At 43.8% G+C, this 127,252-nt stretch overlaps 3 protein-coding genes across 4 annotated transcripts; 1 reads left to right on the top strand and 2 right to left on the bottom strand.

Annotated features, from left to right (window-relative positions):
* Positions 1-5,836: 5,836 nt before the first annotated feature.
* MED17 (mediator complex subunit 17) lies at positions 5,837-43,947 on the top strand. Of its 2 annotated transcripts, XM_005892041.3 has the most exons (12): positions 5,837-6,239; positions 9,654-9,820; positions 10,533-10,752; positions 12,970-13,106; positions 13,197-13,281; positions 13,913-14,065; positions 15,559-15,689; positions 16,773-16,957; positions 27,982-28,119; positions 30,972-31,089; positions 32,737-32,896; positions 34,367-34,933. In XM_005892041.3, the coding sequence occupies exons 1-12, from the start codon at positions 5,990-5,992 to the stop codon at positions 34,576-34,578; spliced, it is 1,956 nt and encodes a 651-aa protein (XP_005892103.1). In that variant the 5' UTR covers positions 5,837-5,989; the 3' UTR covers positions 34,579-34,933. The 2 variants fall into 2 exon arrangements, with proteins under 2 accessions (XP_005892103.1, XP_070221347.1); XM_070365246.1 differs by lacking the exons at positions 30,972-31,089; positions 32,737-32,896; positions 34,367-34,933 and adding an exon at positions 37,960-43,947.
* Position 43,948: 1 nt separating this feature from the next.
* VSTM5 (V-set and transmembrane domain containing 5) lies at positions 43,949-74,575 on the bottom strand. Its single transcript, XM_070365247.1, has 4 exons — positions 74,352-74,575; positions 46,230-46,556; positions 45,973-46,113; positions 43,949-45,863 (listed from the first exon to the last, which is right to left on the bottom strand). The coding sequence occupies exons 1-4, from the start codon at positions 74,440-74,442 to the stop codon at positions 45,820-45,822; spliced, it is 603 nt and encodes a 200-aa protein (XP_070221348.1). The 5' UTR covers positions 74,443-74,575; the 3' UTR covers positions 43,949-45,819.
* A 45,837-nt stretch (positions 74,576-120,412) lies between these two features.
* On the bottom strand, positions 120,413-121,183 carry LOC138986210 (uncharacterized). The gene has a single exon (XM_070365007.1). The coding sequence runs from the start codon at positions 121,181-121,183 to the stop codon at positions 120,413-120,415; it is 771 nt and encodes a 256-aa protein (XP_070221108.1).
* Between the last annotated feature and the right edge of the window lie 6,069 nt (positions 121,184-127,252).

The following is a 127,252-nucleotide window of genomic DNA, read 5'->3' as shown; positions in this document are numbered from 1 at the left end:
CTTTCCAAACCTAAAATAAGAACACAATCTGACACTACAAAGGCAATTATGTGACTAAAGTAATAAAATATTAAATACTGAGTTTTCTACAGAAAATCTGGTATATTCATTCATTGGTCAAATACATGGTTAGTATTCCTGGAACTTCTACCTATGGCCCATTTCTCTTGATATGTCCCATTTGTCTGAAACATTGTGTTTTTCTGAAGTGTATTAAGTGTGGCAAGAAAAACTAATTTAAGTTTACAATAATGCTTGGGTTGGGCTTCCCCAGTGGCTCAGTGGTAAAGAATCTGCCTGACATGCAGGAGACGTGGGTTCGATCCCTAGGTTTAAACTTACACTCCAGGGAAGATGCCCTGGAGGAGGTCATGGCAACTAACTCCAGTACTCTTGCCAGGAACATCCCCATGGACAGAGGAGCCTGGTGGGCTACAGTCCATGGGGCTGCAAAGAGTTGGACACAACTGAAGTGACTTAGCATGTAAGCAATGCTTAGGTTAGTTACATTAACAATCTAACATGTGCCACTAGAACAGATACCTAAAAGCAGACACTCATTTCCTTCTGGTTTTAAAAGCCCAGCTTCCTTTTAGATTCTCTGTGAAGCCTCTGTATGTCATGTTCTATTGCTCATTCAATGTCAATTTTACGAACATCATCCACATGCCAAAGCACTGTACCAGGGATGCAGGAGCAGACACTGACTGACATATGAACAAATAGTTAAAGTACGGTAAGTCCTATTAGTATTACTCTGTAATGTATTGTACATTATAGAGGAAACTTCATCTCACAAACACAAAAATAAATTTACTAAAGAACACATGAATTTCTGGTGCTGGCCAAGATGGAATAAGCCCACAGCAGCCTATTTCTTCAACAATTACAAAATACAAAACTTTGAACAAAATGCAGACAGCAATTCCCAGAAGACTGTTGAAAATTAAATCATTTTGACTGAATGATTGAAGAAGGAAGTCCAAACTTGGAAAATGAACAATACTGATGATGAGTTTCCTGATTTTTCTCTCCTCTTTTATCCAAGGCAGACTGGGTCACAGAACAATGCAAGGGGCATGGACAGCAAAAACTCCCAACATGAACATGAAGTTGCTCAGTCGTGTCCGACTCTTTACTACCCCATGGACTGTAGCCTACCAGGCTCCTCTGTTCATGGGATTTTCCAGGCAATAGTACTGGAGTGGATTGCCATTTCCTTCTCCAGGGGATCTTCGCAACCCAGGGATCAAACCCAGGTCTCCAACATCGTAGACAGACGCTTTACTGTCTGAGCCACCAGGGAAGTCCAAAAACTCCCAAAAGACAGTTCATTTTGGCTAGAGAAGCAGGAAAGGGGGTCCCAGCAGGCCACAGTGTGAAAGTCTCCATTTTTCTCTTGTTCTTTTTCTATCTCTTGGCTCTGCCCAAAGGCTTTACCCCGGTGCAGTCAGAGCAGCACCGCTGCATCGGTGGTTTTAGTGGAGCTGTTACCTAAAAGAGCAAGAGAAAAATGATCCCAGAGGAGTCAGGAAATGGACTTCTTGGGGTCGCATTTTTCTGTCTCTTTTCTCTTGGTGCTTCAAGAGAAATGTAGTTCTTCATAACTGGAGGGTGGCCCCAGTTGTGAAGAACTACATTACAGCCTGGGATATTAAGAGGGCATTAAAACTAAGAATGGAGAAGGCAATGGCACCCCACTCCAGTACTCTTGCCTGGAAAATTCCATGGACAGAGGAGCCTGGTAGGCTGCAGTCCATGGGGTCGCTAAGAGTCAGACATGACTGAGCGACTTCACTTTCACTTTTCACTTTCATGCATTGGAGAAGGAAATGGCAACCCACTCCAGTGTTCTTGCCTGGAGAATCCCAGGGACGGGGGAGCCTGATGGGCTGCCGTCTATGGGGTCGCACAGAGTCGGACACGACTGAAGTGACTTAGCAGCAAAACTAAGAAAAACTGGTATTTGTGGCAAGAAGCAGGAAAAGGGGTGCTATTCACAATATTCCCTTTATTAGCTTTTTTTTTTTTTTACATTAGCCTTTTAATGTCTGTAAGAATTTTGAAAGTGTATCCCAAGTTATCTTACAATCCGTTCTGTTCTATGTTTTGGGTTTTTTCATTGACCAAACTATGAGTTCACTAATCTTGTTCTGTGCTATGTCAGATCTCCTAGTAAACTTATCTTGTGCTAAGTCACTTCAGTCGTGTCCAATTCTTTGCAACCCCATGGATGCATCACCAAGCTCTTCTGTCCATGGGATTCTCCAGGCAAGAATACTGGAGTGGGTTGCCATGCCCTCCTCCAGGGGATTTCATGACCCAGGGATCGAATTCAAGTCTTTTTGCTGCTGCTGCTGCTGCTGCTAAGTCGCTTCAGTCATGTTCGACTCTGTGTGACCCCATAGACGGCAGCCCACCAGGCTCCCCCGTCCCTGGGATTCTCCAGGCAAGAACACTGGAGTGGGTTGCCGTTTCCTTCTCCAGTGCAGTAAAGTGAAAAGTGAAAGTGAAGTCGCTCAGTCGTGTCTGACTCCCAGGGACCCCATGGACTGCAACGCACCAGGCTCCTCTGTCCATGGGATTTTCCAGGCAAGGGTACTGGAGTGGGGTGCCATTGCCCTCTCCCCAAGTCTTTTTAGGTCTCCGGTATTTGGCAGGTGGGTTCTTTACCAAAGTGCCACCTTATAAACCATTAATTTCGGTTACTTTGGGGATGTCCCTCGTGGTCCAATGGTTGAGTCTTCACCTTCCAGTGCAGAGGGGTGTGGGTTCAGCCCCAAGTTGGGGAGCTAAAATCTCACATGCCTCATGACCAAAAAACCAGAACGTAATCTTGGCCAAAAAATCAGAAGATAAAAACAGAAGCAATATTGTAACAAAATCAATAAAGACTTTTAAAATGATCCATAGCAAAAAAAAAAAAAAAAAAATTAAAAAACAAAACATTACTTTTAGTCTAGAATGTATATTTTGATTCTCTTTTTAATAGACAAATTTTTCTATTGAAACCCCATCTTTTCATTCATTTTGTCCATTTTCCTCTATTTTCTTTAACATACTAATCTGTTAAAGTCCTTGCCTCCCATCTCCAATGTTTTGATCATCCATGAATATGTTCCTGACTATGGGTTTTTGTTTTTGGTTTCAGCCACTATTTCACAACTTAATACTACTACTACTAAATTAATCTTCCAGCAGTGAGGATTTCCACTTTTGTTAGGCAGAGGAAAGACTGATTCTAATCAGAGATCCAGCTGGGGTGGGGCCGGGTTTCCTTTTAAATAAAATTCAGGCCACATCTGAATGCAAGCTCTCCCTCTTAGGTCCTAAAAGATGGTAGGGGGTGCAGTCTTCCCTTTGGGAGATCTGAGTTCCATGAACCCTCAAAATCTGACAAATATACTTCCCTCTAAGCAGATCTTAGTTTCATATGTATCCAAATGTGCAGAACACGTCACTGTTTTTGTGTGTGTGTTTTTAACTTAATTATAATTTTGTTTGCACTAGGTCTTCCTTGCTGCTATTGGGCTTCCCTGCTTCAGAGACTGGGGGCTACTCTCTAGCTGTGGTGTGTGGGCTTCTCATTGTTGTGGCTTCTCTTTTTGCAGAGCACAGGCTCTAGGGCGTGGGCTTCAGCAATTGCAATTTGGGGGTTCAGTAGTTGTGGCTCTCGGGCTCTAGAGCATAGGCTCAGTAGTTGTGAAGCATGGACTTAGTTGCTCCGTGGCATGTAGAATCTTCCTGAACCAGGGATCAAACTCATGACCCCTGCATTGGCAGGAGGATTCTTAAGCATTTCATCACCAGGGAGGTTCCAAGACTTCACCGTTTTTCACACTTAGCTCATTAATCCATTTGGAATTTATTTTTATTTAGGATTTGACATAAGGGTGCAACTGTATTATTTTCCATATGTGATAGGTTGTTGGCCCTGTTCCTCCCATTATCCACACCCTTTTCTTTGCAAGTCTTCAGCTTCTGCAACTAAAAAGGCTGAATATAAGTCCTCTTCCATCTTTGACTTTTGGGTTTGGCCACAGTACTTGTGGATTTTGGATATATAATGGAAGCAAGGCTTAGGTCTTGTATCTCTACTGTTTCCATGGAAAGAACATATCCTGACCAGCTTGCTAGTACAATGAGCGATATGGCACAAAGCCTTCCGAATAATCTGTAGATCTATAACTGGAATTAGAACTGTTGCAGGAATGGGGATCCCTTCCAGGGCCCGAAACTGGGCTCTTGTCTAACACTCAGAAATGAATTGTCCAAGGAGACACACTTGCTGACAAAGCAAGAGATTTTATTGGGAAAGGGCACCCAGGTGGAGAGCAGTAGGGTATGGGAACCTAGAACAGCTCTGCCGCATGGCTTGCAGTCTCGGGTTTTATGGTGATGGGATTAATTTCTGGGTTGTCCTTAGCCAATCATTCTGACTCAGAGTCCTTCCTGGTGGTGCACGCCTTGTTCTGCCAAGATGGATGCCAGAGAGGATTCTGGGAGGTGGTTGGACATGTGGTATCTCCTTTTGAACTTTTCCAAACTTTTCTTGTGGGTGGTGGCTTATTAGTTCCCTGTTCCTTAGCAGGACCTCCTGTCCTAAAATAACATATGCAATTGTTACTATGGTGCCTGGCCAGGGTGGGCGGTTTCAATGAGTGTGTTTCCCCTAACAGAATCAACCAGCTGAGCCCAGCCTAGACCAAGGGACCCTCAGGTCCAGTCCAGCTGAGACAGCAGTTGCCCCAGCCAAACTGCAGAAGTATGAGCACCTTATAAAGATTAAATGAAAAATGTTTAACACACTTAGCAGTTACTGGCACAAATAGACTCCATGATAAATATTAATCAAATTTTGAAACAAGGTATTAAAACCTTTTACAAACTTATGTATAAAGAGTAAGCACAGTAATTCTCAAACATGATTGTCCAGCAATATCAGTTGAGCTTGCAAAAATAGGTTCCTCCCTTGAAAATTCACAGAACCCCCCAACACACACATGTATTACTTAAGCAGACTGATACCATGGCAACCATATTTTCCTAAGTACCTTAGAAAAAGTTTAAAACTTAAACACTTAAACTTAGCACAAAACTTGGAAAGGCCCGTGATAAATGATATACATAATTCCTTCAGTTAAATAGTTTTGTAACGAAAGAATTCCTTGTCCCCCTTCATAATTCCCAGTGGAAATACTACTGATGAGACACTTTCTTAGGAACTCGGAGACTTAAGTTACATCACTGCTCTTTAACCGTACATATATTACTTTCAGTCAGGCATAAAATTAATATTATGCGCATATTACATGCCTGAGATTGTTGCCATCCTAGAGTTTACTACTACGGGAGTTTAGATAATAAACTAATTATGCAGTGTAATTTTATAAATTTTATAACTGTGCTTTAAACACAATTCATTGTTTTCCTCAAACTACACCCTTATTTTATAACTCTTTAGACTTGTCTGATGAGATTTTACAAGTCTTCAGATCCGTCGTTTCTCCTCACATCTCCGCACTCTCGGAGGGCCTCTCGTTGCTAAGATGCAGGGACCCATTCATCTCCTTTTCCCTATTCGTTTTCGGCCGACTTCTTCCTGCCTTCCTCCATCACTTTCCAACAAGCAACAGTTAAAACGGAGGAAGACCGCAGGGATCCCGCCTTCCCGCGGCCGGCCACGCCTTTCACAGACCGAGAAGCTCTTCCGCGCGCCGCAGCGGGATTCAACCCAGGCGCGCGGCCGGAAGTCTGGGCCCCGCGGCGGCCGCTTTCCTCCCGCGAGACTGCGAGCCGGGACGGGGTGAGGGCTGGGGCCTGCGGTGCATTGTGGGAAAGCGTCCGGTGTGGGCTTTGTTTCCAGACCTGGAGCCGCGCTCGGTCTCCTCGCGCGCTTCCCCTGCGCCGCGGTCCTGGGTGCCCTGAGGCGCTCCAACTCCCTCCTTCGGTTGTCGCCTGGTGCGGGCGCCGAGCCGACGCCGCCAGCATGTCTGGGGTGCGCGCTGTGCGGATCAGCATCGAGTCGGCCTGCGAGAAGCAGGTCCAGGAGGTGGGCCTGGACGGCACCGAGACGTACCTGCAGCCTCTGTCCATGTCTCAGAACCTGGCGCGCCTGGCTCAGCGGATCGACTTCAGCCAGGGCTCCGGCTCCGAGGAGGAGGAGGCGGCCGGCGCCGAGGGCGACGCGCAGGATTGGGCGGGCGCGGGGTCCAGCGCTGACCAGGACGACGAGGAAGGTGAGGCCGCGGGCGCGCCCGGTGAGGTGCTGTGGACATGGCCGCGTGGGGCGGCGGCGTCCGGACACTTTGGGGCACTGCTCGCCTCTCAGTCCTCGTGTCTGTGCAGGTTTCCTTGAGAGACAGCGTTGAGACGCTGTCGCTGGGGGAGTGTTTGGGTTTTCCGTTCAGTTCATTTGCTCAGTCGTGTCCCATGAACCGCAGCACGCCAGGCCTCCCTGTCCATCACCAACTCCCGGAATCCACCCAAACCCATGTCCGTCGAGTCCGTGATGCCATCCAACCATCTCATCCTCTGTCGTCCCCTTCTCCTCCTGCCCTCAATCTTTCCCAGCATCAGGGTCTTTTCAAATGAGTCAGCTCTTCGCGTGAGGTGGCCAAAGTATTGGAGTTTCAGCTTTTAACATCAGTCCTTCCAATGAACACCCAGGACTGATATCCTTTAGGATGGACTGGTTGGATCTCCTTGCAGTCCAAGGGACTCTCAAGAGTCTTCTCCAGCACCACAGTTCAAAAGCATCAGTTCTTCAGCACTCAGCTTTCTTTATAGTCCAACTCTCACATCCATACATGACTACTGGAAAAACCATAGCCTTGACTAGACCGACCTTTGTTGGCAAAGTAATGTGATGTCTCTGCTTTTTAATATGCTGTCTAAGTTGGTCATAACTTTCCTTCCAAGGAGTAAGCGTCTTTTAATTTCATGGCTGTAGTCACCGTCTGCAGTGATTTTGGAGCCCAGAAAAATTAAGTCAGCCATTGTTTCCACTGTTTTCCCATCTATTTGCCATGAAGTGATGGGCCCAGATGCCATGATCTTCGTTTTCTGAATGTTGAGCTTTAAGCCAACTTTTTCACTCCTCTTTCACTTTCATCAAGAGGAGCTTTAGTTCCTCTTCACTTTCTGCCATAAGGGTGGTGTCATCTGCATATCTGAGGTTATTGATATTTCTCCTGGCAATCTTGATTCCAGCTTGTGCTTCTTCCAGCCCAGCGTTTCTCTGCATATAAGTTAAATAAGCAGGGTGACAGTATACAACCTTGACGTACTCCTTTTCCTATTTGGAACCAGTCTGTTGTTCCATGTCCAGTTCTAACTTTTGCTTCCTGACCTGCAAACAGGTAGCATCCCTAATGTGGCACCCTGGTTAGGAGCCCTCGAGTTCGCGTCTCTGTTCTGCCGTGTATTAGCTATGTGACTTTGAACTAATCACTGTGTTTCCATGTGCAATATGCATGATGTTACTAACTCTTACTGAGAGGAGATTATATTGACAGGAGTATGTGATAAGGTCTAAGAGGTAGGCAGAGGCCAAATCACGTAGATCCAGTCAGCCACTGTATGCGTTTGGCTTTTATTAGAAGGACAGCTGAAAGCTTTTGAAAGATTTCAAGTAGACAGATGATTTTGTTTACAGAAGATTACGCTGGATGCTATATATATAGTAAATGGATTATATAAATGGATTATAGTAAATGGGAAAATAAAACTAGTTATAGAAAAAGTATGAATGGTTTTGGATTCTTATTGTCAAAAATAAAAAAATCTAGCAGTTCTTGATTTAGTTATGTGAACAGACTCTGTGTAAATCAGAATTTAAAGATAGCATTTCAAGCCAGCTGTATTAGGACAATTAGGGATCCATTTGGTAAATAATGCCTCAAACCTCACACAGAAATATTTCCATAAGGATTGAAATAAAGATGAAGAAAATAAGGTAAATTATTGAAAAGAAGTTATAATCATGTAGCTTTGGCTCTAGGAAAGACCTTCCCGCCCCCGCCCCCCCCCCCGCCCCCCGCCGTTTATTTACTTTTTTAGCTGGGCTGGATCTTAGTTGTATGTGGGATTTAGTTCCCTGACTAGGGATCAAACCCGAGCCCTCTGCATTGGAAATGCAGAGTCTTAGCTATTGGCCCATCAGGGAAATCCCAGGAGAGACCTTCTTAAGCAAGATAGGAAACAGATGCTATGAAAGAAAAGATAGGTGTATTAATTGCATAAAATTTAACAATAGTAATGGAAAAAGATGCCACAAAGTAAAAAGAAAAATAACAGGCTGGGGAAAGTATATACAACACATATGACACACAAACGGTTAATATCCCTGACATTCAGCGTCCCTTCAAACTGAAAGGAAGACAGTTCATTGAAAAAATAGGCCAAAACTGGCATTGTTGGAACCAGTCTATGTGCCCATCACACAGAAATGGTTAAATTCACTGTACATTGTTCAATTATTATTATTATTTTTGGCCACATTGCACAGCTTGCAGGGATCTTAGTTCCCCTGCTGCTGCTGCTGCTAAGTTACTTCAGTCGTGTCCAACTCTGCGACCCCATAGATGGCAGCCCACGAGGCTCCCCCATCCCTGGGATTTTCCAGGCAAGAACACTGGAATCGGTTGCCATTTCCTTCTTCAAGGCATGAAAGTGAAAAGTGAAAGTGAAGTCGCTCAGTTGTGTCTGACTTTTCGCGACCCCATGGACTGTAGCCTACCAGGCTCCTCCGTGCATGGGATTTTCCAGGCAAGACTACTGGAGTGGGGTCCATTGCCTTCTAGTTCCCCTACCAGGGATCAAAGCCAGGCCCCCTGCAGAGGAACAGCAGAGTCCTAACCACTGGACTGCCAGAGAATTTTTGAATTTACTGTATATCTATGCTTCAGACATGACTGAGTGACTGAGAACACAGTGCATGCTCCAGAATATTTTAGTGTTAAAAGAATGAAGTAGCTCTATATTCTGATGTGAAGGTGTCTTTAGGACATATTGAGGGGCAGGGGAAGCAAGTAATGGAAAATTGGGAGTATATGTATATAAATACATAAAAAAAATTTGGATGGGGATACCCCAACAGTTATTAGTGATTGCCTCTCAGGACGAGAGAGAATTAGGGGTGGGGAATAAAGGAAAACTTTCACTTTTTACTCTGTATTTCTGTTGTTTGAACTCTCTATGGTGAGAATCTATACATGAAATTTAATTCCTAAAAGTGATTAAGAGGTTGGAAGATAATAGTGTTTACTATCAGAATGCTGCCGTTATAGGTCATTTGTAGTTTTGTACTTTTCTATGTATTGAAAATTCAACAATTCTTCAGGTTTTAAAAACTGGAAGAAAAAAAAGATTATTAAAAAGGCTTGCTTAGATTTTAAAAGATTTGAATGCCTACTACTATTAGATTTAACTTAGGAAATTAGAATTAGTTTTGCCATTGTAGGAATGCCAACTTAAATGTTAACAAAGATTATAGAAAGGGTGGAGTGAATGGGATAAAAGAGAGAACAATTTGAAATAGAATTCATTATTTCTTCTTTTAGTACTTTTTTTCTTGTTTTTTTAGTACTTTTGAATCTCTAAGTGAGTTTTCTATAACTAATATCTGGGTATTTTTTTCTTTCACTTTTTAGGATTGGTGAAATTTCAGCCCTCCCTTTGGCCTTGGGATTCAGTGAGGAACAATTTGAGAAGTGCCCTGACAGAGATGTGTGTTCTCTATGATGTTCTTAGTATTGTTAGGGATAAAAAATTTATGACTCTTGATCCTGTCTCTCAGGATGCACTTCCTCCAAAACAGGTATTTGTGGGCTTTGATTGAATAATGGTGCCATTTTATTAAGTCTCAATACCATCTTTTAGGCTGTGTGTCTATTGTTTCCTTTTCCTTAGATGCAAAATTAAGTCCATATGAACTTTTAAAGACTGTTTTAAGCTCTCCAAAAACTCAAAATTAGGTTATGTAATGTGATAAAAAATTGTGACATTTTTTATGAACCTTTATTATTTTGATTCTTATGCAGCCAGAAAACTTCTACTAAACTTGGCTTTTTGGAATTGATAGTGCATGGATTGATAGTGACTATGGATATTTATGTATGTATATATAATACATAGGTTTTGATTTCTCATCGGTTTCCCAGTTACAGACTTTTCTCTGAAGTATAAATGAGTGCCTTGAAAGGGTGTTCTTGTGGGTGATGTGGAGAGTGCCGTACATAAAGAGAGGAATGGCAGTGCAGAGAGGGGAACCTAACCTAGGCTGGGCCAGGTTTATGCAGTGTTAAGTTCTGATGGTGTAGTGTTTTAGTTTAGCATAAGTCTCTTATCAAGTGACCAAAGAAGTGGGTTAAGGTTATTATTCTTTTAAACATTATGTGCTTTTCTCCCTTCTCCTTGCTTTTCTTTTTTAATTTTCCCTTGAGTAGGTATTTTATTTTTGAGGAAATGTATCATTTTAAAAAAGCGTTTAAAAATAATACAGCCCTACACTTCTGGATTGTTTCTGATAGAATCCTCAGACGTTGCAGTTAATATCTAAAAAGAAGTCACTTGCTGGAGCAGCACAGATCCTACTGAAGGGGGCAGAGAGACTGACAAAATCAGTCACTGAAAACCAGGAAAACAAGCTACAAAGAGACTTCAACTCTGAGCTTTTGAGATTGAGGCAACACTGGAAGCTTAGAAAAGTTGGAGATAAAATTCTTGGAGATCTGAGCTACAGAAGTGCAGGTATAGATAACTGTTAAAAACTCTGCTTTTTAACAATAGTTTGTTAAAAACTATAAATGTTGATTCTTTTATAATAATACTCTCAATTACATGTTATATTTTGAAGTTTTAATTTCTGTACACATAAGCCTGAAAAAACTCAAATTATTCTCATCATAGCCTTATATGTGTGTGTAGGTTCAGTCGTGTCTCTTTGCAACCCCAAGGACTATATAGCCCACCAGGCTCCTCTGTCCATGAAATTTTCCAGGGAAAAATATTGGAATGGGTTGCCATTTCTTACTCCAGGGGATCTTCCTGACCCAGGGATTGAATCTGCATTTCCTGCGTCTCCTGCATTGGCAGACAGGTTCTTTACCACTGGTGCCACCTGGGAAGTCAGCCATATATAAAGATATATAGTTAATTTGAAAAAATTTTAGGTTCAGTTAACAGAAAGTTCAGAGATAGAGTTTATGTGCTAACACACCCTGAACCATAATTGACGTTTTAGTCAGAAATAGGAGGCGGGACTGGACTCCTCAGCTGGGGAGTTTGATCAGTACCTTAAACACTGAGCATAAAAGAAAAAAAGAAACATTTCTTTTCTTTCTTATTCTGTTTTTCTTCCTTAAGTCTGGTAAGCTGTTTTTAACTCCTGGGTAAGAAAGCAGTGGCACCCCACTCCAGTACTCTTGCCTGGAAAATCCCATGGACGGAGGAGCCTGGTAGGCTGCAGTCCATGGGGTTGCAAAGAGTCAGACACGACTGAGCGACTTCACTCTCACTTTTCACTTTCATGCATTGGAGGAGGAAATGGCAACCCACTCCAGTGTTCTTGCCTGGAGAATCCCAGGGATGGGGGATCCTGGTGGGCTGCCGTCTATGGGGTCGCACAGAGTCGGACACGACTGAAGCGGCTTAGCAGCAGCGGCAGCAAAGAGATATAATGGTGAAAACACTTCACCTTTTTTTCCATTTAGCCAGGGCTGCAACCCTAACTTAAGGAATATATTTTGTTGGAGTGTATAACAAAGTTGGATGTCTTGACTTCACATCTTCTGGTATAAATTCTTTGCTGTTGAACTATAATATGTAATAGCAGGTTTCTCAAAGCAATTGTGGCAATGTCTTTAAGCTGCTGAAGTGTATTCAGAGGAGCTGTACAGTAAAAGTTTGTAAGATTCACAGCTCAATGGGGTAAAAGCTCTTGAGTGTCAAGGGATTAAAAAAAGCAAGGAGCACTGGCTGTAATCACTGAGATAACAGTAGTGGAGTGATATTTGAAAAGGATTCATTTTCCAGAGCAAGCCATGAGTATCTTCAGATTAAAGGAATATAATTTGAAGTGGTTAACTCAAGGACCTGTATGCCTTAGTATTGATGTGAATTGGGACATTTTGAGTTCTAATGGTAAAGTTCCATCAGAAGATGAATTAAGATGACAAAGACATTTTTACATTTTAATAGATGTTTATAGAAGCAGTACTTTTCTGGCTCTGGACATTGTAAGCTCTTCTCAACAAATAATTATGCATAAGAACTTTACCTGAAACGGTTACTTGTGTTGTAAGAGGATTTGATTAAATTCTGTTTTTAATTGCAAGAAAATCTTGAGCATCTTTTTGTATTATAATATAGCAGTTACATTTATCTACACCTTCCTTAGGTAATTCAGCAGCCCAGGGCAGCTATCTCAAACTTATGCACTACATACAAAGACATCACATAAAGTCTAGGAGTTGGTTGACAAAAAGTGGTGTATATGCTATCTTTTTGTCCTTCTCTTGTTGAATTCAGAACCCTTCAGTCGCAACCTTATTACAGAGGCTGAGCTCCAGAAGTGTTTAGTCTCCAAGGTTTAAATCTGTGTAAGTAGATTATATTACTTATATTACTGTGAATATATATATGTATATATAGTCTAGAATTATATTCATTTTATCAAAACTCCATTGGAATAAAACAGTTTGGATAGCCTGTGGAGTTCTTATAATGATACCATTAGACTAAGACATGTTATTTTTTTCTTAAGGTAAATAGCTGTTTTCTCCTGCTTCCTTTCTTCTTTTTGCTTACCATGCCTCTTCCTCCCCACCCCCCTGAAACACACATTTTTGGTGGGAACTTAATGTATACTTCACTGATATGTAGGTGAGATATTATTATATACTCAGTAATTTCTGTTGAATAAACATGTTAACTGTTTTGATTTTCCTGTTTTTAATATCCCATTAGGGTCTCTGTTTCCCCATCATGGTACATTTGAAGTAATAAAGAATACAGATATTGATCTAGACAAGAAGATACCTGAAGATTACTGTCCCCTTGATGTCCAGATTCCTAGTGATTTAGAAGGGTCTGCATATATCAGGGTATTTGTCTAAGTATTTTTCAAGTAATTTCCTATTAATAGCCCAGAAGCTAATTAGCTAACATATTTTTGTGTTATTATTTTCACATAGGTTTCAATTCAAAAACAGGCTCCAGACATAGGTGACCTTGGCACAGTTAACCTCTTCAAACGACCTTTGCCTAAATCCAAACCAGGTATAGTTCTGTTCTCTAACTTCTGGTCTTGTCTGCCCTGACTAAAAGTAAATATAGTTAGGAAAAATAGGTACTTTAAATAAGAGCAATTGGAAATATGACTTTATAATTTGTTAATCAATTATTAGTGAATAGCTGTGCAGTCCTTTTGTTTTTTCGCCACACCATGCACCTTGTAAAATTTTAGTTCTCTGACCAGGAATTGAACACAGGCCCTCAGCAGCGAGAGTGCAGAATCCTCATGACAGGATCATGAAGGAATTCCTGTGCAGTCTTTTTTGAAAGGTTGAACTTATTTACCATTTTTCTCTGTGTAGAAGAAGTAAAAAATTCTATATTTTGGAAAGGGTATGCTGTAATACATAGTTTTCTGAACTTTTGTTGTGCGTATTTAGATCATCATTTAAGCTAGTTAATGCCTTAGATAGTTAGGTAATTAAGGGACTTCCCTGCTGGTTCAGTGGTTGGGAGTAGGGGGTACACAGATTTGATCCCTGGTCAGGGAACTAGGATCCCACGTGCTGGAGGGTAGCTAGGCCCAAGACCTGCAATGAAGACCTACTTCAACACAAATCTTAAAAAAGTAATAACAATTGGGTAATGACTATGTACGCATGTTCCCTGTTTCCAGGTTCCCCACATTGGCAGACAAAATTAGAAGCAGCACAAAATGTTCTCTTATGTAAAGAAATTTTTGCACAGCTCTCCCGGGAAGCTGTTCAAATTAAATCACAGATCCCTCACATTGTGGTGAAAAATCAGATTATCTCTCAGCCCTTCCCAAGTAAGTGCAGCCTACCCTTTTGAGTGATAATTAAAACTTTGTGATTTGGGGGCCAGGACAAAGAGGGTAGCAGTTTGGGTATGTTGAAGGAATAGTAACAGCTGACTGTTCTGTGTAGTGGTGTCACTCCTGGCTTTAAACAATATCTGTTAAAAGTTTGCCCTAGCAAACCTGTTATTAGGTAGCAGTTGCTTTGAGGTGTCTATGCCAACACTATTTGTAGAAGATTTCCTAAGGTCCTCATATTATCTAGATGAGATGTCAATTAGAAAATGCTTAATTTTAAAATATTTTTAAATTTTGTATTGAGGTATAGTTGATGTATAAGTTTCAGGTGTACAACATAGCAATTTACAATCTTTAAATGTTGTATTCCATTTATAGTTATAGAATATAGATCCTTGTAACTTATTTTATACATAGTTTTTACTTTTTTAAAAAAAGTTTTAAAAATAACATTCATTTCATAAAAGTTAAGATGTGCATAATAGGAAACAAAAAAAAAAACACAAGAAGCAAAAAACTCATTCATAATCACAAGTAGTTTTACCGTTTGATGTATTCTTCAAGGTCTTTTGTGTATTCTTGATCCTCTGCCCCTATGTTGCCCCTCCCTGCTTCCCTCTTCCCACTAGTAACCAGTAGTTTGTTCTCTGTGTGTCTGTTTCTTTTTTGTTATATTCACTAGTTTGTTTTATTTTTTAGAATCCATTTGTAAGTGATACCATGCAACATTTGTCTTCCTCTAATTTCATTTAGCAAAATACTCTCTAAGTCTATCCATGTTGCTGCATATGACAAAATGTCAATTTTTATGACTGAGTAGTACTCCATTGTATTTATATGTACCACATCTTTTTTATCCACTCATCTGTTGCTTCCATACCTTGGCAATTGTGTATAATACTTCTATGAACATTGGGGTGCATGTATCTTTTTCAGTTAGTGTTTCTATTTAGAAGATGCTTAATTAAATATCCATAATATCCTAAATTTATGGAAATTGGATTTAAAATATTTTTCAGAAACAGATTTAACAAGAGATCAATTTTTAATTAACTCCACTTGTTTTTTTACATAAATTCTGAGTATCTTCTTAGATCTTGTTAAGAGAATGGGTTTCTGGAGGGAAAAATTTCATCCTGATTCTCATGGGAACAGGGAAGGTCTTCTAGTCAGTAATACCAGATATTAACTCTGTTTTATTTTTTAATTTAAAATCTAGAAGTAACAAATTACAGTTTCTGTTCACCTGTCTTTAGCCATAACTGAAGGTCAGCAGCCACATTATAAGTCAGTAGAAATTGAATACATGGTAGTTTATGGTATTCATGGTTAGTCATTTTGGTGTAAAAATGTTAATCACAAAAGCCTCCTCTTTAAGTTCAGAATGTATCTTTTGAAAATGGGCTGTGATAATACTTTATGAAAATAGTTTGTGCTTTTCCATATTATAGGTTATTTATGTCTGTCCTACTTATTTTTATAAATAGGCTTGCAGTTATCTATTTCTTTGTGCCATTCTTCAAATGATAAGAAATCCCCAAAATCTGCTACTGAGAAGCAAAGTCCAGAGGACCATCTTTATGTTCTAGAGCATAATTTGCATCTACTGATTAGAGAGGTAATGAAGTAAATGTTTTCTTTGCATTGTGCTAAGTGTACGTACAGCAGTGAAAGTACACAACCTTCTCACTGCTGAGTCCTCGTTATTCATAAAGCAATGACATTCACTAGTTGTGCTGTGAAAGATCTTGTTATGGGCTCAGGGAACACAGAGAATATGAATATGGTCTCTGTGGCCAAGCATAGCTTCTATTCTACCACAGGTTTTATAGAGAGGTGTAAGAAATGCATGCTAAAGGTTGATTCAGATTGGGTAATCGGAAAATGTCTTGCCAGTGCCTATGAACAGGATTACTTGAATTATTTCAGGATACATTCTACTTACAGGTTATTTAGAACTGTCCTGAGAATCTTCTAATAAGAATATATATTCCATCCGCCCATGCCTCACCCCAAGATCTGGTCTAGTTAGTTGTGATGGTGCAAGGATCAGTACTTTTTTTATATTCCTAAGGTGGTTCTGTTGTACCTAGGTTTTACAACCTCTAATCCAGGATATAGTAGAATAACTATCTACTGATTGCATGTGTTCTGTCAATGGGACTTACTGAAGAATATTTATTTTTGTTTTTTATAAAAGTTTTAACATAAAAACTAACGACAGCTGGAGAGAGACCCTTTTCTTTAGCAACACATTTAGCATAGCCTAATAGATGTTGGGAGAAGGCAATGGCAGCCCACTCCAGTACTCTTGCCTGGAAAATCCCATGGGTGGAGGAGCCTGGTAGGCTGCAGTCCATGGGGTCGCTAAGAGTTGGACACGACTGAGCGACTTCACTTTCACTTTTCACTTTCATGCATTGGAGAAGGCAATGGCAACCCACTCCAGTGTTCTTGCCTGGAGAATCCCAGGGATGGGGGAGCCTGGTAGGCTGCAGTCTATGGCGTCGCACAGAGTCGGACATGACTGAAATGACTTAGCAGCAGTAGATGTTAACATGTTATCTGTGTGCCTAGACTACCTTTATATGTGCTTCCAATACATTGCTTTCGTGTTTCTAAACTTTGAGCCATGATTGATCGAACATTGTGTAGTTAATATGTGGGTATTGGCTGTTGAAAATGGCTGTTCTTGTTACAGTTTCATAAACAGACCTTGAGTTCCATTATGATGCCACATCCAGCAAGTGCACCTTTCGGCCACAAGAGAATGCGACTTTCTGGTCCTCAAGCTTTTGATAAAAATGAAATTAATTCAATCCAGTCAAGTGAAGGGCTTCTGGAAAAAATAATTAAACAAGCAAAGCATATATTTCTGAGGAGTAGGTAAGGACAAAGTTACTATCTTTCTTTGAAACTGCAGTCCTTTTTTCTTTATGTTACCTTATGTACATTATTTTTGGCATACTTTAATCTTTTTTCCCAGGGAGAGGGAGGTGACTGCAGTATAAGAGTTTATGGTTGTCGATGGCCCTGTCAAGTTTGGGGAAGCCTTAGATCTATTGCCCATGTAACTTTTTTGTTTCCAACACTTGGCATTAAAGTTTTGAAAGACAGCTGAGTAGGAACCTGCCTTGGAACACCAAACTTTCTATGATAACCCGTCCATGAGCTACTTTTCCTGAACTGGTTGAAACCTTTTTTGAAGCTTTCCGTATATTTTTCGGTTGTCCCGCATTTTAGGATTTTGGAAGGCACTCTCCTATATGTTTCCTATATGTTGACTTATTTGATGCTTAGCTGTGGGTCAGGTTGTGTTAGCACATTTTTTACGATGGTAAAACTGGGATTCAGAGAAGTTGTTCCACTTGCTCAAGGTTATACAACTAAAAGATAAGCAAAGTCAGGATTTAGGCCTAACTTCAAAGCTCATTTTTGTTCTTTTTTAAAAATTTTATTTATTTTAATTGGAGGCTAATTACTTTACAACATTGTAGTGGTTTTGCCATACATTGACATGAATCAGTCATGGGTGTACATGTGTCCCCCATGCTGAACCCCCTCCCGCCTCCCTCCCCATCCTAACCCTCAGGGTTGTTCCCAGTGCACTGGCTTTGAGTACCCTGTTTCATGCATCTCAATTGGACTGGTGATCTGTCTCACATACGGTAATAATACATGTTTCAGTGCTATTCTCTCAAATCATCCCACCCTCACTTTCTGCCACAGAGTCCAAAAGACTGTTCTATACATCTGTGTCTCTTTTGCTGTCTTGCATATAGGGTCATCATTACCATCTTTCTAAATTACATATATATGCATTAATATACTGTTTTGGTCTTCTTCTTTCTGACTGACTTCACTCTGTATAATAGGCTCCAGTTTCATCCACATCATTAGAACTGATACAAATACATTCTTTTTAATAGCTGACTAATATTCCATTGTGTATGTGTACCACGACTTTCTTTCCATTCATCTGCTGATGGACATCTAGGTTGCTTCCATGTCCTGGCTATTATAAACAATGCTGCGGTGAACATTGGGGTACATGTGTCGCTTTCAATTCTGGTTTCCTCGGTATGTACACCCAGCAGTGGAATTGTTGGGTCGTATGGCAGTTCTATTTCCAGTTTTTTAAGGAATCTCCACACTGTTCTCTATAGTGGCTGTACTAGTTTGCATTCTCACCAACAGTGTAAGAGGGTTCCCTTTTCTCCACACCCTCTCCAGTATTTATTGTTTGTACACTTTTGGATAGCAGCCATTCTGACTGACTTGAAATGGTACCTCATTGTGGTTTTGATTTGCATTTCTCTGATGATGAGTGATATTGAGCATCTTTTCATGTGTTTGTTAGCCATCTGTATGTCATCTTTGGAGAAATATCTGTTTAGTTCTTTGGCCCAATTTTTGATTGGGTCATTTATTTTTCTAGTATTGAGCTGCATGATCAGCTTGTATATTTTTGACATTAATTCTCTGTCAGTTGCTTCATTTGCTATTATTTTCTCCCACTCTGAAGGCTGTCTTTTCACCTTGTTTAGAGTTTCCTTCATTGTGCAAAAGGTTTTAAGTCTAATTAGGTCCCATTTGTTTATTTTTGCTTTTATTCCCATTACTCTGGGAGGTGGGTCATAGAGGATCCTGCTGTGATTTATGTCAGAGTGTTTTGCCTATGTTTTCCTCTAAGAGTTTTATAGTTTACATTTAGATCTTTAATCCATTTTGAGTTTAATTTTGTGTATAGTGTTAGAAAGTGTTCTAGTTTCATTCTTTTACAAATGGTTAACCAGTTTTCCCAGTACCACTTGTTAAAGAGATTGTCTTTTCTCCATTGTATATTCTACCTTCTTTCTCAAAGATAAGGTGTCCATAGGTGCGTGGATTTATCTCTGGGCTTTCTATTTTGTTCCACTGATCTATAGTTCTGTCTTTGTGCCAGTACCATACTGTCTTGATAACTATAGCTTTATAGTATAGTCTGAAGTCAGGCAGGTTGATTCCTCCAGTTCCATTCTTCTTTCTCAAGATTGCTTTGATTATTTGAGGTTTTTTGTATTTCCATACAAATGTTGAAATTATTTGTTCTAGTTCTGTGAAAAATACCCTTGGTAGCTTGATAGGGATTGCATTGAATCTGTAGATTGCTTTGGGTAGTATACTCATTTACATTGATTCTTCTGATCCATGAACTTGGTATATTTCTCCATCTATTTGTGTCATCTTTTATTTTCTTTCATCAGTATTTTATAGTTTTCTGTATATAGGTCTTTTGTTTCTTTAAGTAGATTTAGTCCTAAGTATTTTATTCTTTTTGTTGCAATGGTGAATGGAATTGTTTCTTTAATTTCTCTGTTTTTCATTGTTAGTGTATAGGAATGCAGGGGATTTCTGTGTATTAATTTTATATCCTGCAGCTTTACTATAGTCATTGATTAGCTCTAGTAATTTTCTGGTGGAGTCTTTAGGGTTTTCTATGTGGAGAATCATGCCATCTGCAAACAGTGAGAGTTTTACTTCTTCTTTTCCAATCTGGATTCCTTTTCTTTTTTTCTCTGATTGTTGTGGCTAAAACTTCCAAAACTATGTTGAATAGTAGTGGTGAGAGTGGGCACTCTTGTCTTGTTCCTGACTTTAGGGAAAATGCTTTCAGTTTTTCACCATTGAGGATAATGTTCGCTGTGGGTTTGTTATATATGGCATTTAATATGTTGACGTATGTCCTTTTATGCCTGCTTTTGGAGGGTTTTTATCACAAATGGATGTTGAATTTTGTCAAAGGCTTTCTCTGCACCTTTGAGATAATCATGTAGTTTTTATCTTTCAATTTGTTAATGTCAAGTATGTTGATTGATTTGTGAATATGTTGATTGATTTGTGAATACTGAAGAATCTTTGCATCCCTGGGATAAAGCCCACTTGATCATGATGTATGATCTTTTTAGTACGTTGTTGGATTCTGTTTGCTAGAATTTTGTTAAGGATTTTTGCATCTGTGTTCATCAGTGATATTGGCCTGTAGTTTTCTGTTTTTGTGGCATCTTTGTCTGGCTTTGGTATTAGGGTGATGGTGGCCTCGTAGAATGAGTTTGGCAGTTTACCTTCCTCTGCAATTTTCTGGAAGAGTTTGAGTAGGATAGGTGTTAGCTCTTCTCTAAATTTTTGGTAGAATTCAGCTGTGAAGCCATCTGGTCCTGGGCTTTTGTTTGTTGGAAGATGTTTGAGTACAGTTTCTATTTCTGTGCTTGTGATAGGTCTGTTAAGATTTTCTATTTCTTCCTGGTTCAGTTTTGGAAAGTTATACTTTTCTAAGAATTTGTCCATTTCTTCCAAGTTGTCCATTTTATTGTCATATAGTTGCTGATAGTAGTTTCTTATGATCCTTTGTATATCTGTGTTGTCTGTTGTGATTTCTCCATTTTCATTTCAAATTTGGTTGATTTGATTCTTGTTGCTTTTTTGTTTGATGAGTCTGGCTAATAGTTTGTCTATTTTATCTTCTCAAAAAACCAGCTTTTAGTTTTGTTGATTTTTGCTGTAGTCTCCTTTATTTCTTTTTCTTTTATTTCTGCCCTGATTTTTATGATTTCTTTCCTTCTACTAACCCTGGGGTTCTTCATTTCTTCTTTTTCAAGTTGCTTCAGGTGTGAAGTTAGGTTATTTATTTTTCTCTTGTTTCTTGAGGTAAGCTTGTGTTGCTATGAACCTCCTCAGAGCACTGCTTTTACTGAATCCCATAAGTTTTGGTTTGTCGTGTTTTCATTTGTTTCTATGCATATTTTGATTTCTTCTGTGATTTGTTGTTTATTCAGCAGCATGTTGTTCAGCCTCCATATGTTGGGGTTTTTAATAGTTTTTCTTCTGTAATTGACATCTGATCTTCCTGCATTGTGGTCAGAAAATATGCTTGGAATGATTTCAGTTTTTTTGAATTTACCAAGGCTAGATTTATGGCCAGGATGTGATCTAACCTGGAGAATGTTCGTGTGCCTTGAGAAAAAGGTGAAATTCATTGTTTTGAGGTGAAATGTCCTATAGATATCAATTATGTCTAACTGTATCCATTGTATCATTTAAAGTTTGTATTTCCTTGCTAATTTTCTGTTTGGTTGATCTATCCATAGGTGTGAGTGGGGTATTAGAATCTCCCACTATTATTGTTAATTTCCCCTTTCATACTTGTTAACATTTGCCTTACCTATTCTGGTGCTCCTATGTTGGGTGCATATATATTTATAATTGTTTTAAACCTCTTCTTGGATTGATCCTTTGATCACTATGTACTGTTCTTCTTTGTCTCTTTTCACGGCCTTTATTTCCAAGTCTATTTTATCTGATATGGGTATTGCTACTGCTTTCTTTTGGTCTCCATTTGCGTGAAATATCTTTTTCCAGTCCTTCACTTTCATTCTGTATGTGTCCCTTTGTTAGAGGTGGGTCTCTTGTAGACAGCATTATGGGGGTCTTGTTTTTGTATCCATTCAGCCAGTCTTTGTCTTTTGGTTGGGATATTCAACCCATTTACATTTAAGGTAAGTATTGAAAAGTGTGATCCTGCTCTCATTTACTTTGTTGTTTTGGGTTTGAGTTTATACACCTTTTCTGTGTTTCCTGTCTAGAGAAGATCCTTTAGCATTTGTTAAAGAGCTGGTTTGGTGGTGTTGAATTCTCTCAGCTTTTGCTTGTCTGTAAAGCTTTTGATTTCTTCTTCATATTTGAATGAGATCCTGGCTGGGTATAGTAATCTGGGTTGTAGGTTTTTCTGTTTCATCACTTTAAGTATGTCCTGCTAGTCCCTTCTGGCCTGAAGAGTTTCTATTGAAAGATGAGTTGTTACCCTTATGGGGATCTCCTTGTGTATTACTTGTTGCTTTTATCTTACTGCTTTTAGTATTTGTTCTTTGTGTTTGATCTTCGTTAATATGATTAATATGTGTCTTGCGGTGTTTCGCCTTGGGTTCATCCTGTTTGGGACTCTCTGGGTTTCTTGGACTTGGGTGGCTATTTCCTGCCCAATTTTAGGTAAGTTTTCAACTATTATGTCCTCAAGTATTTTCTCATAGCCTTTCTTTTGTCTTCTTGTTTTGGGACTCCTATGATTCGAATGTTGGGGCATTTAACATTGTCCCAGAGGTCTCTGAGCTTGTCCTCATTTCTTTTAATTCTTTTTTCCTTTTTTCCTCTCTGCTTCATTTTATTTCCACCATTCTATCTTCCATCTTACTTGTACTATCTTCTGCCTTAGTTATTCTACTGTTGGTTACCTCCAGATTGCTTTTGATCTCAGTTATTGTGTTATTCATTATTGACTGACTCTTTTTTATTTCTTCTAGGTCCTTGTTAAACATTCCCTGCATCTTCTCAATCCTTGCCTCTAGTTTGTTTATCTGTAACTCCATTTTGTTTTCAAGATTTTGGATCATCTTTACTATCATTATTCTGAATTCTTTTTCAGGTAGACTCCTATCTCCTCCTCTGGTTTGGTTTGGTGTGCATTTATCATGTTCCTTTACCTGCTGAATATTTCTCTCCCTTTTCATTTTGTTTAGATTGCTGTGTTTGGGGTACCCTTTCTGGAAGTTTGTGGTTCCTCTTTATTGTGGAGGTTCCTCCCTGTGGGTGGGGTTGGACAAGTGGCTTGTCAAGGTTTCCTGGTTAGGGAAGCTTGCATCTGTGTTCTCGTGGGTGGAGCTGGATCTCTTCTCTCTGAAGTGCAATGAAGTGTCCAGTAGTGAGTTTTAGGGCATCGATGGGTTTGGCATGGCTTTGGGCAGCCTGTCTTTTAATGCTCAGGATTGTGTTCCTGCTTTGCTGGAGAATTAGCTTGGTGTGTCTTGCTCTGGTATTTGTTGGCTCTTGGGTGGAGCTTGGTTTCCGTGTCAGTATGGACGCTTTTGGAGGAGCTCTAGTCTATTAATATTCCCTGGGATCAGGAGTTCTCAAGTTTTGGATTTAAGCCTCCTGCCTCTGGCTTTCAGTCTTATTCTTACAGTAGCCTCAAGACTTATCCATCCATACAGTGCAGATGATAAAACATCTCGGTTAATGGTGAAAAAATTCTCCACAGTGAGGGACACCCAGAGAGGTTCACAGAATTACATGGAGAAGAGAAGAGGGAGGAGGGAGATAGAGGTGACCAGGAAGAGAAGAGGGGGAATCAAAAGGGGAGAGAGCAGTCTAGCCAGTAATCAATTCCCTATGTGTTCTCCACAGTCTGGAACACTCAGAGAAGTTCACGGAGTTACATGGAGAAGAGAGGGGGGAAGGAGGAGATAGAGGTGACCAGGAGAAAAGGGAGAATCAAAAGGAGAGAGAGTAATCAAGCTAGTAATCACATCCGTAAGTGAAAATGGATACTGGAGATTAGATTCTTAAAGGTAAAAAATTGATAACAAATACCAGAAAGCCAAGATTAAAAATCTAGAGTAGAGAATAGAGTCTCAAAAATACAATATTAAAAATAGAAAACAAAATCAATCACAAAAATTATAAAAATATATGTATGAAATTTGCTTTAAAAATAGGGTCTTTTTTTTTGCAAGGTAATAATAGGTTATAAAAATGAAAATTAAAGGAGCAATAAAGAACTTAAAAATTTTTAAAGGGATAATAGTAAAAATATATCTAGGAATTTCTCTGGAGCTGTTGCGGGCAGTGTGGGGTCAGTTCAGTTTCGGATAGTTCCTTGTACAGAGGCCCCCTCCAGTTCTCAGTTAACTACAGGGTTTTAATCAGTTGCACCTGTCAGTTCCAGAGCGGTTCCCTCTTGTTTGCTTCATTTGGCTTCCTCTGTTTCTCATTTCTGCCCTGAAACAAGGGAGTGAAGGTGGTTACTTATTTAGGCTCACTTGTTCAATTGTGCTGTGGGGAGGGAGGAACACTGCAAACAAATATCACTGGCGTATGTGGGGAGTGCTCGCAGTATGTGGACCACACTGAGTCTGCCCCCACTCATGGCGTTTGCTTTACGGGTCTACACTGCTCAGGCTCCAGGGTGCTCTGCAGGGCACTGTCCAAAGCGGGCCCTGCATTTTGTGCACTTCCCAGCTCTAAGCTGCTCAGATTCTTAGGTACTCCACAAGGGCACAGACTTGGCTGGGCCTGCATTTTGTGCCCTTCCCAGGTCCGAGCAGCTCCGGCAACCAGGTGCTTGGCAAGCTCACTGTACCCAGGTGGGCCGTGTGTCTTAATCACCTCCCCAGTCCTGGACGCTCAGTTTCCTGGGTGTACTGTGTGTGTCCTCTGGTGAGCTAATCTCAGGCTGCAACCCTCCTGGCAGGTGTCAGCCATCCAGGACACCAGGAGGACATGGTTAGCAACTAGGAGCCCGCTCACAATTTGGTTGAGGTTGCCCTGCCCTGGGGCCAAGATTGCCCCTTGCCTTCTGGCTCTGACTGTCGCTCACCTGCCTCTTTGCGTCTGGCAGGGGGAGGGGCCCGTCCGCAGCCGGCCAGCTCTCCTTTGGTGATCGCTCAGTCCTTTGTTCTGTGTGCGGGCCAGGCTGCACCTTAGGTTAGAGCCTGCGCCTCCCTGTCCATCCCCTGCTCGCTGGTGGCGGAGGCAAGCATCCGGGCTGCTTCTCCCCTGGGAGTTGCGGTTAGGCGTGTATTTTGTGGGTTTTTTTTTTTTTCTCTCTCTTGGTTATGTTGCCCTCTGACACTCAAAAACTACCCACAGACCCGCTGGTGAGAGGGTTTCCTGCTGTTTGGAAACTTCTCCTCCTTCATGACTCCCTCCCCAAGACAGGTCTCTGTCCCTAACTCTTTTGTCTCTTTGTCTTTTATATTTTGTCCTGCCTCCTTTTGAAGTGAGTAGGCTGCCTTTCTGGGTGCCTGGTGTCTTCTGCCAGTGTTCAGAAATTGTTTTGTGGAAGTTGCTCAGCATTCAGATGATTTTTTGATGAATTTATGGGGGAGAAAGTGGTTTCCCCATCCTATTCCTCGACCATCTTGGGACCGCCCTCTGATTTTCTTTCTTCCGTACATCATTTACTAAAGAACTTGGCATGATTGGCCCTAAACAAAGTCTTTTCCAAATGCCACAGGGTGCTCTTCTGTTTCCTTATTGGCACTTAGTGAAGAGGTCTGTTTTTACTTCTTTCAGTGATGGTGCCTTGATGGTACTCAGCAGGCGAGGGCACACTGTTTTTGTGGATGACATTTTACTTTGAATTTTATTTTTCCTGTTAATACAGTCATAGCTTTATTTGTCATGGTTTTATATTAGTCTCAGGATGGAAACTTTCAGTAAAATGAATTTGGAAGACATGTTGAGACAACAGCATGATACATTGAAAGGAGTACGGAATTCAGGATGAAAGATACACTTCAGCCAGGGCTCAGCCACTTGCTGAGTAATTTGGGGCAAGTTAAGGCAGTGGCTTCCCTGGTGGCTTAGAGGTTAAAGCATCTGCCTGGAATGTGGGAAACCCGGATTCGATCCCTGGGTCAGGAAGGTCCCCTGGAGAAAGAAATGGCAACCCACTCCAGTAGTCTTGCCTGGAGAATCCCATGGAGGGAGGAGCCTGGTAGGGATCGCAAAGAGTCGGACACGACTGAGTGACTTCACTTCACTTCACTTCAAGGCAGTGGCAGCCCACTCCAGTACTCTTGCCTGGGAAATGCCATGGATGGAGGAGCCTGGTAGGCTACAGTCCATGGGGTCGCAAAGAGTCAGACACGACTGAGCAACTTCACTTTCACTTTTCACTTTCATGTACTGGAGAAGGAAATGGCAACCCACTCCACTATGCTTGCCTGGAGAATCCCAGGGACGGGAACCTGGTGGGCCGCCGTCTATGGGGTCGCACAGAGTTGGACATGACTGACGTGACTTAGCAGCAGCAGCACTTAATATCTAATCCTCTCTCAATTGGGGTTAAAGGACTCTGGTCAAATTGAATAGTGGATACACAGGTTCCTTATAAACAGTAGGAGTACTATGTTAGATGACTGTTACTTTCCATTTGTACATTTCAAGTATAAAAGCTATTGAGTATGTTAATGTTGAAAATTTCTGATTAACCATAAAGTTAAATATTCCCTGAAATAAATGAGGGGCATGGGAAAAGTTATCTTTAGAACCATTTTGTTTCAGAATTGGGCTTCCCTGGTGGCTCAGGCAATAAAGAATCTGCCTGCCTGCAATGCAGGAGACCTGGGTTAGATTCCTGGTCGGGAAAATCCCCTGGAGAAGGGAATGGCTACCTACTCCAGTATTCTTGCCTGGAGAATTTCATGGACAGAGGATCCTGGCGGGCTATAGTCCATGCAACCATGGGGTTACAGAGAGTCAGATACAAGTGAGCAGCTAATGCATTTCAGAATAGTAGTTGTAATCTTGGAAGCAGCAAAACTTTAAAAAATGTTCCCTTTTCTCCCCTTAGGTATAGAAATAATGTTCTAAATGTATTGCCCCATCTGTGTAATTCCATACAGTTAACATTCATATATTTTTACATACATTTGACCATTGAACAACACAAGAGTTAGGGGTACCGACCCTCTGTATTGAAAATCCAGATATAAGTTATGCTTGGGCACCAAACAGGCAGTTCCTCCGTTTCCCAGATCTGCCATTCCTGGATTTAAGCAACCATGAATTGTGCAGTGTTGTAGTAATTATTTTGTGAAAAAGATTCTCTTGTAAGTGTACAGGTGCAGTTCAGACCCATTGTTCATGGGTCAACAGTATATGTGTCAGGGCATTTTTTTTTTAAGTAAATATGGTATCATAAAATTTTATACCCTACCTTCAAAGATATTTTAATAGCTATGTGATAGCCCATTGTGTAAATATTCCACGATTTCTTTTACCAATTCTCAATTGTTATATATCTTTTTATTTCCAATTTGTTGATATATATTAACACTGAGATGAAAACTCTCACATATTTATCTGCTGTAAAAATTCTTGAAGCACTGCCAGGGAAACAAATCACAGAAGAAGAAGGGAAAGTTAAAAATGGACTGAAAGAAATTAGTACTAGAGCAGGAACAGGATACAAGAGCATATAAAAATTGATATAAAAATCACTTGTCCTCAGTAGCTAGTCTCATTTCTTCCATTTCCTCATTCCTTTTCCTTCTCTAGCTGATAAAGTGCTAATATCAGATTTGAGACACTGAGGATCTTGTAGTTTGGTTGATTTACGTAATTTATGCTTTGTTTCTAGACAGTGGCTATTCATTAGTGTGTATAAAATGTAAAGGAAAGATTATTGGCTCTGGAGTTAGACTTCCAGGTTTTCTGCCCCAAACAGCTTCAAACTTTGGGCAAGTCACTAAACTTCGCTAAACTGCTTTTGTTCCTTCTGAAAAATGGAGGTAATAGTAGTAGTGTCTACTTTTGTTGTTCATAAGGTTAAAATAATTCATGAAAGCACTTATTACAGTATTTGGTACATAATCACTTAATAAATCTTATTTCTCACTTATACATATCTTTCTTGGGGTATAGGTTTTAATTGTGCAGTAAATCTTTCTAGCTTTTCTTGAAAATACTAATTCCATGACAGTAATAGTTCTCAAGTGTGGATATATCCCAAGTTATTTGTTACCAGGGATCAAATACTGATATTTATGAATAATTTATATTCTTTTTAGAGATTAGATTAGTACCCTACAAGTATGCCTTTCACTTGTGTTCTGGTAAGATTTTCTGAGTGGCAGAAAACAAATGGAGTTAAAAGGAAATCAGTGTGGCCTGAGAATGTGTTGTGATGTGAAGTTGAAAACCAGTACATCAGAGCTACATCTGACTTTTCTGTTAAATCTTTGCTTTTCAAATAGTGGTATTTTCAGAAAGTCACCATCTGTTTTCAAATAGCCATAAAACTGATAAGCAGTTTATCACCTTATTATTTTATATGGTGACTATAAAAATTTTTAACTTCTTTTCTTTAAAAGGACTGCTGCAACCATTGACAGCTTAGCAAGTCGCATTGAAGATCCTCAGATACAGGCTCATTGGTCAAATATTAATGATGTTTATGAATCTAGTGTGAAAGTCTTAATCACATCGCAAGGCTATGAACAGATATGCAAGTAAGTATTGAAAAGAAGTTGTTTAATACATTAAGTTGCTTATTATGTATTGATGTTTGCAGAGTGATTACATCAAGATTTTGGGTTTTATTTGATAGGGAAGCATAACATTCCAGTAAATTATTTGAGCTGTAGAGTGTTTTTAAAAGTAAGAGATAAGGACTTCCGTGGCAGTCCAGGGGTTAAGACTCCATGCTTCCTCGGCACGGGTTGTGGGTTCTATCCTTGGTTGGAGAACTAAGATCCCACATGCCACGTGGTGAGGCCAAAATATACAGGGAAGAAAAAAAAAATGACAGGCAAGAATGTCCAAAATAGTCTCTATTTAATAGTCTCTGGAGAAGGCAATGGCACCCCACTCCAGTACTCTTGCCTGGAAAATCCCATGGATGGGGGAGCCTGGAAGGCTGCAGTCCATGGGGTCGCTGAGGGTCGGACATGACTGAGCGACTTCACTTTCACTTTAATGCATTGGAGAAGGAAATGGCAACCCACTCCAGTGTTCTTGCCTGGAGAATCCCAGGGACGGGGGAGCCTGGTGGGCTGCCATCTGTGGGGTCACACAGAGTTGGACACGACTGAAGTGACTTAGCAGTGACTTAGCAGTCACAGAGACTATTTACGTAGTCTCTATGTAAATGCCGCATGTTTGAGCTATGATCAGAAGTGAACCCCAGCACTGAGTGGAAAGCCCGCCATGCTTCCTCAGACTCTGATCCGCTTCAGTTCTTGCCTGGAGGCCATGGCCAGTCTCTGGTATTTGAAGTAAAGAGGGTCGTTTATGTTAGAGCCCATACTTTCCATAACGTTTAGCCTAAAACAACCCCTGTGTCTATTCCAGTTCATGATTGTGCCCTTAATGACTTCTGTCCCCAGCATTCCTGGAGAAGCTGTCTACTTGATGTATGTTCATAAATCACAAGTTAATACACAGATAGTAGATTGGTTGTTTTCAGTAGTGCGATGTTGGTGAAGGTGGTCAAAAGGTACAAACCTACAGCACTAAGGAAAGGAAAAGAAAAAATTGATCAACTTGGAATTGTTTGCATCTACAGCTAATATGAAACAACTGTGGGATTATGGGCATTGAATCCAGCATATACCTTTTAAACTTCTGTGAAGAGAAGTCAGTGTCAGGACAGGAGAGAAAGTGGAAGGCAGTATAGAATGTCCTTACCTACCTTCTGTAGCTGGTAGGGTCATCTTACACTTTAAAATTGAAAGTAGTTCTCTTTCTTAGAACCCCCTCCCCCCCAAATTCCTGTCATTGAACATTTTATTTTAGTTGGATGCCAGAACAGTGATTTGTACGTGTGCAACCATGTCTATAGGATAAAGTCCTCCAAGTGTAATTGCTGTGTCAAAAGATAAGGACATTTAAGATTTTCATTGTTGTTACCGATTTGCTTTTTTTTCTGCTTCCTTTTTAAAAATTCTTTCTTTCTTTGGCTGTATTGGGTCTTAGTGTGGCACTTAGGGCCTTTGTGCGGCATGTAGGATCCTTCTATGGTGGTGCTGGTGGTTTGCAAGGTTCTCTCCAGTCGTGGTGTGTGGGCTCAGTTGCCCCACAGCATGTGGGATTTTAGTTCCATGACCAAGGATTGAACCCTAGTTCCCTACATTGGAGGACGGATTCTTCACCACTGGACCACCAGGAAAGTCCCCTGATTTGCTTTCAGAGTGATTGCCATGTGTGCGCCCACCAGTAGTGATACAGCTTTCTTTTCCTTATACCTGGGTTAGAAAGAAGAGTCAGAAATGTGGTCAGATTTATAAGTCTTTTTCTTCTTTAAGCCTTGTAAATTTTGTTTTGTTTTTTCCCCCTTCAAAAGAAATGTATAAACTTTTATTCATCAAAATTACAGTTTTATATAGTTACCAAAATGTTTTTTATTCTTAAATATTGGTTGTAAAAGCAAAGTTAGGAAAAAAGAGGTACTATCAGATGTGGAAAGCTATAATGCTGTTTTTTCCTGCATTTGTTCACCTGTATTATTTGAGGAGTTTTGTGTTTCTTGTACATGTCATATGCTAAAAATTTGTGAACTGACTTGGAAGAGATTTGTGACCTGTATATATATATTCGTTGGCTATTTTATGAGTTTGTTTGACCTAAGCTGAGTTAGTAGAGCATACATATTTTGACTTGTTAGCTGATTATTTGAGAAGAGAGTGAAAAGTTAACCGTTTTTCCTTTCTGTATGAGAATTTGACCTTTGGCTAACTCTCTCACTCTAGTTACCTCGTAACTTGATAAGGAAAGATGCCATTTGTGTTACTAGGCAACAGTGCTTATGGCAAAAATGATCCCCAGTTGGTAAAATGGTTCTGGACTGGGAGAAATTACAAGCCCTTGCTGGGGGTGGCTTTGGATGTCCCAGGGTGGGGTGAGTGATATCAGTGGGCCGAGTCTCCTGTGGGGACCCTGGAATCCGGGCTTGTGAAGCTGTTGCAAGAGTGCATGGCTCCTGTGAGGACCCAGGTTTTTGGGTCAGGGCAGGCCCCACACGCTGTCAGTGCACATCTCTTCTTATTTAACACAGGTGTGTAGCTGCTGTGTTGACAGCCTCAGGGCCCTCAGGAGAAGAGGAGCAGGGGCTGTTGGCAGGGTGACAAGCTGTGCTTCCTGCCCCGCATCCTTCTGAGTAGACTGGTGGTCCGTGGCCTGTGGTGTCAGTAGTTTAGTGAGAGTCTGATAGTTTTCACTGAACCTGAGGAAACTCTTACCCACCATGGGTCTTGGTGTAGATTATCAAAGCTGTTGTATTGTTTTTCTTTGCTCTAAAGGTTCTTGACATTTGTATAAGGTAATTTTGGACATTTCTGATTTTTAGTGTGTGTTGTCTATAAAGGTCCATTCAGCTGCAGTTGAATATTGGAGTTGAGCAGATCCGGGTCGTGCACAGAGATGGGAGGGTGATCACACTGTCTCATGAGGGCCAGGAGCTTCAGGACTTCCTTCTGTCTCAGGTAACACAGCTCCTGAGCCCGTTCCATTCTACCCATTGAAAGAACAAAGCCGATAAGAAGTAACATTATTTTTTAAAAGCTGTTTCTTCTTGCCAACTAATTTCTAGTGCAGAGCTTCCTGGGTAGCTCAGTGGTAACGAACCCATCTGCCAGTGCAGGAGACACAAAGAGATGCGGGTTTGATCCTGGATCAGGAAGATCTGCTGGAGCAGGGCATGGCAACTCTTCTTGCCTGGAGGGTCCCCATGGACAGAGGAGCTTAGAGGGCAACAGTCCAGGGGGTCACAGAGAGTCAGAAACAGCTGAGTGACTAAACAGCGATTTCTAGTGCACACTTTACCACCTTTTGGCTAATTGAAAATGTTGATAAACTGTCCTAGATTTGTTTCAACTGTTAGTTTGTATTTAAGATGCATGACCAGTTCTGAGACTACCAAACTTTTTTAATTTCTCCTGTTAGCTGAGATTTACAACACCTCCAGGACCACATGAAAGTGAAGTGTTAATCCAAGAAAACCAGAGAAAGGACGATCAAATACAAAACTATAGTATCCATTCTCCATAATGATGAATGGAACATTTTATGTGTAAGCCCTAGGACAGCGTTCCTCATAGTAAGGGACAGTATGGAAAGTGTTGAGTTCTAGTACCAACTATACCACAGACTTGCTTTGTGACATTGGACAAATTTTTTGACCTTTTTTTCTTTCATCTATAAAGTAAGAACAGTATTTTTCCTACCTTCTTCATGGAGTTGTGATGATCCATTGAAATACTGAGTTATGGGATAAAGGGTCAGTTTTTGAACTGCTAATATATCTTTCACATGAAACACATATTTATATTTCACAGAAATTTTTACAAAAATACTGACCCTCTCCATAATAGAAGCAGTAATCTATTATACTGATTTGCCTCTATGGTGCCTTTACAGGGCATTTGTGACGTATGGCAGCTCTTGGTTGATTGTACCTAAAATAGCTTTGGATAGCTTAAGCACACATGCAGAAGTATAATGAAAGCCTTTTAAAGAACTTCAGAATTTCTAAGAAGTCTAGAGAATAAGGCTTGAGAATGGCTCAGGATCAAAGGAGGCTGTTTGTGAGAACCACGGGCAGGCGGGGCCCCTGCTGCTGCATCCCAGTACCACCACCTTCCTCACCGGTGGCAGATGCACTCTTAATTGCCCTGTGCATCAGTCAGGGTCTCTCAGGGTGGTTTCAGGGTTGTCTCTTTACTAAGGATCAATACAAAAGCTATTAGTGTGACAGCCTCCCAGAACAAAGTAGGTTGGAGAGTGGACTTGATGGGATCAGTGGAAGATACTCAGCTACACTGCTGTTTGAACATTCCTCCAAACTCAGTGATCCAGGTGGGAGGCTCCAGCTGGCCAAGTTCAGCTTGTGGGCTGTGTTCCTGCTGCCAGTGTACAGGAAAACAAGTATCAGGCTGTTTTAGCTTCTACAGTGGAAGGTGGGATCTTGTTCCCTTGCTCCACACAGAGGAGAATTCCTGAAACATAAGATAGGGTTCCTTTGCTAGGCAGTGAAAACCCCAATGAAAGTTCACTTTACAGCCATGATGTCAAGTCACTGCCAAGTAAATACCCATTCTGATTGTCAATGAAGTTTCCTTTTTCATTTACAGATGTCACAGCATCAGGTGCACGCAGTTCAGCAGCTAGCCAAGGTTATGGGCTGGCAGGTCCTGAGCTTCAGTAATCACGTGGGACTGGGGCCTGTAGAGAGCATTGGCAATGCCTCTGCTATAACTGTGGCCTCCCCGAACGGTGACTATGCTATCTCAGGTACTTTCTACTTCTCTGAATGTGAAGAGACCTTTGGGAGTTTGGCCTTTTCACTTAGCTTTAGTAGTTACCATACATAAGAGTAACTTACCTCTGTAGTAGGTGAGTTCCTTTATTAATTATGTTGAGTGTTTATCTCATCATAGCTATTATTCAGAGCAACAGGTTATTATGTCTTTTTATAGTAGTTATAAAAGATGTTTTGCTTGGCAGCACATTTTCCTAGGAGATTATCTGAAAAATGCGATCAGCATTATTACTCCTGCAGTAATTAGGACTCACTTTCATTGCTATGGACCCAGGTTCAGTCCCTGGTCAGGGAACTAAGATCCCACATGCTGCATGATGGGGCCAAAAAATTTTTTTTAAGTTTATAAATATACTGGTGCAAATGTGCAAGAAGAATAGTATCTGATCCTAAAGATGGTCAAGGGATAGAACAGAGAGGTGTTTTGTGAAGCACCTACCATGAATGGGGCACTTTGATAGGCATGTATACATTTTGTCTTGTTGAAAATTTATATCGTTTCAGTGTGATCTTCTTTAATACTTGCTCTAAATATCTGAAAGAGTAGGTAGTTAGACATTCTTCCCCACAGGATCACAGCTTGTGAATCTGTAGGCTTGATCATTGCAAGACCATTATTGATAAGAATTTCTAAATACCCTTTCTTCTTGCCTGAGTTATAAAACCTCATTAAAACCTGAAGTTCATATTCAGAATAATCTTTCATCCATTCCTTCCAGTTCTGATTTTGAACGTTTGACTTTCATCACATTGTGGGTGTATATTAACCAAGTTGTTAAATGATTAGGTTATCAAGTATTTTAGGAAAAAAAAATGATGTTCTGAAAATATATAGAACATGTGATTTTCCTAAACCAACACTCATCTTTGCCACATTTTTTTTTACTTTTTTATTTTTTTTTCAATTTTATTTAAAATTTAAACTTTACATAATTGTATTAGTTTTGCCAAATATCAAAATGAATCCGCCACAGGTATATTGCCACATTTTTGTATTACAAATGTTAATTCATAAATATTTTTACCGGCCTGGTATCTATAAGGGGCTTTCCACGTGCACAGTGGTAAAGACCCCGCCTGCCAGTGCAGGAGATGCAGGAGACTTGAGTTTGATCCCTGGGTTGGGAGGAACCCCTGGAGTAGGAAATGGCAACCCACTCCAGTATTCTTGTCTGGAAAACTATACGTGGATAGAGGAGCCTGGTTGGCTACAGTCCATGGGATTGCAGAGTCAGACACTACTGAGCACACACACAAATACACACAATATCTATAAATTAGTAAATTTTATTTTAGCATATTGAACCTGAAAAGTACTTTTAAATAAGCACTTTCGAGTTGGTAGACAAGGCTTTTTATGCTCATGGAAAGTGAAGTTGTGTGATCTTTGTTGTTTCTAGCTTGGAAAATGAATATATTGATATTTTGGTTTTGCTCCACAGTTCGTAATGGCCCTGAAAGTGGCAGCAAGATTATGGTTCAGTTTCCCCGTAACCAGTGTAAAGACCTTCCCAAAAGTGATGTTTTACAAGATAGCAAGTGGAATCATCTTCGTGGGCCATTCAAAGAAGTTCAGTGGAATAAAATGGAAGGCCGAAACTTTGTTTATAAAATGGAGCTGCTTATGTCTGCACTTAGTCCTTGTCTACTGTGATTTTTTTTTTCTGGACCAGTTTCCAGATTTTTTTTCCCCAGAGAAGTTTCCAGAAACTTTCAGGAATGTTTGCAGATCAACAATAAGCACAAAGAAGAGGAATCTTCTAAAGGAATATTGTTTTTAAAAAGTAATAATTAGCAAATGTTTACTTAGCATTTTAAAACCTTTCACTTTATAAGTGACATGTGCTTTAAAATGCAAAAGTTTATGTACAGTTATAGGGTATACCAACATGGAGAGATGTACTTTTTTTATGCAGTTGACTTGAAATATTACTACATGGATTGACATTAGCTTTTTAAAATATCCCTTTGATGTTGACATCAAATAAAGATTATGGTTAAAAATTCCAGACACTCTGAACTCTTAACCTAAATGAATTATGTCATATCATTCCATTGTTTGTTATTGCTTAAGAATATTTAAACGCTCTTAAGACCCAGCTTTCATACAGAAATTCCCTCACAATGAGAGAAGCAGATCCTTTCTCCTAAGTGCAACAAAGTACTTTCCAACCAGTGGAGCCTGTCCTGCCCTCCCCACTAGACCTATTAAAACCAGCTCTTGTGTTAGTGGATAAAGTACTTTTCCCTCTGATTGTCTTTGTTACGCATGCCTGGGTCTCAGTCCGCTGAGAAATTCCTTAGAGCTCCACCTGAAGGCTTAGAAGGCAGATAGTACTGTATCTTTAGGGTTTCCTCCATTTCTCCTTGGTCTTTTTTCCCACTTGAATGACCTTATCTGCCTTGCTCCACTCCTGCCTTACCCTGACCTTGGCAGTCCCCAGCCTCAGCCGGCAACCCTGGATTGCTGCTTCTGGCTAAAGATTTGTTTCACTAGGTCTCTGCATTTTCCCAGGAAAAATACTAATGGATTAATGGAATACATTTTGCAAAGAATAGATAACATGAATTTAGAAATAGTGCCCCAGCCCTAAAATGTGTCTGAAGAACTTCCCTTAATAAGAAATTTGGATTTATGGGCCTTTTGGTGCCACTAAAAATAATCTGTAAGTAATCTGTAGTTTCCTTATGAGGAAGGCTTTCAATTTTTAAAAGATGGGTATCTTAATAATTTATGACCGAAGTAACTAAAAATCCTTTGTATTTCTGTTTTAAAAGATAAGTGGAGCTTGTAAGCCATGAAATACAATAATACTTTTGTGTTTTTGTGTGTTTTTTGCCTCCTCTGATTAAGCTTCTGCATCTTTCTATCCAGGGAAATTAAAAGATTAATATAAATCTGCAAGTATTTTAAAAATTTCCAGTGCTTCCTAAGTTATGGTGTCCCAAAAGTTGCTTTGCACATTATAGTAAGCTAATCTGTACACATCTGCTCACATATGGAGTCTTTTATGAAGGCTCAAACTGCAGTACAATGAATCTCAAACTTTCAGCAAAGGACTAGTTTTTACTTATTTTTTTTCATTTCCATCCTTTGCTGATTGATACTTTTGGTAAAATACAGTAAAGTGAATTACTGGAGGGACTTCCCTGGTGGTCCAGTGGTTAAGAATCATTCAGGGGATGTGGGTTCAATCCCTGGTCAGGGAACTAAGATCCCACATCCTTAGGGGCAGCTAAGCTCACGAGTCTCAACTGCAGAGAAGCCTGTGTGCCACAGCTGAGCCCGTGTGCTCTAGAGCCCGTGGGTCACAACAAGAGAAACCCACATGCCACAACTGGGAGAGAAGCCCGTGAGCCCCAACTAGAACCTAGTGCAGCCAAATATATATATAATAAAATTTATTAAAAATAGAATTACTAGACAAATCTAAAAAGATACAAAATGAAAGCCCCCTCTTTATTATAATGGACATAAATTGAATGTCAAATATAAAAGTTTGAATGTTTTATTTTGTTTCTATGATTATCTTGTCACAAACCAGTAAAAGGACCAGTCTTGGAGTAGAACGGATGAGAATACGTGCATAATTACCACCCACTCACATATACTTCATCGGAATGGACAGGGGTGATCAAAGGCCTTCCTTGCCCCATTGTTTTAAGGCACGTTCAGAGCTCAGTCATTTCCTGTCTGAGAGGAATGGAAGCTAAGGTAGGCATGGGAAAGTGGCTGGCAGGTCAGTTGCTGTGGCAGCAGTGGTTCAACCTCAGTTACCCACAGTTGGAAGGATGTGCTGTGGCCTTTGGGAGAGAGGTTGGAGAAAACCAATTAGCCCCTCACCAAGTGTTTAACAGTTGGCAAAAGAGCTGTGTTGGAACGTTGGCTCTCCTGCTTAGCTGTGTGCTTGGCAGTGTTATCCTCTCTGAAACTGTTTCCATGCACATAAAATAGGAAGAAGGAATGCCTCTGCTAACCACAGGGCTGGTTCAAAGGCTTAGTTATGGTTGGTGATAGATACTAAATTCTAAGACGTGCAAATGTAAAACGAAGCAACTGTAAAAATCCAGCTAATTATGAGGCAGGGGGCAGATGGACCCCCTTCCCCAGCGGGTAAAGCAGTTGGAGATTCATTCCCTGTTGACTGAAACTCCCAAGATGAGAGCAGTTCGATGATTAAGGGAGGAGGCTGGGCCCTGCCCAGACCACATATTCTCGTTAAAGTCAGAAGACTTCCCCAGACCACACATGCACAGAAAGGCTCCTTGCAAGCCAAGGGGGTTACAATGTCAAGGGATGCTCTACCCAAATGCCTTTGTGGTAGGATCCATCTTGGCTAAGAGATGTGTACACACAAAAGGATCCTGAGATATACCAGATAGGGAATGTGAATGAGGCAAATCAAAATGATTGGCCAAGGGAAAATTGTAAGAAATACCTCTTATAAGTGATTTAAAGTGCCATGAGGGTGCAACTCAGGGACTCTCCCTTTGAGTCTGCCCATGTGTCTATCCACAGGTACTGTACTGTTTTTCCTCCTAATAAATACTTCATTTGCTTCACTACTTTCTATGTGGAAATTCCTTTCTGCAAAGCCTCAGGGCCAGAGCCCTTGTCACTGACCACTGATCTAGTGGCTAGGTTAGGTGCTTTCACTGCTGCGACCCAGCCTCGATCTCTGGCTGGGAACCCAAGCCCTGCTTCAAGCCATTGCAGGCCAAGGCCACCCAAAAGCAATTAGAAGTTGGAAAAATGGTACAGATAACCAGTTTAAATTTTATTCATCAGTAGGAGAAGGTGTTTTAGGTGTTTTAGCATGTCCTGTATAAAAAATTTCTAGATGGTAAAGACAGCACATTTGTGGGTGGAAGATTTATTTTTTCCATGTCCATTGTTAAAGCCGATCTCTCTGGTTGACCTTTCCTCATACCCTCTGCCTTGGTCTTTCATTGACTTTCACTTTCCTACTCTTGCTCTTTGTTGATGCCTTAAATACTTGGAGCTAAAGTCAGCTCTCTTTATATCTCATTTTAGGATGGGAATGAAAAGCAGTTCACCACAGAGAAAGCTTTCATGTTTTCAAAGCAGCAAGCACAGTAACACAGTTCAGTTCACTTCAGATGCATCCAACTCTTTGCGACCCCATGGGCTGCAGCACGCCAGGCATCCCTCTCCATCACCAACTCCCGGAGTCCACCCAAACGCGTGTCCATCGAGTCGGTGATGCCATCCAACCATCTCATCTTCTGTCTTCCCCTTCTCCTCCTGCCCTCAATCTTTCCCAGCATCAGGGTCTTTTCAAATGAGTCAGTTCTTTTCATCAGGTGGCCAAAGTATTGGAGTTTCAGCTTCAGCATCAGTCCTTCCAATGAACACCCAGGACTGATCTCCTTTAGAATGGACTGGTTGGATCTCCTTGCAGTCCAAGGGACTCTCAAGAGTCTTCTCCAACACCACAGTTCAAAAGCATCAGTTCTTCGGCACTCAGCTTGCTTTGTAGTCCAAATCTCACATCCATACGTGACCGCTGGAAAAACACAGTGATGCAAGTGGTACTCAAGTCAGTGACCAGAACTGGGTTTTGCCCTGAAGTTTGCTGTTAACTATCTGCAAGGTCACTTCCAGAAATTTGTTTATAGTCATACTTCACAAAGATCATTGTTTAGGGTTATTCAGGAAGTCTGTAAAAGTGAAAAACTGAGACCAATGTAAACATTGGAAAGAATGACTAAAACTATGGTACAGGGGTTGCAAACGCAGGCACTCGTTTGTACTCCTCTAAAAGTTGAGCCTGAATGACTGGGGAGTTTTTCTACTCCTGATGTTCTGACTTGCCTTGCTTATGCACCAGAGAAACTTCCATGTTATGCTATTTTCCTTTCCTTATTTAGTGATTGTGAACTATTGTTTCAGGCTATACTTGGCCTGAAATCTGGTAGATGAGGGAGAAGTTTGAGGTAGAAAAGTAACATACAATCTGGAAAACTTCCTGATGACTTAGTGATACACCAAGATGAGGCCAGTGGCAGAATCTCTTCTTCCACTCAATTCGATTCATGGCCTCTCTTTTAACCTCTACACATAGTCTCATCCGATCCCCTTGAGACCCAAAGAGAGAGCTTTGGTCTGTGGTAACCAGCCACAGAAATCATACATTTATCCTCTAACTTTACCATCAGATTTCTTTGCCAGAACACCATGAAATCAAAGTGAAGAGTCCTGATAATTTCATGCTGACCTGAAATTCTAATTGGCATTTGTATATCATTGTTGAATAAAAACAGAAAACTGAATTATTATTAAGTAAGTTCACTTTAGTGAGAAAAAGTCCTTTCAAACTGTGAGGTACCTTGGCATATTTATAGACAGAATTTCCTGAACAACCACTGGTCTGTTGAATCAAATGGACCTATGGGTGCACTTGATAAGGTCAAATCTGAAGCTAAAATCCTTTGATTTTACATTAGTAGTGCTCTTTCTCTCTCTCCCAACACTCAGTCTTTGCTAAATTTTATAGAAACCCCACCAATATTAGAAAACATTAAAAAAAGACAGACAACCCAATCAAAATATAGGCAGAAGACCTAAATAAATTTCTTAAAATGTACCAGTGGCCAACAGGCACATGAAAAGATGCTCACCATCACTATTAGAGAAATGCAAATCAAAAGTAGAATGAGGTATCACCTCACACCAGTCAGAGTGGCCATCATCAAAAAGTTTACAAGTAATGCTGGAGAGAGTGAGGAAAAGACAAGCCTACTATGCTGTTGATGGGAATGTAAACTGGGGCAGCCAATGGAAATTATGAAGAACAGTATGGAGGTTTCTTAAAAAACTAAAAACAGAGTTACCATATGATTCAGCAGTTGTACTCCTGGACATATATCTGGAGAAAATCATAATTAGAAGACACTTGCACCTCAGTGTTCATTGCAGCACTTTGCAATAGCAACATGCAAGCAACCGGTGTCCATCAACAGGTGACCAGATCAAAAAGATGCAGTATACACGCACACACAGCACACTGGAATACTAGTCATAAAAAAGAATGAAATTATGCCATTTGCAGCAACATGGAAGGACCTAAAGATAATACTAAGTGAAATAAGGCAAAAGACAAATATCATAAATGTGGACTCTATGATACAAATGAACTTATTAAAAAGAAAGCAACAACAACAAACATATACACACCACTATATATAAAATAGGTAAATAACAAGGACTTACTGTGTAGCACAGGGAACTATATTTAATATCTTGTAATACCCTATTTATTATGGAAAAGAATCTGAAAAAGAATGTGTGTGTGTGTGTGTATAACTGACTCAATTTGATGCACACTTAAAACAAACACAGCATTGTAAATCATTATATTTCAAAAAAATTTTTTTAATCTTACAAAAAAATTGAATTTCCTAAGAGGAAGTGATTCATAGATGATAGTTGAACACCTTAGTTAACAAGAGGAAGCCATCTCGGCAGAAGGAACAAGTCTGATATAATTGATTGCCCAAGATATTTATTTTTGTATATACCACTTGAAATAAAAATTCTTAAGTGAATGAACAATTATAATGTATCCATGCTATGAATTACATTGTGGAGGCAGTAAGAATATTTAGCAATAGGTAGAGACATGAAATAATGCCCAAGAAACATTAAAGGAGAATAAGCAAGTTGTAAGGTAATGTGTATAATAGAATCCCACTTGGCCTAAAAAGAAAATAGTTAAAATATGCATATTGTAGTATGTGTATATATAGATATGTTCATATATAGCAGGTCTAGAAGGATACACGAGTTTATTGAGTAGGACTGAATTTTTCTTTATATATGGACATCAATATCATTTTAATTTTAAAGGATTTATCTCCTTTGTGAACACCTACCTAATGCGTAAAAGGTAGTGGAGATACCACACGTGAAATCTAATTTTAAAAATTACACAAATGCACTTACTTATTAAACAGAAACAGACTCACAGATCTCACACTTACGGTTACTAAAGGGGAAATGTAGAGGGAAGGGATAAGTTAGGAGATGGAGATTAACATATACACACTGCTATATATAAATTACGAATAAGAACCTACTGTACAGCACAGCTGCTGCTGCTGAATCGCTTCAGTCATGTCCAGCTCTGCGACCCAATAGACGGCAGCCCACCAGACTCCCCCGTCCCTGGGATTCTCCAGGCAAGAACACTGGAGTGGGTTGCCATTTCCTCCTCCAATGCATGAAAGGGAAAAGTGAAAGTGAATTAGCTCAGTTGTGTCCGGCTCTTCGTGACCCCATGGACTTCAGCCTACCAGGCTCCTCCGTCCATGGGATTTTCCGGGTAAGAATACTGGAGTGGGGTGCCATTGCCTTCTCCAGTACAGCACAGGGAACTTATCAATATTCTGTACTACCGTATATGGGAAAAGAATCTGAGAAAGAACGGATGTATATATATATATATATATATATATTGGCTTCCCTGGTGGCTCAGATGGTAAAGAATCTGCCTGCAGTGCAGGAGACCTGGGTTGGGAAGATCCCCTGGAGGAGGGCATGGCACTCCAGTGTTCTTGCCTGGAGAATCCCATGGACAGAAGAACCTGGTGGGCTACAGTCCATGGGGTCAGAAAGAGTTGGACACGACTGAGGTGACTAAGCATGCACGTGTGCACGTGCACACACACACACTCACTGGTGAGACTGCCTGCCAACGCAGGAGACTAGAGTTCAATCCCTGGGTTAGAGAGATTCCCTGGAGAAGGAAATGGCAATCTGCTCCAGTATTCTTGCCTGGGAAATTCCATGGACAGAGGAGCCTGGCGGGCTACAGCCCATGGGGTCACAAAGAATCAGACAACTATATATGTATATGTATATATATATATAACTGATACATAACAGATTCACTTTGTTGTACACCTGAAACCAACTGAACATTGTAAATCAACTACTGAGAGAGTCAATTCCTAGGCAGGTTGACAAGAAGTCTGGGGTCCCTGAGGAGAGAGGGGTCTGGGGTTCTCGAGGAGGAGACAGGGATCTGGAATTCTCAAGGAGGAGGAAAGGACAAACATTTTTTCCCCTCTACATTCCTTAGTCTTAGTCACATAAAACGTTTTTATCTTTAAGCCCAGAACTGATAATTACACAACAAACAACTCGGTTTAAACTCTGTACTAAGGGTTACATAACAACAGTGTATCCTGCTTGAGGACAGTTTGTCCTTCCTGTAAACCTTCTGGCTAATCCTGTTCTCTCAAAATGTAAATTATGGGCGTGGGTCTAGTAAGATCTTTACAACCTTGAGACACTCTTGATTATTGTAATAACTAATTAAAAAGTATATAACTCCCTTGTGTAGATTAGCAAGAGGGCACTCTCCATCACCCTTCTGGTGTCTATGTCAGAAGCTTTCTCTGTGCCTTTTTATACTTTAATAAAACTCTGCTATACAAAAGCTCTTGAGTGATCAAGCCTGGTCCCTGGTCCCTGGTCCCAATGCTAAATCTTCGAAGATCACAAATCTGATATCGTTCACTGTAAGCTATCACTACACTACAATAAATAAAAAGTTTAATTAAAAGCAGTATAAATAGTGGGCCCAGTAACTGTGTTCTGAAGGGTTGGAAAAGCTTACAGTGGGGACGGGTGACGGATGTGCAGACAAGCGCATGTACTGGAGATTCACTATCAGAAGCTGAGCTGTGGATAGACACACTGCCCGTAATCACAAGGACATACTCTGCTTTCAGCAAACTGGAAGCATCTGAGTCTTCCTGGAAACTGGGCAGAAGAAACAAACTGGATATATAAAGGCTGATGATGGAGACAGGGTTTTCCTTCGCCCAACGGCCCTGCAGTTTCACTCCATCACATTCGGCTCCTCATGGTTCCATCTCCTAGCATTCTAGTCTGCCACCTCTTCTCTGCCTTCAGTACAGACACCTAGCCTTTCTGAACCCGATAACACTCTCAGGCCTTGTCTCTGCATCCCTGAACTGAGCCAGACATGCTGATAACCTCGCTATCTCTCACTGCCTGGGCTCCTCAGTTGTGTGTGGTTCAATTTCAAATCAGAGGGAGTATGAAGTCCCGCGGGGTGTTTAGCATCTCCCTCGACTCCAGAGGACCAAGGTTCTCGTGCAGCAATCCTCGCCCACCTGGAACACCATGAAATGAAAGAGAAGTGTACATGCTTCTGGGTTTTTGAGATCACAGTCTCAGACAGGACATTCTGTCCACAGGGTACGTACGTTCTGTCCCGCGTCCTACGCACCGTTGACTGGGTGATACACCCTCCACATCCTCGATTTGACCCCTTCCAGAAGCAGGAAGGGCTCTACTGAATTGTAAGTCACATTCTGGAAGCAAGAGCTTCAAATTAGTCTGGTTATAATGCAGGGGAGAATAATGGTGTTTTTCTGACTTGCTGAAGAATATTTATGGTTAGAATCAATGTGATTAATTCCAGTCAATTAAAACTTTGCCAGGCCCCTGGCTCTGGCTGAGGGTTTTGCTTGTCTGCAGCTGACAGAAACCTCTTCTAGGCCTCTGAGTTCTCTGCAGGGATAGGCTCACAAATAAAGGATCGGGGCTTTATTTTTAGGTTTTATTTCAGCCTTTAAAACAGTTCATTTTTTTTTCACAGCTTGAAACATAACTTGCAGTTTAACATGTGCAGTGGCTAAACCTCTATGATTTAATGTTTTCTTTTTTGGAAAATAGAACTCCCAGGCTCAAGAATCAAGAACTTTCCACAGGAATATTCAAACTGGGGGGAGCTTTCAAAGTGCAAAATAGAGACATGGAAAGCTGAAGGAACAACCTTTGATGAAGATTTGGGGTGGGGGAGCAAATTTAATTTATATCTGGATTGGTACGTCTCGCTGGGTATTCTTTTCCACTTCTCCTTTTATACGAAGATTACCACCCTTGACTTCTGAGAAGCTGAGAGGCAGAGTTCTGGAAAGCAGGTAAGCTGTCAAGAGGACAGAGGTTCTGGCAGCTAACTAGATTTAATCCAATTTCCTGCTAATGGGCTTGCTGTGGGAAAAAGGGACAGTCAGGTTGATCCTTTCTGGCATGTCTCATCCTGCTTCCTCATGGTGCTGGAGACCAGTACAAGAAACCTGTCCTCCATGGCGGAGGTCTGGTTCCACTGGGTGCTGCGTGGGGAAAGGGCACAGGTGTGTCTGTGTACACCTCTGTGACCGAGGTGGCCCGTGTCTGTCATGCACTTGGGCTACAAATCAGTCATGCGGATTAGCTGCTCTCTGGCATTCTGAATCAAGTAATGCCTCTGGATCAATGATAGCTCCTGTAACCCCAAAAGATTCCTTCCTGCAACCCTGGAGACAGTATGTAGGCAAAAGCCTCATACTAATGTCTCCAGGCAACTTTCTTGAAGTGATATGGACACTTGGGACTTGGAGGGAGGGAGAAGAGAATGTTCTAGGTCTCCTTCATGTGTGCATGGGTGAATCTGCAGCTGAGGGCTGGGGACACAGCTAATAAGGTCAAATTCCACCAATAAACGGAGTGGTACCTTTGATTTGTAGCTAAGAATGTTGGAGAAAAAAAGGAGAATGGAAGATAAATTAGGCCTGCTTTAGAACTTGCCGAAAGGAGGCTGGCACGGAGAGATACAGGTACCCACGGTGGCCAGTGACTTCAGAAGCTAAGGACCAGGACCAGCTGTGGCCCATCCCCAGTGGACCTGAAGCCCCAGCACTCGAGAGTGCTTGACTTTCTCCAGGACCTGGCATAGCTATCATTGCGTCCTAGGCTCTGGAAGATTCTTCACAGCTTCCTTTAATTGCTCGGAGTGCTCTGTGCTACTGTGGGCTTCACTTGATACTCTAAGGGTGAGGTAGGTCAGGGCCAGGTGTTCCCCAGCCCACTGGGAGCCAGGGAGGCCCTGGCGTGCCAGGAAGCGTGAGTGACTGAAGGGGTAGGTTCGAAGCCCACGGTGACTATCCTGCCCATTCTGCGGTCTCAGCCTTCACACAGGTGGTGTCCCCAGCTTGTCAGGGGGCCGCCCGCATGGAGATGAGCTGCTTTCCTCACAGTGGCCTCCCCTGGGGCCTCAGGAGGGAAAGTCTAACGCTGGAGTGAGAGAGGAAAAGAGGCAATTCTCTCCCTGTCCCTTGTTCCCAATGGTGGTCCCCCCAGAACAAATTTAGCTCTTCTCCCTAAAGCTCCAAGCCACAGGGAGCAGGGGGTGCTCACAGCAGTCTCCATGGGAGAAGCTGGAGGCGGCCACAGGCAGAGAAGACTAGAGCACAGAGAGCATGTTAGAGTGCTGCATGCTTGGTCTGGAAATACTCCCGCCTCTGCTATGGGGCTTCCCGATGGCTCAGGAGGTAAAGAACCCACCTGCAAGGCAAGGAGCCACAAGAAACACGGGTTCGATCCCTGGGTCGGGAAGACCCCCTGGAGGAGGAAATGGCAACCCTCTGTAGTGTTCTTGCCTGGAGAATCCCATGGGCAGAGGAGCCTGGTGGGCTACAGTCCATGGGGTCAGAGAGTCAGAAACGACTGAGCAGAAGCACATGGGCATGGGGACCCCTCCAGTGACCCCCGCCCCGCCAGAGCAGAGTGCAGTGAGGAAGCAGACTGGGCACTGGGCTGCCGTGGCCCCAGGGCTGAACACAGCGTGGGCTCACAGCCCCGCCCTCCTCCTCGTTGACCTCCAGGCCACTGGGACTGACGTGGTCCAATCCAGAGTCCAGCTCCAGGCAGTCATCTTCGTCAACATGCAGCTATCCCAGCAGCAACGTGTGGCTACGGCAGAACAAGAGGCTCGGGCAGGACTGGCCGCGTGTGTTCCTTTCGTTGGAAAATCGCGTCTTCCTCTTGAGGTAGGAATGTCACTGGGTCTGGCCTTGGCTAACACTCTACATCCTGCAGCTCAATCTCCTCTGTTGTGCTTTCTGCAAAGCAAAAGACACACTGGCTGTGAGTTGCCACTCAGCTGGGGGTGCTTTCTTGGTGAGAAGAAGGTAACACGGGCATCGATTATCACAAGGCCCGGAGAATTACCTTTGAGCTTGTGTCTTCTCTTCCTTTGGAATTTATAGGCACACTTATTACAAACCCACATGAGGCTGATCAGCAGCGCGGCCACGGCAACGAGAAAAGCAAGGAAGACAGCGACAAAGTGGAGGTCTTCATAGAGGATCTCTACAGGGTGTGTGGGGGGCGGGGGGGGGGGGGGCAGATAACATCTCTTAATATCAAGTTGGCCTCCCACACACTCCAATTTTCTAGAGGCCCCTGGGGCCCCGGGGGCGTCTCACCTGAGACGTGCAGCACGATGGTGCCAAACCGGCTGCTCCCCAGGCGCTCGGTCACCGTGACGATGTAGGAGCCGGAGTCCCGCACGCCCACGCTGAAGAGCTGGATGGAGCCGTTGTCGAAGGTGCACACCCTGTCCTTGTGGCTCTGGGAGATGTTGGCCTGAGTCCCCGGCTTCCACTCCACGATCTTCTGCACTCCCCAGCTGGACGTGTACTTCCATTCGATGGTGGGGATCCCGTGGCAGGAGTAGTCAACCGAGAGCAGGATGTCCTCTTCCACCGTGGCGTTGATGGCTGGCTGGGGAATGTACAGTGATACGCCCTGACCTGTGGGATGGAGTGCTAGACGTGGGGCCACTTACATGGGCTCGCAGGGAAGTCAACTTCTATCCTGCATTCTTTTACTTAGCAAGTATTTATTGACTGCCTATTACATGTCAGGGGCTTCCCAGGTGGCGCTAGTGGTAAAGAATCCACCTGCCAATGCAGGAGACATAAGAGACATGGGTTCGATCCCTGGATTGGGAAGATCCCCTGGAGGAGGGCATGCCAACTCACTCCAATATTACTGCCTAGAGAGTCCCATGGACAGAGGAGCCTGGTGGGCTACATACGGTCCACAGGGTCGCAAAGAGTTGGACACAACTGAAGCGACTTAGCACACATTACATGTCAGGCTCTCTTCTGGGTTCTGATGGTGACACTACAGAGGTGAATATTATGGACTGAATGTTTATAGTCCCCTTCCCCCCAATTTCTAAGTTGAAGCCCTTCCCCATCCCACCCAGGTGGCTATATTTGGAAGTGGTGTCTCTAAGAAGGAATTAGGGTTAAATGAGGTCGTAAGTGTGGGGCCCTGCTCCAGTAGGATTAGTGGTTTGGCTTTTTGGGGTTTTTCTTGCCATGGCACATGATATATGGAATCTTAGTTCCTCAACTAGGGGTCAAACACACCCCCTATACTGAAAAGTGTGGAATCTTAACCATTGGGCCACCAGGAAAGTCCTTAGGGATTAGTGTCTATAAGAACAGTCTCTCTCTCTCTCATATGGAGAAAGGACCATTTGAGGTCACAGTGAGAAGGCAGATGTCTGCAAGTCAGGAAGAGAATTCTCCTTGGAAACCAAACCATGCCAGAACCTTGATCTGAGACTTCACAGCCTCCAAACTGTATGAAAATAAATCTGTGTTGCTTAAACTCCCCAATCTGCCATATTTTGTTATGGCATCCCAAGCTAGAACACTGAACAAAACACAAGGTTATCACTCGCTATTTCCTAGAGCTTCCATTGTATAAGGGAGTCATACAAGAGTTAAATAAACACACAAGATCACTTTATAAGTGCTTTAAAGATAGTGAAACAGGTAGGTGGCGATGGAGGTGGTACACAACATTAGGATGGTCAGGGAGAACCCCTCTGTGGAAATGAACTGGAGCCAAGGAACAGAGAGGAATAGGAGGCAACCATGTGAAGACAAGCATTTCAGGCAGAGAGGGCAACTGAAAGACTGAAGTGAGAGTGAACTGGCATGTCTGAGGGACAGGAGGAAGGCCAGAATGTAGAGTGCAGGGAGCCAGGGGGAGTTCAGGAGGCGAGGCTGGAGGGCTGGGCGGAACTCGGGTCGTGATGTGGGAGTCGGGGTGATGGGAAGCCGTAAGAAGGCTGAGAAGAAAGGTGACATTCTCCACCGAGCTTGAGAAAGCCCACCATGGAGAATGTCTGGAGGTGAGGGAGCCAGTGTGGAGGCAGGAAAAACAGTCAGGCGGCTGCTGCAGCGGCTACAAATGAAGACAGCCTTGAAAAGAGTGAGGGGGTCTGACTTAGGATGTGTGTGGGAGCAAAGGACAGAACCTGCTGATTACAGCTGTGGGGTGGGCAAGGCAAAGAGGCATCAAGCAGAGACGTCTGCGTGAGCTGGCTAGGATGGTAGATGTTATGATACATTTATTAAGTAGGTGCCAGGCACAGGCCCTGTGCTAACTGCTTCACACACCACTGTGTCTTTAAAGCATCACACAACCCCCTGCAATTCTATCCAGGCTGTAACAAACTCCAGCATCAACAGGTTTCACTAGCTGGTTTAAGTTCACCCTGCAAGGCTGAGATTCTCACAAAGGTGGCCAACTCCAAAGCTCAAATATTTAACCTCTATGCTCAAGTCAAAGGTCAGTGGTTGCCAGTGGAGGGCACAGAATGTAATAAACCTGTGCTAGCCCCCTCTCCCCGCCAACCACACACACACAGGATGGCCAGGGCTGGCTGGAGATGGGGTAGGGCAGGATTCGGGCTTGGAGCCCATGCCTGGGTTTCCACCTCCACTTCCTATTTAACCCCTTTACTTGTTGGGTGCCCAGTTGCCTCAGGGCTCCTGTTGTGCGGCTGCAGGTAACCACATCTGTTAATTTTCTCATTGTTGTCTCCTATCCCCAGAATATGGGCTTCCCCAATGGCTCAGGGGTAGAAGAATCTGCCTGGGTAAAGAATCTGCCTGCGATGCAGGAGACACAGGAGATTCAGGTTCTATCCGTGGGTCGGGAAGATCGCCTGGAGTAGGAAACGGCAACCCATTCCAGTATTCTTGCCTAGAGAATCCCATGGACAGAGGAGCCTGGTGGGCTCATGGGGTCCATGGGGTCGCAAAGAGTTGGACACGACTGAAGCAACTTAGTACATGCACACATATCCCCAGAATATCCTATTACCACTCCTCTCCTAAATCTTTGCCAAGTGGCTGGGGATAATCCAATAGGTTCTACGCTGAAAAACTGGGAGGTAATAATGGCTTTTAAGAATTACAGCTGCCAAGTAACAGAAAAATATTTTCTCCCCAACTTCATTTTTAAAAATGTTAAACTCACAGAAAGGTTGAAAGGCAAGTATAATTAATATCTATGCACCCTCTACTAAATTCACCAATTAATAACATTTTGCCACATTTGCTTTCTCTCTGGAAGGAAGGAAACAGAGGTTAAGTTTCAGGTCAGCCCTTAGAGGGTAGGAAGTAAGTGCTTTCTTCATCTCAGTACTCCCTGTACCCAGCATAACGCCTGACACCCAGCAATTGGCCAATAAGTGTTTGTTGAATGAGTAAGTGAACGACTAACAATTATGTGAACAAGGAGGTGAGCCTTGTTGAAATGTTCTCACAGAAATGTTGCTGCTTGGGTGGTTCGGCTTCCCTGGTGGTCAGTGGTTAAAAATCTGTCTGCAATGCAGGAAACACGTATTTGATCCCTGAGTCAGGAATATCCCCTGAAGAAGGAAATGGTAACCCACTCCAGTATTCTTGCCTGGAGAATCCCATGGACAGAGAAGCCTGGTGGGCTACAGTCCATGAAGTCACAGAGTCAGACACGACTTAGCAACTAAACAGCAACAGCAAACAAAAGTTTCTACACACATAGAAAAAAGTGAAGTGTGTTAGTCGCTCAGTTGTGTCCAACTCTTGTTGGCCCCATAGACTAGAGCCTGCCAGGCTCCTCTCTCCATGAGATTCTCCAGGCAAGAATACTGGAGAGGGTTGCCATTTCCTTCTCCAGGGGATATTCTGGACCCAGGGATCAAACTCAGATCTCCCGCGTTGCAGGCAGATTCTTTACCATCTGAGCCACCATGGAAGCGCTTTAATAGGGATCTCGGGAACCTCCATTTCGAGCCTTTCAGTTACTTTGGCTCAAGAAACAGCAAAACTGAAAAACAAAAATAGTAAGCCCAAGTTTTTCAGATGCTGACACAGCTGCAAACTGGCCAACAGGTCCTTGTTAGTTTCTGTATTTTCTTTTGATCAGAGAAACCTCCTCCTAATCTGACAAATGAATCAGGCATTTAATTAGGTTTTAGGAACAAAGAGTTCCTCCTCTTCCTGGTACACAGAATTAAGAATAAACTGTCTATGGTAAAGATTAATAGGAAAATTAATAATTCTAAGTGTTTAAAGGCAAACTGTTTGTCAATTGTTTAAAAAGTTGAATTAATGAGTAACCATCCCTGCACCATATGCCAAAAATCATTCCAGAACAAGTCCAGAGGAACTGAGTGGCCAGGCCAACATTCAGACCTGGCTCAAATGTTCTACTCAAGGAAGTTATGCAGTAAATCAGATTTCACTTGTAAAATGGATGCCAGGCAGCCATGAACAAGAATGAATTTTGTGTGGACCAAGGAAGATATCTATGACATGGTATTCAGTTAAAAAATAAATTTATAGGCCTTCCCTTTTGGTGCCTTGGTTAGGAACCCACCAGCCAACGCAGGGGACACAGTTTCATCCCTGATCCGGAAGAGTCTGCATGCCTCAAGGCACCTAAGCCTGAGTACCACAACTACGGAAGCCCGTGTTCTCTCGAGTCTGGCCCCACACCAAAAGAAGCCGCAGCGACGAGAAGCTGGCGTACCACACCTCGAGAGAGCCCGTATGCATCAGTGAAGGCCCAGCACAGCCAAAAAAATGTTCTTTTATATTTGTAAAACAGTACGCTATGATCTGATTTACATATGAGTAAATATGTGCTAATTTGTATATATTCTGTATAGAAAAATGTTGGAGTAATGTATGCTCTATTAATAGGGATTATGCATTAGAGACTGGATGGCAACAGAAAATTTAAGTTATACATTTATATCATTTTGAATTTCCACACTAATTAAATTGATAATTTAAAAATGTTTAAGAAACCTTTTAAAGTTCTCCTGATTAGACCAATCTGGTGAGCAAAGTTTAAAAGTTTACCTTGCTCTTTGTATTTACTCGAATTCTTTATGGAGAGAAGAGAAGAACTAAATTTTACCAATTTCCAAGATAGGAAGAGGTCATGAACTGAAGACATCAGCAGGACAGAAGTCACTGGAACCTGAACCAAGGGGCTTCCTGAAAACCTGACTTCCTAGAGCTGCTGATGCCCACTGGAGACCAGTCAAAGAGAAAGTACCAGGCAAGTGCCACCAGCTACCGAGCAGCAGGCTGGAATATAACACTCAGGATGGGTCCTTATTCCTTTTCCTACAAGTAAATTACAGAGGTAGTGCTTCGCTGCCTTTAAAAATTGATTATTTAAGGAGGATATATTCCCTTAAATATATCCTCCTTGTGAGAAAGCCAAGCCAAATCACAATAAAGGATAATACTGTTTAGTATTTGGGCCACAGTTTCGGGAGATAAGAACATGAATTAATGGGGAGATACATATTACCCATTATGGAGGATGCGCCTTAATCAGCACAACTCATTTTCACCTCACTTATCTGGAAAGCCACCTATCCAGTCTGTGTGATCATCAGGAGAGGCCCAGGAAAAAGCATCATTGTCATGAGCCTCCTTATCAAGACTGTATGCGGCTAAGGGGCCTCCCCAGTGGCTCAGTGGTAAAGAATCCACCTGCCAATGCAGGACCCATGGGTTTGATCCCTGATCCAGGAAGATCCCACATGCCTTGGAGCAACCAAGTCTGTGTGTCACAACTATTGAGCCTCTGCTCTGGTGTCTGGAGCCACCGAGCCCTTGTGCCTGGAGCCTGCACTCCACAACGACAGAAGCCACTGCCATGAGAAGCCCGTGCAGCAGTGAAGACCCAGCACAACTAAAACTAACTGAATAAAAATAAATAAAATTACATTAAAAAAAAGACTGTATGCAGCTAAACTATGAGTCAGAAAGCCAAGTCTCGGAGTCCTAACTTGGAAGGACTGGAGCAGGGTGCTGGAGTGATGAGTCCCGTCACGGAAGGGTCATTCCAGGTGTGGTGAGGTGTGGTGGAGACACCTGCCGCGGGTGGGTCTACAGGGGCTCACCCTGGGGACCTCCTAGCTGTGAGACCTGCAGACAGAGCCTTCACTGCTGGAAGCCTCGCTTCCTCTGCTGTGGAATGACTGGAACACCTCCAGAGCAGGGCTGCAAGGATGAGGCAACACAGCACATGCAAGACCCAGCCAGACTCAGCACGCAGAGCCTGCCCAGGGCCTGCAGCCCCCCCATCCCCTCCCCATCAGTGGGTCACTGGCCTCGAGTGACCAAGACTCCTGGTTTGCCCAGGGCTGCAAGTTTTCCCATGTTCAAGAGCTTCAGGGCTAAAATCAGGATAGTCATGGGCAAAACAGGACAGCCGGTCACCCTTTCTGAGATTCACAGAAACACTGAAGAATAAACCAGACAGACAGCAGCTGGTTCCTGAGGCGCTCAGGGGGCTTGACAGTGGGCACAGAGGCAGCTCTAGGTAGGCAGGACAGAGCTCTTCTGCCCTGTGCTCTCTCAGCCGTGCTGAGCTGCGGGATGTGGGCTCCAGATGCAACGGCTCAGTACCCGTGGTGCCGGGCTTCTCTAGCTGAAGCCATGCGCTTAGCTGCCCTGCAGCGTGTGGGCCCTCAGTTCATGACCAGGGGTCAAATCCTCATCCCTGGCATTGGGAGGCAGGTTCTCAACCACTGGACCACCGGGTAAGTCCCAAGTCATTCTTCCTTAACCCTCTGTCTTCCAAAGGCATCTCCACAGCTCAGCAATCTCATTGCATCTCCTTTTTAGTGATCGAGCACAGCCCTGCACTCCCCACACCCATCCACAGCAGGGCACTGGTTCGTGGGTGTTGACCGGAGGAAAGTATACAATCATCCCCATTTTAAAGAGGAGGAAAGTCACTGAGGCTAGGTAATTTGTGCAGTATCACAGTTTAAGTGTCAGAGCAGAGATGGAAATCCGGGGTACTCTTCAACTGTCCCGGTAATAAGCCAGGTATTTCCAGGAGCTGGGAAGAGGTAAGACATCATTAAAACTGAGGCTTGAAGACTAAGATTTTGAAAGGGAATAAGGGCAATCCCAGCTGAGAAAACAGCCCACCTAGAGGGGCACGATAGGTGCTTATGTTTGAGGCTTGGTGAATGGGAAGCACAGATGAGCTGTACCACGAGGAATCTGTCACAGGCTGGGATCAACTGCATGTGTTATTGCAGGCAGTGAGGCCCCAGGATGGTGTTCAAGAGGAAGTGTGTGCTCAGTTGCTCATTCATGCCTGACTCTTTGCAGCCCCCTGGACTGTAGCCCACCAGGCTCCTCTGTCCCTGGGATTCTCCAGGCAAGAACACTGGAGCAGGTTGCCACCTCCTCCTCCAGGGGATCTTTCCAACCCAGGAATTGAGTCTGCATCTCTTATTTCTCTTGCACTGGCAGGAAAATTCTTTACCAACTAGTGCCATCTGCATGACATATCTAAACTGGGCTTCAGAAAGGGCAATCTGGCTGCAGAATCCACAATCTTATCATCTATGCACCTCACCTGCACTACCCTGGGCCCACCACATGTTCCTGTCCTATGCACCTTCAGGAGAACTCATGGCTGGAATCCAGTTGGGAGCACCCTGCAATGCTGAGTGTGGACAGACCTGGGCCCGCCTCTGACCAGGACTGGGGAGACAGCAGTGGGGGTGGGGCAGGAAGTGCATACACGCAGGGCAGAGCTGCCTTGAACAGGTATCTGCCGGGACAACTCATCTCCAGTTCATTTCAGAAATACTAGTGCCCAGTGCAGGGCCCAGCGCTTCGTAGTTGCTCACAATATACTCGTAGGAAAGAACAAATAAAGGATAAATCAACACACATGCCCTGCCTCTTGAACTGCTGCCCATTGGGAAAGAACAGGAAAGTGTGGCATTGGACCTGTGCTGAGGAGGCAACAGTTCTGATTGAGGGAGGTCCTGACAAGACTCCTTTTCCTATTAGAGTCAAATAGCTAAGATGAGAAATAGCACAATTTTAAGTTGGAACTAAAATACGCATGTCCCCTTCATTCTTGAAACAAGCAAGCCTGGAGTTTAAGAAATATAGCTTCATGAGGAGCCAACACAGCAACCCCAAATACTGGCTTTCTGGTTTAGATGCCATGAATGGTGTTAATGATTGACATCTACACATAATTTATAGGGTACCTATCCCTCCTGTTAGCTCAGGTAGTAATTCCCCAGCTTGGTGCCTGATTACTCAGAGACCAAAGCTCAGCTCCTCCCTGAGGGAGCTCCTCCCATCCCCTTGACATTGCTATATAATGGCCTTGGGAAGTCACCCAGATGTCAGCCAAGCCCAAACAAAAGAGATGCAAGCTGAGATCAAGGCTGACAGGCTGCTTTCCTTCAGGTTTCTGTATTTGTACCCCAACTAGAAATATCACCGCAAAACAGCAAGGGCCACCATTTCTAGTTGCAACACTCGTTAAGTACTACCTGTCATATACATTTATCACAGTCCAGTGAAACCTAGGCTGCGAAAGCTGATTGACTTGGCTGCTATCAGACTAGGAACAGTGAGAAAGTTTGATAACATTATGTTGTCAGGAGTGTGTAGAAGTTATACTGAATCATTACTGTGGTGACTATAAGTGGACGTGACCTGCTTGAAGGGCAATATGGTGAAACCTATAGAAATATTAAATAGCACATACCTTTTGACCCAGAAATCCTATTTCTAGGAACTTATCCTACAAGTAGTAAGGGCAGAGAGATGCAAAGGTACAAGTGCAGATACTGTCACTGAGGCATAGTACAGTCAATTGCAGTAGCAGAAGACTGGTGACAACGTGTGTGTTAGCTGGTAAGAAACCAGTAGAGGAAACTGTTTCTTACTCCATAAAGAATGCTTCTAACATTTACTACCAGAACTTAGTGCAGATCCCACAGGTTAAGGGCTCAGTCTCACAGGACTGCTCCCCACTTCAGACACCAATCACAAGTCCAAGTTTCTGTACTTCTGACCAACTGCGTATAAATTGGGGGTTTCCATGGTTTCTCAAGTTTGATAATTTGCTAGAACATCTCAGAGAACTCAGGAAGGCACATTACTTACTATGAGCACTTTATTATAAAGGATACAACTCAGGAACAGCCACATGGAAAAGATGCCACAGGGCAAGGTATGTAGGACGGACGTGGACCTCTCATATATCCTCTCTGGCCACACCACTCTCCCAGCATCTACATCTGTTCACCAGCACAGAAGCTCTCCTCTTCTAACCTATTCAGTTAGTGTTTTAGGGGGAGCTCCCATGACATGCTTCTCTGGTAGCTCAGATGGTAAAGAGTCTGCCTACAATGCAGGAGAACTGGGTTAGATCCCTGGGTTGGGAAGATCCTCTGGAGAAGGAAATGGCAACCCACTCCAGTATTCTTGCCTGGAAAATCCCATGAACGAAGAGCATGATAGGCTACAGTCCCTGGGGTCACAGAGAGTCAGACATGACTCAGCGACTTTCACTTTCACTTTGACATGAGCATGATTAAATCATTGGCCATTAGTGATTAACTTAATCCCCAGCATTTCTTCCTTCAGGGGTAGGGGCTAAAAGTTCAGGTTTTCCTTTTTTTTTAAGTTATTATTTACAGCTGCGCTGGGTTTCTGTTGCTGCGTGGCTTTTCTCCAGCTGTGGCAGCGGGGGCTACTCTCTAGTTGTGGAAAGCAGGCTTCTCATCATGGTGGCTTCTCTTGCTGCGGAGCACAGGCTTCAGTAGCTGCAGCACATGGGCTTAGTAGTTGCAGCTTCCAGGCTCTAGAGCACAGGTTCAGTGGTGGTGGCACGTGGGTTTCCTTGCTCTGTAGCATGTGGGATCTTTCCAAATCATGGATTGAACCCGTGTCTCCTGCACTGGCAGATGGCTGCTTTAGCATTGAGCTACCAGGGAAGCCTTGAAAGTTCCAACTTTCTAATCCCTGCCAACGAGCCCTCATCTTCCAAGAGTCACATCCTTAACAAACAAACAAACAAAAAAAGCATTCATGACTCTGGAGAATCCAAGGGTCTTAGAAGCTTATATGTCAGGAACCAGAGAACAGACCAAATATGGTAAAAAAAAAAAAAGGTCCTGGGACTTCCCTGTTGGTCCAGGGGTTAAGACCCTGCACATCCACTGCAGGGGCCATGGGTCTGATCCCTGGTCATGGAAGTAAGATCTTGCATGCCACAAGGTACAGCCAAAAAAAAAAAAGAGAAGTTTCTATCACTGATATCACCCAGGAAATTACTAGGTTTTAGGGAATAAGGAGCAGAAAACAAATACATATTTCTCATTATGTCACAACTGATTAAGTAAATCATCAATATTCATACTTTGGAATATTACACCAGAACTTTAAAAATGAGATATCCTGTAAGCATTGATATTAGATGATCTCAAAAATAATGAAAAAGCACAGAGCAGTACAGTGTACAAACTGTTCTATTTGAGTAAACTAATGTATATATGCACATGTGCACACACACAGATATGCACATTTATCCATAACATGCACAAAGTATCTCCCAAGGGTATTCTAAAAATCAGGTGTCTTTGGTTGTCTTCAGGGAAAGGACTGGGTGTCTGGGATGGGAGAAAACTTTACATTTCACTTTATATCCTTTTGAACAGTTAGAATATTTTAGTGAGTATGAGTATTATTTAAATAAAAATAATAAATAAACAAAATGCATGCCAAGATTGGGTCAGAGTCCCAGATTTTTCACATTTGAAAATGTTGGCAATTCACATTTATATTAATACAATTGACAAAGTACTTCACAAGCACTATCTCAACCTGTGAGGCAGGCAGGAGATTAGGGTAAAAGATCCATGCTTTTTGCTTCACAGGTACTTGCTTATTTGATCACTAATTATATGCACTCAACACAGGAGCACCTAAATATAAAGCAAATATGAACAGACATACATGGATAAATTGACAGTAAATATATATACTTACTTATATATACTTTTATACACACACACACACACACACACATATATATATATATATATATATGCTGCTAAGTCACTACAGTCGTGTCCAACTCTGTGCAACCCCATAGAGGGAAGCCCACCAGGCTCCCCCGTCCCTGGGATTCTCCAGGCAAGAACGCTGGAGTGGGTTGCCATTTCCTTCTCCAATGCATGAAAGTGAAAAGTGAAAGGGAAGTCGCTCAGTCGTGTCCGACTCTTAGCGACCCCACGGACTGCAGCCTACCAGGCTCCTCCATCCATGGGATTTTCCAGGCAAGAGTACTGGAGTAGGGTGCCATTGCCTTCTCCGATATATATATATAGACAGTAATACATATAGTAGGGTGCTTTAAAACCCTACTGCAGCAATAGACAGATCATCCAGCCAGAAAATCAATAAGGAAACACTGGCTTTAAATGACACATTAGACCAGAGGGACTTAATAGATATATAAATAATATTCCACTTCAAGGCAGCAGAATACACATCTTTTCAAGTGCACACAGAACATTCTCCAGGATAGATCATATGCTAGGCCACAAAACAAGTCTCAGGTAATTTAAGAAAAGTGAAATCCTATCAAGTATCTTTTCTGGTACAACACTATGACACTAGAAATCAACAACATGTGAAAAACACTGCAAATATCACAAACACATGAAGGCTAAACAATACATACTAAACAACCAACGGTTCACTGAAGAAATCAAAGGAATCAAAGGAATACCTGGAAACCAAAAAAAAGAAAACATAACGATCCATCTTCTACGGGTTGCAGCAAGGCAGTTCTAAGAGGGAAGTTTATAGGGATACACACTTACCTCAGGAAACAGAAAAAAAAAAGTCTCAAATCAACAATGAAACAAAAGAAATCTCAAATCAACAACCTAACCTTGTACCAAAAGGAATTAGAAAAAGAATAACAATTCTCTCCCAAATTAGAAGGAAAAAATCATACAGAACAGAGCAGAAATAGACACTAAAAAAAATAGAAAAAAAAACCCATGAAACTAAGAGCTGGTTCTTTAAAAAGACAAACAAAATTGACAAACCATTAGATAGAGTCATCAAGAAAAAAAAGAGAGGGCCCAAATCAATAAAGTCAAAAATGAAAAAGAAATTACAACTGACACTATAGAAATATAAAGGCTCATAAGAGATTACTACTAACAACTATATACCAACAAAATGGATAATCTAGAAGAAATGGACAAATTCTTAGAAACATACAATCAAGACTGAGACAAGAAGAAATAGAAAATATAAACAGAGCAATTAGCAGTAATGAAGCTGAATTACTAATTTAAAAAGCTCTCAACAAACAGAAGTCCAGAGCCAGATGACTTCATAGGTGAATTCTACCAAACATATAAAGAAGAATTAACATCTAGCCTTCTGAAACTATTCCAAAAAACTGCAGATGAACAAAGTCTTCTGAATTTATTCTACTAGGCAAGCACCATCATGATATCAAAGCCAGACAAAGATACCACAAAAAAAGAAAACAGTCCAATATCACTGATAAAGAACACAGATGCAAAATTCCTCAGAAAAAAAAAACTAGCAAACCAAATCCAACAATACATTAAAACAATCATACACCACGATCAAGTGTGATTTATCCCAGGGATATAAGAACAGTTCAACATTAGAAAATCAGTATGATATGCCACATTAATAAATTAAAGAATAAAATATGATCATCTTGATAGATGCAGAAAAAGCTTTTGACAAAATTCAACATTCATTTATTATAAAAACTCTCTAGAAAGTGGGCATAGAAGGAACATACCTGATCATAAAAAGGTCATACATACATAAAAAGGTCATACATGACAAACCCACAAATAAAATCATACTTGATGAAAAATTGAAAGCATTTCCTCTAAGATAAGGAATAAGACAAGGATGTCCACTCTTGCCACTTTTATTCAATATACTATTGTAAGTCCTAGTGACAGCAATCAGAGAAGAAAAAGAAGTAAAAGGAATCCAAATTGGAAAGGATGAAGTAGAACTGTGACTGTTTGCAAAAGATGTGATACTATACATAGAAAATCCTAAAGATTCCACCAAGAAAACTATAAAGCTCATTAATGAATCTGATAAGATTGCACATACAAAATTGATACACAGAAATCTGTTGCAATTCTATACACTAACAACAACCTATCAGAGAAAAGTTAAGGAAACAATCCTATCAAGTATCTTTTGATATATATCATGATAAGATGGTCTCAAAGAGCTAATATTATTAAAATGTCCATACTATACAAAGCAATCTACATATTCAATGCAATCCCTATCAAAACAATGGAAATTTTCCCAGAACTATAACAAATAATTTTAAAATTGGTTCAGTTCAGTCGCTCAGTCATGTCTGACTCTTTGTGACCTCATGGACTGCAGCACACCAGGCTTCCCTGTCCATCACCAACTCCTGGAGTTTACTCAAACTCATATCCATTGAGTCGGTGATGCCATCCAACCATCTCATCTTCTGTCATTCCCTTCTCCTCCTGCCTTCAATCTTTCCCAGCATCAGGGTCTCTTCAAATGAACCAGTTCTTCACATCAGGTGGCCAAAGTATTGGAGTTTCAGATTCAACATCAGTCCTTCCAATGAATATTCAGGAGTGATTTCCTTTAGGATAGACTGGTTGGATCTCCCTGCAGTCCAAGGGACTCCCAAGAGTCTTCTCCAACACCACAGCCCAAAATCATCAATTTGTATGAAAACTCAAAAGACCCCAAGAGTCAAAACAACCTTGAGAAAGAGGACCAAAACTGGAAGTATCATGCACCCTGATTTTAAACTACACTACAAAGCTACAGTAATCAAAACAAGTGTAGTACTGGCACAAAAATAGACACAAAGATTAACAAAACAGCATCAAGAGCTCAGAAATAAACCCATGCACCTATGGTCAATGAAGAAAAGGCAGTCTCTTAAGTAAACGGTGCTGGAAAAACTGGATAGATACATGTGAAAGAATGAAATTAGAACATTTTCTCACACCATGCACAAAAATAAGCTCAAAATGTATTAAAGACCTAAAGGTAAGACCTGAAACTATAAAACTCCTAAAAGAAAACATAGGCAGAACACTCTGACATAAATTGTAGCAACATTTTTTTAAATCTGTCTAAGGTGAAAATAAACAGATAAGATCTAATCAAACTTAAAAACTTTTGCAAAGCAAAGAAAACCATTGACAAAGTAAAAGGACAACCTACTGAAAGGGAGAAAATATTTGCAAATGATATAACCAATAAGGGGTTAATATTCAAAATGTATAAACAGTTCATACAACTCACTATAAAAAGAAAACCCAAAGAATACAATTAAAAAGTATACAGAAGACTTGAATAGACATTTTTCCAGAGAAGACAGGCAGATGGGTAACAGGCCCATGAAAATCAGATGCTCAACACGGCTAATCAGGGAAATGCAAATCAGAACCAAAATGAGCTACCACCTCACACCTGTCAAATGGCCCTCATCAAAAACTACAAATAAATATTGGTGAGATGTGGAGCAAAGGGAACCCTTGTACAGTGTTGGTGGGAATGTCAACTGGTAGAGCCATTATGGAAAACAGCATGGTGGTTCCTCAAAAAACTAAAAATAGAATCACTATATGAACCAGCAATTCCACTCCTGGGTATGCATCGAAAAAAACAATAACACTAATTTGAAAAGATATGTGTACCCCAATGTTCACTGAAGCATTATTTGCAATAGTCAAGATACGAAAGCAACCTAAGTGTCTATCAACAGATGAATGGATAAAGAAGATGTGGTATAAATACACAGTTTATACTGAAAATTACTCAGCCCTGAAAAAGAATGAAAATTTGCCATTTGGGACAACATGGATGAATTTGGAAAGTATTATGCTTAGTGAAATAAGTAAGACAAAGAAAGACAAATTCTGTATGTTATCACTTATATATGGACTCTAAAAAATTAAACCAACTAGTGAATATAACAAAACAGAAATAGACTCACAGATACAGAGAATAAACTAGAGGTTATTGTAGGAAGAAGAAAGTGGGGAGAGGCAAGATGGAGTAGGGGAGTATGAGATACAACTACTATTATGAAATAAATAAGCTACAAGGATATATTGTACGGCACAGGGAATACATCCAATATTTTAAACTATAATTGGAATATAATCTATAAAAGTTTTGAATCAAAATACCTGAAACTAATCAACTATATCTCAATTTAAAAGATAGTCTGTGATCAGAATGTTTTAGAGCAGAATCTTATTAAACCCACAGTACATTTATTCATTAAAAAAAAAAAAAGATGAGGCATGATATGTGTTCAAATTCCTGCCGAGTAGAAGATCAGAGCTGGGACTGGAGTCCAGCCCTCCCTTCACCGCTCCACAGCTTACTCTAGTAAGATGAGGTGCTTGGGCTACAGAGGTGGAGGTTTTCACTCTCTCATTTCCCAACACAGCACATCACTCAGTGCTGGTACAGACTTGGGAGGCAGATGTGACAAGAAGCAGGAGTTTAGGCCTGGGCTTTCTGAGACAGGAGCTGCACCTCACAGTACCTACTGAGCACTTGAAATTAGCCAGTCTGAGATGAGATGTGCTCTAAATGTTAAATGCACACCAGATTTGGGAGACTTTGAAGATTCTGTTTAATGTATTAAGATATGTTAAACAAAATGTAAAATAGATCATTAATAATTTTTGTATTGATTACACGTTGAAATAATATTTTAGACATATTAGGTAAAACAAAATACATTGTTAAAATTAATCATGCCTGTTTCTTTTCTTATTTTTTCTTTCTTTTTTAAGGTAACCACTAGAAAATTTAGAATGATATATGTGGCGTGTGTGTGTGTGGCTCACATTATAGTTTTTTTGAATACCACTGGTTTAGACCATCATCCTCCACCCTCTCCAGAAAAATCCTATACCTTTGAGTTTGGTCCACCCTCGTCAACGTGAGCGCTCTATTCCTCCAGAATTTCCTTTTCATTCTTCCAACAAGCAGAAATCTGCTGTGAGGTCCCGGCATCAGCCCCCATGTCTCTAGCACCCTCATCTACAAGAACCTCCTCCCTCTCCTTGGCCAAGATTCTTCAAACTCTAGCAGCCTCTCCCTTTTCATCATCTGTCCCTGAAAACACTCACCCTGGATCAACTGTTCTTCACTTCCTCTCTACCCAGACCTGAGGCCTGAGCAGTCAACACGGCGGCACAAAGTCCACAGCAGACAGTCTCCAGAGCAACGGAGCACAGTGTACCCTCGAGATGGTCCTCCAGACTGCCTTACTGTACTTCTCAAGTAAATTCACTCCTCCTTTCTCTATGATTATTATGAGCAGTTTCCCCCAATCTCTCCAGACCTCCAAATTCCTCCTCATTCCCAGCAGATAAGCTTGTCCATCTGGAACACTGCAGAGCACCCTTTCCTGCTTGAAACGCCCTGTGGCTTCTGGGCCATTGTATTCATCTGGGGCTCTTCTCAGTTCCATCTCTGACTGCAGAGTGGAAATGCCGCCCTTCTCTCCAGATGCCCAGAAGGCACAACTGCCTGTGGGGGCAGAAGGTGGCAGAGGAGTACAAGATGCTGGCTGGGGAAGCCCCAGAATCTGAAGACCCCAGTCTTGTTTTGGCCGTGCCATGCCCTATCTGGGCGACTATGCAAATCCCCTCCCTCTCTGAGTCATCCTTTCCTCATTTGTAACTAAGGATCATCATGGCTTGGCTTCAGTGCTTCAGTCTTTTAAAAAGCCCACACGCATGTGAATGAGAGCACTTGAGCACCAGGAACAATCCCAAGGGCGCAGAGGAGCTCCCTTTTGTGATTTTTCATCCAGACTTAATCCAGTCTCCTCTCATTCAACAAATATTTGGGAAGGAAGTAAAAGGGTCTAACCCTGATGGAGCACCAACCCAGAGTCACACACACCACACGCAAGTCCACCATTCGCTACTTGGCTAATCAAGTACTCTGCATCCAAACAGTGCCACCCAACCTGTTCTCAGTGCCCCGCAGAGAAGGCCCTGCAAACCCACTTCCCCAGTCATAGGAGGCTGAACCAAGGTGAACCACCTGATCTAATCTAGTTATTATCAATCTGTGAATATCAGACCATTTGGGGAAGTTTTTAAAAAGCCTACCTTGGACTTATGAGTTCAGAATTTTTAGGGGTGAGACCAAAGCCTCTGTGCTTTTTAAAAGTCCCTATGTGATACCAGTGTGCAGCCAAAACTGAAAACCACTGAGCAAATCCACACTAAAGGCTTAGCAGCTGAAATGCAGATCCAGTTGGGCATTAACAATGCCTAAACCAAAAGAATGAAGGGCCATTGTGTGAAAAGGAATGCTTGAGACTCCGTGACAGCCTTTCAGCAAGATTTCTGGGGGAAATGGACTCTTTCTGGCATCAGTCAAATTTGATTGTATCCACTCCTATTTCTAGAGATGCTTGGGGTTAGGAAGAAAGAACAGGTGAGCCAAGCAACTTCCTTTGCCTCCTTCACCCCCTGCAACTCTGTAAAGCAAAGGTTCTCAACGTCTGTCTATGGGCTAAGTCTCTTCCGACTCTTTGACTCTTTGCCACTCTATGGTCTGTAGCCTGCTAGACTCCTCTGCCCATGGGATTCTCCAGGCAAGAATACTGGAATGGGCTGCCATTTCCTCCTCCAGGGGATCTTCTCAACTCACGGATCAAACCTGCATCCCCTGTGGCTCCTGCATTGGCAGGAGTATTCTTTACCACTGAGCCGCCTCCGCCTGGGACGTCTGAATGAAGTTTAAGGGAGGCAATACATATAAGGAGTTTATCAGAGTTTCTAACATTTGGTGACCATTCAATAATATTAAAGTGAATATTTTTTTCTTTACAGATAATTTCTCTTTTATTAAAGAGCTTTCTTTGAAGATGCACTGACTTGCTTATTGAGGTGGTGAGTTCCCCATCCTCAGGGGTATGTAAGCAGAAGTTGGAGTTGTACCAGGGACTGAAGCAGTAAAGCTGGCTGGGAGCTGAAGTGTTGAGTGAAGGAGGCTCATTCTTTCAGCTCAAATTGCATAACAGGTTTAGAACTTGAATCAGCATTTGTAAATCTGTGATTCACTTGCAGAAGTGTGGCAAGAGTTGGGTGACCTGAATTTCCTCCCTGTGGAATTCCTTCTGGAATCTTTTTAACTTAAGCAAGAGCCATCCTTGCTGGAAAGCTGAACGCTTTTTGGGACAGCCATAGGCTACAGTCATATCGCTGCTGTGTTTCTCCTTGGAGGTTAAGAAAGCCAGGTATGGCGGAGATGGTTGCCTGCCCCTGCCCAGTCTTAAGAGAGTGAGGTGCCCCTGGGTTTACCCTCTGCAGAGCTGGGCTGCAGGACTTACGGTGAGCCTGGGAAACTGGGAGGGAGGTGCCTCCTGGGACACTTCTGTGGAAACATGTGTGCGACAGGAGCATGAAGGCAGAGATGAGGCTCTGACCTCTAACAGTTCTTCTGGGAGGACTTCCCAGGATGCCTGAAGGCACTTGGGAGACGGGTGCAGAGTGAGCAAAAGACAATTCAGACGCACGAGTGACTGGGGACCGCGGTGAGAGTGCACAGCTTCTCCTTCAGTGAGACTGAGGGCCAGCCCCTCTCCAGCCCAGTTCAGTTCAGTTCAGTTGTCACTCAGTCGTGTCCGACTCTTTGCGACCCCATGAATCGCAGCACGCCAGGCCTCCCTGTCCATCACCAACTCCTGGAGTTCACCCAGACTCACATCCATCAGGTCCTTAAACATCACTTCTTCCAGGGAACCTTCTAAAGTCCCTCAACACCAGGGTGCCCCAGCTCTGGATTCCCAGAGCTCCGTGTTCCTCTCTATCAATTTAACCCAGTCTGTTGTAATTTCTCTTTTTTTTTCTTTTGGCCATGTCACATGGCACGCAGACCTTCCCGGTTCAGGGATCCATCCCGCGCCCCCTGCAGTGGAAGTACAGTCTCAATCACTGGGCCTCAATCACAGGGAAATCCCCCTCTGTAATTCCTCTTGATTAATGGTCCATCCTCCTAGATCAATTGTTAGCTATGAACCCAGGGGGCTAGTCTACCTTGTTTTCCATGGGATCCCCAAGGCCAGGCACAGTACCTGGCACTGTGGGCTTCCCATAAACACATGATGAAAGAATGAAGGTCTTTAGGAAGTCCCTCAATCTCACTGAGCCTTAGTTTCCCCATCTATTAAATGGGGACTAATAGTCCCCATTGGCAAGATTACTATGAAGAGGGCTTCCCAGGTGGCATTAGTGGTAAAGAACTTGCCTGCCTATGCAGAAGACATAAGAGACACGGGTTCAATCCCTGGGTTGGGAAGATCCCCTGGAGGAGGGCACGGCAACCCACTCCAGTATTCTTGCCTGGAGAATCCCCATGGACAGAGGAGACTGGTGGGCTATACAGTCAATGGGGTCACAAAGAGTCAGACATGACTGAAGTGACTTAGCATGCATGCACGCATGCATGGAAGGCAGCAGTTAATGTGCTTGGCACAAAGCATTTGACCGATAAACAGTCACAGGTATCATTGTCTCATTGTCAAAAAACAATTGTAAACACTTGGGAGGTACTGGCTTTTCTTTTCTTTGTTGGCTGGAGGCTATTGTTAGTAATCTCTCTAAAGCCACCTGGCTGTGTCTCCTCTGAAAGACCCAAGAAACCTGGCCTCATCCTCCTTTTCCTGACCCATCGCCTAAGACTAGTCACCTCTCCCCACTTGCTGCTGCACAGACTGTGGCCCACTACCCGCTGCGGCCTTTCCTCTGTAACCCGGCTCACATCACCCTCCCCATTCTCAGGTTTCTGCTCACTGGAAGGGTCCATCCTGAATGTCCCCTCCTCTGCCAGGCTCAATCAGCCCGCACAGTGCAGCTCCCAGGGGGCTTTCCACTCAGGCTGGGGGAGGGAGTGCCCATTTCCCGGCTGGAAGGAGCAGGCGAGCACACAGTCCAGTCCGGATTGCCGGCACCCCTGCAGGGTACGACGTGATGGATGGTTCACTCAGACTGAGGTGCTCGAGCTGAGCTGACAGTCTACCTGCATAAAGGAACCAGTTCTTGTTGAAGGACCCCTGGCCGCCCATCCCAGAGCATGTGGAGGGCTTGCTTGATGGTGAGAGGAGAGAGAGGGTCTGGTGCCCCGTTTCTGGGCACTGGCTTTCAAAAGGAATGTGCCCCAGCTCCACAGTGAGCCTGGGCTGGGAACCCTGCCACAGGGCTGACGGCATGCTGCGGAGAGCCCCATGGGGTCCCCGGCAGGGTCTGCTGTGGAGGACTCACATCTCCCTCCTGACCCCCGGTGCTGCTGTAAGTCTATCAGAGGAACTACTGTGGCACCTAAGATCCAAGACTTTCCCAATCCCATTTCTCTAGACAATTTATCAGATTGAATATGAAGAAACTGACCAGGGCTGAAAAACCTGATTTAACTAAGGCACTGCCACTGGCTACTGGCCCCAAGGGCAAGAAGACGGTGCTGCCGTGTCTGTGCTCATTATTCCTGTTGCTCAGAACCTGCTCCTCCCTCCTCTCCTGGCTTCCTCCTACTATGACTTCAAGGCTGCTGGTTCAAGAAGCCTCCTTCCAGCTCTCAGCCGAATGCCTCTCTCATACTCCCCGAGCATCTGACCACCAATCGTTCGGGTGGGACCCGACCCTCCCCGCCGGGTCACGTGATCCCCACTGCAGGGACCGTGCTGGGTGTCCCTGGCCCCTGGCACAGTGCCCCTTCCTCACTAGGTGCTCAGGAACCATTTACTAAACCAAACCAAACTTCAAAGAGAAACATTCTTGTCTCCTGACCTAAGCCTAGTGGCAGAATGTCCGTGGGTTTGTCAGGATTAAACTACCAGTAAGGGAGAAGCGTTCCAGAAAAACATCTATTTCTGCTTTATTGACTATGCCAAAGCCTTTGACTGTGTGGATCACAATAAACTGTGGAAAATTCTGAAAGAAATGGGAATACCAGACCACCTGATCTGCCTCTTGAGAAATTTGTATGCAGGTCAGGAAGCAACAGTTAGAACTGGACATGGACCAACAGACTGGTTCCAAATAGGAAAAGGAGTACGTCAAGGCTGTATATTGTCACCCTGCTTATTTAACTTCTATGCAGAGTACATCATGAGAAACGCTGGACTGGAAGAAGCACAAGCTGGAATCAAGATTGCCAGGAGAAATATCAATAACCTCAGATATGCAGATGACACCACCCTTATGGCAGAAAGTGAAGAGGAACTCAAAAGCCTCTTGATGAAAGTGAAACAGGAGAGTGAAAAAGTTGGCTTAAAGCTCAACATTCAGAAAGCGAAGATCATGGCATCTGGTCCCATCACTTCATGGGAAATAGATGGGGAAACAGTGGAAACAGTGTCAGACTTTATTTTTCTGGGCTCCAAAATCACTGCAGATGGTGATTGCAGCCATGAAATTAAAAGACGCTTACTCCTTGGAAGGAAAGTTATGACCAACCTAGATAGCATATTCAAAAGCAGAGACGTTACTTTGCCAACAAAGGTTTGTCTAGTCAAGGCTATGGTTTTTCCTGTGGTCATGTATGGATGTGAGAGTTGGACTGTGAAGAAGGCTGAGCACCAAAGAATTGATGCTTTTGAACTGTGGTGTTGGAGAAGACTCTTGAGAGTCCCTTGGACTGCAAGGAGATCCAACCAGTCCATTCTGAAGGAGATCAGCCCTGGGATTTCTTTGGAAGGAATGATGCTAAAGCTGAAACTCTAGTACTTTGGCCACCTCATGTGAAGAGTTGACTCATTGGAAAAGACTGTGATGCTGGGAGGGATTGGGGGCAGGAGGAGAAAGGGACGACAGAGGATGAGATGGCTGGGTGGTATCACTAACTCGATGGACGTGAGTCTGGGTGAACTCCAGGAGTTGGTGATGGACAGGGAGGCCTGGTATGCTGCAATTCATGGGGTTGCAAAGAGTCGGACACGACTGAGCGACTGAACTGAACTGAACTGAACTGAAGGGAGAAGCGAGACTCTCCTGCACACAGTGGTAGACGTTCTGAGAATGGACGATGGGAGAGAGGCGCACACTTCCTGCCAGCCTGTTTCTTTGAGACAAGAAGGAGGGGCGTAGCTGTCTGTAGGTCTTACAAGCCTTCCAAGAGGTTCTTATGTGCAGCCCCGATTGAGAACCACGAACCCAGCCCACCCTCCTGGCCCCGTGCGCTCAGAGAAGGAAGGTGACAGGGCTTGCCGCCAGCACTGGGACCAGACCTCGGGCCCTATCCTTCCCAGTGGGGGACTTACTGGATGCCCCAGAGCTGTGGGGTTCCTCTGGGGTCCAGATGGTATCAGCCTGAGCTGCCCCCAGGGATGTGCCTCTGCAGAGGCAGGCCATTGAGCTTCCTGGACCACGGTGAGCAGCAGGAATATTCTGTGCTCACTTGATGGTCTGGCGTGTCCCTTTAGGGCTGACTGGTGCCTTCCCAGCCTGGCAAACCAGTTACAGAAGAAAATCATTGCCCAACGTTGTACTTGCCAACTGTGCCTCTCTCCTATTCCCATTTCTGCCGGATAGATAAATACTTTCTTAACCCAAGCCTGTGTTCTAGGAAAAACCCAGGTGCAGGCAGAAGAGGGTCCTGAGAGCACAGGCTAAGGGGGTGCAGAGTCAGTAGGTGTCGGATGGGGGACCAGTTAAATCCCCAGTAAGTGCTTGCTGAGGCAACACCCTTACTGCTTCTGTCACTTAGCATGCCCAGACCATGTCAGGCTCCATGAGGATCTGTCCTCCTAGCTTCCTCCATACCTGCTGTATGCCTGGAGCTCTCTTCTCCACCCCGTCCTGCTGTATGCACTTGCTTATCCTTCAAGACTCAACCTCAGCTTCTCCATCCCACCCTCCACGGAGGAGGACGCTTCCTGCTGACCGTGACCGATAGAAGCAACACACGTTCTCTTGGGAAGAACTCAATTTCAGTCCAGGCCACAGAGATTACAGCAAAGCTACTGATTTATAATATGCACCATGAGTTTAGATACATCAGAATACTAAAAGGAAAAAAAGCCTGAGAGCAGATGGAAAAAATAAGTGGCCTGAAGCCCCAGGGACAATGGAAAAAGGAAGTCTCCTGACTGCAGCCCTTTCCCAGCCCAGCACAGTGTGGCCTCAGGACTCTCTTGGAAACCAGGGATGAAACCATTAGGGTGACTTTCTGGTGATGCTGCCCCTCCCTCAATAACTTCAGTGTAAGTCCCAGGCATTTCTGAGCACCACCCCCAGGGGAGGCGTGAGCAGAGGGCACCCGTCAGCCTGGCTTGCCCTCCACACGATGTCACATCAGCAGCGCCACATTCACCCCATATCAGGGCTCTGCTCTCCCCACGGAAAGGGCTGCCAGCCACAAGATATTATGTCTCTCAGGACGGGCTAGCTAAGAAGAAAGTAGATATGGATAGGACATACGTATAATATTAATAGTTGAGAGGCATGAGCAAGATCTTGGCTATCAATGTGGACAGAGCTAAAAAAAAGATTGCTATAAAAAGTAAGCTGCTGAGTAACAAGCACAGCATGATTCCATTTTTTACTGCGTTTTTTAAAAGCATACCCAAGCACCATTCTTGTGGGTGGGTATGTTTATATGTATGCAAGACCATTGTCTATAAATGAGAGAGAGCCCACACCTCATCTGTCGGTTTCGCCTGGCTCAGTGGAGTGCACCTTATGCGCTCAGTAACAATACTCGCGTGCTAACACGGATGGCCAAGCAGGTGCCAGCGGGGCTGTATCCTGTGGTGATGGATCCTGGGGTCTCCCCAGGGATTCTCCCTAGGCTGTCCTTCCCTTCCCGCCCGCCCCACGCCACCTCCAGCTAAGCTGGAACCTTGGTTCCACGCGGCTGTGGCCGCCCTGGCCTCCCTGCCGGTCCCCAGGCTGAGCCCCGGCCCCGGCTGCTCCTCCGTTCTCCTGGGCTCTGGCCAGGAGCGACTCAGCAGGGCCAGCTCCTCCACCCCGGCTCCACCCTGGTAAAGCGGGGATGCGGAATAGTTGTGTGTATGTTCACATGTGCACGTGTGTGAGCGGGTGTGGGTGCGTGCTAGGGGAGCAGGCTGCTTTTTAGAAGCTGGGGTTGAAATGCAGGCAGCAAGTTGGCTTGGCTCAGGCCACCAACTAAATTGTTCTACTTAACAACAGGTCCTACTATATAGGTTTATATCCTAGGATAAACCACAATGGAAAAGAATATTAAAAAAGAATGTATATATATGTATAACTGAATCACTCTGCTGTATGGCAGAAATTAATACAACATTGTAAATCAACTGTACTTCAATTAAAAACAACCAACCAACAAGAAAAAAACCCAAGGCGTTCCTACTTGAGTCTTGGATCATCTGCATCCAGATGAGCAGGGCACTGATACTCAGAGGCCTGATGGCTAACTTCTGGTGCTGAGAGCTGAGACAGGAGATGAACAAGGTCCTGGAAAAGCACTCCACCTGGCCAGGTGCAGGAGACCTGCCAGCTTGCAGGGCTTTTAAGGCTCTGTCTTAGTCAGCTTGTGCTGCTATAACAAAATACCATGAACCAGGGGCCCAAACAGCAGACATTTACTCCTCACAGTTGTGGAGACTGGAAAGTCCAAGGTCAAGGTGCCATAAGACTCAGTTCTCGCTGAGGGCCCTCTTCCTGCCTTGTCGACGGGCACCTTCCTGCTGCACCATCATATGCAGTGAGGGGGATTGGTGGTCTCTCTCTCTCCTTAGAGAGACACCAACCCCTCACAGAAGTCCTACCCTCATGATTTCAACTCTAAACTTAATTGCCCCATCAAGGCCCCACCTTCACATACCATTATATTGGGAGTTAGGGCTTCAACATAATGGCTTTCTAGGGGGACAGAAACATTTAGTCCATAACGTTCTGTCCCTGGTCCCCCAAAATTCATGCAGTGAATTCCTGCATGAATAATAATAATAAAAAAAAGACAGTAGAGCAGAATGCCCTCTCCAAAGTAAGTGGACCTCACCCAATCTGCTGAAAGCCTGAATAGTTAGTAAGAAAGAAAAAAAAAATTAATTCCATCCCAACAGTTCCCAAAGTCAACTCATTTCTCCTTCAACTCTAAAGTCTCATCTATAATAAATCAGACTGGGTAAGACTTGAGGTATGATTCTTCTTGGAAGAAAATTATTCTCCAGCTGAGAACCTGTGAAACGAGCTAAGTTAATGTGCTTCCAAAATGCAGTGGAACAAGCATAGGATATACACTCTCATTCCCAAAAAGGAGAGATCAGAAGGAAGAAAGGAGTGACTGGTCCCAGATGAGTCCAAAACCTAGCAAGGTAAATCCATTAGCCCTTAAGACTCACTCATAATCCTCTGTGGTGCCAGGCTCTGCCTTCAGGACCCACCGAGGCAGGGGTCACCTCACCCCTGCAGCTCCGCTGGACATCCCCAGGCCCCCCGGGGGGCTCAGCAAAGCCTCCGCCTTGCCTGTTGAAACCAATACCCTGCCCCCTTCCCCCCACATTTGAAACCAAGGAGATAACTCTGATGCTGGCTGAATTGCCTTCATTCTTTTCTTATCCTGAAAAATAGCATACACAGCTAGACAGCGATACATCCATCAAGTCCAACAGCCTCCCCTCACTTCCTTCTGTCTTCACCCTTGCAGCTACACTGGAGTTGTTCCTGGTGGGGGTGCTGATTAGGCCCATGGTTCACACCCAGGCTAATCTTATCAAACAGTGGTTTGTCACAATCTCTGTGCTCTCTTCTGAACATACTCTCTTTTTTATAACATAGGTTGACAATTTTCCACATCTTTAAGTTCCTGTTCCTTTTTGCTTAAGAATTCCTTCTTAAAGTCATTTTTCTCTTCTTGCATTTTACTCTAAGCAGACAGGAGGAACCAAGCTTCTCCTTCAACACTTCGCTTAAGAATCTCCTCAGTTAATTATCTAATTTCATCATTTCCAAGCTCCACATTCAACGCGAACTCTGGAACATGAACACAGCTCAGCTAAGTTCTTTGCCACTTTCTAACAAGGATCACCTTTTCCCTATTGTCCAACAATTTGTTCCTCATTTCCATCTGAAACCTCACCAGAACGGCCCTTAGAGTCCGTATTTCTAGCATGTGCTTCCAAACTTGTCCAGCTTCTACCCATTACTCAGTTCCAAAGCTGCTTCTACATTTTGGGGGTATTTATGACATCAGCACTTTTTACTTCTGTCTTAGTCAGCTTGGACTGCTGTAACAGAATACTATTGACTGGGCGGCTTAAGGAGCATAGCTCTGGAGGCTGAGACAGCCAAGATCAAGGTTCTGGCAGATTTGGAGGACTCTTTTCCTTCCCTGCAGACAGCTGCCATCTCGCTGTGTCCTCCCGAGGCAGCAAGAGAGGAGGGGCTCTCCGGTGTCTCTTCCTCCCCATCAGGGGATCGCGACATCATGACCTCCTCTAAACCTAATGCCTCCCAAAGGCTCCACCTCCAGATACCATCACTTTGTGGGTTAGGGTTTCAACATGGAAACTTTGGGGACACAAGCATTCCATCCATAATGGTCTCATTCACAGAGAAAAGGCTGCACATGCAGGGTGTGTGTGTGTGTGTGAGGTTGTGGCACATGCTTTCACGCAGGCTTCAGTGTCAGTGATGCGTATCTGGCTTTCTGGGTGGAGGCTTTGGGCAGAGGCTGCAGAAGAAGAGAATGGAGGGAGCTGGTGAGAGGGTGGAGCCCCCCTCCCCACGTCATTGGGGCTGGCCTGGAAACATAGCCCCCCTCAGGCAGGGGCACAGGGCAGATGCCGGCTGGCACTGGGCAAGTGCTAGGGACCTGCCTTCCTGCAGTTTACAGCTCTGCAGGAGTCGCTCCTCAACAGAGAACTGCAAAACGGTGACCCTTCCTCCCGGTTTTGCATGCGTTTCCTCTTCATCTAGGATGTCCTGTGTCCCACTGTCCCATTCCCGGGTGGCTCTGTCCATCTGTCACTGGGTAGGCACAGCTCCCTTTGGGAGTCTTGGTCTAATTCCTCACCTCTGGGTTCTGAGCCTCTAGAGCTTCCAGAACTTTGGCACTCCCTGCTTCTCAGGACTGGCCACTCCCAGCCAGCACTCTTGTTTGCTTGTCTGACGGCAACCCTGTGAACCACAGAATCCCCAGTACCTCTGTGGCCTGCTTCCTGGAAGCAGAGGGGGCCGTGAATGAGTGAACGAATAAATGAAATCTGCACTGTGGTGAACGGCTGACCCCTGAACCTCAGGGACAGCTGTACAGATGTTACGTCAGAATGTCTGGTTGGAAACACGTTGGAGGGGTGCAAAATGATAGTAAAGGTCACTACAACGCCAGACGCACCCACTCATCTGATGGACTAACCTACTTCCTGCTCCACAGACAGCCAGAGGCGCAGTCCCTACCAGTCTTTGTGGGTTCCTGAGATTCGCAGCCTTCGAAACTGGGCTGTAGATGGAGAGGTGTAAAGGTCAACCGTGCCACATTAACCCTGGTTTAAATACTAACTCTATCACTGCCTAGGTGGCGACAGCTGTGCCTGTTTCCTCACTTGTGAAATAGGCATGAGAGCGGCACTTTTTGATTCCCTTTGCTGTACAGCAGAAACTAACACAACACTGTAAAGCAACTACACTCCAATGAAAATTAAGGGGAAATAAGAAGAGTGGCACTTTGTACATAGAGTTGCTCTGAGGATTCAATGATAGACGTGCCGTCAAGCCCTGGGGACAGTAAGCGCAAAGGCGCTTAGTAAGCAGCGGCTCTTCCTAGAGGTCCTCCCCGCCCGCGGCCCCGCGCTGGTCATTCTGGAAACCTCGGATGACTAATCTGTAAAATGGGAGTGATCATAAGGGGAATGACTAAATGAGAAGGTGCAGCTGCGCTCTGATCTGTGGTCTGGGTCCCCGGGATCCAGACATCTGAATCCTTCCCCCGCGGCACAGCGGTGAGGGCCATCTCCAGCCTGAGGACTTGAGACCCCGACCCCGGCCCCTACCCCCTTTCCTCTTTGAGAGGGTCTGCTGGGGGTTCCTCTAAGAGGTGGGGGCCTAAAGCACCAGGGACCAGCGCTGGGGACACAAGAAGGCGCGAGGGAGAGGGGGTCCCCACAGCAGGGGCGGGGCGCGCGTGCGCCGGGGTCAAGGATGCCAGGGCCGCAGCCGGGTTATTCCAAGAAAAAGGAATACAGAACGCAGAGGCGGAGGGTCCAGGGGCAGCCGGCTCTCCCCCGGCGGCTTTCGGCTCCGATCGCACCGGGGGCCGCTTCCCGCTCCAGGCCGCGCCCCGCCCCGCCGGCCGGTGGCCGCGACCCCCACCCGGGACAGTCCGCCCCCCGCCCGGCCCGGCCCGGCCCGCGCTTACTCTGCAGACAGCGGGCGGCGGCCACGCAGAAGGCGAGGACTCCCAGCGAGAGGCCGCGTCTCCGCGTCCTCCCGCCCGGCGGCGGCCTCATGAGCGCGCCCGCCGCGCCGGCCGCCCCGCACCGGCGTCCGGGGCGCGAAGGCGCGGCCCGCGCGCGCCCCGCCTCCTCGGCTGCGTCCCGCGGGCCCCGGGGGCAGATGCCGGGCACTGGCGCTGCTCCGGTTGAACCAGTTCCCAGGGAGCGGGCAAAGAAAAGGAGCGAGGAGGGAGGGAGGAGAGGAATGCACCACTCGGGGGTAAATTATAGCAAATCATGTAGTCTCCTTCCGTTCACACCCACTTTACTGGTGTTGATTCAGGTTTCAGCTGGGCAGCAGAAGGGAGGGAAACTATTAGCTGTTGCCTGAGGACCGAGAGGGACCATCTAATGGCTCCATGTGAAACGAGAAGGCTTTCAGAAAAGTGAAATGACAGTCTGGAATGAAAGGGATGAGAAGAGGATGAGGGAGCCTCAGGCTGCTCTGGGTGGAGCCGTTGGGCAGTGGTGATAGTTGTCCACCAGGTACCATCCATGCATCTGAACACCATCCATCCATCCACCCATCATCCATCCATCCATCCATCCTCAGTCCATCCACCCATCTATCCATCTCCCATCCACCATTCTTCCATCCACTATTTATCCAGCCACCATCCATACCTCCATTCATCCATGCATCCGAGATTTGTTCACTGAGAGCCTATTTATTTGCACAGGCCTAACACATGGTAAATACTCATAAAACACTGATGGAATGAAGCTGGGCACTGTGCTAAAGGCTGGGAATACAACATGAACAAGATACAAGTCTTCAGAAATCCTAACAAGAGGTAGGGGCTAGAAAAACAAACAATTGCTGTACAGAGCATGTGTATCTTTGATGAGGGAGGCCCAGTAGGCTACACAGACTCAGAGCAAGAGTCATTACCTGCCGGCTCACTGGACGATTCTAAAGTGCAGCCAGAGTGGAAAACCACTGCTCTAGGTTAGTTAGAAGCTTCTTGTGTCATATTTAAAGACATTTTGATCTGAATTTATCAGATCCTTTACTTAGAGTAGGATTTCATAGAGGGGAGGAGCATGATAGCACGAGTCCATTTAAGCCATGATTATATCTGCTGTTTCATTTGTTCATTCTCTCTCTCCATCCCTCCTTCCTTCCCTTCCTTTCTTTTTACAATTATTAGTTTAGTGCCTACAAGGTCCCGGGTATGGCAATAAATCTGGTTGAGGCAGAGAAGAAGAATAGGGAAGAAAACTAGAAAAGCATGTTGGGACTAAGATTTGAGAGGGCTATATACTGATACTGGGGGATTCCTTGGTGGCTCAGTGGTAAAGAGTCTGCCTGCAATACAAGAGATGCAGGAGATGTGGGTTTGACCCCTGAGTCCGGAAGATCCCTTGGAGGAGGGCAAGGCAACCCACTGCAGTATTCTTGCCTGGAGAATCCTATGAACAGAGAAGCCTAGTGGGCTACAGTTGGTAGCCCGTCAGTCAGACATGGCTGAAGAGACTGGGCACACACACATACTAATACTGAGGATGCTTGTTTTTTTCTATAAGGATATAATTCAAGATTCATAATGAGTATGAAATGTAGTCTTCTCCTTTGCAATCTTTGACATATACTTTATCCCTCAGGTATTTGGTAATTCTTCTCACCAATCAACCACTTGGTTTAAAAAGAACACCCACCAGAGTTTATTTCCTCAAAACCTTAAGAGCCATTCTTCACTTCCAATAGAAGCAAATGATGTGTGTTTATAGTGATCTAGCTTTATGACAGCCATATATCCTCAAACAATTCTCATGTTCAGAGACAGTTCTGACTTTTATTTTATTTTTTAAAAATTAATTAATTTATTTATTTTACTTTACAATATTGTATTGGTTTTGCCATACATTGACTTGAATCCACCATGGGTGTACATGTGTTCCCCATCCTGAACCCTCCTCCTTCCTCCCTCCCAATCCCATCCCTCTGGGTCATCCCAGTGCACCATCCCCGAGCACCCTGTATCATGAATCAAACCTGGACTGGCACTCGTTTCACATATGATATTTTACATGTTTCAGTGCCATTCTCCCATATCATCCCACCCTCGCCCTCTCCCACAGAGTCCAAAAGATTGTTCAATACATCTGTGTCTCTTTTGCTGTCTCGCATACAGGGTTTTCGTTACCTTCTTTCTAAATTCCATATATATGTGTTGGTATACTGTATTGGTGTTTTTCTTTCTGGCTTACTTCACTCTGTATAATAGGCTCCAGTTTCATCCACCTCATTAGAACTGATTCAAATGTATTCTTTTTAATGGCTGAGTAATATCCCATTGTGTATATGTACCACAGCTTTCTTATCCATTCATCTGCTGATGGACATCTAGGTTGCTTCCATGTCCTGGCTATTATAAACAGTGCTGTGATGAACATTGGGGTACACGTGTCTCTTTTGATTCTGGTTTCCTCAGTGTGTATGCCCAGCAGTGGGATTGCTGGGTCATATGGCAGTTCTATTTCCAGTTTTTAAAGGAATCTCCACACTGTTCTCCATAGTGGCTGTACTAGTTTGCATTCCCACCGACAGTGTAAGAGGGTTCCCTTTTCTCCACACCCTCTCCAGCATTTATTGTTTGTAGACTTTTGGATCGCAGCCATTCTGACTGGCGTGAAATGGTACCTCATTGTGGTTTTGATTTGCATTTCTCTGATAATGAGTGATGTTGAGCATCTTTTCATGTGTTTGTTAGCCATCTGTATGTCTTCTTTGGAGAAATATCTGTTTAGTTCTCTGGCCCACTTTTTGATTGGGTCATTTATTTTCCTGAAATTGAGCTCCAGGAGTTGCTTGTATATTTTTGAGATTAGTTGTTTGTCAGTTACTTCATTTGCTATTATTTTCTCCCATTCTGAAGGCTGTCTTTTCACCTTATTTATAGTTTTCTTTGTTATGCAGAAGCTTTTAGTTTTAATTAGGTCCCATTTGTTTATTTTTGCTTTTATTTCCAATATTCTGGGAGGTGGGTTATAGAGGATCCTGCTGTGGTTTATGTTGGAGAGTGTTTTGCCTATGTTTTCCTCTAGGAGTTTAATAGTTTCTGGTCTTACATTTAGATCTTTAATCCATTTTGAGTTTATTTTTGTGTATGGTGTTAGAAAGTGTTCTAGTTTCATTCTTTTACAACTGGTTGACCAGTTTTCCCAGCACCACTTAAAGAGATTGTCTTTTCTCCATTGTTTATTCTTGCCTACTTTGTCAAAGGTAAGGTGTCCATATGTGCGTGGATTTGTCTCTGGGTTTTCTATTTTGTTCCATTGATCTATATTTCTGTCTTTGTGCCAGTAGCATATTGTCTTGATGACTGTGGCTTTGTAGTAGAGCCTGAAGTCAGGCTGGTTGATTCCTCCAGTTCCATTCTTCTTTCTCAAGATTGCTTTGGTTATTCGAGGTTTTTTATATTTCCATACAAATTGTGAAATTATTTGTTCTAGCTCTGTGAAGAATACCGTTGGTAGCTTGATAGGAATTGCATTGAATCTATAGATTGCTTTGGGTAGTACACTCATTTTCACTATATTGAGTCTTTCGATCCATAAACACGGTATACTTCTCCATCTATTAGTGTCCTGTTTGATTTCTTTCACCAGTGTTTTATAGTTTTCTATATGTAGGTCTTTTGTTTATTTAGGTAGATATATTCCTAAGTATTTTATTCTTTTTGTTGCAATGGTGAATGGAATTGTTTCTTTAATTTCTCTTTCTGTTTTCTCATTGTTAGTGTATAGGAATGCAAGGGATTTCTGTGTGTTAATTTTATATCCTGCAACTTTACTATATTCATTGATTAGCTCTAGTAATTTTCTGGTGGAGTCTTTAGGGTTTTCTATGTAGAGGATCATGTCACCTACAAACAGTGAGAGTTTTTCTTGTTCTTTTCCAATCTGGATTCCTTTTATTTCTTTTTCTGCTCTGATTGCTGTGGCCAAAACTTCCAAAACTATGTTGAATAGTAGTGGTGAGAGTGGGCACCCTTGTCTTGTTCCTGACTTTAGGGGAAATGCTTTCAATTTGTCACCATTGAGGATAATGTTTGCTGAGGGTTTGTCACATATAGCTTTTATTATGTTGAGGTATGATATGCAGATGACACCACCCTTATGGCAGAAAGTGAAGAGGAACTAAAAAGCCTCTTGATGAAAGTGAAAGTGGAGAGTGAAAAAGTTGGCTTAAAGCTCAACATTCAGAAAACGAAGATCATGGCATCCGGTCCCATCACTTCTTGGGAAATAGATGGGGAAACAGTGGAAACAGTGTCAGACTTTATTTTTCTGGGCTCCAAAATCACTGCAGATGGTGACTGCAGCCATGAAATTAAAAGACGTCGCTTACTCCTTGGAAGGAAAGTTATGACCAACCTAGATAGCATATTCAAAAGCAGAGACACTACTTTGCCAACAAAGGTCCGTCTAGTCAAGGTGAGAGTTGGACTGTGAAGAAAGCTGAGCACTGAAGAATTGATGCTTTTGAACTGTGGTGTTGGAGAAGACTCTTGAGAGTCCCTTGGACTGCAAGGAGATCCAACCAGTCCATTCTGAAAGAGATCAGCCCTGGGATTTCTTTGGAAGGAATGATGCTAAAGCTGAAACTCTAGTACTTTGGCCACCTCATGTGAAGAGTTGACTCATTGGAAAAACTCTGATGCTGGGAAGGATTGGGGGCAAGAGGAGAAGGGGAGGACAGAGGATGAGATGGCTGGATGGCATCACTGACTCGATGGATGTGAGTCTGAGTGAACTCCAGGAGTTGGTGATGGACAGGGAGACCTGGCATGCTGCAGTTCATGGGGTCGAAAGGAGTCGGACATGACTGAGCGACTGAACTGAACTGAACTGATGTTCCTTCTATTCCTGCTTTCTGGAGAGTCTTTTTTCTTTTTTATAATAAATGTATGTTGAATTTTGTCAAAGGCTTTCTCTGCATCTATTGAGATAATCATATGGCTTTTATTTTTCAATTTGTTAATGTGGTGTATTACATTGATTAATTTGCGGATATTGAAGAATCCTTGCATCCCTGGGATAAAGCCCACTTGGTCACGATGTATGATCTTTTTAATATGTTGTTAGATTCTGTTTGCTAGAATTTTGTTAAGGATCTTTGCATTTATGTTCATCAGTGATATTAGCCAGTAGTTTTTTTTTTGTGTGTGTGTGTGTGTGTGTGTGTGCATCTTTGTCAGGTTTTGGTATTAGGGTGATGGTGGCCTCATAGAATGAGTTTAGAAGTTTACCTTCCTCTTCAATTTTCTGGAAGAGTTTGAGTTGCATAGATGTTAGTTCTTCTCTAAATTTTTGGTAGAATTCAGCTGTGAAGCCATCTGGTCCTGGGCTTTTGTTTGTTGGACAATTTCTGATTACAGTTTCAATTTCCGTGCTTGTGATAGATTTGTTAAGATTTTCTATTTATTACTGGTTCAATTTTGGAAAGTTGTACTTTTCTAAGAATTTGTCCATTTCTTCCAAGTTGTCCGTTTTATTTGCATTTAGTTGCTGATAATAGTCTCTTATGATCCTTAGTATTTCTGTGTTGTCTCTTGTGATCTCTCCATTTTCATTTCTAATTTTGTTGATTTGCTTTTTATCCCTTTCTTTCTTGATGAATCTGGCTAATGGTTTGTCAGTTTTATTTATGTTCTCTAAGAACCAGCTTTTGGTTGTGTTGATTTTTGCTATGGTCTCTTTTGTTTCTTTTGCATTTATTTCTGCCCTAATTTTAAAGATTTCTTTCCTTCTACTAACCCTGGGGTTAATAATTTCTTCCTTTTTAAGTTGCATTAGGTGTAGATTTAGGTTATTTATTTGACTTTTTTCTTGTTTCTTGAGGTAAGCCTGTATTGCTATGAACTTTCCTGTTAGTACTGGTTTTACAGTGCCCCATAGGTTTTGGGTTGTTGTGTTTTCATTTTCATTCATTTCTATGCATATTTTGATTTCTTCTGTGATTTGTTGTTTATTCAGCAGCATATCGTTCAGCCTCTATATGTTGGGATTTTTAATAGTTTTTCTCCTGTAATTGACATCTAATCTTACTGAATTGTGGTCAGAAAAGATGCTTGGAATGATTTCAATTTTTTTGAATTTGCCAAGGCTAGATTTATGGCCCAGGATGTGATCTATCCTGGAGAAGGTTCTGTGTGCGCTTGAGAAAAAGGTGAAATTCATTGTTTTGGGGTAAAATGTCCTATAGATATCAATCAGGTCTAGCTGGTCTATTGTATCATTTAAAGTTTGTGTTTCCTTGTTAGTTTTCTGTGTAGTTGATCTATCCGTAGGTGTGAGTGGGGTATTAAAGTCTCCCACTATTACTGTGTTATTGTTAATTTCTCCTTTCATACTTGTTAGCATTTGTCTTACATATTGTGGTGCTCTTATGTAGGGTGCAGATATATTTATAATAGTTATATCTTCTTCTTGGATTGATCCTTTGATCATTATGTAGTGTCCATCTTTGGCTCTTTTCACAGCCTTTGTTTTAAAGTCTATTTTATCTGATATGAGTATTGCTACTCCTGCTTTCTCTTGGTCTCTACTTGCATGGAATATCTTTTTCCAGCCCTCAGTTTCAGTCTGTATGTGTTCCTTGTTTCGAGGTGGGTCTCTTGTAGACAACATATATAGGGGTCTTGTTTTTGCATCTATTCAGCCAGTCTTTGTCTTTTGGTTGGGGCATTCAACCCATTTACTTTTAAGGTAATTATTGATAAGTACAATCCCATTGCCATTTACTTTGTTGTTTTGGGTTAGAGTTTATACATCCTTTCTGTGTTTCCTGTCTAGAGAAGATTCTTTAGCATTTGTTGGAGAGCTGTTTTGGTGGTGCTGAATTCTCTGAGCTTTTGCTTGTCTGTAAAACTTTTGATTTCTCCTTCATATTTGAATGAGATCCTTGCTGGGTACAGTAATCTGGGCTGTAGGGTTTTTTCTTTCATCACTTTAATATGTCCTGCCATTCCCTTCTGGCCTGAAGAGTTTCTATTGAAAGATCAGCTGTTATCCTTATGGGAATCCCCTTGTGTGTTATTTGTTGTTTTTCCCTTGCTGCTTTTAATATTTGTTCTTTGTGTTTGATCTTTGTTAAATTGATTAATATGTGTCTTGGGGTGTTTTGCCTTGGATTTATCCTGTTTGGGACTCTCTGGGTTTCTTGGACTTGGGTAATTATTTCCTTCCCCATTTTAGGGAAGTTTTCAACTATTATCTTCTCAAGTATTTTCTCATGGTCTTTCTTTTTGTCTTCTTCTTCTGGGACTCCTATGATTCAAATGTTGGGGTGTTTCACATTGTCCCAGAGGTGTCTGAGGTTGTCCTTATTTCTTTTAATTCTTTTTTCTTTTTTCCTCTCTGTTTCATTTATTTCTACCATTCTATCTTCTACCTCACTTATCCTATCTTCTGCCTCTGTTATTCTGGTTGGTTCCCTCCAAAGTGTTTTTGATCTCATTTATTGCATTATTCATTATATATTGACTCTTTTTTATTTCTTCTAGGTCCTTGTTAAACCTTTCTTGCATCTTCTTGATCCTTGTCTCCAGGCTATTTATCTGTAATTCCAATTTGTTTTCAAGATTTTGGATCATTTTCACTATTATTATTCGGAATTCTTTATCAGATAGATTCCCCATTTCTTCCTCTTTTGTTTGGTTTGGTGGGCATTTATCCTGTTCCTTTACCTGCTGGGTATTTCTCTGCCTTTTCATCTTGTTTATATTGCTGTGTTTGGGTTGGCCTTTCTTTATTCTTGAAGTTGGTGGTTCCTCTTTATTGTGGAGGTTCCTCCCTGTGGGTGGGATTGGACAGGTGGCTTGTCAAGGTTTTCTGGTTAGGGAAGCTTGTGTTGGTGTTCTGGTGGGTGGGGCTGGATTTCTTCTTTCTGAAGTGCAATGAAGTGTCCAGTAATAAGTTTTGAGATGTCTATGGGTTTGGTGTGACTTTGGGTAGCCTGTATGTTGAGGCTCAGGGTGATGTTCCTGTGTTGCTGGAGAATTTGCATGGTGTATTGCTCTGGAGCTTGTTGGTCCTTGGGTGGTGCTTGGTTTCAGTGTAGGTATGGAGGTGTTTGATGAGCTCCTATTGATTAATGTTCCCTGGATTCAGGAATTCTCTGGTGTTCTCAGGATTTGGACTTAAGCCTCCTGCTTCTGGTTTTCAGTGTTATTCTTACAATAAGCTCAAGACTTCTCCATCTATACAGCACCAATGATAAAACATCTAGGTTAATGATGAAAAGTTTCTCCACAGTGAGGGGCACCCAGAGAGGTACACAGAGTTACATGGAGAAGAGAAGAGGGAGGAGGGAGATAGAGGTGACCAGGAGGAGAAGAGGGGGAATCAAAAGGGGAGAGAGCGAGCTAGCCAGTAATCACTTCCCTATGTGTTCTCCACAGTCCGGATCCCTCAGAGATGTTCACAGAGTTACACAGAGAAGAGAAGAGGAAGGAAGGAGACAGAGGTGGCCAGGAAAATAAAAGGGGGAATCAAAAGGAGAGAGACAGATCCAGCCAGTAATCAGTTCCCTAAGTGTTCTCCACAGCCTGGAACAAACAAAGAGATTCACCTAGTTTGGTAGAGAAGAAAAGGGGGAGAGGGGAGATAGAGGCAACTTGGTGGAGAAAAAGTAGAGTCAAAAGGGGGAGACAGCAATCAGGCCAATGATCTCGCTCCCAAGTAAAAATGGGTACTGAAGATTGGGTTCTTAAAGGTAAAAAGTTGATAACAAATACCAAAAAGCAAAGATTAAAAATCTTGAGTAGAGGTTAAATTCTCAAGGATACAATATTAAAAACAAAACAAAACAAAACAAAAAAACCCCCAAAACAAAAAACAGACAAAACCCCCACAAAGTCACAGAAATTATTATTATATATATATATATATATTTATATATATGAAGTTTGCTTTAAAAATAGGGTCTTTCTTTCTTTTTTTTTTTTTTTTTGCAAGGTAATGGTTATAAAAAAATGAAAATTGAAGGAGTAATGGGGACTTAAAAATAACAAAAAAATTTAATTTAAAAATGATAATAGTAAAAATATATCTACGACTTTCTCTGGAGCTGTTGCGGACAGTGTGTGGTCAGTTCATTTGCAGATAGTTCCTTGGTCTGGCTTGTACTTCTCTCGGTCTATAGGCCCCTTCCTATGTTTGGTTCAGTTCAGTTCAGTCGCTCAGTCATGTCCGACTCTTTGCAACCCCATGAATTGTAGCACTACAGGCCTCCCTGTCCATCACCAACTCCCAGAGTTCACTCAAACTCACGTCCATCGAGTCGGTGATGCCATCCAGCCATCTCATCCTCTGTCATCCCCTTCTCCTCCTGCCCCCAATCCCTCCCAGCATCAGAGTCTTTTCCAATGAGTCAACTCTTCACATGAGGTGGCCAAAGTACTGGAGTTTTAGCTTTAGCATCATTCTTTCCAAAGAACACCCAGGACTGATATCCTTTAGAATGGACTGGTTGGATCTCCTTGCAGTCCAAAGGACTCTCAAGAGTCTTCTCCAACACCACAGTTCAAAAACATCAATTCTTTGGCGCTCAGCTTTCTTCACAGTCCAACTCTCACATCCATACATGACTACTGGGAAAACCATAGCCTTGACGAGATGGACCTTTGTTGGCAAAGTAGTGTCTCTGCTTTTCAATATGCTATCTAGGTTGGACATAACTTTCCTTCCAAGGAGTAAGTGTCTTTTAATTTCATGGCTGCAATCACCATGTGCAGTGATTTTGGAGTCCCCAAAAATAAAGTCTGATACTGTTTCCACTGTTTCTCCATCTATTTCCCTTCCTATGTAGTCGGTGCTAACTACAGGGTTTTAATCTATTGCACCTGTCTCTTCCAAAGCGGTTCCCTCTGTTTATGTTAGCTTATTCTGTTTGCTGGTCTCTTCAGTGTGTAATTTCTGCCCTGACACAAGGGGCGTGGTGGTGGTCACTTTTTTTTAGGCTCGCTTGTTCAGTCGTGCTTTAGGGAGGGAGGAACACTGAAAACAAATATCACTGGCATGTGTTCACAGTGATTCAGCCACACTGGGTTTGCCCCTGCTCACGGCGTGTGTGCTTTCCCAGTCTACACTGCTCAGACTCTAGGTTGCTCTGCCAGGAACTGTCTGATGCAGGCCCTGGTTTGCATGCACTTCCCAGGTCTAAGCTGCTCAGGTTGAGGTTCTCGGGAACTCCACAAAGGCGCAGACTTGGTTGGGGCTGCGTTTTGTGCCCGTCCCAGGTCTGAGCAGCTCAGGTGACCAGGTACTTGGTGCGCATAGTCACCCCCAGTTGAAGGCTGCAACTTATCCCCTCCCCCGTCTGAGCCGCTCGGTTTTCTGGGTGTACAATGGGCGCACCTTCTCTCTTCTGGGAAGCTGATCTCTGGCTGCGACCCTCCCAGCGGATGTCGATCTTCCAGAATCCCAAGAAGTCTTGGTTAGCAACGAAGTTTGCTTGCAGTTTGGTATAGGATGCCTCTCTGGGGCCGCGATTGCCCCCTTCTGGCTCTGGCTGCCTTCGCCTGCCTGTCTCCAGCGGGGGATGGGCTGGTCCACAGACGGGTAGCTCTGCTCAGTCCTTTGTTCTGTGAGCGTGCCTGGCAGTGGTTAGGGCTTTTCGAGGTATCACAGGATAGCTATCCCACAGTCTGGGTTGCTAGCTCAAGCTAGTTCCCTCAGATTGCCCCCAGGGCATTCAGGCCCGGGCCTTATCCTAAGTAATGCCGCCTGCTCCTCCCTGTCCCTCCCCCACTTGCTAGTGGGTGATGCGAGCATCTGGGCTGTTGCACGTCTGGGAGTTGCTGTTGGGCACATAATCTGTGGGTTTTAATTATTTATACCCCCCCCCCCCCACACACACACAGTTATTTTGCCCTCTGAGATTCCAAGGCTCACCACAGACCCGCCAGAGAGAGTGTTTCCTGGTGTTTGGAAAATTTTCTGTTTTTTAAGACTCCCTTCTCAGGATGGATCTCCATCCCTACCTCTTTTGCCTCTCTTTTTATCTTTTATATTTTGTCCTACCTCCTTTCGAAGACAATGGCTGCTTTTCTGGGTGTCTGATGTCCTCTGCCAGCATTCAGAAGTTTTTCTGTGGAATTTGCTTGGTGCTCAAATGTTCTTTCAATGAATTTGTGGGGGAGAAAGTGGTCTCCTCATCATATTCCTCCACCATCTTAGGACTGCTTCCAGTTCTGATTTTTAATTTGCTATCCTGTTGTTCCTGTAAGGACTTATGAATTTGTGAGACCACATAATCTTGGTGTTTGGCTCTGAAAAATTGGTCATCACATTCAGATAACCTGTAAGTTCTGGGGTTTGTTTGTTTTTTGGTCTCCTTTGAAAATATGCTTGTTGTTTATTGTGTACATGGTGTTAGGGTGCCAGGCAGGTGGTTGAACTGGGAGGGAATTGTGTTGAATGTTGCAGTATAAAAGACCTGTACAAATTTTTATTAAAACTGGTTGCTTTGAACTGAGCTTTTATGGTGTCTTAAGGTTCCTAAGCTGAGCTGATACATATTCCCCATGTCACCCTGCAGCCCCATGTAGGCCAAGACTTCTAAGATGGTAGATTCAAAATGAAATTATTTTCCTCCCTTGAACTTGGCTGGTGCAAATTGCCTGTACCACACAGCCTGTGTTAGCCTCTATGACAAGGAGTTGTGGAGTTGTGATGCAGACAAGCCTTGTTCCCTATTAGTTTATGGTCCCCCTTAGGGATGAATACCAAAACTTAATCGCTTAATATCCCTTCTGCATGATAGTAGTGCTTCTGGGGAGCACACTGGGTAAGAACTCTGGCTCTGGAGTCAGACAGATGCAGGGAAAGCCCAGCTTTTCCACTTCTAGCTGTGTGACCTCAGGCTGTTTAGTATTTCTTTCCAGCAGTTTCCTTCTCTGTAAAATGGGATTTTGATATTCCTACTCAGTAATGCTGCTGGGAGAGTCAAATAAAATACAATTGCGAAGTGGGATGGTTGCAGGGGAACCCCTGATTCACGTCAGTTATTATCACAGTGTCTAGCGCCCAGTGCTGTGATAATAGGTGCTTGGCAACTGAACACATTTCTCTGGTGGGTTCATGCTTTTTAGTCTTGATCTCTAAGACTATACTTCTTGTCAATGGAGGGTGTAATTTTCTTGGTTCTGTCTTGCTGCAGCAAAATTTTGAAGTGACAGATGGACCAATGTTACAGCTCAGTTTTATTTGTCAAGCAAAGGAAAATACATTCTCAAGGTGCGAGGGCGGGCTGACCCAAAAGACGCGAAGAGAAGGGAGGCAAGAGGCTCAATTTTGGCTCTTCCTTTTATATGTTTTTTTTCTCCTCCCCCTGAGCCTGCCCTATGTAAACTGGGCTAGCCAGGAGAGGTGTTTGCTTCAACTGAGGTTCTCACTCTGGTCCTCAGACCCTTCTTTCTTCTATTTTCGTAGGCTTTTCCCTTCTTTGTCTTTTAGCCACCACCATTCTGGACTCCTTTTTCCTATTCTAACTACCTAAAACTTCTCAAAGGCAGAGATTGTTTCTTCCGCACCGTCTCTGGGCTGTCTCTTCCTGCACAGTGCCCAGTATAAAGGTGTTCAACAGATACGTGGTGGAAAGCAAAAGTCTAATCCTAATTTAGGTGTTCTATTACAAAAATGATTTCATATCTCTGGGTCTCAGTTTCTTCACTGGTAAAAATTGATGCCATGTGCTTGATTCCAGAATATGATCTGCAGGAGGTTTTCAGTCAAAAATAACAAAACAAACACATAGATTAGAAAAACAAACAAATAACAGTTTTCCTGAATTAGCTAGCATTTTTGAGCTAGTTGACTAGCAGGATCTGACATCATTGTTAGGGACCAGGATGAGCTGGATATCTCATATACAGCATGGGATTTGAGCTAGTCAAGTCTGATTTCAATAAAAGTCTATGAAAAAGCCACAAAGGGCACAATGAAGGAAATTAAAGCAGACATGATGAGGGACTTTCATGGTAGTCTATTGGTTAAGACTCTGTGCTCCTAATGCAGGGCTCTCAAGTTTGAGGCTCTGATTAGAGGAATAGATCCCACATACTGCAATTAAGAGTTCACATGCTGCAACTAAAAATCCTGTGAGTCACAACTGAAGGTTCCAAATACCACAACTAAGATCCAGTATAGTCAAACAAAGTAAATAAATAAATTAATTAATAAAAAATAAAACTTAAAAAATATAATAGGTATGATGAAAACATGAAAACTTAGTAGTAATATTTTAAAAATCATGGTTTGCCATCATATTAAAAAAAATTAAGGTGACCTATATGCCACGTTGTATGGATCTACTGCCATTTGTGTCTTCATTAGCCATTTAGGTTATTTTCAGTCTTTGCCTATTGACATCAGTCTGTTTCATTATCTTCACTGCATTATCACTGCCTGAAATTACCTCCTTCATCTGTTGGGGGGTGTTTGCCTCCTCTCTTCTCCCCTAGCTGGAACCTCTTCCAGTTCTCCACTTTTTCTGTAGGGTTGCCATCCCCTGGGGAGAAGGCACTGGTGACCCACTCCAGTACTCTTGCCTGGAAAATCCCATGGACGGAGGAGCCTTGTAGGCTGCAGTCCATGGGTCGCTAAGAGTCAGACACATCTGAGTGACTACACTTTCACTTTTCACTTTCCTGCATTGGAGAAGGAAATGTCAACCCACTCCAGTAGTCTCACCTGAAGAATCCCAGGGACGGGGGAGCCTGGTGGGTTGCCTTCTCTGGGGTCGCACAGAGTGGGACATGACTGGTGCGACTTAGCAGCAGCAGCAGCAGTCATCCCCTGGAGTAGGAAATGGCAACCCACTCCAGTATTCTTGCCTGGAGAATTCCATAGACAGAGGAACCTGGCAGGCTACAGTCCACGGGGTCACAAAGACTTGGACACAACCTCATGTCCAAGGAGCGGTGGCTGCGCGGGTGCAGGAGGGCTGAGAGGAGCTACTCCATGTTCAAGGTCAGGAGGGGTGTCTGTGAGGAGATACCCCTTGTCGAAGGTAAGGAGCAGCGGCTGCGCTTTACTGGAACAGCCGTGAAGAGATACCCCACATCCAAGGTAAGAAAAACTCAAGTAAGCGGTAGGTGTTGTGAGAGGGCATCAGAAGTCAGACACACTGAAACCATAATCACAGAAAACTAGCCAATCTGATCACATGGACCACAGCCTTGTCTAACTCAATCAAACCAAGCCATGCCGTGTGGGGCCACCCAAGACGGATGGGTCATGGTGGAGAGGTCTGACAGAATGTGGTCCACTGGAGAAGGGAATGGCAAACCACTTTAGTATTCTTGCCTTGAGAACCCCATAAACAGTATGAAAAGGCAAAATGATAGGATACTGACAGGGGAACTCCCTGGGTCGGTAGGGGCCCAATATGCTACTGGAGATCAGTGGAGAAATAACTCCAGAAAGAATGAAGGGATGGAGCCAAAGCAAAAACAATATCCAGTTGTGGATGCGACTGGTGATAGAAGCAAAGTCTGATGCTGTAAAGAGCAATATTGCATAGGAACCTGGAATGCTAGGTCCATGAATCAAGGCAAATTGGAAGTGGTCAAACAGGGGATGGCAAGAGTGAACGTCGACATTCTAGGAGTCAGAGAACTAAAATGGACTCGAATGGGTGAATTTAACTCAGATGACCATTATATCTACTACTGCAGGCAGGATTCCTTAGAAGAAATGGAGTAGCCATCATGGTCAACAAAAGAGTCTGAAATGCAGTACTTGGATGCAATCTCAAAAATGATGGAATGATCTCTGTTTGTTTCCAAGGCAAACCATTCAATATCACGGTAATCCAAGCTTATGCCCCAACCAGTAATGCTGAAGAAGCCGAAGTTGAATGGTTCTATGAAGACCTACAAGACCTTTTAAAACTAACACCCAAAAAAGATGTCTTTTCATTATAGGGGACTGGAATGCAAAAGTAGGAAGTCAAGAAACACCTGGAGTAACAGGCAAATTTGGCCTTGGAGTACAGAATGAAGCAGGGCAAAAGCTAATAGAGTTTTGCCAAGCGAACGCACTGGTCATAGCAAACACCCTCTTCCAACAACACAAGAGAAGACTCTACACATGGATGTCACCAGATGGTCAACACTGAAATCAGATTGATTATATTCTCTGCAGCCAAAGATGGAGAAGCTCCATACAGTCAGCAAAAACAAGACCGGGAGCTGACTGTAGCTAAGATCATGAACTCCTTATTGCCAAATTCAGACTGAAATTGAAGAAAGTAGGGAAAACCACTAGACCATTCAGGTATGACCTAAATCAAGTCCCTTATGACTATACAGTGGAAGTGAGAAATAGATTTAAGGGACTAGATCTGATAGAGTGCCTGATGAACTATGGACAGAGGTTCGTGACAGTGTACAGGACACAGGAATCAAGACCGTTCCCATGGAAAAAAATGCGAAAAAGCAAAATGACTGTCTGAGGAGGCCTTACAAATAGCTGTGAAAGGAAGATAAGTGAAAAGCAAAGGTGAAAAGGAAAGATATAAACATCTGAATGCAGAGTTCCAAAGAATAGCAAGAAGAGATAAGAAAGCCTTCCTCAGCGATCAATGCAAAGAAATAGAGGAAAACAACAGAATGGGAAAGACTAGAGATCTCTTCAAGAAAATTGGAGATACCAAAGGAACATTTCATGCAAAGATGGGCTCGATAAAGGACAGAAATGGTATGGACCTAACAGAAGCAGAAGAGATTAAGAAGAGGTGGCAAGAATACACAGAAGAAGTGTACAAAAAAGTTCTTCACGACCCAGATAATCACGATGGTGTGATCACTCACCTAGAGCCAGACATCCTGGAATGTGAAATCAAGTGGGCCTTAGAAAGCATCACTATGAACAAAGCTAATGGAGGTGATGGAATTCCAGTTGAGCTATTCCAAATCCTAAAAGATGATGCTGTGAAAGTGCTGCACTCAATATGCCAGCAAATTTGGAAAACTCAGCAGTGGCCACAGGACTGGAAAAGGTCAGTTTTCATTCTGATCCCAAAGAAAGGCAATGCCAAAGAATGCTCAGACTACCGCACAATTGCACTCATCTCACACGCTAGTAAAGTAATGCTCGAAATTCTCCAAGCCAGGCTTCAGCAATATGTGAACCATGAACTTCCTGATGTTCAAGCTGGTTTTAGAAAAGGCAGAGGAACCAGAGATCAAATTGCCAACATCCTCTGGATGATGGAAAAAGCAAGAGAGTTCCAGAAAAACCTCTATTGCTGCTTTATTGACTATGCCAAAGCCTTTGACTGTGTGGATCATAATAAACTGTGGAAAATTCTGAAAGACATGGGAATACCAGACCACCTGACCTCCCTCGTGAGAAACCTATATTCAGGTCAGGAAGCAAGAGTTAGAACTGGACATGGAACAACAGACTGGTTCCAAATAGGAAAAGGAGTTCGTCAAGGCTGTATATTGTCACCCTGCTTATTTAACTTCTATGCAGAGTATATCATGAGAAACGCTGGGCTGGAAGAAGCACAAGCTGGAATCAAGATTGCCGGGAGAAATATCAATAACCTCAGATATGCAGATGACACCACGCTTATGGCAGAAAGTGAAGAGGAACTCAAAAGCCTCTTGATGAAAGTGAAAGTGGAGAGTGAAAAAGTTGGCTTAAAGCTCAACATTCAGAAAGCGAAGATCATGGCATCTGGTCCCATCACTTCATGGGAAATAGATGGGGAAACAGTGGAAACAGTGTCAGACTTTATTTTGGGGGGCTCCAAAATTACTGCAGATGGTGATTGAAGCCATGAAATTACAAGACGCTTACTCCTTGAAAGGAAAGTTATGACCAACCTAGATAGTATATTCAAAAACAGAGACATTACTTGGCCAATAACGGTATGTCTAGTCAAGTCTATGGTTTTTCCAGTGGTCATATATGGATGTGAGAGTTGGACTGTGAAGAAAGCTGAGTGCCGAAGAATTGATGCTTTTGAACTGTGGTGTTGGAGAAGACTCTTGAGAGTCCCTTGGACTGCAAGGAGATCCAACCAGTCCATCCTAAAGGAGATCAGTCCTGGATGTTCTTTGGAAGGAATGATGTTGAAGCTGAAACTCCCATAATTTGGCTACCTGATGTGATGAGCTGACTCATTGGAAAAGACCCTGATGCTGGGAGGGATTGGGGGCAAGAGGAGAAGGGAATGACAGAGGAAGAGATGGCTGGATGGCATCACCGACTCGATGGACATGAGTTTGAGTGAACTCCGGGAGTCTGTGATGGAGAGGGAGGCTTGGCATGCTGTGATTCATGGGATCGCAAAGAGTCGGACACGACTGAGCGACGAAATGAACTGAACCGAACTGAACTGAAGTAACTTAGCATAGCACACACAGCATAGTTCTCCACTTTATCTGCAGTGCTTGACACATGACTGGAGCTCAGGAAATGAATAATGCCAGGAATTTCAGTGTTGAGCTGTACTTGGAGCATTCTTGAGTTCAGTTATCAGCTCTGGCAATATTAGCTTTGTGACGTTGTGCAAATTGTTTTCATGTCTCTGATTTTCTGTTACTTCATCTATAAATTGAGCATTATCACACTACCTCAGAAGGTTGTGCAATATAAAGGTAGATTATTAACCATGGAAAGGCAGTGCTGACCTAAGTGCCTTATAAGTAATAATTCACTTATTTCTTTAATCAGTTCATCAGCCCCATGAGGAAAATACTATTGTTATCATTCACATCATTTCACAGATATGTGCTAAGTCTCTTCAGTTGTGTCCGACTCTTTGCTACCTATGGATTGTAGCCTGCCAGGTTCCTCTGCCCATGGGATTTTCCAGGCAAGAATACTGGAGTGGGTTGCCATGCCCTCCTCCAGGAGATCTTCTTGACCCAGGGATTGAACCTGCATCTCTTAAGTCTTCTGCATTGGCAGGCAGGTTCTTTACCAGTAGTGCCACCTGAGAAGCTCTGGTTCACAGATAAGAAACATTTGAAAATATATATTTATGTGTTTGGCTGTGCCTGGTCTTAGGTGTGGCATATGGGATCTAGTTCCCTGACCAAGGGGTCAAACCTGGCCCCCCTACATTGGGAGTTCAGAGTCTTAGCCACTGGGTCACCAGGAAAGTCCCCAGATGAGGAAATTGTGGCACAAGTTAGTATGAACAGAATTTCACTTGTATCCAGCTGTTGAGTTTATGAGATTGTTCTCCACATCAGTGTTATTCTGCTTCTCTAGGCTGTTAAGCCAGATATGTGTGAAATGTCCAGCACAGTATCTGACACATACTAGCTTCACAGTAAATATTCATTTCTTTCTTTCTTAAGTATAAAGTCACAGAGCAAGATGCCAAATATCTCACCATTTACTTATAATTTCAGGACCATACACACAAAGTTGCAACAGGTAAAATTCAATGGAATTTTGTAGACTGTGATTTGTTGTTGTTTAGTCGTGTCTGATTCTTTGCGACCCCATGGACTGCAGCCTCCCAGGTTCTTCTGTCCGTAGAATTTCCCAGGCAAGAATACTGGAGTGGGTTGCCATTTCTTTCTCTGGGGGATCTTCCCAGCCCAGGGATCAAAACTGCATCTCCTGCATTGGCAGGTGGATTTTTTTTTTTTTTTAAACTATCTGAGCCACCAAGGAAGATCATAGACTGCTACACTGCATTATTTTCATCCTCTAGACATTTCAATTTCTTGCATCTCATGAGACCTGATTTAAGCACTTGCAGGATAATAAGTTTGCCAAGTAGATGAGTTTGATTACATACTTTTCCAGTAAATTATGAATTTTTATTCATACTTTGGCCCAAAAGGAGAGTTCCTAGTCCCTTTTAAGGCAAATCTAGGGGCTGGCCTGAGAGTGGTATCTGATCATGAGGGTGTCCAGGTTAACATTGTAAGCAATTCTCAGGCAACCAGAGGAAACCAAATGATGTTAAATAATCAGCCAGGAGCCTCAGGGAGGGAAAAGCTATTTTCTTTTCTTTCTTCCAGCTTTATTGAGATATAATTGACATACAGCACAGTATAAGGTGTACAGCATAATGATTTGACTTCATACATCATGAAATGATTACCACAGTAAGTGTAGTGAACATCCACCATTTCATACAGTTATAAAATTAAGGAGAAAATATTTTTTCCTTGTGATGAGAACTCAGGATTTCCTCTCAGTAATTTTTATATATAACATACAGCAGTGTTAATTATATTAGTGATGCTGTATTGGCGCTGGTAGTAAAGAACTTGCCTGCCAATGCAGGAGACATAAGAGATGCAGGTTTGATCCCTGGGTTGGGAAGATCTCCTGGAGGAGGAAATGGCAATCTACTCCAGTGTTCTCGCCTGGAGAATCCACATGGAAAGAGGAGCCTGGTGGGCTACAGTCCATAGCGTCGCAAAGAGTCAGACATGACTGAAGTGACTTAGCACAACACAGCACGTTGATAATAATACATTACATCCTAACACTTATTTCATAACTGGAAGTTTGTACCTTTTGACTGCCTCATCCAATTCTCCAACCCCCTACCCCTGGAAACAGCCTTTTCTGATATAAACCATAAGCAGTCTGCTGAAAATAACTATTGAGGAACATCCTTGGAGTTACAGGCTGTGAACTCTGTTCATAGCCTATTACTGGGGCGACCGATCTAGGGGAGGCCCACAGATCCAGGGAGGGCGTGGAGGGAGAGAAAGCAGACTGCTGTAGCTCAAGGCAGCACAGATCTGCCTTGGCACAGGGGAGGCAGGTGCAGGAAAGGGACCCAGGCCAGGCCAGCACCCTGGCGGGACTGAACAAGCCACTCCCAGTCTGCTATGAGACCTGGTTGGGGGGTGGGGGGGTGCAGATAGCAAAGCAGTGTCTGCCCTCCATCAACTTCCAGTCTCACTGAGGAGCAGCCACAGGAGCCAGCAAGACCAGTGCCTTGTGGGAGGAGAAGGTGGGAGGGAGCCCCGAGCACAGAGCAAGGCAGAGGGGCTGGAACAGGGGGTGTCAGGGTCACCAAAGAGGAGGTAAGTCTTGCTTTTGACAAATCTGTCCCAGGGTGTATGACCCATGCTCAGAGGGCCTCCCATCATTGAATTAATGCTCTGCTCTCACCATCTTGGAATTCTATTTTTTTTTAATTTTTATTTATTTGGCTGTACTGTGTCTTAGCTGCAGCATACGGGGTCTAGTTCCCCAACCATGGTCAAACTCAGGGCCCCTACTTTGGGAGCACAGAGTCTTAGCCACTGGACCACCAGGGAAATCCCTTGAAATTCTTAATAATTAAAAAATAATTATTTCATTGAAGTGCAGTTGATTTACAATGCCGTGTTAGTTTCTGGTGTACAACAAGGTGATTCAGTTATATATATAACTGAATATATACATGTTATAACTGAATATATATATATATAACTGAGTATATATATATATTCTTTTTCATATTATTTTCCATTATGATTACAGTATATTGAATATAGTTCTGCATGCTATACAGTAGAACCTTGTCTATCTTTTCCATATATAATGTCATAGTTTGCATCCGCTAATCCTAAACTCCCAATTCATCCTTCCTCCCCCACCCCAAAGGTCCATCACGTCAAGGCTATGGTTTTTCCTGTGGTCATGTATGGCTGTGAGAGTTGGACTGTGAAGAAAGCTGAGCACCAAAGTATTGATGCTTTTGAACTGCGGTGTTGGAGAAGACTCTTGAGAGTCCCATGGACTGCAAGGAGATCCAACCAGTCCATCCTAAAGGAAATCAGTCCTGGGTGTTCACTGGAAGGACTGATGTTGAAGCCGAAACTCCAATACTTTGGCACCTGATGCCAAGAGCTGACTCATTTGAAATGACCCTGATGCTGGGAAAGATTGAAGGTGGGAGGAGAAGGGGACAACAGAGGATGAGATTGTTGGATGGCATCACTGACTTAATGGACATGGGTTTGGGGTGGACTCCGGGAGTTGATGATGGACAGGGAGGCCTGGTGTGGTATGCTTCATGGGGTCACAAAGAGTCGGACACAACTGAGTGACTGAACTGAACTGAACCCCCCACCCCACCCCCACACCAGGCAACCAAACATCTGTTCTCTATGTCTCTGAGTCTGCTTCTGTTTTGAAGATAAGTTTGATTGTGTCATATTTTAGATTCTGCAGAAGTACTTAATAATTTTGAACAAGGGGCTCCACATCTTCATTTTATACTGGGTCCCATAAATTATGTCTTGATCATCTCTAACAGGTTGCTTCCATCATCGGTTATTTTTTTCTCCCAATCAGACTTCTTTTAAAATTCCTCATTTTACCTAAAAATACCAGCTTCTTCCCAGCCCTCTGGACTTCAAACCTTAAGATAGCTGGCCCCCTTGCCTCCACCCTCCATGCCCAGTTGATTGCCAAGACCTAAGGAACATCTCTTCATGCACTTCACACCCTCCTGCTCCACACTATTTCCAGACCCATACACTGAGCCCAGGCCTATCTTGCCCTGTGTCTAGATTCTCTAGAGCCTTGCTGCTTTGTGTAGTCTTGGGGACCATCAGTATTAGCATAACATGGGAGCTTGTTGGAAATGCAAAACCTTAGGCTCCACCCTATGTGTACATTTTGACAAAATACTTAGATGACTCCTCTGCACTTTACTGTATGAGAAGCCTAGTCAGTGGAGTCTGGCTATATATTAGAATCACATGCTGCTGCGGCTGCTAAGTCGCTTTGTTGTGTCCGACTCTGTGCGACCCCATAGACAGCAGCCGACCAGGCTCCCCTGTCCCTGGGATTCTCCAGGCAAGAACACTGGAGTGGGTTGCCATTTCCTTCTCCAATGCATGAAAGGGAAAAGTGAAGTCGCTCAGTCATGTCTGACTCTAGCGACCCCATGGACTGCAGCCTACCAGGCTCCTCCACCCATGGGATTTTCCAGGCGAGAGTACTGGAGTGGTGTGCCATTGCCTTCTCCTAGAATCACATGGGGAGATGTAAAAACTACCAATGATTGGGTCCTAACCTTAGAAATCCTATTTAATTTTAATTTTATTGGAATATAGTTGATTTACAATTTCATGTTAATTTCATGGGTACCACAAAGTATTTCAGTTTCACATATGCATATATTCATTCTTTTTCAGATTTTTTCTCATATAAATTATTATAGAATATTGAGTTCCCTGTGCTATACAGTAAGTCCTTGTTGATTATCTAACTTATAGAGAGTAGTGTGTAAGCGCCTAATTTATCCCTCCCCCAACCCATGTTTAGGAACTAAAAAGCCTCTTGATGAAAGTGGAAGTGGAGAGTGAAAAAGTTGGCTTAAAGCTCAACATTCAGAAAACGAAGATCATGGCATCTGGTCCCATCACTTCATGGGAAATAGATGGGGAAACAGTGGAAACAGTGTCAGACTTTATTTTTTTGGGCTCCAAAATCACTACAGATGGTGACTGCAGCCATGAAATTAAAAGATGCTTACTCCTTGGAAGGAAAGTTATGTCCAACCTACATAGCATATTGAAAAGCAGAGACATTACTTGGCCAACAAAGGTCCGTCTAGTCAAGGCTATGGTTTTTCCAGCGGTCATATATGGATGTGAGAGTTGGACTGTGAAGAAAGCTGAGTGCCGAAGAATTGATGCTTTTGAACTGTGGTGTTGGAGAAGACTCTTGAGAGTCCCTTGGACTGCAAGGAGATCCAACCAGTCCATTCTGAAGGAGATCAGCCCTGGGATTTCTTTGGAAGGAATGATGCTAAAGCTGAAACTCCAGTACTTTGGCCACCTCATGCGAAGAGTTGACTCATTGGAAAAGACTCTGATGCTGGGAGGGGTTGGGAGTAGGAGGAGAAGGGGACCACAGAGGATGAGATGGCTGGATGGCATCACTGACTCGATGGACGTGAGTCTGAGTGAACTCCGGGAGTTGGTGATGGACAGGGAGGCCTGGCGTGCTGCGATTCATGGGGTCGCAAAGAGTCGGACACAACTGAGCGACTGAACTGAACTGAACCGAACTGAACCATAAGTTTGTTTTTGATATCTAGAAGCCTGTTCGGAGAAGGCAATGGCACCCCACTCCAGTACTCTTGCCTGGAAAATCCCATGGACTGAGGAGCCTGGTAGGCTGCAGTCCATGGGGTCGCTACAGTCGGACACGACTGAGTGACTTCACTTTCACTTTTCACTTCCATGCATTGGAGAAGGAAATGGCAACCCACTCCAGTGTTCTTGCCTGGAGAATCCCAGGGACAGAGAAGCCTAGTGGGCTGCTGTCTATGGGGTCGCACAGAGTTGGATACGACTGAAGCGACTTGGCAGCAGCAGCAGTAGCAGAAGCCTGTTTCTATTTTACAAATAAGTTCATTTATTTCATACTTTAAAATTAGATATTTGTTTTTCTTTGTCTGACTTCACTTAATATGATAATCTCTGGGTCCATCCATGTTGCTGCAAATGGCATTATTTCATTCTTTTTGTGGCTGAGTGATATTCTGTTGTATATATGTACCACATCTTATTTATCCATTCCTCTATTAGTGGACATTCAGGTTGCTTCCAAGTCCTGGCTAATGTAAGTAGTCCCGCAATGAACATTGGGGTGCATGTATTTTTTTGAATTATGGTTTCCTCTGGATATATGCTCAGCAGAAGGATTCCTGGATCACATGTTAACTCTATTTTCAGTTTTTAAAGGAACCTCCATACTGTTCTCCATAGTGGCTGTACCAATTTACATTTCCACCGACGGTGTAGGAGGGTTCTCTTTTCTCCATACCCTCTCTAGCATTTATTGTTTGTGGACTTTTTGATGATGGCCATTCTGACTGCTGTGAGGTGGTACCCCTTTGTAGTTTTGATTTGCATTTCTCTGATAATTAGTGATGTAGAGCATCTTTTCATATGCTTTTTGGCCATATGTCTTCTTTGGGGAAATTTCTATGAAGTCTTGATTTAATTAGTTAGAGGTACTATGCAGCATTCTTGCCTGGAGAATCCTAAGGATGGAGGAGCCTGGTAGGCTGCTGTCTATGGGGTCGCACAGAGTCAGACACGACTGAAGCCACTTAGCAGCAGCAGTAGCAGTATGTATTTTTTTAAAAAAAACTTTCCCACTTGTTTTCGCTATCTATTGCTTAGTGGTTTCAAAGAACATGCATTTATTATCTCACAGTGTCTGTATTCATGAGTCCAGACACAGCTCAGCTGGAGCCTCTGCTTCAGGGTCTCTCACAAAGTTGCAATCAAGGTGTTGGCCCAAAGTCTCTCAGAAGGCTTCAGTCAAGGTCAACTGAGCAAGGTCCACTTCCAAGACGAAAGTCACACTCCTTTCTAACCCATTTGCAAATGACACTCCATTATTTTTGCATATTCTATTCACTAGAAACAAGTTACCCAGTCCAGCCCACAGTAGAAGGGAGAGGATTACAGAGGGACATGACCACCAGGAAGTGGGACTCATTGAGGGCTGTCTTTGAAATCTGCCTACCCCTCCTCCCAGGTGATTTCAGCATGTACCAGGGTTAAGAACCATTGCTCTAGAACAAGGATGCGAAGAAGTTCATCCCTTATCTCAACTTAAAAAAAATAATTTTCCTTATTTATTTTTGGCTGTGTTGGATCTTCATCACTGCTCAGGCTTTTCTCTAGTTGCGGCGGGAAGGGGCTCCTTTTCATTGTGGTGCGCAGGTTTCTCATTGCTGTGGCTTCTCTTGTTGTGGAGCACAGCCTCCAGAGCCCTGGGGCTTCAGGAGTTGCGGTCCCCAGGTTCTGGAGCTCAGGCTCAATAGTTGTGGCACACAGGCTTAGTTCAGTTCACAGCATGTGGGACCTTCCTGGATCAGGTATTGAACTCATGACTCTTGGGTTGGCAGGTGGATTCTTTACCACTGAGCCACCACGGAAACCCCATTATCGCAACTTGATTGAAGATTAATGAATCTAGAGTGATGAAAGGGATTTTGAGGCTATATTTGGGCTCTAAGGGAGCAGGGTGGTAGTTGAGCAGTAACATCTGCCAAGGTCAAGGCATGTGGCAAATGTGGGCAATGCCATCCTTAGTCTATACTCTACCAAGCCAAATACAGACTCTGGGGGTAGTCTGAAAACTCCAGTCTCCCCTCATCCAACAGCAATAATTTTTAAAACTTGTTTGCAATATCAATTACTCTAAGCCCAGTTGTATTTGTTTCCTCATAATACTATGTACATGCTAACTCACTTCAGTCGTGTCCGACTCTTTGCGACCCTATGGACTATAGTCCACCAGGCTCCTCTGTCTATGGAATTCCTCAAGTAAGAATCCTGGGGTGGGTTGCCATTTCCTCCTCCATGGGATCTTCCCGACCCAGAGATTGAAACTTGGTCTCTTGCATTGCAGGCATGTTCTTTACTGCTGAGCCACCAGGGAAGTCCTGGGAGTTAACATATTGGATTTTATTTGGCTTCCCCTCAGCCCCAGAGATAGAAAGTCCTCATTAGCTGGTGCAGCTGGGCTTCCAGGCAAATTTAGGGACAAACCAACCAATCAAGTTTAAGTGGGAAAGAGTGGGGAGGGGTTTGAGGGGAAAGAACATTACCCATAATTCTCTGAGGTGGTTTTCTACCTCTTGCTTGCAACCCACTTGGGGAACTTCAGTGTCTGTGAGCGTGGCCTAGCCTCAAAGCTCAACTTTCTCCCCTTCGCTCCATCTGCTTCAGACCCCACTCCCAGGGCCCATCTCTGACTCTGCTGTAACCAAGATCAACCCTACCTCTGATATTTTAAATAACTTTCTTACCTCCGGAGCCTGTAGTCTGGGCCCTGATCTCTCAGTTACACTTTGTTTGTCAGTGTTTATTAATAGGGCTTGTCCAGTGTAAGAACCCATTTTATGCTTGCTTAGAGAGGAAGTTTTGATTTTTTTTTTTAACTGGAAATGGCAGAGATACAATAGGGTCAGAGGAACTTGTCAGACTTGGGGTTCCTGTGTACAGTTGTTCAGGTTGTGGACTGCACAAGGGCACCACATCTTAAGGAAGCACCATCTCCATGGCATTGTATGTGAAATATATGTCATTTACATACTCACCTACATGAGATCTGCAGGTAGGTAAGATAGTTTCAGCTAAGTCCTGGAGCAGTGAGCAAGAATCCCCTCTTTAATAAAGCCACTTTGGCCCTGAACAAGCTCAGGAGAATATGTGCACACAAGTGCAATCTGTGCCCTGACCCAACCACTCCCTGCCTCCTTAATGGCTGCTTCTCTCACCTATGACTCTCAGAGACATGTTCCTGTCCCCCTACTCTCCAATTCCAGCCTTTCTAAGATGGCAGGATGACCACTTGGGCTGGAACACTCCTTCAGAGTGGCCACGACCAGGGTTACTGAGCACGGCAGAGGGCATTCACCTTTGTTCCTATTTCCAGGGCCTATGACTTAGGGTTGTTCAGGTTGTACTCTGATATCTGTATCTACGTATCTACATCTATAGATACTTACTTATTTGCTTATTTTTCTTGAGTTCTGCAAAGCTTGAAGGATCTTAGTTCCCCAGCCAGGAAATGAACTCAGGCCTGTGGCAGTGAAAGTGCTGACCCCCAACTGCTAGACCACCAGGGAATTCCCTAATTCACACGAAGGTGCTGTGTAGTCTCGGATGTCCCTGGACAGTATTTCACTCAGCTCTCAGCTCTGCTTGTTATCCGCACTGCTGTTGAGGGGGTTTATCTGTGTGGTGGGGAAGATGGCTGTGGGGAGCCCAAGTCTCTCATTCTCCCGGCATAACTCTACAGGCCTAAGGCCAGCCTCCAGCTACCCCACTTCAGCCCGGGAAGAGCACAGATGGGCCTGCTGTGGTCACGGGACTGCCTCAGGCCTATCCCTGTGTGAGGGAGCTGGGGAGCACTGATTGGCCAGCCTGAGATCACGTGGCCACGTTTGTGGTCAGGAGAGTGGGTGTGTCTTACTGGAAGAAGAGGCACCCTTGCTGGGATTTAAACCCCTGTACCTCTCAGCTCACCATTCCACAGAAATGTACTGAGCCCCAGTATGTGCCAGGCACTGTGCTAAGCTCCCTCTTCCCCAACCTGCAGCTTATGGTGAGTCCTCAAATTTACTGGCTCACAGGGGCTTTCCTGGTGGCTGGGTAGTGAAGAATCCGCCTGCTAGTGCAGGAGATACAAGTTCGATCTCTGGTCTGGGAAGATCCCACATGGCAGAGAAATTAAGCCCGAGTACTGCGACCACTGGGTCTGTGCTCTGGAGCCGGGGCTCCACAACTACTGAAGCCTGAGCACTCTAGAGCCCTGCGCAGCAACAGGAGAAGCCAGTGCAAACAGAAGCCTGCACGTGGCAGCTTAGAGCCTCCGCTCTCTGTGACTAGAGAAAAGTCCATGAAGCAATGAAGACCCAGCACCATCAACAATAAATAAAATAAATCAATAAAACTTTTTTTTTTTTTTAAAGTTACTATGTCATCAACACCCTTCACTCTCAGGTCTGACATGACAAAATTCCAACTTCGTATCCATCTCACAGACGTGACTTTTTTGCTTCTTACTGGAGAGAATGATACAGCGGTGGAGGTTGACGTCATTGCAAATTCGTGATTTCTAATCTCAGCTGGATCCTCAGTGCAGCTTGACAACTTTTCTCTTTGTTCTAGAATAACTCTTCTGATTCATTCACTCATGCATACTATGTCATTGGATTTGTACATTAGAAAGACCACTCTGGAACCTAATAGTTTGAGGGTGGGCATATAGAAATTGATGATACCTGTTGCAATTTGGGACTCTATAAATGGGCCATCAGATCAGATCAGGTCAGATCAGTCGCTCAGTCATGTCCAACTCTTTTCGACCCCATGAATCGCAGCACACCAGGCCTCCCTGTCCATCACCAACTCCCGGAGTTCACTCAGACTCAAGTCCATCGAATCAGTGATGCCATCCAGCCATCTCATCCTCTGTCGTCCCCTTCTCCTCCTGCCCCCAATCCCTCCCATAATCAGAGACTTTTCCAATGAGTCAACTCTTTGCATGAGGTGGCCAAAGTACTGGAGTTTGGCATCATTCCTCCCAGAGAAATCCCAGGGCTGATCTCCTTCAGAATGGACTGGTTGGATCTCCTTGCAGTCCAAGGGACTCTCAAGAGTCTTCTGCAACACCACAGTTCAAAAGCATCAATTCTTCAGTGTTCAGCCTTCTTCACAGTCCAACTCTCACATCCATACATCACCACAGGAAAAACCATAGCCTTGACTAGATGAACCTTTGTTGGCAAAGTAATGTCTCTGCTTTTGAATATGCTATCTAGGTTGGTCATATCTTTCCTTCCAAGGAGTAAGCGTCTTTTAATTTCATGGCTGCAGTCACCATCTGCAGTGATTTTGGAGCCCAGAAAAATGAAGTCTGACACTGTTTCCACTGTTTCCCCATCTATTTGCCATGAAGTGGTGGGACCGGATGCCATGATCTTCATTTTCTGAAGGTTGAGCTTTAAGCCAACTTTTTCACTCTCCACTTTCATCTTCATCAAGAGGCTTTTTAGTTCCTTTTCACTTTCTGCCATAAGCATGGTGTCATCTGCATATCTGAGGTTATTGATATTTCTCCCAGCAATCTTGATTCCCGCTTGTGTTTCTTCCAGTCCAGCGTTTCTCATGATGTACTCTGCATAGAAGTTAAATAAGCATGGTGACAATATACAGCCTTGACGTACTCCTTTTCCTATTTGGAACCAGTCCGTTGTTCGATGTCCAGTTCTAACTGTTGCTTCCTGACCTGCATACAAATTTCTCAAGAGGCAGATCAGGTGGTCTGGTATTCCCATTCTCTTTCAGAATTTTCCACAGTTTATTGTGATCCACACAGTCAAAGGCTTTGGCATAGTCAATAAAGCAGCAATAGAGGTTTTTCTGGAACTCTCTTGCTTTTTCCATCATCCAGAGGATGTTGGCAATTTGATCTCTGGTTCCTCTGCCTTTTCTAAAACCAGCTTCAACATCAGGAAGTTCACGGTTCATGTATTGCTGGAGCCTGGCTTGGAGAATTTTGAGCATTACTTTCCTAGCGTGTGAGATGAGTGTAATTGTGTGGTAGTTTGAGCATTCTTTGGCATTGCCTTTCTTTGGGATCAGAATGAAAACTGACCTTTTCCAGTCCTGTGGCCACTGCTGAGTTTTCCAAATTTGCTGGCATATTGAGTGCAGCACTTTCACAGCATCATCTTTCAGGATTTGGAATAGCTCAACTGGAATTCTATCACCTCCACTAGCTTTGTTTGTAGTGATGCTTTCTAAGGCCCACTTGATTTCACATTCCAGGATGTCTGGCTCTAGGTGAGTGATCACACCATCGTGATTATCTGGATCGTGAAGATCTTTTTTGTACACTTCTTCTGTGTATTCTTGCCATCTCTTCTTAATATCTTCTGCTTCTGTTAGGTCCATACCATTTCTGTCCTTTATCGAGCCCATCTTTGCATGAAATGTTCCTTTGGTATCTCTTATTTTCTTGAAGAGATCTCTAGTCTTTCCCATTCTGTTGTTTTCCTCTATTTCTTTGCATTGATCGCTGAGGAAGGCTTTCTTATCTCTTCTTGCTGTTCTTTGGAACTCTGCATTCAGATGTTTATATCTTTCCTTTTCTCCTTTGCTTTTCACTTCTCTTCTTTTCACAGCTCTTTGTAAGGCCTCCTCAGACAGCCATTTTGCTTTTTTGCATTTCTTTTCCATGGGGATGGTCTTGATCCCTGTCTCCTGTACAATGTCATGAACCTCATTCCATAGCTCATCAGGCACTCTATCTATCAGATCTAGGCCCTTAAATCTATTTCTCACTTCCACTGTATCATCATAAGGGATTTGATTTAGGTCATACCTGAATGGTCTAGTGGTTTTCCCTACTTTCTTCAATTTAAGTCTGAATTTGGCAATAAGGAGCTCATGGTCTGAGCCACAGTCAGCTCCTGGTCTTGTTTTTGCTGACTGTATAGAGCTTCTCCATCTTTGGCTTCAAAGAATATAATCAATCTGATTTCAGTGTTGACCATCTGGTGACGTCCATGTATAGAGTCTTCTCTTGTGTTGTTGTTAGAGGGTGTTTGCTATGACCAGTGCATTTTCTTGGCAAAACTCTATTAGTCTTTGCCCTGCTTCATTCTGTATTCCAAGGCCAAATTTGCCTGTTACTTCAGGTGTTTCTTGACTTCCTACTTTTGCATTCCAGTCCCCTATAATGAAAAGGACATCTTTTTTTGGGTATTAGTTCTAAAAGGTCTTGTAGGTCTTCATAGAACCGTTCAACTTCAGCTTCTTCAGCGTTACTGGTTGGGGCATAGACTTGGATTACTGTGATACTGAATGGTTTGCCTTGGAAACGAACAGAGATCATTCTGTCATTTTTGAGATTGCATCCAAGTACTGCATTTCGGACTCTTTTGTTGACCATGATGGCCACTCCATTTCTTCTGAGGGATTCCTGCCCGCAGTAGTAGATACAATGGTCATCTGAGTTAAATTCACCCATTCCAGTCCATTTCAGTTCGCTGATTCCTAGAATGTCAACGTTCACTCTTGCCATCTCTTGTTTGACCACTTCCAATCTGCCTTGATTCATGGACCTAGCATTCCAGGTTCCTATGCAATATTGCTGTTTACAGCATCGGACCTTGCTTCTATCACCAGTCACATCCACAGCTGGGTATTCTTCTTGCTTTGGTTCCATCCCTTCATTCTTTCTGGAGTTATTTCCCCACTGATCTCCAGTAGCATATTGGGCCCCTACCGACCCAGGGAGTTCCCCTGTCAGTATCCTATCATTTTGCCTTTTCATACTGTTTATGGGGTTCTCAAGGCAAGAATACTAAAGTGGTTTGCCATTCCCTTCTCCAGTGGACTCATACTCCTACTTAAAGTCTGTTGGGCCTCTTTATAGCTTATAGAATAAAGTCTAACCTGTTTACTAGTTTGATCACAGAGCGTGGCCCCTCCCTCTCACTACTGGCCTTAGCTCCTTGGCCTTCTATCTTCCTATTTTCTGACCTATGAACTCTCAGCTTGTTTCCTTAACTCACCCCTGCTGTTAATGCTTCTGGGTCTTCATTTACACCGTTGTTTCTGCCTGAGTGTTTATCTCACTTTCTTCCATGAGTAAATTCTTTTTAAAAATTTTATTTATTTATTTTTGGCTGCACTGGGTCTTCACTGCTGCGCGGGCTTTTCTCTAGTTGTGAAGAACGGGGCCTACTCTTTGCTGCAGGGCACGGGCTTCTCCGTGCTGAGGCTTCTCTTGCTGCAGGGCACGGGCTTCTCCGTGCTGAGGCTTCTCTTGTGCAGGGCACGGGCTTCTCCGTGCTGAGGCTTCTCTTGCTTCAGGGCACAGGCTTCTCCGTGCTGAGGCTTCTCTTGCTGCAGGGCACAGGCTTCTCCGTGCTGAGGCTTCTCTTGTTGCAGGACATGGGCTTCTCCGTGCGGAGGCTTCCCTGCTGCAGGGCATCGGCTCTAGGGTGCATAGGCTTCAGTAGTTGCGGCATGTGGACTCAGTAGTTGCGTTTCCCGGGCTCTAGAGTGCAGGGTCAGTAGTTGTGGCGCACAGGTTTAGTTGCTCCACGACATGTGGAATCTTCCTGGATCAGGGCTCAAAGCCATGTCTCCTGCATTGGCAGGTAGATTCTTTACCACTGAGCTACCACGGAAGCTCTGCAAGAGTAAATTCTTGCTCATACTTGATCAGCTCAAGTGTCAATTCCTTCTGGTAGCCAGACCCCTTTGTGGGATGGGGTGCCCCGCCACCAGGCTCCTATGGCACCCTGAGCATGTTTCTCTCACAGCACTTACTCTTATTGATATTGTCTATTTCCCCTGCCAGTCCTTCCGTTCTGAGAAGACAAGGGCTGTGTGTTGTTCATCTGTGCGCCTCCCGGGCTGGTACATAGAAGGGAATTGATCTGATCTGAACTGACCTAGGATTCACTAAGCTTTTCTAGCCATCTCTCTCTGGAAGAGACCATCGCTCACCTTTTCTCCTTCATGTCTCTAAGAGCTGTAGCCCTTACTCCAAGAGGACAAGCACATCTCACTCCCATGGGCGCTACATGCCCTCACCAGCCACAGAGCCGCTGTCCTATGGAGGTATTAGACACCCACTCATTGGCTTCTTGGTCCACACTCCTCATCACACCTCCCAATGTACGATCTGAGAGGTAGGCATCACCCGACATTGAGATTCATGTCTCTCTCCATCGTTGCTGAAACACCTGCCCCCAAATATGAGGGGTTCTTCTATTAGGATGAATAGTTTCCCAAGATGCAGTTTGTTCCTAATATGAAACTGGTCCCTAGCCAACAGTGGCCCAAACATGCTTGCTAGGTTTGAACCCACAAGTGGGTGTGGCTTAGCTTTTCTAAGCAGGGGACTGTCCTTCACAGGTTGTTGTTCAGTTGCTCAGTTGTGTCTGACTCTTTGTGACCCCCATCAACTGCAGCACACCAGGCTTCCCTGTCCTTCACCAGGCCACGAGAAAAGTGGGAGAGAGAAGACTTCTCTCTGCAGACCTTCGAGCCAAAGGATGACTGGTGGTTTTTTTGTGCCCACAGAGAAGGGAGGCCATTTTTGGTACAGGACATTGCCTGTTTTAGCATTAAACATCCCCAGTATAGTTCTGCTGAACACTCTAGCAAAAAGAAATTAATTTCCAATACAGTTCAGTGTTCTCATTAGGAGGGTGAAACAGGCCAGGACTGCAAGGCCCAACCAAGCGTGGCAAGCTTGGGCTTAGTGCCTGGGCCACCCTGGAGCAGAGGGAAAGTGAGGAGCAGCTACAGAGAATGGTGTGGCCAGAAGAAAAGAGCCAGGCATTGGAATCTGGAGACAGGGGCAGACCCAGCCTTGATGCTAATTACCAGGACAGGTCAGTCAATACGGCCTTGCCTCATTCTCCTGGCTGTATGGTGGGAACACTAATGTGGCCATGCTTCCTACCTGGGACATCTGCCTAAGTTAACTCAATCACCATATGTTAGGCCAGTCTGTCAATGGGGGGTTCTCATGTCCAGCTGTGATGGTTAATTTTATATGACTACGCTACAGGGACTTCCCTGGCAGCCCAGTGGTTAGAACTCAGGGCTTTCAATCCCTAGTTGGGAAACTAAGATCCCACAAGCCGTATAGTGTGCTTCCCCAACCGAAAACCCACAGAAAACTTCACCAAAGTATGATGCCAACTTGTTCAAATACTAATCTAGATGTTACTGTAAAGGTGTCTGTGAAAGTGATTAGCACTTATAATCTGCTGACTTTAAGTAAAGGTGATTGCCCTTCACAATGTGGGTGGGCCTCACACAATCAGTCAAAGGTCTTAAGAGCAAATACTGAGATTTTCTGAAGAAGCAGTTCTGCTTCAATACTGAATCATAGAAATCCTGCTTGAGCATACAGCCCCAGGGTCTGTTCTGCTGAATTTAGACCTGCCACTGGCATGAGTCAACTCCTTAAAATCAATCTCTGTCCCTTTGTGTCTCTCTGTCCTTGTCTGTCTCTCACCCTCCCCTATTTGTTCTGTTTTGGCTTTTGGCAGTGTGGGGGAGGGAGGCTGACTACAGCATTGATAAGATGGGGTCCTAGCCCCCAATCTCATCTGTACCATTTACTAATCTGTCACCTAGACACATCTCTTAACTTCCTTGATTCTCAGTTTCTTGACCTGTATGACAAACTTAAAAAGTAGGTATTTTTAAAAAGTCGCAAAGAGTCGGACATGACTGAGCAACCAACTCGCACTTTCACATGTATTTTATGGACTTCCTGGCAGTCTAGTGTTAAGACTTTGTGCTTGTACTGCAAGGGGCATGGGGTTGATCCCTGGTCAGGGAACTAAGAGCCACATGCCACACAGTGCATCCAAAAGCAGGGAAAAAAAGAGTTTGCATGTTAAAATGTTTGTCCCTCTGCACAAGCTCTCCTGCATGGTTCCCTGTGCCCAGGAGGGAGTGTGGAGAGTGAGGCACAGAGAGGGTATAAACTGCTCACCGTTTCCACTGTTCAGGCTGCTCCAAGCTGCCTTGTCCCACCTCGTCAGTCCTGTTCTTTTCTTCCAGTGGCCCTTCCAGCCTGTCTGGTGTCTGTGCTCTGGTGGAATCTGTAGAGTGACTTTCCAGTCCCAGTTCCCATCAGAACCAGAAAAATTAGGCAGCCCTCTTGCCACTGCCCAGTGCTGCTTCTAACCAGGGCTTCTCTGGCCCAGTGGCTACCCCACCTTTGAATTCCATATGTTTGAACACGGCCAGCCTCCTCTTTCCTCAGGGACATCTTCCTCTCAGTTCCTCTTCCTTGTTGCTTGAGCAGTAGGTCATCTGACTGTAGGTTTCTCTTCTATTCTTTCCTGCACTGTTGTCTTTGTCAACCTCAACTTCAAGCTCAATTGATACTGTCCAAACACAATATCCACAGGAAAATGCATAAAACATAAACACACAGTTTGAGAATTAACAAACACAAACACATGAGTTAACAAATAATGATAAGGCCAATACCTCTGTTACCATTATCCAGGCTGAGAAATAAAATATTGGCAGAGCCCAGAGGTCCCTTTCAGGTCACAGTCCCCTCCCTCACATGTAAGTGTCCATGATCCTGATATGTATGGTAAATACTTTCCTGCATTTCTTTGTGGTTTTAAGGCCTGTTTGTACATGTCTAAATCCTATAGTGTCATTGTGCTTATTTTATGTGAACAGAAGTATATTTTTGTAGGTTTTGTTTATGATTTTCTATATATGATTTGTATATATGTGCATATTTGTGTTTTTCTTTAGCTCAGTGTCATGTTTGTAAGAATCATTTACAGGGTTGCAGATAGCTGTAGTTCATTTGTTTTCAATGCTCTGTAGTTTTCCTCTACATCAGGGGTTGGCAACCCACAGTCCATGGGCCATGTTTTTATATAGTCCATGAGTTAAGAATGCTTTTTTATATTTATAAAGTTGGGGAGAAAAAGACTAAGATTTTGAGACACAGACCTACAAAGCCTAGAATGTTTATTCTCTGGCCCTTCACAGGAAATGCTTTTCTGAACCCAGCTGTATATGAACACCATCATTTACTTTTCTTTTACATTCTTGATGGGTATTTGGGTGGTCTGCGGTGTTTTGACTCCTGAGGAATGCTTCTGTGAATATTCGTATACATGTATTCTGCTGCAGTTGTACGTATGTTTCTCTAAGAAATGTATCTAAGAGTGAAAATATACATGTTGTTGTTCAGTCGCCCAGTCATGTCTGACTCTGCGACCCCATGGACTATAGCATGCCAGGCCTCCCTGTCCCTCACCATCTCCCAAAGTTTGCCCAAGTTCATGTCCATTGCATTGGTGATGCCATCCAGTCTTCTCATTCTCTGATGCCTTCTTCTGCCCTCAATCTTTCCCAGCATTAGGGACTTTTCCAATGAATCAGCTGTTTGCATCAGACGGCCAAAGTACTGGAGTTTCAGATTCAGCATGAGTCCTTCTAATGAGTATTCAGAGTTTATTTTCCTTAAGATTAACTGGTTTGATCGTCTTGCTGTCCAAGGGACTCTCAGGAGTCTTACCCAGCACCACAGTTCGAAGGCATCGATTCTTCAGCACCCTGCCTTCTTTATGGTCCAGCTCTCACAACTGTACGTGACCACTGGGAAGACCATAGCCTTGACTATATGGACCTTTGTTGGCAGATTAATGTCTCTGCTTTTAAACACTGTCTACGTTTGTCATAACTTTCCTGCCAAGACAATATACATACATTCAAATTTAGATATACAACAAAATACACATGCATTCAAATTTAGTAGATAACTCATTTTTCCAAAGCATTTGTGCCAATTTAATCCCCAACAGCAATGTATGAAAATTCTGGTTGCTATACATCCCCCAAAACACTTAATAATACCAACTTTAGAAATGTTCGCCTATTTGATGAGTCTGTAGCATTGTATTATTGTCATTGGAATCTAGGGTTTCCCTGTAAAGGTTATTAAATATATATATATATTTAAAAATACTGATTCCACACCAATACCTTTACTATTTTTCTATGGGATTTTTTTTTTCTCACTGATTTGAAAGAGTACTTTATTTTGAATATGAATCCTTTCATTAGTTATGTATGTCTTAAATTTGTGGTTTGCCTTTTCATTCTCTTAAGGTATATTTTGATGAATAGAGCTTCTTAACTCTGATATAGTCAAAATGTATCAGTGCTTTCTTTAACAGTTAGGGCTTCCCTGGTGGCTCAGATGGTAAAGAATCTGCCTGCAATGTAGAAGACTCAGGTTAAATCCCTGGGTCAGGAAGGTTCCCTGGAGAAGGGAATGGTCACCCACTCCTGTATTCTTGCCTGGAGAATTCCATGGACAGAGGAGCCTGGGAGGCTACAGTCCGTGGGTCCACAAACAGTAAGTCAGATGCAAGTGAGTGACTAACACACACACACTCACCTATTTTATACTTATTTTAATAAAGCTTCCTACTCCAGAGTCATGGAGATATCCTCCTATTTTTATCTTCTTTAAGCGTTATAATTTTGCCTTTTAACTTAAGGACTTGGATACACCAGGAGTTGATCTCTGTTTATCCTATGAAATGAAAGTTGCTCAGTCATGTCTGACTCTTTGTGACCCCATGGACTGTAGCCTGCCAGGCTCCTCTGTCTATGGAATGCTCCAGGTAAGAATACTGGAGTGAGTTGCCATTCCTTTCTCCAGGGGAATCTTCCTGACCCAGGGATTGAACCTGGGTCTCCTGCATTGCAGGCAGATTCTTTACAGTCTGAGCTACCAAAGAACCCAGTCATTAATTTAAAAAAGTCGCTCAGTCGTGTCCGACTCTTTGTGACCTCATGGACTATTCAGTCCATGGAATTCTCGAGCCCAGAGTACTAGAGTGGGTATTTGTTTCCTTCTCCAGGGGATCTTCCCAACCCAGGGATTGGACCCAGGTCTCCCACATTGCAAGCAGATTCTTTACCAGCTGAGCCAACAGGGAAGTGCAATCTATATGGGGAGTTAATTGTCTTAGCAGCACTCACTGAAAAACTGTCTTTTGCCAGCCTTTATCATGTATCAAGTGCTCATATAATATAAAGTCCTTTTTCTGGACTTTGTTGTATAGGTCTGTCTGTTGACTCTGTACCAAGCCATACTGTTTTAAACATTATAGCTTCACAGCAAGCCTTGATACCTGGTAGTCCGAGTCCTCCGTGTTCCCCTCTTCTGGTTCTTCTTGCATCTTGCCTGTCCCTTTCCCTTTGCATCTCCACAAAAATTTGAGGATTAACTTGTCAAATGTTATTTAAAAAACTGTTGTAATTTTGACTGGAACTGCATCAACTCGATAGTTGATTTGAAAGAATTGACATTTTTACAATATTGCATCTTACAATCCATGAACATGATCTATCTTAATTTAATTCAATTATCTTTAATGTGTCTCAATAAGTTTGGTAATTTTCTTTGTTAAAACCTTGCACAACTTTTATTTATTCCCAGGTGCTTCATATTTTTGATGTGATTATAAAAGGTAGAATCTGTCCGCCATACATACAATTTTTCTATGTAGTTTTTTTTTTGAAATGCAAACATTCTTAGGACTTCCGTGGTGGTCTAGTGGTTAAGAATTTGCCTTTTAATGCAAGGGCCATGGGTTCGTCCTTGGTCCAGGAAGATCCCACATGCCACGAGGCATGTGCTGCAATTACTAAGCCTGTGTGCCCTAGAACCCGGGCTCCACCACAAGAAAAGCCACAGCAATGAGAAGCCCATGCGCTCCAATGAAGAGTAGCTCCTGCTCACTGCAGCTAGAGAAAGCCCTTGAGCAGAAACACAGACCCAGTGCAGTCAAAATTAATTAATTAATTAAACTAAATAAATTAGCAAGAGATCTTTGATAAGAAGTTCACAGCATTGACCTCAACTTTCCCTCATTTATCTGGGTCAGTGATAGCTCATCAGTGAGAAAGGGATGCATTTTTCCTTTCTCATTTTTCCTATTACTGACTCATATCAGTAATAACCAAATTTTAAGTACTTTAAAGTATGTTTCCTGCTTTATTGCCTTATTTAATCCTTGTGCTGCTAAGTCACTTCAGTCATGTCCGACTCTGTGTGACCCCATAGACGGTAGCCCACCAGGCTCCCCCGTCCCTGGGATTCTCCAGGCAAGAACACTGGAGTGGATTGCCATTTCCTTCTCCAATGCATGAAAGTGAAAAGTGAAAGTGAAGTCGCTCAGTCGTGTCTGACTCTTAGCGACCCCATGGACTGCAGCCTACCAGGTTCCTCTGTCCATGGGATTTTCCAGGCAAGAGTACTGGAGTGGGGTGCCATTGCCTTCTCCATTTAATCCTTGTAACCATCCCAAAAGGTAAATATTTTAAATTACATTTCACTAATAAGGATCCAAGCTCAGAAACATAAAAGACTTTCTCAGGACTTCTCTAGTAATCTAGCAGTTAAAAATCTGCCTTCCAATGCAGGAGACGTGTTAAATCCCCGGTCAGGGAACTAAGATCCCAAATTCAGGGGACAACTAAGCCCGAATGCCACAATTACTGAGCCCACGTGCACAATAAGACTCAGTGCAGCCAAAAAGAGACTTGCTCAAGCTCACTTTTCTTTGTTTAGCTCAAGTCAGGACTTTTGACTTCAGTTGATTCTCCCTCTTCTGCCTAGAGTTGCCTTGCCTGTTAGCACCTTTGAAGATGTGGGGTTTTGTCGTACCTGGCTGGAGTAAAATTTGGGAAGCCAGAGAAGATTAGAGTAGGCTCAGAAACCAAAACAGTTTTCATGGATGGACTAGACTTTTTATTTTCTGTTTAATAGTGGACACTATGTTCTCTTCTATGCTGCTAAGTCGCTTCAGTCGTGTCCGACTCTGTGAGACCCCATAGACAGCAGCCCACCAGGCTCCCCTGTCCCTGGGATTCTCCAGGCAAGAACACTGGAGTGGATTGCCATTTCCTTCTCCAATGCATGCAAGTGAAAAGTGAAAGTGAAGTCGCTCAGTCGTGTCCGACTCTTAGCTACCCCATGAACTGCAGCCTACCAGGCTCCTCCATCCATGGGATTTTCCAGGCAAGAGTACTGGAGTGGGGTGCCATTGCCTTCTCTGGTTCTCTTCTATAAGGAATCATAATTCAGCTATCAGGTCTTCAGATCTTAGTTCTTATTAAATTTGAATTCATATGCACTTTCAATTTATAAATTAATATAAGTCCTAATAAACTACTACATTTTTTTCTTATTAAGTTGGAAGAAACTTGAAGATACCTGTTTGTATTTCCTGTGACTGTTACAGAGTTTTAGGGCATAAATATTGCTGAATGAATGCACTTTGTTCTCCTGGTCTTATAATCTATGAATAGAATCTTTTCCTCTGGAAGCTAAATATGTAATACCTTGAAATCCCACCTGGAGAAGGAAATGGTAATCCACTCCACTATTCTTGCCTGGAGAGCTCCATGGACAGAGTAGCCTGGTGGGCTACAGTCTGCGGGATCTCAAAGAGTTGGACACGACTGAGCGACTAACACTGTACACTGAAATCCCACCAGGTGGCGATACAGGACTACTGAGTGTCGGTCATATTTGCTGAAGAGAATTCTGGACATGAAGACAAGGACGTGAATTTTGGTTTAAAAGGAGAAGGAAAAGGGAGAAGAGAAAACACCTTTGGTCTTTGCATCCTTTGTATTCACATTCACAATTGAGTTGCTGTCTGAGACTTCTTGTGGTTTTACTTAGGCATTTATGACTCCCCCATACTTGATGCATTTTCTAGTTCCTCCAAATCTCAGTTCAGTTCAGTTCAGTTCAGTCACTCAGTCGTGTCTGACTCTTTGCGACCCCATGAATCGCAGCACGCCAGGCCTCCCAGTCCATCACCAACACCCGGAGTCCACCCAAACTCACGTGCATCGAGTTGGTGATGCCATCCAGCCATCTCATCCTCTGTCGTCCCCTTCTCCTCCTGCCCTCAATCCCTCCCAGTATCAGGGTCTTTTCCAATGAGTCAACTCTTCACATGAGGTGTCCAAAGTATTGGAGTTTCAGCCTCAGCATCAGTCCTTCCAGTGAACACCCAGGACTGATCTCCTTTAGGATGGACTGGTTGGATCTCCTTGCGGTCAAGCTCTCCAATTTTTCTTTGTACTCAGTGAGCAGGTTTAGGACACAGTAGGAGCCTCACAAATTCTTGATCTGAGTTGACTAGCTCTATCTGCAAGTCTTACCCCTCATAACTCTTCCCGGAATTAGGCTTTGTCTTGTCTGTTCCCTTTCGGGGCTGATGGCACCTGCTGCCCTGGCATCATGGTTGGCCAGGCCACTCTGCTGCCCAGGACCCCTCCATGAGGCTCTAGTGGACACTAGTCCACCCCCCACAGCAACTGTCTCAAACCTTCACTTCTGCCCTCAATCCTATTTCCTGTTCCTTGCCACCCCTCCCTTTCAGGAGATAATCCCCCACCCCCAACTCAAGATAAAGAAAGAGACACCTTGTGGAGACTAACTCTGCCTCCTAACTCTGTCCCTTTGAATTTGCCCAGATTCCCACCTATCGCCCTCAGCTCTCCTCTCATGATGCTGTTGATAGAAGAGATGTCTTTTCTTTCACCCCCACTTTCATTCTTTCATTTTTGTTCACTTATCCATTCTTCAAAAAATTCTTTAATTATTATTATGTGCTAGTCTCTGGGAATGCAATAGTGAGGAAAACTGACAAGGTCCTGTATCTTTAATTATTATTATGTGCTAGTCTCTGGGAATGCAATAGTGAGGAAAACTGACAAGGTCCTGTAGGAGAGACATTGGTAAGTGGATAACCCACCCTCTCTTTGAGGTGGGGTCAACGTTTTCATACTACACGGAGATGTGCTAAGAGGAAATGGTTTTTTAGTTCCTAAAACTGATATATCTTTCTCACTAGCTAGTTGTAATAGCTCAAGTTTAGACTGAGGAATCAGACCAGACTCATTTGGGCAGGCAATACTGTCTGACAGAGTCAGCTTTACCTGGGGACAGACCCTGTGCTGTGCTCTTTGAGGTGGGGGTCAATGTTTGGACACATTTCAGTCATGCCCAATTGTTGTGACCTTATAGACCATAGCCTACCAGGCTCCTCTGTCCATGGGGTTCTCCAGGCAAAAATACTGGAGTAGGTTGCCATGCCCTCTGCCAGGGGATCTTCTGAATCCAGGGATTGAACCTGAGTCTCGTAAGTCTCCTGCATTAGCAGAAGGGTTCTTTACCACTACTGCCACCTGGAAAGCCTAGGGAGAGGCCCCGCTGCTGCTGCTGCTAAGTCACTTCAGTCACGTCCGACTCTGTGCGACCCCATAGACAGCAGCCCACCAGGCTCCCCCGTCCCTGGGATTCTCCAGGCAGGAACACTGGAGTGGGTTGCCATTTCCTTCTCCAATGCATGAAAGTGAAAAGTGAGAGGGAAGTCACTCAGTCGTGTCCATCTCTTAGCAACTCCATGGATTGCAGCCTACAAGGCTCCTCTGTCCATGGGATTTTTCCAGGCAAGAGTACAGGAGTGGGGTGCCATTGCCTTCTCTGAGGGATAGGCCCTACTTGACCCCAAAAGAAGGGCTTTGCTGGGTATGGAGGCAGGAAGACCGACCAAATGTCTGGTGACTTGGGTTTCTCATGTGTTTGTGGTTCAATTGTTCTCATAGGTTGTGGATGGGGAGCAGGGGGAAGACTGGGTGGGTCAGAGTAGACTTGTGGTACCCAGGGATTCTGAGAACAACAGAGGCAGGGCCCAGTGGGTTTTCAAGCAGCTCCATGATCCAGTCATTAAATCCCAGGTGTTACAACATAAGGATGAGTGTTAAAGGGACTTTCCTGGCAGGCCAGTGGCTAAGACTCCACTTTCCTAACTCAGGGGGCTGGGTTTGATTTCCACATGCCACAACTGAGAGTTTGTATGCCACAACTAAAGATCTTGTACACTGCAATTAAAAAACAAATCCCACAGGCAACAACAACTAAAGACTCCACATGCCACACTGAAGATCGAAGATCCTATGTGTCACAAGTAAGTCCTGTGCAGTCAAATACATTAACACACACACACACACGCACACATATTTTAAACAAGGAATGAAACTTAAGAGGGAAGCCAAGTGAGCCAGTGACTGAGGGATTCAGGGTGAGGAGGTTGTGAGCAGAGAGTGGGAACACTAGTCCTGGATGAGGGACATGAGCTGAGGAATCATGATCTGCTTCATAGCTGCCTACTTAACCTATAATCCACATTTGCAACTCCACCAGTGGCTACTTCTTCTGCCTCAATATTCCCTCTTACTGGAATCGGAGTTTGGGGGGAAAACTGCTCTCAGCTCTTATTTTCTTATCATCAGATTCAAATAACATTTGTTGAGCACTGTTGAGATGCTAGAGACCATGCTTGCTTTTCCATCCTGCTATAGACTGAGTATATGTGTCCCCTCCCAATTCATGTGCTTAATCATGAGCCCCACTGTGATGGTGTTAGGAGGTGGATGATAAGGTAATGAGGTTGGAGGCCTCCTGAATGGGAGTAGTGACCTTATAAAAGAGACCCAGGAGATTTCCCTTGCCCCTTCCACCATGTGAGGACACACAGAAAGAAGGCAACGATGGCTCAGTAGTAAAGGATTCAACTGCAATGCAGGAGATGCGGGAAATGCAGTTTCGATCCCTGGATTGGGAAGATCCCCTGGAGAAGAAAATGGCAACCCACTCCAGTATTATTTGTCTGGAAAATCCCATGGACTGAGGAGCCTGGTGTTCTACAGTCCACAGGGTCACAAAGAATTGGACATGACTTAGTGACTGAGCACACACATGCATGAACCAAGAAGGAGGCTCTCACCAGACACAGAATCTGCTAATACCTTTATCTCGGGCTTAACCAGCTTCCAGAACTGTGAGAAATAAATGGTTGTTGTTCAAGCCAATCTATGGTACTTTTGCAATAGCCCCCCAAATGGACTAAAACCTATGTTAAAATAATTAATTCCTGCAACAAGTCCATGAAGGTGGCATCATTATGTTAATTTTGCAGATGAGGAAACTGAGGTCAGAGAGGTTGTCCCCGTCGCATGGCTGGAAAGTGGTGTCCTGTTTCTGGCTCTGAGTCCAGAGTTCCTTCTCCGGTATCACATTGCCTTTATAGCCAGAATATGTCAAGTTGTCATATGTAGAAAAGAAGTCCCAGAATGTTGAACCAAGATGAGGCAAAAACACCCCCGTGAGAGACCAGGTAATAAAACCTGACACACAGTGATGAGTGGCCCCCCCAGTCTCTTTCCCGGAACACCCCTCAACACGCCACAGCATTCATAGGAGACAGGCAGTTCTCAGTTTGGACAGTGTGGTGTGTAGGCATTTAGAGCTGGTGTGACCTCAGAGAGGGTAATGGGAATGGAGAAGAAGAATGGGCAGCTGTGGGAAGATTTCAAACCACAGCTTGCTGACACCACTGTTTCACCCACTGCTGGCCCCATTCATGCCCCTCCATGGCTCCAAAAGTTCTTTCCACTGAGAACTCCTATTGTACCCACAGCTCCCAGGCTCAAGAATTTCATGGAAATGTGAAAATTTTAACAATTAGCTAACAGAAGGTCAACAATGTTTTATTTTGCTGAGAAACAAAAATCAGTAAAACAATAAACTCTAAAATCTACACTTTCCAGCATGGCATTAAAATAATTTAACATTAAAGTGGGAAGGATTAACAACAAAGTAGCCTTATACATTGAATGTATTTCACTGAATGGACATTAATACAACAGTCCCATTTTTCTCCTTTTGTTGTGAATTGGTGGAAACACTTGTGGATGGGTGTTTGAGAATCTCTGCATTAGACAACTCCCCATAGAAAGACAACTGAGTCCCACTCTTTACTGCTCATCCAATCCATTCATTTGATTGATAAGTAATGTGATTAAACATGGATATGACAGATACTTTGCCTAAAAAGGATTTCCCCAAAGTTTGGGCCATTAGAGGCAAATCCTTTTTGGGGAAACACCTGAAATCCTCATGGAAAGCGGTGGAGACAGGTGATTCATTTCTCAGATGATGAACACCATCCATTCTGCTCCCAAACCCAGGTCTAGAGTATGAAAGACTCCTGGACAAGTTTAAGGAAATGTACATGGTAAAAAGTCTGCCTGCAATGCAGGAGACTCGGATTCAATCCGTGGGTCAGGAAGATCCCCTGGAAAAGGAAATGGCTATCCCTTCCAGTATTCTTACCTGGAAAATTTCATGGACAGAGGCGGCTTGCGGACTGCAGTCCATGGGGTCACAAAGAGTTGGACATGACTGAGTGACTAACACTTTCACTTCACTCTCATGCTCAACCAAAAGTGATAAAGTGATTGAAGTTTATTTAAAATGGGGAGCCAAACCCAAGGCCTGGACTTCTGATTGAAGGAGGCAGGTTGAACATACCCATTCAGATCTGTTCCCTCTTGAAACCCCTCTAAATTAACAATGATAAGAGGATTTTTTTTTTTTTTAAAGCACACACTCTTAAGGATTAATAGAGGAGAAAAGATATGATAGAAACAAAATTTTGGAAGATGGAATGGAATAGGGCTAATTCTGGGTGAGCAGAAAAAAAATTCTGGGGAAAAGTCAAGGGCCTATTTACACCATGGGACCCTTTACAGACTCAGACAGGGTGGCACCAAGTCCTTCTGGAAAGATGGGATAAATATGAGGCTAAGCATTGGAGAATTGGCTACAAGTTTGTTTAAGCAGGAGTTAGATTCCAGGTGCATCCACAAAGTGAGGAAGATCGTAGATTCATTCTCTGAAGAGTTCGAAGAAGAGAGTCTGCCCAAAAGAGTAGTGGTAGGATTACCATGTAGAAATTGGAGGTGTAAAAATACTATTAAAACAACTAGGACACAACGTCTGTCAAGAGTATGTGTAATACGTTGACTATGGGAGAGAATATTTGAAACTGGGAAGAATTGAGAAAATTCTAGTTTTACTGTTTTTTTTTTCCCCTATAAATGGGCCACCCTTCATATGAGTATAAAGAGTCCTTAATTCTTTTTCTGTTTTAAACTGTTGCCTTCTTCCAGTTTTCTATCACCCTCTGTTTTTCATTCCAGGGTCTCTTGACTTCGTGGTTCCAAGGTGTTCTATTTGGAGTATTCAAAGTTTCAGACACCCACAGTCACAGGAGAATGTGCCTGCTGACGTCTCTCATCATCCTGTCCCTCTTCAGACATAGATTCTCAGTGTAGCAGCAGTGACTCTGCTAATAATAATTTACAGACTTCTCTGTAGTTAGGATTCTGCCTGTGCCCTAGACATGCCTTCTGAGACCTGGATGACAAAATGCAGGTAGTGGATGAGGGACGAAGGCGGAGGGTGAAGGACGTGGGAGAGGGTGAGGGACGCGGGCGGAGGGTGACGGTCACGGGCAGAGGGTGAGGGCCGCGGGCCGAGGGTGAGGGACTCGGGCGGTGGGTGAGGGACACGGGTGGAGGGTGAGGGATGCGGGCAGAGGGTGAGGGATGCTGAGGCAGGTAAGGGACATGAGCTGTGGTTGAGGGACGCGGGCAGAGGGTGATGGGTGAAGGTGGAGGATGAGGGACGCTGAGGTGGGTGAGGGACGCGGGTCATGGGTGAAGGACGTGGGCAGAGGGTGAGGGACGCGGGTGGAGGGTGAGGGCCGCAGGCAGAGGGTGAGGGGTGAAGGCGGCGAGTGAGGGACGCTGAGGCAGGTGAGGGATGTGGGTCGTGGGGTGAAGGACGCGGGCAGCAGGTGAGGGACAAAGGTGGAGGGTGAGGGCTGCAGGCAGAGGGTGAGGGGTGAAGGCAGTAGGTGAGGGACACGGGCAGAGGGTGAGGGACGCTGGCGGAGGTGAGGGGTGAAGGCGGCGGGTGAGGGACGCAGGCAGAGGGTGAGGGGTGAAGGCGGCGAGTGAGGGACGCTGAGGCAGGTGAGGGACGTGGGTCATGGGGTGAGGGACGCGGGCGGCAGGTGAGGGATGAAGGCGGAGGGTGAGGGCCGCAGGCAGAGGGTGAGGGGTGAAGGCAGTGGGTGAGGGATGCGGGCAGAGGGTAGGGGACGCTGGTGGAGGGTGGGGGTGAAGGTGGAAGGTGAGGGACGCTGAGGCGGGTGAGGGACACGTGGGGAGGGTGAGGGCCACAGGCAGAGGGTGAGGGGTAAAGGTGGCGGGTGAGGGATGCGGGCGGAGGGTGAGGGGTGAAGGCGGCGGGTGAGGGACGCCGGTGGCGGGTGAGGGATGTGGGTGGAGGGTGAAGGACGTGGGCGGAAGGTGAGGGACGCTGAGGCGGTTGAGGGACATGGGCTGTGGATAAGGGACGTGGGCAGAGGGTGATAGGTGAAGGTGGAGGGTGAGGGACGCTGAGGCGGGTGAGGGACGTGGGTCATGGGTGAAGGACGCAGGTGGAGGGTGAGGGCCACAGGCAGAGGGTGAGGGGTGAAGGCAGAGGGTGAGGGACGCGGGTGGAGGGTGAGGGACATGGGCAGAGGGTGAGGGACGCGGGTGGTGGGTGAGGGACACGGGTCGTGGGTGAGGGACGTGGGCGGCGGGTGAGGGACACATGTTGGGTAAGGGACGTGGGTGTTGGATGAGGGATGCTGTGTGGAGAGGCTGATCTTCCTGGACGCTGTGGTGGAGCATCTATTCTCTGGGCCCTGCTCCATAGATGCAAAGGGCAGGCAGAAGCAGCAGTGGGGTTTCTGCAAGAACAGTCTCATGGTGTGGTTGTGTGTATCTCTTGGATGACTTGACCTGAATTTGTAGCAGTCAGGCTTAATTCTATGTCTCCCAGAAATAACTCTGTAACAGTCATTCTGTAACAAACATTTCATATCTGCTTAAACTAGCTGGATGGAGGAAATCTGAGGACTCTCTTTTCCTCCACCTCACCTCATGTTCTTGAATCTCTTCTTGCTCTGAGAAAAGCCAGCTGCCATGCTGTGAGCTACCTTCTAGAGTGACCCACATGCCACGGAACTGAAGCTTCCAGCCAGTATCCAGTGAGGACCTGAGGTCTACCAACAACCATAAGAATGAACCTAGGGACAAAATCTTCAGTCTCAGCCAGTCCTAGAGTAGCCCGGGCTTTCAGTGTAACTAGCATCTTGCGAGAGACCCTAAGTTGCTTTCAGATTCCTGACAGCTTGAAACTCTGTGAGATAATAAATGTTAATTTTTTAATATGCTGAGATTTGGAGTAATTTGTTCTAAAGCAGTAGATAATGACAGAGAAGGAGATGGCACCCCATTCCAGTACTCTTGCCTGGAAAATTCCATGGATGGAGGAGCCTGGTAGGCTGTAGTCCATGAGGTGGCGAAGAGTCAGACACAACTGAGCGACTTCACTTTACTTTTCACTTTCATGCACTGGAGAAGGAAATGGCAACCCACTCCAGTGTTCTTGCCTGGAGAATCCCAGGGATGGGGGAGCCTGGTGGGCTGCTGTCTATGGGGTTGCACAGAGTCGGACACGACTGAAGCGACTTAGCAGCAGCAGCAGCAGTAGATAATGAATACAGATTTTAGTTCCTGGGAATGGGGTGTTGCCATAAAAAACCCTAAAATGGATGTGCCTTTGGAAGCAAGCTATGGGTTTTGAAGAGAATGTTAGTGAAACCTTAGGTGCACCCGACTTGTAGAATTTAGGGCTTCAGTTCAGTTCAGTTCAGTTCAGTTGCTCAGTCGTGTCCAACTCTTTGCAACCCCATGAATCGCAGCACGCCAGGTCTCCCTGTCCATCACCAACTCCCGGAGTTCACTCAGACTCACATCCATCGAGTCAGTGATGCCATCCAGCCATCTCATCCTCTGTCATCCCCTTCTCCTCCTGCCCCCAATCCCTCCCAGCATTAGAGTCTTTTCCAATGAGTCAACTCTTTGCATGAGGTGGCCAAAGTACTGGAGTTTCAGCTTTAGCATCATTCCTTCCAAAGAAATCCCAGGGCTGATCTCCTTCAGAATGGACTGGTTGGATCTCCTTGCAGTCCAAGGGACTCTCAAGAGTCTTCTCCAACATCACAGTTCAAAAGCATCAATTCTTCAGTGTTCAGCCTTCTTCACAGTCCAACTCTCACATCCATACATGACCACAGGAAAAACCATAGGCTTGACTAGACGAACCTTTGTTGGCAAAGTAATGTCTCTGCTTTTGAATATGCTATCTAGGTTGGTCATAACTTTCCTTCCAAGGAGTAAGCACCTTTTAATTTCATGGCTGCAGTCACCATCTGCAGTGATTTGGGAGCCCCAAAAGATAAAGTCTGACACTGTTTTCACTGTTTCCCCATCTATTTCCCATGAAGTGATGGGACCAGATGCCATAAGTAAGGAAAATCTTTTTCTTTTTTTTAAGAATTCTTCAAGCATAGAGATTTTTAAATTTTATTTGGAAATAATTTTTGACTTACAAAAAAATTGCAAAATATTTCCCAAATAGTCTTCACTCAGCTTCCCTCAATGTAACACCTTATAGAATCATAATACAATGATCAAAAGCAGGAAATAGATTAACATTGCTATAATACCAGTAATTACACTCTAAGCCCTTGCCACTTATGTTCTTCTAGTCCCAAGATCCAGTCCAGATGCCGCATTGCGTTTATTTACTTATTATTTCTCTTCAGTTCCTCAGTCTTTTCTTGTTTTTCACGACTTAGACACTTTTGAACAATACTGACTGTCATTTTGTAGAATATCCTTCCATCTAGGTTTGATTCAGTGGGTTATGCATTAATATTACAGAAGTGATGCACCTGCAGTGCATTTATCAGTGGGCACATGAAGAAAAATCTTATGGAAACTTAAAGAGAAAAGGAGATTTTCATTATGTTGTAGCAGAAATCATTAGCAACGCTGTTTTCAGCAGCAAGGTGGAAACTAGAAAATATACTTAATGAAGTAGGTGATCTACTAAAGGATTTCTAGATAAAGAGTGGAATGTGTCTCCTGATTTTTCCTGGCTGCTTATTGTGAAATTTGAGGAGAGGGGAAAATCAGGGGAGGGACTATTAAGCGCAAAGAAGCTGGGATGTGATAGGTTGGAGGATTCTCAGCCTCTCCAGATGGCATATGGTTCTAAAGCTAAGAAATTGCTTCTAAGCAGAGATCAGATCCAGGACACTGCCAGGAAAACCTGAAGGTGAAGCCAAGGGTGTGACCATAAAACTTTGGTTATGGCAGTAGAAATAGCAAAGGTGGTGCCTCACAGTACCTTTTTGTCAAGCCAAAGGCCCTCTAGAAAGACTGAGTGTGCCTTTCAAATCCTCTCAACCAAACAACAGAAAGTTTAAGAGTACGATTTAGCCAAAGATAAACAATTCATCTCAAAGAGATTTGTGAATGTGGCTTTTTACGCTAATGGAGTAAGCCCTACTCCTGATACCAAGTTCAGAATGTGTGTGTGTGTGTGTGTGTGTGTGTGTGTGTAAAGGAATCTGTTATATGAACATGATCGTATGCAGTTGGGGGAGCTAGTTAAGCCATCTCTGTAAGGATGTCTGTGAGGATTCTTTGCCTTGGATGGTCTTACTTGAAGTCTTCAGGGCAGGCAGTGAGGACAGGAAGATGGATTTAACAGGGGAAAAGGCTGGCACTCACAGAATGCTGGACTGCTCAGTGGAGTACCTGTTGCCTTTGATCTCAATGGAATGGGTGTCCTGAAGAAGCTGGGGCTCTTCTTCACGGACCCAAAACACACACCTGTCCCAGGAGTCAGAGAATCTTAAGGGAGCCTAGGGTTGGCAGAGCAGCTGACACTGCTGCCTCACACTTGGCCCGATGGACAAGTGACCAAGTGGGCAAGCTGACGCCGCCTGCTGCTCCACTGCCATCCTCCACACCGTGCACTGGAGTCTCCTGTGGCCCATCCTACTGGGGTCGTATGGGAAACACTGGAGTCTCCCTGGGGCCCATCCTACTGGGATCGTATGGGAAAGGATTTCTGGGAAATGTAGTTCAGCTGAGCCAAGTTGGCACATGACAAACTAAACACATCAACACCTTATTTTGAAGAATTTCAAAGTGAAGATGATTTTTAAAATACATTACAATGAACACAGTATGCCCTTCATCTAGACTTGCTAATTGTTTTGATCTACTCACATCTCAGTATTTATACGTTATTGAAACATTGGAATGTAAGTTGTGGATATCATGACACCTGCCCCCTAAATACATCAGCTTCTGTCTCCTAAGCACAAGGTCATTCTCCTATATAACTTACATAATTACATTCAAGAAATTGCATACTGGCACAGTAATATTATATAACATAGAACACATATTCAAGATTTTCCACTTGCTCAATAATGATATTTATATCTTTTTTGTAGATCAGTTTTAATTAGCTAAAGCTGAATACTTTCCCTGCACAAGGCACTGTTAAAAGATTTAGTCAATAAATATTCGTTGATCACCAGTATGTACTAGGCCCTGTTCCACTGTAGAGAACACAGCTAACTGGTAAGAATCCTGCTCTCATTAAGCTTATATTTTAGAGCTCTCCAGGGAGTACCAAATGATCTATGGGACTAAAGCCATCAAGAGCTATGAAGGGGGGGTTTGGAGAGAGAATGGGGGTAAGAAGGTGGGGTGGATGATGCTCAGGTGGGTTGGCAGTGTAGGCAGGAGAGGAGGCTGCAGAATTAAGTAGGTGATTGGGAATGTCTTGACTCGAAGATGACTGTAAGCAAAGACTTGGTGAGGGAGCAGGCCACAAGACGGGAGCAGGGCATGCTTGAGAAAAGAATAGCCTGAAGACTGAGTAGGGGAGAGGGTGGGAGAGGAGGGCAGAGAGGAGGCGGGGAACGCAGCCTTCTTTATGGTCCAGTAATTCAGGTTTTTTATACTATATTTTGTTATATGTTTTTAAAGCTATTTAGTATAGTTCCCTGTGCTATACAGTAAATCTTTGTTGCTTATCTGTTTTATGCACGGTAGTGTGTATTCTATTAATCCCATACTCATTTGTCCCTCACTTTCTGCTTTGGTGACTGTAAGTTTGTTTTCAGTGTCTGTGAATCTGTTTCTGTCGGGGACCTAGATCCCACATGCCCCCACGGCAGCACCTGCATGCTGCCACTAAACCTGGTGCAGTCAACAAAGAAAAAGCTCCTTGCATTCCTCGTGCTCATGCTCTCGCACGTCTAGAGCGCCCCGCCACCTCTGCTGACGTGCTCATGCTCTTCTTTTGGGCTCTCCTTGAGTCTCCAACAGTAGATCAGACATCCCTGCTATGTGCTCCTATGGTGTGGGGTTGGGGACCCAAAGCTGAGGTGCACAGAGGGAGACACTGGGAGAAAAGAGAACCCTGGACATAAGGAGCTGCTACAGAACATCTGTTTGTTCAGATCAACTTGGACACCCCATGCTGTGACTCCATTGAAAGGAGCATCTTTGTCATGGCCCAGGACGACTGAGTCATAGTCAGATGTGTCTCACACATTCTGACAGTCACTGGCCACCTTTAGCTTGAGGGACAATGTCCAAAGCATGATAATATACTGCTTTTATGCATTCCATAAACAGGGTACTTTTCTTTTTTAAGAGTGATCAATTTCATTGGCCCTTAGAAGTGGTACCACAATAGCATCTTTGATTCTCTCCCAGAGCCCAGTCCTTCAGAGGGAAGCGCCAATGAAAACAGGGTAGCCTAGGTCCTGACCTGTGGCTGAAATTGCTTACTCTGCCACTGGCTTATGTGTGGCCCCAGATAATTTACTCCTCCTCCCCAGATAGTCCTTTATTCACTTGTAAAATGGGTATATTAGTTTTCACCTGCCTTAGGGTATACTGGGAGGTATAATTAATGGTGATTAAGATACTTTGAGAGGCACAGATTAAAGGCCCCATGTAAGTACCCATCATGATTAATGGTATTTTTTCCTTGGAACACACTGGGAGATGCCCCTCTTAACTTATTTAACTGCAAATTAGCTCCCCATGCAGACAAGAGACATTATAACCACCAGGCTGGACCCACAAGAGACCTTTAATGCCTTGGGAATCTGAAGACCTCCTAAAAGTGATTTGAATCTCTCTTATCCACCTTCTTGGAACATACCCTCAGAATGACCTGACTTGAAAAGTGGCAGTTTTGGGTATCGTGAATAATCTGCTTAATCCCAGGCATTTCACTAAGTGCAAAGGGGTGGGTAGGGGGAGAGAAAAAGGCTCATTGTTGTTAATTAACATGCACTGATTAACTTCGTAGTGGTGCAAGCTCTTCCCAGGCCACAGAGAAAACCCAGACATCTGTGAGCCAGCCGAGGACCCATTTCCCAAGGTGGGGAGAAGTGACTTATTAGAGGGCAGGGACCTCTGAGACCCTGTTGGGTCCTGGGATTCCTGGGCCTCGGGGCCTCTGCTCCTGAGAAGGGGCCTGTTTGGTGGTTCCCACTAAACGCCCCAGCCTCATCTCACAGAGCACGAGGTTCAGTGCAGGCTGCCATGGGGAGTGCTGACCACCTGGTCTCCCTGGTGGGCCTGTCGTAGGAATACGTGACCTTGGGCAGCAGGGTTCTCATCCCACCTGCTTCCAACCAGCTGCAGGGCCTTGGCCTTACCTGCCAATTTAAGCCCTTTGAGGACAACATGCACCCCTCAGAGGTGAGGGGGGATCTAGGAGACAGAAGGCACAGAAGCCCCACAGAGCCTGCCGTACACTAGAGCTCAGCACATGCTCCTTCCCTTCACCTCTTCCCCGGAGGAGAGCGGACTCTGCCTTTACAAAGTGGCTGAGCAAGTGCCCAGGAGGTCTGCGCTCAGGGCCTGCTCCTGGAGGCTGAGTC

This window comes from Bos mutus, chromosome 29 (assembly GCF_027580195.1).
Source record: "Bos mutus isolate GX-2022 chromosome 29, NWIPB_WYAK_1.1, whole genome shotgun sequence".
Taxonomy (NCBI): Eukaryota; Metazoa; Chordata; class Mammalia; order Artiodactyla; family Bovidae; genus Bos; species Bos mutus.
Note: the sequence above shows the minus strand (reverse complement) of the source record. Positions and strands in the feature narration are given on the sequence as shown.

Bases quoted from the DNA above. Each gene is read 5' to 3' on its own strand.
- MED17 (XM_005892041.3), top strand. From the start codon at position 5,990: ATGTCTGGGGTGCGCGCTGTGCGGATCAGCATCGAGTCGGCCTGCGAG. The intron at 10,753-12,969 runs GTATAGATAACT...ATATCCCATTAG, and splicing joins TCTGAGCTACAGAAGTGCAG to GGTCTCTGTTTCCCCATCAT. The intron at 14,066-15,558 runs GTAAGTGCAGCC...TTTTATAAATAG, and splicing joins TATCTCTCAGCCCTTCCCAA to GCTTGCAGTTATCTATTTCT.
- VSTM5 (XM_070365247.1), bottom strand. From the start codon at position 74,442: ATGAGGCCGCCGCCGGGCGGGAGGACGCGGAGACGCGGCCTCTCGCTG. The intron at 46,114-46,229 runs GTGAGACGCCCC...CACACCCTGTAG, and splicing joins CATCGTGCTGCACGTCTCAG to AGATCCTCTATGAAGACCTC. The intron at 45,864-45,972 runs GTAATTCTCCGG...TTTGCTTTGCAG, and splicing joins GAGAAGACACAAGCTCAAAG to AAAGCACAACAGAGGAGATT.
- LOC138986210 (XM_070365007.1), bottom strand. From the start codon at position 121,183: ATGAGACTGTTCTTGCAGAAACCCCACTGCTGCTTCTGCCTGCCCTTT.